General features: G+C 46.1%; 1 protein-coding gene, 1 long non-coding RNA gene and 1 pseudogene across 3 annotated transcripts in view; 1 reads left to right on the forward strand and 2 right to left on the reverse strand.

Moving 5' to 3' along the window:
* LOC144106642 (uncharacterized) overlaps positions 1 to 1,822 on the forward strand; it is a 5,249-nt gene extending 3,427 nt beyond the window's left edge. Inside the window, exon 3 of the long non-coding RNA XR_013309078.1 lies at positions 1,789 to 1,822. This is a non-coding gene — a long non-coding RNA (uncharacterized LOC144106642). The remainder of the gene's footprint in view (positions 1 to 1,788) is intronic.
* A 65,497-nt stretch (positions 1,823 to 67,319) lies between these two features.
* Positions 67,320 to 121,079, reverse strand: LOC144108766 (calcium-activated chloride channel regulator 1-like). Of its 2 annotated transcripts, none has more exons than XM_077641934.1 (14): positions 120,924 to 121,079; positions 118,954 to 119,171; positions 116,500 to 116,797; positions 112,529 to 112,635; positions 109,948 to 110,121; positions 92,954 to 93,081; positions 92,547 to 92,661; positions 89,519 to 89,746; positions 85,941 to 86,243; positions 79,409 to 79,627; positions 79,053 to 79,326; positions 76,995 to 77,171; positions 72,294 to 72,581; positions 67,320 to 69,028 (listed from the first exon to the last, which is right to left on the reverse strand). In XM_077641934.1, exons 2-14 carry the CDS (start codon positions 119,107 to 119,109, stop codon positions 68,367 to 68,369), a joined length of 3,129 nt encoding a protein of 1,042 aa, XP_077498060.1. In that variant the 5' UTR covers positions 119,110 to 119,171; positions 120,924 to 121,079; the 3' UTR covers positions 67,320 to 68,366. The 2 variants fall into 2 exon arrangements, with proteins under 2 accessions (XP_077498060.1, XP_077498061.1); XM_077641935.1 differs by having other exon boundaries at positions 118,954 to 119,155; positions 120,924 to 121,040.
* On the reverse strand, positions 116,142 to 116,262 carry LOC144108946 (U2 spliceosomal RNA; annotated as a pseudogene).
* Positions 121,080 to 126,682: the final 5,603 nt, after the last annotated feature.

Consider the following 126,682-nt stretch of genomic DNA (forward strand, 5'->3'; position numbering starts at 1 on the left):
CGAGCCATTTCAGCAGTGTGGGTGGAACTTTGAGAGTAGACAGTTTCAGTAATAATAAATTATGTGCGACCGAATCAAGCGCTTTTTAAAAATCCAAAAATATGCAGTCAAGCTAATTACTAATCTTAATTGAAAAAGCGACATCGTAAGCAAGCTCTATCAGCTGCGTATCGCAAGAAAATCCCTTTCTGAAGCCACGTCGCAATGAAAAAAAATTTTGTTATCCTGGAGGTGCCTAAAGAAATTAGTGTAAAAGATGTGCTCTAGCGATTTGCATATGACACTTGTAAGGGAGCTAGGCCTACAGTTTACAGTTTTTGTTTTGTCACCGCTTCTACATAGAGCAACTACGTTGGCGCTTTCCCAGTCATCAGGCAAGGCGCCGACATCCACTGATTTTTGAAATAGTGTGGCTAAAAAGGAAGCGACAGAAACTGCACAGTTCTTCAAGATGAATTTCGGAATACTGTCAGGACCGGGTGCCGTGTTTACCTTGAGCTTGTGCAAAAGTAACACTATTCCATGTAATGAGAAATCTGTGACACTCATCTCCGTAAAATCATTCACAATATGTAAACCGTCGGTAGGGCATTGCGATAGAGAAAAAAAACTGACTGAAAAGAACAATTAAACTGTACAGCCTTGCCTTCCAGATACGAACTATAGTTGAAGTCATCTGTAACATCGGCAATGTTGTCTCTTATGCGCTGCTTACATTTTTCATACTTCCATACTTGCTTCGGATTATTCTTCATTTTTCCGCCTAGAACACTTAGATACGCACGTTCGGCCCTGCGCATCTCACGAGTTATAATCTTGTTCAGCTCTTTCAGTTTAAATGCAAGGAATGCTCTGGTGATTGACAGTACGTACGTTATAAGCAGTGCCTTTTGTTTATCAAGGTTCGAATGGAAGTGTTCATCCAAAGCTTATCTGTTCGACACCTCGACGAGATGGTGCGTGATGGAACATACGTCTGCACTAAGGCTGGGTGTTTCGTCTTCAGTAGGTTCCACGTGAAATGTATATGAGGTCTGGAACTGCGATGTCTAAATTCTGGGAGAAAGGCATCGAGTTCACGCGATAGCCAGACATAGTCTCCTCTGCCGTAATGAAATACCGTTCGTGGTGGTAGTTTTCTGCGGTGCTCGACAAAACAGGATAATCTTGCGATTACCACTTCATGATCGCTTAAACCGGGAATTGTGGTGGCTGAAGAAAAGAGGGGGCGATCATTGGAGAAAATGAAATCAAGTACATTTGCGCTACTACAGCCTATTCTAGTTGGACATTTCACAAACTGAAATAGAGAATGAGTGTTAATCATTTCACGAAAAGCAGTGTGAAGGGGCGGTGTAGTCTTTATATTAGATTTAAGGGAGACCAATTATACATTAAATAAATTAAAATCACCACCTAAAATAACGTAAGATGCATCCAGGGTTAGTAGAATATTACTAAATTCAAATAGGGGCCCTGAGTCTATCGCGCATGCAATTGTAAGAGCTATTTTCCCCGAAAACTTTTGTGCGTTGGGATTGGGTAAGTCTGATACTTAACAACTTCCAACCTTAAGCCACCACCTTCTCGAACCCACGCACCCACCACCACCCAACTGCACTCACCAGAAGCCAGCAGCACAGCAAACCCACGCAGCAGCATTATGAAAAGGGGCGGCATAGTCAAAGTCGAAGACGCAATGGGAAGGACACCAATATAAAATCGAAATATACTGTCAACCATTTATTTTGTCTCACACATTCTATAATCCTCTCGTTGTCTTTGCAGATCGCCCTACTCGGCTGGACACATAATAAGTGGTATGTAAATTATACGGCATCATAGAGCATACCTCTTCTTTTTTCTGTTGTATAAGTGCTTCTTCTTTTCAATATGAAAGAACTACAGTACAATGAGAACTGCTTTTCAACTGACCCAGGTTCGAAGACATCTGACACAGCAATGTTCGCCTGCGGATTATGTCCCTACACAAGCAAGACGAGTTTGGATATGAAGAGACATGAAAAAATTCATAGACAGCTGCGGCATCCATTGCGATGTGGTACAATGGAGTTCTTCACAAAATACGACTACCTGAAACACAGGAGAATTCAACATGGATTCAGGTATGTTTCTGGCGTCAAGCTAGGGAATGTAGTGCCAATAATACAGCATCTGATTGGACGCGCAGCTGCCGCTGCAAGCTATGCTGATGCGCTTGATGGTAGTGATGGCTAGTGCGGAATCCGTCGGAAGTACAGAAACCCGCAGTCATCAATCAGTTAAACAGGTGTTGAAGTGAAATAGGTGCTGTAACAAACATGGGCAGGAACGAAGACACCTTGCCGAAGCGAAAATGGTTTGAAACATTGTTGTGTTTTGGAAGGCACTTAGCATATGTAGTACGTATTTTCATACCTTGTGTGTGAGATTAGCCACCAGAAAAAAAGTCTTCATGAAAAAGGAGCCACATGCTGGCCAAGCAACGTGGATGAAAATGCCTAGATCAAAATTCGTTTCCACTACTGGAGAGATGCTTGAAGGAAGCGACAATGGCCGCATCCTAGTAGTGGTGTCAGTCTTTTTTACAGTGACAGCTGCCAAGCGCTCGTTCCTAGATTTCGCGTCGGTGTAGGAGTAGCAGCGGTGCCACGGCCATTGAGCCTCTACTACAATGGCGTATTTTAGCAGCATTCATCGCGGGCTGACCTTGCTATATTCTATCGCTCTGGAAAGCCTCTCTCACCCTTCCATGGCGCCCACTATTCGGATGGTTGACACCACGGCCGCCTTCGGGGTACGCATTCATCGCTCTTGCAGTAACATCCTCCTCCTCCTACTGTAGTGACCACTTTAATGCGCAGTCCTACGCTTTCGTCACACCCTCCTCTCTTTATGGTAGCCGCTAACCTCCGCTTTCCACGGCAACCATTCTCGGCGGGCGCATTTCTCCGTTTTCGCTATCCTTTCTCCGCTTTCCTCCTTTTTATGGTTGCCTTCCTCCTCTCCTGCTACGGTAACCACCCTCCGTATGTGATTTCCTAGGCTTTCGCCATACCCTCGTTATTTTACGTTAGCTCTCTTCCTTCTCTTTCCGCGGCAATGACACTCTCTTTACGAATTCCTGTGTTTTCGCCATACCCTCCTCCTCTTATAGTGCCCACCCAACCCTCCTTCCGCAGTAACCACCCGCCGTATGAACAATCGAAACAATCAAAAGCGACATTTATTTAAAAAAAAACAAAAATTCTCCACTATGCGCGTCTACTTGTTCAATACAGACCCTATCCCGGCTCCTTCTAGGCACTCAGGGCAGTCATGTTCTCCGCGGCTGAAAGCCTTGCTGCAAATAATCAACTTTACGGACGGGACATAACTAATCGCGGTCGAAGCGAACACGGTAACTGATGGCAAGTCGGCCACATTCATCACATTTCTAGTGGTATAGGAGTGCTCGTACTAGCCGTCCAACAGCTGTGTCAGAGCACCCGGCTCTTCGACATAGTGGTCTGCTGGAACGTAGTCATTCGAGGGAACATCTAGTCAGCTGTGTATCAACAACACGTTGCCACAAATCTACATGCGTGAGATAACACGCGCTTTCAAGACCAGTCTATTGCTCCTGGGCTCGTGCAGTGAAGAAAATAGCGCAGCGCTCGTGCCACAGAATGCATCAGCTGCACTGTCCGCAGTCTGACGCTTACCTGCACGTGGTATAGCGCGAAATATAGAGCCGACCGGAGCAGGCGACGGGTACCACGTGACCAGCATGGAGAGCAAGGCATTCAAATTTCTCAGATCACAGCTCATAATTGATACACGTCCATGGGCAGTAGCTTCGATTCCGACAATGCCCCTGTCGTGCCCTCCGCTGTTCTTGCACATCGGATACTTTGCCCAGCCGACAAGCACGCAGACCATAACTGCCCTCGTAGTCCACCGAGAAGCTCTTGGTCAGCGGTTTCTTGCTGTTTCAATACCACCTTTTTATTGCATTTTTGGACCTGTCATATTCTTTTCGGGGCAGTGTCGCGAGAGCTGAGAGACGCTCTTCAATCTCCGTGCTTGCTGAAAGCGAGACCTCTTGCACTTCGGGTGGAGCTTACAGCGCCTCCTAGCTCGCTATAACCGAGATATGCAGCCAAAGTTTCCCGCTGTCGCTGTGTCTGAGACGAATACTCATTACCTTAAGGCATATTTTTTTTATATCTGCGGCCGCTGGAAGTTGGCTCGACTACACTTCCTAATGATTGACACACACACACACACACACACACACACACACACACACACACACACACACACACACACACACACACACACACACACACACACACACACACACACACACACACACACACACACACACACACACACACACACACACACACACACACACACACACACACACACACACACACACACACACACACACACACACACACACACACACACACACACACACACACACACACACACACACACACACACACACACACACACACACACACACACACACACGCACACACTCACGCGCACGCGCACGCGCACACACGCACACGCACACGCTCACGCACACACGCACACACGCGCACACACACACACACACACACACACACACACACACACACACACACACACACACACACACACACACACACACACACACACACACACACACACACACGTTGCGTGTACGTGTGCGCGCGCGCACGCACACACACACACTCTCTCTCTCTCTATCTCTTCTCTATTCTTTCTTTGGTTTCATTGACTGTTGGCTCCCTTCATTCTTCACCACATGAACCATGAGTACGCCTTACACTGAGAGTGTACTTTCGCTGCGGAAGCCCATTAACCGTTAGCGGTAAGAGGGAAAGAAAAGGAATCCAAGATCTTGCTCCAGAACAGATATGAATCTTTAACTGAGTACGATGAACTTAATGTTCAAGCGATGAGCGATAATCTCGCAACTGTCACTAGGCAGTGTGCAGTAGAAGTGAGTGCTAGGATGGTTTGACAGGATACCAGCCACCTTCTTGAGGAGATGTAAAATCTAAGAAACCCGAAAGCATGGGAGTATTTAACCCTACGGACAAAATAGAACTGACATAGCTATCAGAATTAATCAATAAGCGTAAGGTAACCAAAGTAGGGAGTTTAATATGGAGAGAATAGAGAATGCTCTGAACAGCGAAGGCAGCCTAAAAGCGGTGAATAGGAAACTAGGCACCGAAAAAAAGGAGATGCATGCGTTAAGAGACAAGGAAGGCATCAGCAACATGCATAAGATAGTTGAAGAAACCGAACAGTTCTACACAAATTTGTAAAGTGGCTAGAGTAACGAGGATGTTAAGGAGAGCGGAGGTAGAGCACAGCAACAGGACATCTAATCAGTAAAGGGAAATGAAGTACAGAAAGCTTCCGCGGAAATGAAAATGGGGAATGCAGCTGGTGAGTATCAGGTAACAGTAGATCTGTTGAAGAATGGTGTGGAGACTGCGCTAGGAAGACTAGTCGCTCTTTATGCCATGTGGCCTCGAGCGTAGCAGAAGCTCGGAAGAACGGTAACATCATCACAATCGATAAAAAAGATTTCAGGGACTTGAAAAATTACAGGCTGTAGTAACGTCCGCGCAAACTGCGCAGCAGCATGGACAATGGTTGGGAGTGACCAACGAACATTTATTGTTGAGAACAGTGCTTATATATTATCGCGTACTGAGATTGTACCGGAAGGGGAGATGGAGAATGAGCGATTAGGAGGTCAGGCCAATAAGGGGTTGTGTGTGCAGCAGCTTTGGCGGCGAGCAGATACTAAATGAATACAACGTTTCTTCACTCCCGAAATTGAAATCGTTGTACCGGTTTCCTTGTTCTGGTTGATCGTCTGAGAATGGGCTGACGTGGATAAGTCATTTCGGCTGTAAAATCTGGATGCTCCGTTGTAGCTGTGGCTGGAACCACTCTAGGGTCGTCGGCTGCCGGCTGCTAGGGCTATAAATACCATTCCCAAACACGGCGATAAGCTCCTACTTGCACCAGACTTGAAAGAAGTGTTCGATAATATTGGCCACCACACCATATTACAAGAATTAAACACTATCAACTGCGGGGAGAAAATCTTCATCTACATGAAGGAATTCCTCTCGGATCGCACAGCCACCATAGGAATTGAAAGGATCCGGTCACCCACGGTACCCATGCCCAACAAAGGCACGTCGCAGGGCTCTGTAGTCTCTTCAGTGCTGTTCAACATAGGAATTCTCAACTTACCCAAAACGCTCTTAACCCGCGAAGATATTAGCTTCACCTTCTATGTGGACGCCATCACCATATGGGCTACACAGGTTTCCTAGGCGCAGAAGGAAGAAGCTCTGCAAGCAGCTATAAGCATGGTCGAAAAATTTGCCGAAGAGAGTGGTCTTCATTGCTCCCCGGAGAAGTCCGAACTTATCAGGTTACACAGCAAAAATTCCCCGGGAGAAATTAAACTCTATCTAAGAGAGGAAAAAGTCCCCGGGAGAGATTAAACTCTACCTTGAAAACCCAAAAAATTCAGGAAAGAGAGAAGATCAGAGTTTTTGGGGTGTGGTTACGAAGCAGTGGGAGAGCAGACTATACAATCAAAACTCTCAAAGCCACGGTATACCAAATATCAAGAATGATTAGAAGGGTAACCTGGAATCGGAAAAGGATGTGAGAGAAAGACACCCTTTGCCTAGCCCAAGACCTAGTCGTAAGCAAGCTTACCTGCGGGCTCCCATATAAAGAGATTAGAATCATTGAAGGAAGGGCCATTGATACCATCATAAAGACAGCCTATAACACTGCCCTAAACATCCCACCAACGACACCAACGGAACGACATTTGGCACTCTGAGTACACAACACTTTTGAGGAACTCAGGGAGGCGGTTTCGGAGGGTAAAAAAACCCCCGCCTAACCACAATGTAAGCGGATAGGTATATTCTGATGAGACTGGGGTCATGGCAGGTACTCTAAGTAATGAGGGCAAGTCCCAGATGCCGACAGCTGCAAGAGAGATGTATGTAAACCCGATACCCAGACGCATGCACCACAAGCGGCAGAATGGTAGGAGGAGAGCCAGAGTCAAAGGACTGGCAAAAAAAACCTGTCAAAATATCAAAATACCGATAAGCGGTATACGTGGACATCGGGGCTTATGTCAAGCCAGGCAGATTCGCGACTTCTGCGGTCGACAAAGAGAAGTGGCCAATTATTAGGCCTTCAATCTATGACAAGGACCCTGCGGAAGCGGAATCACTGGTCGTTGTCATAACCATCAGGACTCAAGACCGACAAGACAAGTGATGCACGTCTTGACGGACTCACAACAAGCCTGCAGGGACTACCTTGCTGAAGAACCTCACCGAAGGGCGAGCACACTATTAAGTACACTCGCAAGCTGACACAGAAAAATACGAACTCCTGGTCACGAAGGCCTAGCCAGAAACGAGGTAGCGAATGATCTAGCCCGAGTTCTCACAAACCGGGCGGATCCTGATTCCTACTTAGCCCCTCTCCTAGGACCATATGGTGACAGGCCAGAACACCTTAGGCTCGAACGTCGACATTTCTCACCGCCAAACGACTGTCCTCCTCAGATGCCATTGACTGGAGGAGAATACAAGCGCATATCCAAGTCTTCACATTTTACACAAGGTCAAACCTATACATTACACAAGTTACTATTCTTGGTGCGGAGCAAGCCCCACGCTCTACTATACATCTTGGGATTGCCACGACCAACCAGAGAAAAAAATAATAGTGCCCCACCCGACACACGGGCAGTGGGAGGAGGCCCTGACTACTGACAACTTGGACCAGCAAGCCTCGATGATCCAGCTAGTTGGCAAGTCAGCTGCTGCCAGCGGAGCCCTGGACTAGGGGCCCCGACCACCCGGCTCCTGTGAATTAATCACTTAAATAAAAGTTATATCTCTCTCCTCTTGATATTCGACAGGATGTTGATCGCCACCATAGTCCTACATAGAACGACCAATAAAATTCCAATCAGAATGGGTGTCAGGCATAGAGACGCATTCTAGCCAGTGCTATTCACCGCCTTTTTACAGAAGGTACTCAGAAGCTTCGATTGAGAATAGTTGGGGATTAGTTGTAATAAAGAATACCTTAGTAGTCTGCGTACCGCGAAAAGGACGATGCGAGCCTATGCCTTCTCAAAACAAGATATCAGTATCTGAATGTAGAATGGACGGCGTAATACAAATTTTTTCGGCATTCTTGGCGATTAGGAAGGCCTCAATTATGTTCCTTTCGGTTTTGCTTCTAGCTGTTACGAGGAATGCTCTGTTATTTAAGAGCGGCCAACAGTCACTATTCTTGCCACTCTTGTAGTGAATAGCCAGATTGCTTCCTGACTTATTGCCCATAATGCGTTTGTGTTCACTAGCCCCTTCATTGAAGCATTGTCCATTTTGACCGATGTACTATTGGGGCCAAACTTTCCTGTACGCGTGACGAGTGATTTTGACTGATAGCTGCCATGTTTCTTCGCAATCACCTGCTTTCACAAGCACACATTACAGCATGCATGTCTGACTCTCACTTCGACAAATATGATCTCGAGGCAGCGGCTAATTATAAATCTCCCAGCTTCTGTTTCCGATGACGCGTCCAGAAGTCTTTTGTCCCCGATTGTGCAGTTTTCTACAAGATACCGGAACCTTATAAATACGTTCTGCGGCGAGTTTTGTGTACTAAATGCTGTGTAAATGCTGTATGTAGCCGCATGCTTGCTGTCTTACACCCTTCCGCAAAACTGGGAACACTCTGGCAAGCTTAAATGGCACCGAAAAGATGAGCCGGACGCCGTCTTTGCACCTGTGGTATGTAATATTTTTCTTCATTCAACCTGCGCTTGGAACAATGCTTTTCTAACAAATACGTTGTGCGTGTTTTTCGTTATATAGATTGCTGTCTCGTGGTCTTAAAACCGCCTTTTAATTCTTGTTTGCCATCATCTGTAAGCAGCAATATTGTTTTCCTTTCGGAAAGAAAGTGGCATCACTTCATGCATGAATTGCCTAAAGACAACCAAATTCAATTTTTTTGATGCCAGTTTGCATTTATCTGGATCGCACGTCTGCTGCACCTACAACCCTAGATTGAGAAAGCAGTTCCTACCGTATGACAGCGCTCATTCAAAGCAAGTAAAGAGTGCGATAGTACACTTTGCATGCCGTCTTCACTAGAAAAATCACCCAACACAAGCTGAAATACAGTTGTAGCCTCCACACCCAGAGACTGCATGCAGCAGCGAATCTCTGGAAACTATAATCAGTGGTCTTGGCGAAGGCCGCAATTTGAAAAAAGTAAAAGTGAATGTAAATTCGCTATCTATACGCTAGTCTACTTCTGATGTTCATAAGGCGAAAATCTGGTAGATTTTACATCAAGAAAACCCTCAAGTTTCAGCAGTTTCGGAGACCCCGTAGCAAGAGTAATAGGTCTGCCCTGAAGCTCGTATCAGTCGGAAATTCCTTCTACGTATAGTACCTACGCAGGCACCGTCACAAACTGCTTCATGGGCCCCCTACGTTACCGTACACTATTCAGAGCCCAAACTATCCTGTATCGGCAACTACGTCGCCTCAAACACGACTTACCAGTCACCCCTCCCTACCCCCTTCCACCGGGCACACCTCCAACATGTATTTTTCGTGCATTCTCCTCCCAACAAACGCCCACACAGAGCCACGTAAAACTATTGGCTCTCGCTAACAACCAAACGCTTACCAAACGTTTTATTTAAATAACCTGTTTTACATCACCTTTGTAACTGGCGTAGTACGTGGAGTTTCAAATAATGTTCTTGAATTTAAAAAAAAATTACATTTAGAGTAGGAATAGCACTTTTTCGGCATAGCATTGTTAGCTATGCAGCGTATCAAAATACAGCTAAGACGTGTTATCTAGTAGCCTGGTTACCTAGTACGGAAAAGTTAACTTTTTTAATATTTGCTCATGATGAACAGGCGGGTCACTTGGCCACACATACCAAATGATTCCCGACGCACAAGAAGGAGAAGAAGACTTACAGAAAACACATCACCAAGCGCCGTACTTCCGTTAGCTTATTTTCGCGCAATGCGCCTACATTTATACAATACGCCGCATAAGCACGCGCAGGAAAAACCACGAACATAAAAGTGATATGTTGAGCCCCTCCTTGATAGCGGCTATGAGCAAAGTGCTACACGCGGCAACTTCGCAAACTCAACCAAAACTCATTACTGCACACAAAGAACTAACAAACACGTGTTCACGTGAGTAGGTAGCCTTAGAACAACTAGTCATTATGTCCAAGAAGTGAGAATCCTTTTCACTTAACAGTGCTGAAAGCGTGCTGACGTAATTTTCTTTAAGCTTTGCGATTTCCCCAGCCTCAACAATTTTCCTTGCGGTCTCTTCAACACTTGTGCAGAACTCTGGTTCTGAAAGGAAGACCCTTGCTCCTTGGACTTATTGCAGTCACTGTAATACATGCCTACGCGTCGAGAGGCAACTGTGGCGTTGTAGTTGTGCTTCCTGAGAATCTCATTCAGACACCTCCCAGTCAGGCCAACGCAGGCTGGTCCACAGGGCAAGGGAATTGAGTACAATACGTTTTCTGTGCATGCAACAAACCGCCGATGGCGCCTATTGGTGCAGTTCGTATCCTGACTGTCAGTAGAGCATACCTTCTTGCACGGTTTTGATAGCTTATGCGGTGCCGAAAAGACCACTCGTGCACCTGCTCATTTGCCTTTTTTTCCGGGGTTGTGAGAGATGGCCTGCAGGTAGGTTATCAGCGCCAGTTTCTTGTTGCGAACTGGGTCCTCGGCGGTCTTGGAAGCCAGCTTTTTTAGACGTCTAATCATGTCTTCAGTCAATGAAATTAAAAGCGTGCAGCGGTGGCCTGAACTCAAGAGTCGGGGTACCTGCTGATGGAAGGCTGTTTCAAGGCAGTGCTCGCATGAGTTTGCGACGGCGTTTCTTAAACAAGACCCAATAATGCCTCGTTTGACTACCCACGAGTGAGCTTATTCGAAGGAAGAACGGGTTTGCTTCCCCTTCATTCGTTGGCCCAAAAAACATGAAAAGCTGAAAAGTAGAGGCCTTGAGCTAGAAATTAAATGAAGTTGTCAACAGTGGTCTCGTTGGTCAGGGTTAAGGGTTTAAACACTGGGAAAAAAGAAACCTTGTTACGGATATGTATGAGCCAGGGACGGACTAGTTGCAGTGGACACAACGAGGTAATCGTCAACATACCTAAATGCTCCAACTATCGGCCACCGCTTACATCGGCGGCTGTCGCGGTCGCGCTCCGCAAAGAAAATATCGCTCAGCACGGGCGCCACGCAGAAATCGATTCAGATTCCAGTCCTCTGGTATACAATAGTACCTGCTCAAGTCTTGACGGTAGACTTTAGGTATGTTGACCGGACTTCTAAAAAGCTTTCTGAAGTCCAGCTACAATCGGTTTGGAGTGATATGACACCTTGCCTATCTATTTAGTTCTGTACACTCCTCATCAGGTCGTCATGCGGGATGTACTAATATGATCTTTTACGTCAATAGAAAAAGCCGACAACTGGGTACTAGGTCTGTCTTTAAATAACGTAATCACCTCGTCCGAATTTTTTTTTGTCTTAAAGGGATTTAATAGTAGGACAGGTCAGCTTTCGCTTTAAAAGCTTTTCTAACCACTTCTGCCACGTACAATTTTCGGACAATATCAAGCGCTGTGGAAATCTATTTTGTTAGTTTTTGCCGAGAAGAAAAGGTCTAATCTGAGCTTGCTGCTCCTTTTAAAAGCCTTCACAAGGTTTCCAGACTCAACCTTCCACATAATCTTTTTGCTGAGGTTTTCACCCGTGCCAAAGACACACCGGTCCGCCAGTCAAAAACCGAAAGCAAAGGCACCCGTGGCTCTTGTTTTGTATGCACTTTTTGAAAGCACTACGCGACCACCCTCCTTGTCGCCGGGCAGCAGCGCCAAGGAATTGTCCTTCAAAAAGGATGCAGCCTTTTGGATGGTTAACTGCTGCCACGTGTCTTACAGTGCGACAAAGCACCCACACTTTCGGAAATGCATCTACCGATTTGACACTTAGAAGCTAGCCTGGACACTTGCCTCACAGTCGTCAGTTGTTCTGCTGCAGTCTCCTTAGGCTCTAAAGTGAACCTGGTTCCGTAACTGAGAACCTGTTGCACATGCGGCGGTAGCTACACATAGCCGACTGTGTGGACGGCTGTTCTGTAGGAAGGGACCTTCGGCGTAAGATGATGAAGTCTGGGGAGCACTTGCTGCCAAAGAAAATATGTTGCCATGTCGATTTCAATCGAAAACTTTCGCCAACAAAGAGTAGAGGTCCTGATGCTGATTGTGGAACGGGAGTAGAGCCGCAAGTACTCACTATAAACGCGTGCCTGCCTTTGCCATTCTCAGCGCATGATTTCGCATATCCTAGTTTTATGGTTTTTTTGACGATGGGAAGCCGGCGGGCAGCGCCAACACCTTGGGAGCAAGTACTCAAAGCCGAATGCAGAAACAGAGATCTTGCCGTGCACAAGGCCACCGTCACGAGGGAGACAACACGGCATGTATCTTTGAGAGGGAAAGTGCCCGCAGAACTGGTAACGAATGTGCTCAGGTCGAACTGCTGGGCTAGTTCGTTACCCGTACGAAATGATTCTCGGCGCACAAGAAATTGATGAAGACTGACAGAAAGCACACCACAATGCGATGTAAAACTGGTTTGTTTTCGTGCAATGCGCCCATATTTATACAATACAGGTCATAACAGCGCGCAGGAAAATCCAAAAACATATAGGCGATATGTGGGGCCCATCCTTGAATATTTTTTTAAATTTGATTTTAGTTTCCTTGCCTGATGAAATAATCAGACTTCTAAACAAGCTAACTGCCAACACTGCGGAGGATCCAGCTCGCAACAAGAAACTGGCGCTGATACCCTTCGTGCATGCCATCTCTCACAACCTCTGAAAAATAGGCAAATGAGCAGGTGCACAAGTAGCCTTTTCGGCACTGGATAAGCTACAAAACTATGCAAGAAGGTCAACTCTACCGACAGTCCGGATAGGAACTGCACCATTGTGCACAAGTGGTGGTTTGTTGCATGCACAGAAAGCGTGGTGCACTCAATTCTCTTGCCCTGTGGACAAGCGTACGTTAGCCAGACTGGCCGATGTCTGAATGAGAGGCTCAGGGAGCACACCTACAACGCCAATGTTGCCCCTCGAGACCTATGCATACATTGTCGTGACTGCAATCAGTGCAAGGAGCAGGCTCCTTCCTTTGAGCAAACGACAGTTCTGCGCAAGTGTGCTGAAAAACAGACCACAAGGGGAATTGTTCAGGCTGGAGAAATTGAAAAGCTTAAATAAAATTGCGCCACCGCGCCTTCGGTACTGCTAAGGGAAAAGGAGTGTCATTTCCCGGGCATACTGACTCAGTAATGGTTGTTCCAAGGCTGCCCATTCATGTATTCACCTGTCTACTAGATCGGTGCGCAATAATGGGCTTGTTCCCTTTGTGAACTTGGCTCATGTAACATGTTGGCAATCGCCGCTGTCAAGGAAGGTCCCGACGTTTCGTCGATATGTTTGTGGTTTTCCCTGTGGGGTCTCATGCGCTGTACTGTATAAAATGCATGCGCGTTGCGTGGAAATAACTAGTTCAAGTACGGCGCTTTGTGGCGTGTCTTCTGTGTGTCTTGTCTTTCTAGTGCACCGGGAATCTTGTTTTTTTAGCGACATTTATTGCCCCAGGGCATCGATGATGGGTGAAGGGGTGATGAATGATGTAGTAGAGATTAAATGAATGGAAAAAGGTTAGCTGATTTGATGAAGTACAGTAAAGAACGATGGTATGGTCCCTGCGTCCAGGCAATGTATGAAGCAAGGTTGCTTTGTGAAAGACCTGCTACCATCAGGTGCCGGATCCTTGCAGGCTTGAGAGCTGAGCAGTCCCACAGTAACTGATGAATGTCGGCCTCAATGTCCTCGTGTTTACATATCGGGCACCCTGGCCGAGGAAACAATTCTCTGTACTGAGGCCACTTCCGACTGTTGGCTAGTGTGAGGGCAACCCCGACCTGGATCCTACTAAGCGCAACCTCCTCCGCACGGGTAAGACCGCGGGGAAGGATCACCGCACACGGAGGGATAAGAGCACGTGTGCGGCGCCGGAGGATTTCCTTTCTTGATGAAAGGAGGGTAAAATTGTCCAAATGTAGGGGCCGAGGCGGTGATGAGTTTGGATTCTCAAGGCGGGCCGCTAAATCTGCCTGCCTTTGATAGGTCAGCAGATCCCGTGGCACCCACTCAATACGTACTGGCAGCGGGATGCGTGTCGCGAGCCGGAGAATGTCCTGACATATCGTTGGACAGCGGCTAACACGTCGTAGCAACCGGAAAACTTTAAAGGCGTCAGTGCGGATGACAACGCGGGCCGCAGGGAGCATAGTTATGTCGGCCACGAAGCAGAGTGCTCCTTGAACTGCAATGAGCTCAGCACAAAAGGACGAAGGGGGTTCCGTAAGCTGAAACGAAGAGGTTCCATTCAGGGCACGTCTGCACGGACAGTAGATAGCTGTTGTTGCTTTGCAGTCTTGTATGCTTGCGCCTACGTAGACAACAATGGATCCTTCAGGCATGTAAGCATCTTGTTTCTCCAATTTCTGGCGAAGCAACGATGCCGAATGAGCAGGTGTTGGCCGGCGATTATCTGTTGGCTTGTCGCTGAGCTGTACAAACTTCCATGGGAGAAGAACTGGCGTTGGCGGCTGAAGAATGGAGTGTGACGTTGCAAAGGTCCTCAGTGCATGCGTAGAGTGCGATAGACTGGCCTTAAGGCTGCGCGCTTCACGGCGCTGGTGCCCCAGCTCATCAATGGTATTGAGCTGCGCATTCTCTTGTAAAGCTGACCGGTATGATGCGTGGAAGGCACGTAATGGTCCGCATAGCCTCTCGGTTCACGGCTGCAAGGCGATCCCTTTGGGCTCTTGTAAGATGTGAAACTGGGCTTGATAAACAATACGTGGCTGCAGAATTGCCCTCACCAACTGCCATGCAACGAACGAGCCTGCGCCATCAGTTTTAGGGGCAATTCTTCTAATCAAACCCAAAGTATGAACAGCTTGCCTTTTTGCCTGAGAAAGCCATACAGTTGCTGATCCTGATTGGTGAACCTTAAGCAAAGGATTTCTACACTTGGACTTTCCTGTAGTGGGGTTCTTGATAGACAAAGATAGATTGGACTTGCAGCAAGTTTACGGCGTCCCCAGTGGTTGCGACTGACGTATATAATTATAATTGGTTTTGGGGGGGAAAGGAAATGGCGCAGTATCTGTCTCATATATCGTTGGACACCTGAACCGCGCCGTAAGGGAAGGGATAAAGGAGGGAGTGAAAGAAGAAAGGAAGAAGGAGGTGCCGTAGTGGAGGGCTCCGGAATAATTTCGACCACCTGGGGATCTTTAACGTGCACTGACATCGCACAGCACACGGGCGCCTTAGCGTTTTTCCTCCATAAAAACGCAGCCGCCGCGGTCAGGTTCGAACCCGGGAACTCCGGATCAGTAGTCGAGCGCCCTAACCACTGAGCCACCACTGACGTTTATGTTGTTTTATGCACGGATAGTTGAAGCCTGATGGATGATGCGTAATTACAGTTAACATCCAAGGCAGATTGAAGGGCAGGCTCCTGACTACGGAGATCTTGTTGAGTACTCCACACCGTGATGTCGTCAGCGTACCGAAGAAATTTTGTGTCACGGATGTAATGTAAGCGCCAAGCCAGCGGAATGAAAGCTATATTAAATAACGTCGGCGACAATACTGATCCCTGGGGCACGCCGCAGAGAGGAACAAATGATCCGACCGCTTCGCCGCTGAGGCGTATTGCAAATTTTCTGCCTTCCAAGATCGAGCTCCTGTTTTTTTGAAATACTTTGTGCTTCTGTAGCCTTCAAGCCAACCTCGCCGTCCCAGGCGATGGCGGATGACCCGCCGCCTCTGCTGTCTTCTGTGGCTAGCCGTGTGAACTGCACAGATCAGCCTGGATGCAGTATGGATCTCCCCTCAGAGCTCCCGGGATCGTCCAGTTTCTCTGACTCGGATGACATGGAGTTCGACGGAGGCTACACCGAGATTGTGAGTCGGCGCCTGAAGAGGAAGCTTTCCAAAACCCCGACTGAGTGTGGGCCCAGTGTGTGTACGAAGCGGGCTAACAAGTCCATTGTGCCAGCGAAGATGCCTCACCAATCCAGTGTGAGCAAGAAAACAACCAACGAGGCCAATGTAAGTGAGCAATCTCTCACTTACACAATTTCATACATGCCTGTTGAGGAAGAGAATCTCAACTCCATCAAAAGGCAGACTTTGACTCTTCTTCTTGAACGACTGGTTCCGGGCCAAGTCAAAGAAGTGCGTATTAACGCAAGAAGGAATATCCTCTCTGTTGATGTCTCTAGCCGGGCAACCCTGGATAAGTTGAAGACCGTGTCTGTCCTTGGCAACATACGAGTCCGCTCGTTCTTCGCTCATGGACTTAACACTACTGCTGGTGTGATTTCTGACGTGGACATAGAGATCATGGATATGGACTTGGTGCAACTGCTATCAAGTTCTGTTCGCATAACTGACATCCATCGTTTCGGCAAATCACGGTGTGTCAAACTAGTGTTTGAGGGTACTACTTTACCATCGCATGTGAAAGTGGGTTTTGTGAGGCACCCAGTGCGTCCTTATGTGCCCCGACCGGTGCAGTGCCGAAAATGCCAGAAGATTGGACATGTAAGTGCTGCGTGTACGAGCACGAAAACATGTCCGCGTTGTGGTGGCGTGCACGATGGACCTACATGTACGATTGAGTCTCCAGTTTGTGCCAACTGCAAAGGTCCTCATGAGGCAACATCTAGGGAATGTCCGAAGGTGAAAACAGAGATGAAGATTTTGAAGAAAATGGTGAGAGACCATTCTACTCACCGAGAAGCAGCAATCGCAGTACGTCGCTCCAGGAGGAGCATTGTTCTAGAAAAATCCTGTGGGAACCTCGCTGATCCAACAGATGTGGAACAGCGTATTATTTCGGCCATGCACGATGCAACACGCAATATCTCAGCGCCAAATTCCACAGCACCAGTGGATGTGATCTACGCGCAGCTTCGGGCGATTCGTCGGCGCGCAGAAAGAAAATACCGGAGGACAAAGGATGTCTCGGATCTCCGGGCCTCTCGACGTGCCCAGAAGCAAATACAGCGCTATTTGGAGAACCTAGGCAAACAACGGTGGCGGTCATTTTGCAGCAGATTGGATCCCCGCAAACCACTCTCCACAATCTGGCACGTTGTTCGAGCACTGCCGACATTTCCCCAGCAGAAACACCCTTTCCGTGCATTGGCACTTCATGATAGACGGCAAGAACTAGAGGTGGCGGAGGATTTCTGCTCGAGAATTGCCGGAAGCGCTTCTTTACCTCGGCAGCATCGATGTGCTCCCCCCACGATGGACGATCGACTGGACATCCCCTTCACAATTCAAGAACTGAAAGCAGCTCTTTCTGCTTGCACGCATCCTTCATCCCCAGGGCCTGATGGAATAACATACAATGCGCTTCGTCATCTAGGCCCACAGGTAATGGAAGCCCTCTTAACATTGTTCAACCACTCTTGGGCCTCTGCCACTGTACCACAGCAGTGGAAAAGAAGCCGCATTGTGGCCTTGCTCAAACCAGGGAAATCGCCACTCACATTAACATCCTACAGACCAGTAGCTCTGGCAAGTTGTATTGGCAAGACGATGGAGCGTATGGTGCTAACCCGTCTAGAATGGTTCCTTGAAAAACATGGGCTATACCCTTCCACAATGACGGGTTTCCGCAAAGGCCGGTCTGCCATCGACAGTGTAATTGATCTCGTGTCAACGGTAGAACATGAAAAACGCCGTCACAGGTTGACTGCTGCTCTTTTCCTCGATATAAAGGGCGCATTCGATAATGTTCAGCATGATGCAGTACTAAATGCACTCGAAGAATGTGGTATAGGCGGACGTCTACACAATTGGATTGCAAGCTATTTGACAAACCGGACAGTCTACATGGAGACTCTTGAAGGTGACACAGCAGATCATCATGTTGCTTGTGGTGTTCCTCAGGGAGGAGTGCTCAGTCCAACGTTGTTGAATCTCGTGCTCATTGGCCTTTTCAAACAACTACCGAAGACTGTTTCAATATCCGCCTACGCAGACGATATTTGCATCTGGACATCAAGTGTCACGCGTCCCCAAGTGCAAGCAAGATTGCAGCGTTCGGTGTCCATTACGTCTGCGTACTTGCGCCGTCAGGGGCTTGAACTTTCGCCAACTAAAAGCGTAACATTGGCTTTCACACGCAAGATAATGGCGTGGTATCCGGTCACAATCGACGGGCAAATTGTTCCATACGTAACACATCACAAATTCTTAGGTGTTACGATAGACCGTGACCTATCCTGGACGAAGCACATTTCTGTGCTCAAGAAAAAGCTCGACAGCTTTGCAAGCATTGTGCGGTGTATGGCAGGAAAATGTTGGGGTCCCTCTGAGCGATCTTTATTACACGTGTACCAGGCGCTGGTAGTCGGCCTTCTCAGATACAGTGCACCCGTTCTCTCGGGGGTCAGACTATCAGGCCTGCGTGTGCTTGAAAGCGCGCAGGCTCGTGCTTTAAGAGTATGCTTGGGTTTGCCATGTAAAACTTCTACATGGGGCACATTTTATGAGGCCCGCGCCTGCCCAGCACGAATTTATTTTCAACAGGAGCCACTTCGTGTGCATTTGCGGCATCTGACCAGGCATCGTCATCACCCCCTGACTAACATTAGTGCGGTGCGTCCAGATGCAGCCTTTTCCAGAGCCCTTTGGATGCAGCGCAACGCGCTGCCTTCGAACTACGCGCCACACCAGATTGCGGAGGTGCCACTTTGGGCAGTACCAAAACCATCTATACGGACAACAATCCCAGGGATCACAAAGAAAACGCACATTCCAACAGTCGGACTGCAACAGCTGGCGCTGTCATACATTACATCTATGTATACTAACACCCAGCATGTTTTCGTGGACGGATCCGTTACGACCACTTCTTCAGCTGCAGCGGTGATAGTGCCAGGAAATGCCTCATGTCACCGTTTCAGGCTCATGCACAAAACGTCCTCTACGGCAACTGAATTGGCAGCCATACGAGAAGCCTTCCTTTATATTGGTCACCAGCCAGCGCAGCAATGGACTATATTCTGCGACTCCAGATCGGCATTACAGGTCGTACAAACTTATCTAAAACCAAGAGCATGCGAGCAGCTGGTTCAACAGATTGTGCTTTTGTTAGCCGAGGCTTTCCACCGCGGCCATATCATAAAGTTTCAATGGATACCGAGCCATTGCGGCATAGCGGGAAACGAGCGTGCTGACGCCGAGGCTCGGATGGCACATAGTGATGGTGCTTTCATTGAGATAGCCTTTTCAAGATCAGACATTGGAGCCTTGTTGGCGCATTTAATGCAGGCGGCAATGCAGTCGCACTGGCATGATCCGAGTCATCAACAGGACCGCGTGTGTAAGCTTGACGCTGGCTCACGATTACATTTCCCATCTGTGGTGGTGCGACGTCATGGGACTTTACTCCACCGGCTACGGCTTGGCGTTGCCTACACCAAACACTATCTTCACAAGATCGGCATCGAAAGTAACCCAAATTGCGCACAGTGCAACACACCAGAGACTATTGGACACCTTCTTTGCGCGTGCCCGAAGTATACTTCTGAAAGAACAACATTGGAGGCGACCGTGAAAAACCTGGACTCTCGTCCTCTCTCTGAGGAAACTCTTCTGGGCGCAAGGACGAGACGTTCTGATTGGTGGCGTGTGACAAAAGCCCTGCTCAACTTTTTGTGTGAAACAGGCCTGGATACTCGTTTGTGACCGCCTGTGCACAACCTACATGGTTAATGACATGTGTCGGTGTTGTGTTGCAGACACCAGTTTTGAGTTTTATGTGTGTCCAGTAACCGCGATGCGAGCGCCAGCCAGTGTTGTGTGTTTGTGTGTGTGCGTGTGCATAGACATCACCCGTGAAACTCATTGTATTATGCCATCATCAGCCTTCATTCACACTTTCCTTTTCCTCCTCTTCCCTTTCCCCTGTGTGGAGTAGCAGGCCAGGGCCCTGTTACCACCGGCCGACCTCTCCGCCTTTCTTTCATTAAAATTCCCTTTCTTCTTTCTTCTGCCTTCCAAAAATGATTGGACAAAACTACGCACTCTCATAGGGAGATGAAGCATACCAATGGTGCTCGGAATGGCTGCATGACTGATGTTGTCATATGCCTTTTCAACGTCCATTGCTAAAACAGTATGTATATTGCGGCTGCGGGTAGATGGCAAAACTGCAGATGCTAAGACAGCCAACCCGTCCTCTGTAACAATATATGGACGAAAGCCGATTTGTGTTGTGTGATAAAAACCGTGCTGCTCTAGCCACCATGACAATCGTGTGGCTAGCATTTTTTCCGCCAGCTTGCACAGCGTAGGAGTTAAGGAGATAGGCCGCAAGTTGGCAAGGTCCGTCGAAAGCTTTCCTGGTTTGGGGATAGGAATCACGACAGCGGATTTCCAGCTCTCGGGCACTACGCCATCCAGCCATAGTTTGTTTATGGTGTCAAGTAGTTAGAGGGTGCAGCGCTACTCAGGTTCTTGGACACGTAGTACTGAATATTGTTCGGGCAAGGCGCTGTTTTCTGTTTAGCATCATCTATTGCAGCCAGCAACTCAGGCATAGAGAATGGACACGCAATTCCATCTACGTCGACATCAGACGGCATTTAATATATATGCGCTGGGATGCCAGCCATATTTAAACTAGCGGATGAAGAAGGCACAGCATCGTATTTTGGGAAAAACTTTCGCGCTGCTTCTTTGGCGAAATCACCTGGCGACAAGTTAGCCGCGAAGCATGTGGTTGCCGCTGCGTCAGTCGAACGGCGACCGCGTTCCATCGTACGCAATGTTCGCCAGAGAGAGGCATTCGAGGATTTTGCAGAAAATTGTTCGCACCCCGCATGCCACTGCCGCCGAGAGAGGTCGCGTTCATATTTGCGTGCCTTAGCTGTAAGATAAAGCAATCGCGTACGTGCCTGCGACGAAGTAGAGTCTCGCGTAGCAGCCAGCTCGGCTTGATGGCATGCCGCCCACTAGTTAAGAAGGCCGAGGTCTGGTGCCGGTCGACCAACATCAGTCCAGGTGGTAGTTGTAGCACTGTTGAGCGCTGTTTGTATGCGCTCAACAAGGATTGGCGAAGAATCAGAGGAGAGATTGTCCATACAGGAGCGAAAACTGTCCCAGTTGATCACAGAACATTTGTAGCGTAAAGGTCGGAAATGTGAGGTGTGTAGACCGATGATGATAGGGTGATGATAACTTCCCCACCAGTCTGGCTCCATGTGCCAGGAGGGAGCACCCGGACCCGACCACCACGTAAAGTCTGGAGAATAGGAAGCACTGCGAGTTTGACGCACTGGCAGTGTTGCTGTCCCAGGATGGTTGAGCAGCACAAATTGGGCATCCGTGAAGACGTCCGGCATACGCCTGCCACGAGGGCTCGATGTGGGGTATCCCCCATTCCTGGTGAGAGGCGTTAAAGTGGCCTCCGAGTAAAATCGGACACCCGGGATACTGCCGACGGACACTTGTTAGCCAGGCAAGATTAATACGGGGGAAGCATCACCGGCTGGTCTAACGTAAAATTAAACGTCCACAACGGTTAAGTTGTTAAGTTTCGCAGCCACTGCCACTACCCCTTGATACGACGTGCACCAGTTTTCGAGAGCAAGGCGTATACGCGGAAAAGTGAGTCCACATACACCGCCGCCTTCCCCGGGGGAGCAGCAGTTTGTACATGACGGTCTATCATTGAAGGAGACATGTAGGCACTGAAGCCTGGAATCGATTGCAAGGCGTTTGTTTCCTGTAGCAGCATGGCCTATACCTGGAGCCTGTGAATTTGTAGTCGGGTCTTGAACTCTCCCACCTTCGTGGAAATGCCTCTGCAGTTCCACTGCAGCACACCAGCACGACAGGATCTTGCCATTTCTAGTTACTATCCCAAGCGCTGTAGAATCATGGACGTCAGGCTGGACAACTGGTTGACCATAAACCGGAGCAACGAAGTCGCAGAGTTGTCCAGTGGCATGGCGGTAATCTGAGAAGAGGCGGCAGGAAAGACACTGGTGGGCGGCAGGAAGGCGATGTTGCTGCGCCATTGATAGATGTGGCGGATGATTCCGCTGCCCGTTTACGTCGAGCGAGCAGTTCACGGTGTAGCCGGAGCTTGGTGACCTCCGCTAAAATACGTTCGATTTGTTCGTAGACTGCAGCCATATCGTCCTGAGGTAGTTCAGGCACGCTGCGCTGCTTTGTTGGCTGTTTTCGGAGGCGTTCTTTTCGCACAGTACCGTTAGAAGGCTGCTGAGCTGAAGGATCATGCGAGGTGGGCTCAGGGAGTTCCGGCCACTCGTCGCCATCCCACTGGAGAGCTGCGAACCGATTGGATGTCTGCAATGTAGTTATACTGTCTTGTATTGGACAATGCAGTCATTTGACTTTGAGCCTTTTTTGTTGCCTTTTGTTTTGTCGGACAGCTTAGAGATGTTATCTCGTGGTCGTCGGATTTACAAAGGCTGCATCGATAAGCTACTTTCTCTTCTGATGTACTTTCACCGGCCGCAGTGAAACGGCAGGCGCATATGTCCAGTACTGAAGCAGTTATAGCAGTATACCGCACTCGGTTTATATGGCCGAGGCCGTAAAATACAGCCATAATAGTACAGACGGGCTGGTAGTGTCAGAGGGCCTTGCAACGTGACTGTGCAAGAGCGCCCCTTTCACATGCGTCGGGCCTGGATGACACGGTTCGTGGGACAGTACAGCTCACGCTGGAGTGCAGTTTGATCCTCAGTGATATCGACGTTGCAGACGACACAGCGCTGCACGTTGGAGCCTTCAACAAAATACACTTGTACTGGAACTGAGATTTGGCTCGTCAGTGAAATACTGGTGATCGTTTGCAGCCGTTCTACGGCAGCCAGAGTCGCAAGCCACACTGCAATGGTGTTGGACTTTGTCCTGGCTATGAAGCACCGAAAACCTTTGGTTTCGAGGCATGAGTCCAAGTTAGCTTGTAAAATCTTGTTTGGTATATCCGTGAGGCTTTTGTTGGCCAATGGTTTAATGGTCACTTTGTAAGAAGACGATCCGGGTGTATGCTCCACTGAGTTCTCGATCTTAAGACAAGTGCGGTTACCTTGGTAGCCATCACTTGCCGAAGATGGAATCGGTTGAATGTCATTTGAGGGACGCTTGTGAGTGGCACGAGGGCACTTTTGCATGGGTAGAGGTGCCGTTAGGTCCATTGGAATGCCCGGTTCATTATGCCGTGCGGTTTGAGGCCCATCCGGTGGTGTAGAGTTGATGGTCATGTGCCCTGGTGGCAGATCACTCACGAGCAGTCCGGCATTTCGGGAATGCAGGAGGGGTGCATCAGCCGATGAACCGGGAGCACAAAGCTGGACCTGACGCCGCAGATGAGGTGTCGACTGCGTGGTAGGTGCTGCCCCGAGAGACGCCGGCAGAATTACCTCCGCCAACGCGGCAGCGGAGGCACTAAGCCTAGCGTCAGTGCCCAGCTCAGCTGCACTGATGCATGGTTCCCAGGAGGCCTCAGACGATGGGAGGACGTCCGGAGCTCTTTCAGAAGGCGGGCGTGCAGTTCTCTTCAAATAGGGCGCGTATTTACGTGGATGGCGAGGTTTTTCTGAAGAGCGATGTGCAGCCACTTTAGCAGGGACACACTTCTTCGTCTTCCTTATAATCTCTATATTCAATCTTGGTTTTTGTTGATCGCGATTCTTACTTATTGAGCAAAGTGTAGCCGGGCCTTCGACTAGTTCAGGTGCGGCGCTTTGTGGTGTGTTTTCTGTCGATCTTGTCTTTTTTGTGCACTGGTAATATTGGGTTTTGATGATTGTTGTTCTTACGTATTGAGCATAGTGTAGCCAGGCCATCGTAAGTAATACCTATATCAGTTTTTAAAATTTGGAAAGCTGGGTTACCTTCCCCGCAGTAAGCCAACAAAAAATATGCCTCCATTGCGCCAACATACATCAACTTTCGAAAAACTTATTGGTAGAGCAACTGCTCTGAATGAGGTAACTCGTCGAAGTATCCAAAATTTGTTGGATCACAGTGCCGGGGGTAACTTCGATTTCACATTTCTAAAAACTGACATGGATATTACTTTTGGTGGGCTACACGCTTCTGAGTAATTACGAGGTCTAACAGGAAAAAGATAAGAAGTTGACTTCTCAATATTATTTAACTGGCCTACTAATTTAGCAGGCCTTAGCTGTATTTTCATGCGCTACACCACTGACAACGCTATGACGAAAAAGCGCTCTTCTCACTCGAAAAGCCTATATTTAAAAATTTCAGAACATCTTATGTGAAACACTCGGCATATCTAGAGCCCACAGGTAGCCCACCTGGGAAAGCAACTAGAAACTATTGAACAATTAAATGCTTAATTGTTAATTAAAGACCCTAACGAATACGACGGTAGCCGTTATCTGCGCTCGCTTTCTAGGGAGCCAACGCTCATTTTTCTGCCATAGATAACGAACTATGATATAGTCCCTGCTGCCTACGATGCAGTCATCGGGCTTGGCCCGCAGAAGAGTCACACACCGTGGGAACCGATTATGCAACTGTATGTTAAGTGAAATCCATTCTTATCGCATACATTAGCATGTACGGTAACAGTGAAGGCCACTGCGTGACAGTGGTTTGCCTTCAAACGTTGATGTATATACTGAAGAAGTTTGTTGCAGTTACTGCAGTTATAAGGCACATTGTGCATTGCGTACACTCACTGTGCACAAAATGATTGTTCTGAATTACGTGAACAGTATGAACTAAATTATTCCACATCTATCGCGTGAATAGTGTACGAAATGAAACACTGAAAATGTCAGCTGAACCGTATGGCATAAACTTGACACTTCTGCTGCTTCGGCACACATTATACGTATACGCAAGTTTATCATCGCTTACTTACCTCCGCGAAATAAGTGACCACAAAGTTTTACACGCTACTTTCACTGTTATCGCGGAATCGCTCCAAGCATTACATAAATCAATTCGCCTTTATGACGCAAGGAATTACAAACAAATTAATAATCATTTGATGGCGTTCTTTCCCAACTTTGATACGTGTTTCGATGATCGATCACTTGAGGAAAACTTGCTTACTTTCAAAACTAAAATTGCTGAACTCACCAAGAAGTTCATTCCCACCACCACATTTCGTGCCAGTCACAACAAACCATGGTTTTCAAAGCTCTTGAAAACACTCGAAAACAAAAAGCGACTTTTCCGTGAAGCAAAACGCAACCCGAGCGCATGCGCCTGGAACAAATATTACGTAGCCGAATCCATATACCTGCAATCTATCTGTAATGCCAAACGCGAATTTTTCCAAACTGACCTGCCCAAGATCCTAACAAATAACCCGATGGAGTTCTGGAAAGTACTAAATCCCTAACAGGCTCCGGTCATCACATTAGCTAACCCACTTGGCTAGATGAGCAGTGGCATGGAATGTGCAAGTATTTTTAACACCGCTTTCTCACCCGTCTTCACACACGAAAGTGATATGCCACTTTCTACCGCAACTGCCAACCGTAGTTTGCATATGCCTTCAATCATGTTTTCTGTGTACGGCATTATATGTATTATTCAAAATATCAAGATGTCATCTTCTGCGGGCGCTGATGAAATCACCTCCAAGTTCCTCAAAAATTCTCGCCATGCTTCAGCAGCGTATCTATCTAAACTTTTTGCACAATCACTTTCCACAGGTAGCATACCCAGCGATTGGAAGGTGGGGAATGTTGTTCCGGTCTTTAAATAAGGTAACAAAGAATCACCTTTTAACTACCGCTCCATCTCTTTAACAAGTGTGTCATGTAAAATCATGGAACATGTCATTTATTCCCACGTAATCAATTTTCTTTACTATATTAATTTTTTTCATCCTGCTCAACATGACTTCCGTAAGAACCTATCCTGCGATACACAATTGGCTATTTTCATTTATGACTTGCATGCGAACCTTGACTGCAACCTTCAAACTGACACGATATTCCTCGACTTCTCGAAAGCTTTTGACAAAGTACCTCACTAACGCTTGCTACTAAAACTTTCATGATTAAACCTTCATCCTAACTTATTACAGTGGATAAGCGAATTCCTGGCTAACCGCGCCCAGTATGTTTACGTTAATAATCAAGCCTCTGGTTCTCTTCCCGTAACATCAGTTGTCCCGCAAGGATCAGTCCTTGGGCCGCTATTTTTTTTAATATACATTAACGACCTACCAACGCATGTCTCTTGTAACGTCCGCATTTTTGCCGATGACTGTGTCATCTATCGCACAATCAATAACGCCTCTGATCAGTTCGCCCTCCAGAATGACTTAATCAGCATACAGGACTGGTTTAAACAATGGCTCATAGAACTAAACCCCAATAAATTTAAACTCGTGTCATTTAACCGAAAACGTAATCCTCTCCTCTTCTCGTATAAAATCTCCCACGTCACGGTAGAATTAACTCAGACTTATAGATACCTCAGCGTAACATTATCCAATGATCTAACCTGGAACGCGCTGGTGAGAAAAGTCATATCATCCGCTAACAGAAGCCTTGAATTCTTAAATCGGTATCTACGCCATGCGCCACAAAACCTAAAATTACTTGCCTACAAATAACTTGTCCGTTCTAAATTAGAACACGCCTCTGCTATTTAGAGCCCTAACAAAATTATGTAACAAATTCCCTAAAATCTGTACAAAATCGAACCACAAGATTCAAATATTCGTGCTATTCATATATTGTTCGTTCGTATATCATCATTAAAAGCAGAGGCAGGCTTAACATCTCTATCTTGTAGACGTCGTATCACTAGTATGTGCTTGTTTCATAAATTTTATTCAGCTCACTTCGTAATCCGCCGTACATCAATCCGCCGGCACGCATTTCCCCCCGCATTGGTCATCCCCTTCAAGTTGCCCGGCCTCGTACGCGCACCACTACATTTGCATCCTCATTCTTTCCACGTTCAGCCACGAGCTGGAACGGCCTTCCACACGACATCGCCGCAATCACCTCTCCATGAACATTTGTGTATTGTTTAGAGACTATATTTAAGAGCGAATAATTCACGTACCTCACTTGTTTTCTTTGCTTATTGAATCTGATTTATACATGTAACCCCCCCCCCCCCCTTATGTAACACCCCCAATCCCGGGGCGTTTAAGGTAATAATGTGAAGTCAATTCAAGTAAAATGGTGGGCAAAGCTATCTCGTGGTGTCAAGAAACCTAAGCTCTGCACTGCACCCTGAGAGGCGCACGTACAGTCTTATATTCTTAGAAAAGAAGGTAGTAAAAAGGCAGCAACGGCTGCTGTTACTACCTTCTTTCAGCAGTTACCTTTGTACTACCTTCTTACGACATCAATACTGCCTCCTTAAAAAGGCAAGTAGTGAAAAGGAACTAAGCACTGTTACTACCTTTTTTGACCGTTACAACCTTTGTACTACCTCACTGCCACCCCACCGGAAGCGGAAGTAGTAAATGCGGCTGCTGCTCACATGGCTCTGCCTGGAATGGAAGTAAGGGAAGGGCATACAATTGGAAGCACCTATCTCGACAGTTCGAATCCCTTTCATGAGGTAGCCTCAAACCTAAGAGATGCATTCTATGTCCAACAAGAAAGGCTTCGCCAGAATTTTAATACGAAAGCCAGGAAAACTGCCGCCACATGGACGTCAGCCAGTGGTGCGCTCTCACTCCTGGCACTCCTGCTCACATGTGTGCTGTCCGCCTACGCGTAAGTAACGGGCGTGACGCTGCCCCTCGACCAAGCGACCTTCAAGACCAGGACCTTTCCAGGTGGACCACGGACCCAGCCCGCGGCCCTCGCCATGGTGCCCGGACTCTTCATTCCAGCGTGGAGCTGCCTGCACTCTCATGGCGCCTTTATAAGGCGCAGTGATTTAACTTGAGTGTGCCGTAACCTACTCGGCTGACATCCTCACCAACACCCACAGAGTTTCTTACTGCTCACTAGAGGGAAAGCGGCTCTGACGAGTGTCCGTTTGCAACACTTGGACACTTTGTTCGAATACCTTTCGCGAACCAACCTCGAACCTAGGAAACATATGCTAAATTGAACTAGACACCGCATGACACCACCAGCAGCGGTGTACGACGAACGGTTGCGCCAAAATTTTGAAAAAAAACTTGAAAATTAGTTTTTGAGGAAAGGAAATGACACAGTTCACATTCTAACTTCAAAGCTGAGGTTCATTCTGAAGATGGTGCAGAATGGAGTGGAACAAAGCAGGCACAAGCAAACCCGCTAAAAAAAAAACGCCTGAGCTTGTCCCGTTTTTTTTCATTGCGTTCCCTGTCCCTGACCCTTTTGCGCCGTCTTTAGAATCAACCTTATATATATTTCTTCTTCCCTCTTTCGCCCGTTCTACCTTTCCCTGCGGCGGTCGCATTTCAATGGAGGGGAATTCTAGAGGCCAGTGTACTGCGCGATGTCAGTGCACGTTGAAGAACTCTAGGTTGTAGAGATTTCTGAAGCCTTTCATTACGGCGTCCCTCATAGTCTGGGTTGCTTTGGCATATTAAACACACTAAAGCTAAGCCAAATTTTTCATGCGGGCAGTGTTGTCACCCACAACCTTCATTAGGTCACCACTTCAGTTTTTCCTTTCTCCTTGTGCATGCGAATTAAATGTTGACAAATAGTTCTGGAAGTATTCCGATGCGTGGCGATGGGTAATGGCTCCACTGAACAGTAATTTCCTATGAAACCTGAACGCGCCATGGCTATATTACAAATAAATCGCACTTCTACTGTTTTTTTTTTGTTTCTTAAATGCGACTAAGAAAAAAAAACTGGCTTCTGGATCTTTCCAGCTTTGCTGATGTTTGTTCGGCAGCCAATGACACATGTATTGCCGTGAAAATTAGATATCATTTTCGCATCACTCGATTGAAACTTGCTGCGTTAAGACATTAAAAGACTGTGAGAGCACCTTTCGGAAGTGAATGATGGTACAGCGTAGCGTCTGGGCTCCGGGAAAAATATTGTCGGGACGATCCGCGGCTTGGTCGCGAAAAGAACCGGTGGCGGCGACATCAGTGGTTTATTTTTATACTTTAACTAGCTAAAAAACTTCAATTTGTTTTTGTAAAAGTACAGTATTTGCCGATAGATGGCGGTACTTTATCAATTCAGGTTTTTTCCAACTGTTCTTAGCATCACATTAGGCGAAATTGTTTCATTCGTGGACACGAAAGAACAAGACACGACAAAACAGAATGCGCCGAAATTACACCTAGAAAGCAGTACAGCATCGCTAGCAAATTGCGGTGTCAATAATTTTTTTTTCAGTGCGGTTCTCTCAGGCCAGGCTATACCAGAATTCACTTCTTAAAGGAAATTGCTGAAAACGTTTCACCCTTGACGCCCCGAGTTTGAATACAATGGTTGAAAATAAATTCTCCCATCTTTAAATACATGTTTTAAGAGTAAATCTGCAGTTTGCTGCCGAACATAAGTCAACATAGCTACAAAGAGTCAAGAATAAGTTTCTATTAACAACAGAAATTACTGAAGTTTTAATCAGTTTAACAATAGTTTCGGCTACTTAGATGACAAACAAAAATTGCTTTTTCAGACGTACGAGCAGGTGCCAAGCTGGTAGCGTAGACGTCGAACAAGACACGGAGAATGTCACTCCCAGCGCCGAGATCCAAGCGTCCAACGAGACGGGTGTGTTGCGTCCACGTGATCTTACCGAACAAAGGACTCCGGAGGAGTTGGAAGTCGCCGAAGCGCTCCTCGAACTATCAAACGCCCGTCGCTGAGCCGCTTTGAAATCGTATTGGCCGAAAATGCAGCAGGAGCTGTAAACATGGTGCATGAGCTATGTGGTGGCTAGAATAGTGGTGAAGGGAAATTGTTTCGGCGTTTCGTATATGTTTATCATCTTGGTTATTCTTAATTTTTTATTTTGTGTTTGACATTGGAAAAAACCATGTTCGAACCTGATTTCAAAAAGCCGAAGCTTTCAGTCGCTGTTACGGTTACGAGGTATTCAACGCACAGCAGTGCTCCCTACACATTGCTTGCGTACTCAATCCGTGTTTCTCGCAAAGCGCTGCGCCCTTAGAAGCACGCTTTCTTCTCTTAATCAGGCGCGGAACTTAATGGCTCTACACAAAGCAAACAACAAAGAACAAGGCAAGTGAGTCTGTATTGTGACACAGCTTTTATATTTCAGTGATTGCGGCTGAGAGGCTTATACGCCGTTCAAATACTTATATTGATACATTCCCAGTGGCTAGCTCATTGTGATTGTTCTAGTCCTGGGAATTTTGTGAGCACTTCCGCATTTCCAGGGGAAGCCATTGCAAAAGGTGCAGCCCCTGATTCCTCACTCCCTCATCCACGCGTACCAAAGGCTCAGTCATACTGAATATCAGCCTCATTGGAGAAAGGGGAGGGGGATGGAGCGGCGTCCTCGGTGCGCATGTGATACACCAATGCTGATCTCACATCTGGTCCTCTTAAAGGAAGTTTCTCATTTCGCAATTATTGCAGAGAAGATAATGCGGCATCCAGTACTTCAAGAGGTTGTTATTATTTAAAACTTAACGCGCCTACAGTACAGTCGTCTATAGACCTGTCTAGAGCACTCTAACGGTGCACAATTGGGTAAGATATTTAAATATACGAGTGGGGGAGGGGGGGGTGCATAGTACTAGCAATGTGACCCTATCGCGCATGCACATTGCCACGGACCGTATTTATCTCCTCATGCCCAGAAAAACTGTATTGGGCTGACAAGAAAGGGAAGATTCTCATTAATTCACAACAGAGCTCGCAGTTCATGCGTTCTAGGCTGGTGTGTGGACGACTGAACGTTTACAGCTGAACTGCTGAAATGTGCATTAACAGCGCAAAGAGCAAGTCGAGCAATTTGTTCCAAGTATCGAGGTTGGCAGACAGCCGCCCTTTAGATCAAAGCAAATGGAAGCGTGTGTTTTTTTGTTTATAATTAGATATACCATCAGGGCGTTGTTGAAGAGCAAGAACAAAATGACTCCTATGTCTTTGCACTCATGTTATGACAGCCTGGCTTCATAACGCGAATGGCACTAATGAAAATTGCATCAATGTTTTATGAACAATCTTTTCCTTGTTTTACTTTTTTTGCGTTAGAAGAGCTGTGTATGCAGGTGAACTCAATATGTCCCTGTTCCTTGTGGGTTGTTTTATGAGTGTTTTCAACTGCATTTTGACTGATTACTGCACCAATTTTGTTGTGGAAAAAGTGTTGAATAAAGAATTCCGCTAGCTTGGAGCCCATACCTCCAAAATCTCCGTTGGTTGTTTTTTATAACTAAATTTACTTGCAAAAGAAATTGTATACTGGAATGCATCCATCGACTTTTTTTCCGCTAAAATTTCGGTTAACCTGATCCAATGGATGGGTCTGACCTGGATAATTGTATCAATGTTTATAACTCGTAATGTTACATTTACAATCAATCTCATATCTGATGTGAACAAGTGGCAGGAACTTGACTGTTTAATTTTTTTTGTAACGTTGAAGCACCTTTCCCTGCTAGCACCATTTCTCCAAATTTGCTTGTGAAAAAGATGTCCACATGTATGTCATTTCGACGTACAACTACTTTTACATGGACCACTCAGCAAGACCGGGAGGACACGCTTCTATGATAGTTTAGAATGATTTGGAATCTGAAATGCTTCCAGAATTTATTGCATGACGCCATATTATGAAGTTATTACAGGTAAGTCGCGGATAATTTCTGTATGCTAGCGTCTACCTGGGAGTAATTCTGTGGAGTAATTTTTCTCCATTTCCTGTTCCAAACTTAGAAGTCGCCATGACAAGCTAGGATTGGATAATTTTAGGTGATGATTTTCATGTTGCAATACCTGCCAACATTAAAAAAAACCAATATATTTCAATCCTTTCCCAAATACTCTTTCTCTCAGAGCTTTATCATTTCACCCATACAGTTTACTTCAGATTTAGAAACACTCTTGAGATATCTTCATTGCAAGCTTTAGGCCACAAAGCTAAAATCAGACAGTGCTTGTTCTATGAGTGATCTTTTTAACAGCAATCATATCTGTTAGTCTAATTCCGAGTTCACGACGGCAACTTGAATAGAAGCCAATTTGTCGAGAGATAAATTTTCCTGCTTTGTCTCAGTTCAAGAGGCACATATTTAATATTAGCTGGGAAGATTTTTCGAGGAAAGCGACCCTGTTTTCGAATTTTTCGAAGAATTTTGGTACATTTATTACACTTCTATTCCCCTAAAACGGTGTACCTGAATACAAAAATCTTGTAAAGAAGATAACGCACATTCGTGAAAAGACGAAGTGGTATCTGCCATTCAGCCTGAGGAGATCGTCAGCATCATCATTAAGACGAAGAAGTACATGAGCATCGTCAGCTTTGCTATCGTCCTGTGTGTCTGTGCTTGACCTGGCTGAACCCGGACTGTTTTAGCCACTGCTCTCGTCTTCCCAGCTCCTTTAAGTAAACCCCCGTCTTACATTTGGTGGAGGTGGCAGTACAGCCCTGGAACTGTACCGCAGCTGTACTCTCCCGACACCTGCCATGCATGACACACTTAACTTCAAGCAGTGCAAATGGGCCCCGCTGTTATCTGCGGCACCCGGACATCTACAGTGGCGCCGATAAGCAGGATGTCGAAGATTGGCTGAAGACCTACGAGCGGGTGAGCCTTTACAACAAATGAACGATGCGACAAAACTAAATAACGTCATTTTTTTTTATCTCACTGGCGTGTCAAACATGTGGTAATGCAAGCACGAGATGGACATCAGAACTTGATCTGCCTTCAAGACGAACTTCTGGGAAGTATCTGGTCGCCCGGCTGTCCGGAAAATCCGCGCCGAACAACGCTTGCGAAAACATTGCTATGTAAGCCAGGTCAAGCACAGACACACGAGGTGATAGTAAAGCTGCTTAATCGCATGTTCATATTCTTTCATCAAACGTACTTCTCAAATTCTCAAAAAGTTTCAGGGCTCTTAAGCTTCGCCTTGAAGAGTAGAACGCGATATCAGGCTCGTAGGGTGAGGGGGAGGGGGTGTAATTTCTCTGCAGACGAATGGGATCCCATCGCCCCTTGGCGAACTCCGTGAGGGATGGCAACTTTCGGCCAGACAGACGAAACCTAACGTCAAAATAGTGTCGCACCACCATGTGGCGCACACTCGGGGGCCCCGCGGCAGTTTATACCTCTCCCTCTTTCCCCGATTAGTGATCACCAATTCACACCTGACGCATCACATCGGTTTGGCACACATACACACACATGAAATCATTCAAATAAAATAAGCCATCTCAGAAACCGAATCTGATTGAACTATCTAATCAGTAATTAGCATAAGCAAAGGTGTCGCCGGCTCGAATACCACCTTATTCACTCCAATATACTTTGTGTCGCGACTACCTTTCATATATAAACGTCCGTAAAGTGTTTGCGACCAATCCGAACAAGCAAGCGTAAATTATGTCTTTCACCGTGCTGGTTCCTCGCGTTAACGGAGCAGCATGTACATGGGAAGCAAGACAGTGATCTCCAGTGGTGGGCAAATGCACTTATTTTTACTTTTCCTCACTCACCTTTGAATTCCTGAACTTCCCTCACTCTCGCTCTCATTTTGAAAATTATCCGGCGCTCCCTTACCCTCTTACTCACTTAGGAAATCTTTCTGTTCCTCCCTCGTCCTCACCCTCACATTGTCTAACCTCACTCAGCCTCAGTAACAGTCCTTTAATACCTTAGTTTTTCGGCAACTTCTGCGATATTACTGAGTACTAAGTTCACAAGGCAAGCCCCCAAGGCTCTATTGGACGAGAAGCTAGATGATTATACTGTGTGTGCATGCGTGTGTGTGTTGTTTGAGCTAATACATGCGACATGAGCTAATACATGCGACAAAACCATGACACTTGCGAGTTGAGCTCTAAAATATCACTCTGCCTTTACTTCTGGCACGCACTGCATGTGTACTTGTGCCCTGCACTCATAACATTTCATTGTTATCTATATTCACTGCTGAATGAGTGAACGCATTATTGTGTATGCGTAAGAAACTAACGTACGCCAATAATATTTAGAAAACAATTAAGTAGAGGTTACGACGACAATTAGAAGTGCTTCGCACAGAATAGATCCCGAACAAGAGAAGTTTGTAGGTAGCTTAATTACCATTGCCCAATGTAATTGCGATAGCTTTGGGCTTTCTGAATTTCACTGCTTCTAGTCTCCCGCCATTTCGTGCGGTTTGGTGCATGCTCGTCTGGTCACGTTTCCACGCGCACGGATGGAAGATGATGATCACGCTTTCAAACTACAGCGCGAGAAACTGCGAGTTTAACAAGCGTGAACGCGGGTAGGTGAGGAAGACTACGACACGGCAAGCACAGCTCGAGATCCTGGCACTTTGAACAGGCACGGTGTAAAGATTTCTGCAAAACGATTGTTCATCTGAGGGAAGTGTATTAACCGACCGAATTTAAAACGAATGATATGGTTCGATCCAATAATGACTCAGAGGCTGACAGACCTCCGAGTGGGTGCAGATTCTTGCCTCTTTGAAAGCGGCTGGCACATATCTCACTTCGTGGTGGGTTCTGGCCTGATTTCGCAGTGTCCAACTAGTAGGTTGTGTGCTATACTCTTGAATTGTCGGAGACTTACAGGGATTCAACTTGGCGGGACTCCGGCTTGCTTGAGAGTTGAGTTTGTAGGTTTTACTGGGGGTACTTGCCGGCCACTTTGTATTATATCTCTTGCAAAGTGGTAAATCACATGATTAATCCGGAAAGACAAAATATTTTGGAAACGAGGTGCAGCTCAGCAGTCCAGCATTCGCAAGCGCCAGCTTGAGCTTCGTCAGCTTCGTCTTCGTGATGCTTTTTCTCTTTTGTCGACGCTGGCCGTTGGGGCATCAAACCCCAACTGTTTTTCTCTACCCTCGGGGTAAAACACCCAGGTTAAATACGATATTCCCGGGGCCATGAATTCATAAGGGATTAACCGGTCTAAGGCAGAGAATGGTGAGTGAGCGGCAGTCTAGGCGCGAGTTGCGGCCTATGAAAAATGGTGCTAGGTGGCGCATAAGCAGGCTGTTGTCTTCGCCGGACAACAGCTTCAGCATATGTCAGCAGAGTAGTGACCAGAGTTGACAGATTCGTGTGTGGAAGAACTTCAGCAAGCTGCTTCTGGATGACACGCTGAAGAGAAGGTGACAGGATGGCGTTGCGCCGGGTTTGCAGGTAACCAACGATAAATGGCGGGCGACCTCCTCCCACACAAACTGCTAGATGTGCTGAAGAAGAGCCGGCTGATCGTAAGCAGGATCGCCTACATTCAAGCTCAAAAAGGCTTCGTCCAGGCAGATTGTACGGCGGGCGACACGACGCTGTTTTCGGTGCTCGTCATACCTTTGACATAAAGAGACGACAGCGGAACGCCTTTGGGATATATAGACACCAACATTTAAAAAGCATCTTCCGGAATCTCTTTAAGAATGTGCTTGATTTTTAGTACTCTCGCTCAAAGCAGGATTCAGGCGCTTGTATAAATCACCGATGTCTTCGATATAACGCATGAAATTCTCGCCGTTCTGGTGGGCCTGATTTCGCAACCGTTGTTCGGAGCGAAGTTTCCTGTCAGCGGGGCGGCTGAAGACGTCGGTTAATATGGCTTTTATTGCAATTGCCTTTGTTGTTGCGGAACTACAGGAAGGCGACATCGGTAAAGTAAAATATGACGTTCCTGAACTTAACTGCATCACCCCATTTGTTATAGGCGCTTACACATTCGTAGGATGCCAGGCAGCCTTATAGGTCGGTGTCGTCCGTGCCGCTGAAGGCGGCAGGATCGCGCTGACGCACGGTACCGGAACAGATGACAGCGGCGAGAACAGGCTGGATTGCCTGGTCCAGGGCGTCGCTCATCCAGGTAGATCTAGGTACGGTGCGATTGCGCAGCTCCAGGGTGAGAAGAGGGGGCACCTCCTCTAAATGTAAAGAGGCAAATCGCACGAATAATGAGAACATAGTGCTGTTCAGCAGTTAAGCGTTGTTGTTGTTAGCCTTTCAATAGGTGGCACATAACCACACTGGGGGATATGCCAAGAATCGGAAGGCAGAGGTTGCTATTCGCATGTACTCAGTAAAGACAAAAGAAAAGCATGCGGGAAAGCAAAGCTAGTGGATTCTACCTTAAGAAGGACATGGACTGAAAAGGAACAAGTGTTTCGATGAAGAGAGGGAAAAAAGGAATAATTGAATCAGTCAAAATGTAATAATGCATAGAAAAGAAAATATTGTAACACTTAGCAAGGCAGTCGATGAGATTCCAGCAAGAAATTTTGAACAGCGCTACAAACAGATCTCCGGCTGAACCCAAGTGTGGTGACGCCAAATGATAGCAAGAGCGGGCTGCTCAAACTAAGCCCAAGATGCTGCAAGGGCTCCTCTGGTAACCTTCTTCTCAAAGAGGCGAAACAGCGACAATTGAGCCAATAATAATCGATGGATTCAGGCACATGGCATAACGCAGAGGGGAGATAATGTCATACAAAAACCAGATCTGCGTAGATAGGAATTTAGAGGAGCGATACGGCAGCGCAACCTCGTAAGAGATACTTCAAGCGGCCGAGATCAAGAAACTTTCCTGCTCCAATAATATCTCAGATGTTGATAATACACCAAGGTTAAAAGTGATGTGTCTTGCGCGCTTAATAACGCACGTCGGCGAAACCTAGATGCTGTGATATAGGCTGTAGCCGGGATGATAGCCAATACAGAGTCGCTTTGAAAAACCTTTGCGAGGTTATCACCAATTTCATTTACGGTGACACTGATGTGGCCAGGTGCCCATATTAAATGAACAGGGCTCAAATGCGAAGGAAGCAGGGATAAGAATGTACCTAAGCTGGTGCAGTCAACATGCGATGCGAAGGACGAAAACAAATACAAAGAATCGGTAATTACAGCCACTGCGGTAATAAGTAATAGGGGCATAGCTTGCGGAGAACAAGTACTACTTCCAGAAATTTTGAAAAAAAAGAACGGTTGAGATCCGGAAGGCGCAGAGAAAAGGAACCACTCTAAACGCACACAGAATATTCTCACATTTTCCTTTTCGTTGCATTGCGAGGCATCGGTTGCTATTGCAATATTTGTAGGTTGCGTCCTTAAATGATCATCCAATGGTCCATTTAAAATAGCGGGTGGAACAAGTTTTGCAGTTTGGGAGAAAATGTCATCGAAAACATTGTGCACAGAGAAACCACTGTCACATATAATAGGAAGTCTAAAATAATATGAACGAAAGAGGCTTGAAGAAGACGACGAGGTTGGCGATAAGGATGACGTGGATTAACCGGAGACTAAAGAAGAGGAAGGAGAAGCATTCGGGGAGGTGGAAAGAGATGATTGGTGGAGAAGAGAAGAAGAGGCCGACGACAAGGCTTACGTGGACTAAAGCCAAGGCTATAAAAGGGCGAGGGAGAGAGAGGCACGGGGGGGGGGGGTGAAGAACAGAGAAGCGGAGACTACGGCAGGTCAGGGACGCTTCGGCTGGAAGACAGCGATGCCGGCTACTGTTCCGGTGAGTTCGCGTTCTACGGCTTCGCTTCGTGGACTTCCTGCCGTTCCTGAGCCCGTTCCGGGGAGTTAACTGAGGACGCTACCGCATGCTACGGCGAGGGGTGTCTCCAGCGCTGTTGCCATCCATCCGGGTGGTGCCCCCAACGCCAACACCGGCATGACCTCCACGGCCGCTTGGACAGGGAGCTTGTACGACGCAGCCAACGCCGTCGCCAGCGACGCCAGCCCAAGCACGTCGAACGCCACCTCGACGCCGGCGGCTGGACCCATACAACGCCGCAGCCGCATCGACGAACGCCGACCACTAACAGTAGAACGCTAGCAGTAGACGCTGGTAGCTGTGTTCCCGGGTCGTGGGTATTTAGAGTCTGTGTTTTGTGTTAATTTTGTCAGTTTTGTGTGCTAGTGTGTGCGTCACGCAGGGTGTATTAAATGTGCGTCTGTATGGGTACACCTGTCGCCTAGTCCATTCTTTCGGTCCGTGTGTTCTGCAGGAAGATCTTTGAAAAAATAAGTGGTGAGCCTGCCAGGATTCATTTCCTTGTTTCTTTTGTGCTTTGTCTTGGATCTTTCCAATCTCTCGATGCAGAAAGTATGGATTCGGCAAAAGCGTTAGAACTGGCGCTCAGGCTAGGGTTAAGCAAGGAAGAGGCGATGCGCCTCTATGACGAGGAGGGAAAGAGGCAGAGAGAGGAAAGGGCGCAAGCACGCGCAGACGCTCGCGAAGCAGAAGAGCGCGAGGCGAAAAGAGCTCCCAAGGCAGAAGAGCTAGAAGAGAAAATAGTTCGCGAGGCCGATAGAAGAGCTCGCGAGGCAGAAGAAAAGGAGAAAAGAAGGATAGAACGGGAGAAGGAGTTTATTTTGTGAAAACAGGCGCATGTCGTGGGAGGATATGAGGAGATGACGGACAGTGATCAGCTTTCCTTAGCAGGTAGAGAATCTCTTAGACCAGCCTGAGTTTCCCCAAGAAAGCTGATGGCTCCTTTCGAGACAAAAGAGATGACCTGGACGCAAAACTGCAACGATTCGAGCGGATAGCTTTGGGGCAACACTCGGAGCGCAGTGAATGGGCCACGGCATTGGGCATATGTTCCGTCGGAGAGGCGCTGAATGTGTTTGGAGGGAGGCCTGCTGCTGATTCCGTGGACTACGAAAAAGTGAAAAAGGCACTCCTCCAAAGATTCAGGCTTATGGCAGAGGGTTTTCGTGAGAGATTTCGCACCGCGAAACATGAGGATTCTGAAACCGCTATGCAGTTTTCCTGCAGGCTGACCAACTATTTTGATAGGTGGCTTGATATGTCAAACACAGCAAAAAATTTGAAGAGGTGCGTGTCAAACTGGTCACATAGCAATTTTTCGCGTGTTGCAGCTCAAAGCTGGAGCTACTCCTGAAAGAAAGTTAGTTGTGTTCCCTACAAGAGTTTGCCGAGACTGCAGACCAATTTCTCGAGGCTCAAGGGCTCGGAAATATGAGTAAGGAAAGGGAGGAAACACAAAACGTCCCAGAGACAGATGCGACAAAACCAAGAGCATACGGTAGTGCATCTAAGGCGCCAGTAAGGTGTTTTCTCTGCGTAAAGGTGCGACACCGTACAGTCGACTGTCGGAATAGTAGCGTTGACAAAAGACACAGGTTTTCTGTCAAGGTTGTAAGAGGAAGGGTCATACTCTGGATGAGTACTGATACAGAACGCAGGACCAAGCTGCATGCGTTGTCGACTCTCGGGCAGAACGTTTCACACCTCCTGAAGTTCTATAGCTAAAAGGAGAGGAAACGCCGCTGGGAAATGAGGCGGTGAGTGGAACACCCAAGCCGAAAGCAGCTATACCGGTGGTGGTTGGGCAAAAAGGGGACCGTCCTATACTGGTTCTTGGAGACCGCAGAGCCAACGCAGTTTTGGTTCGGAGAAGCCTGGTGAAGGACTAGGATCTTACACGGGAAGCGTCGGCCGTCATTCTTGTAGATAGCACAGTGAGGTACCTTCCTGAAGCAAGGATCCTAGTGTCCACGCCATATTATACTGGGCAGGTAGTGGCAAAATGCGTAGAGCAACCCATCTACGATATTATCTTGGGAAATAATACGGGTGCAAGGAGTGTCGAGGTCTCTGATCCTGAGTGGAGGATGATCAACGTTGAAGAACACCCAAGAGAGGAAAGGCCCTCGACAGCTCAGGCGGGTGATGGAGCAGTCAGTTTCTCATCGGCCGTGGAGCGACAGCTCGAGCAGCGCAGCGTCCGCTCTCTACTCCTGTTACGATGTGCCTGAGCGTAACACCGGGCGAAATTGTAATTAGGCAAAGAGAAGACCCGAGCTTGAAGGCCTGCTTCGAAAGAGTCGGGGAAAAAGTGAAAAGAAAGAGGAGTCGTACGTCTCGAATATCAATTGGTAAACGGTCTTCTGCGCAGGGAATGCATATTTAGCTCAGGAAGGCGGGTACACCAGCTGGTGTTACCGAGTGATATGCGAGAGACAGTGCTGCGCTTAGGACATGACGCGTGTTCAAAAACGGGTGTTCAAAAACGGTGTCTAGGATCACCGAGGAGTTCTTCTGGTCAGGTGCGCAGAGTGACATAAACGCTTAGCTTGCTCATGTAACGTGTGCCAGCGCACAGTTCTGAAGGGAAGAGTTGGTCCCCTACCTTTGGGCAAGATGCCAGCCATCGACTTACCGTTTCAAACAGTGGCTATTGACATAGTGGGGCCTATCTCTCCAGTATCCGCGAAAGGCAATAGATATGTGCTTACTCTGGTTGACGTGGCCACTTGTTATCTTGACGCTATTCCATTGAAGGCTATTGACAGTATCCAAGTGGCGGAGGGTCTTGTGGAGATGTTCTCGCGTTTTGGGTACCCGAGGGAAGTTTTGAGTGACCTCGGCTCGAACTTCACATCGGAAATTATGAAGGAGGTTAACCGCCTTTTGTCAGTAAGTCAGTTGCTGACAATGCCTTACCATCCCATGTGTAATGGGCTTGTAGAGCGGTTCAACAAAGGCACCTTCAAAAATATGATCAAGAAAATGTGCCAGGAGAGACGTTATGATTGGGATAGATATCTTTGCTCGCTTACCGCGAAGTCCCGCAAACGAGTCTTGGTTTCTCGCCTTTCGAGATGTTATATGGAAGAACCGTTAGAATTCCACTTGCAATACTCAAGGAGCTGTGGGCTAATAAAGAGGTTGCCTCAGATCTCAAGACGACATACCCGTACGTTCTTGAGTTGCGGGACAAGTTGGAGGAAACATGCAGACTAGCTGGCACATGAAGGCCTGGAAAGGGCGCACGAACTCTATAAGGGCTACTATGACAAGAAAGTCACTCACAGGAATCTGAATCCGGGCGACAGGGTTCTTATCCTGCTACCCACGGATCTTAATAAGTTACTGATGCAGTGGAAGGGCCCTTACCATGTGACACGAAAGAAAAATGACACGGATTATGAGATAATGATACATGACACAAAGAAGGTTTTTGATGTAAATATGTTGAATTATGAAGAAAGAGGTCCCGTGCGGCGGTACGCCCCCAAGTTAACATGCTCGGTAGGGGCCGAGGAGACAGATGATGTTGCAGAGGTGCCCACGTGTAGTGGGAAGAAAACGGTAGGATGGGGTAAGGCGCTAATAAACCCCAATTTGAATGAAGACAGACGATCGCTCTACTCCAAATCAAGGGGGAGTTGTTTTAAGATGTGCGGGGCAAAACGGAGGTCATTTTTGGCAAATAAGACCTCTCTACAGATAGAGCCAACTAAACGGCTCTAGCTATCTCTAGAATGTATCTTTTTGGTGTAGTTGATTTGTTGTGGTTGTTGTTGCTATTGTTATGTGATTATACAAGGGAGTGTGTTGTGGGCATTAAGTGGTTATTAAGAACTCTGTACGGACAACGGCAGTAGTGTGTTAATGTTCCGAAAATGCAGTTTGGTGTGCTGTGTTAGTGGTGTACGTGCTTTTGCTTCGTACTGGACATCTGCGGTGTGTTGTGTTCTGAGTCCAGAATCCCCACAGAAGATAGTCGGTTGGCTGGATGGCTTGACCATTATGATGACGGGAGCAGTTTTTTATGAAAAAACTCTTGAGAGAGGGAGCCCTTGTCGCATATAATAGGGAGTCTAACATAAAATTATGAACGAAAGAGGCTTGATGAAGACAAGGTTGGCGATAAGGATGACGTGGATTAACCGAAGACTAAAGAAGATGAAGAAGAAGCATTCGTTGGGGTCGAAAGAGATGATTAGTGGACAGGAGAAAAAGATGAGGACGACGACAAGGAATACGTGGACTAACGCCAAGGCTATAAAGGGCGAGGGAGAGCGAGGCACGGGGGAAAGAACAGAGAAGGGGAGGCTCTGGTGGGTCAGGGACGCTTCGGCTGGAAGAGAGCGATGCCGGCCACTGTTCCGGTGAGCTCGCGGTCTACGACATCGCTTCGTGGACTCCCTGCCGTTCCTGAGCCCGTTTCGGGGAGTTAACGGAGAACGCTACCACCTGCTACTGCCAGGGGTGTCTCCAGCGCTGTTGCCACCCATCCGGGTGGTGCCCCCAACGCCAACAGCACCGGCATCACCTCCATGGGCGCTTGGACCGGGAGCTTGCACGACGCAGCCAACGACGCCGCCAGCGACGCCAGCCCGAGCACGTCGAACGCCATCTCGACGTCGGCTACTGGGCCCATACAACGACGCAGCCACACCGAACCAACCCTGAGCACGAACGCCAGCCACTAACAGTAGAACGCTAGTAGTAGACGCTGGTAGCAGTGTTCCCACGTGGTGTGTATTTATAGTCTTTGTGTTTTGTGTTAGTTTTGTTATTTTTGTGTGCTAGTGTTTGTGGCACGTAGGGTGTATTAAATGTGCGTCTGTGTGAGTGCCCCTGTCACCTAGTCCATTCTTTCGGTCCGAGTGTTCTCCGGGGTGATCCGTGACACCCACTGATTAGCGAAGGACGGATGTTGTAAATTTTCACGTTTAGAGGCTCAAGTACTCCTTGCGCAAACACAACCTCTATGGTATCAAAACGAGGCCAGTTGTAACCAAAAAAGGAGGTCGGCTGAATGCTTTGAGAACGGTGCAGAAGTGATTCATAGGTTCTGAGAGAACTCTACACAGTTAGAGAGTGAAGTCAAGATAAAAAGGGGGGAATGTGGGCTTCAAGCTACAGAACACTAGTAGCCACAAATTTGGGAGGCCAAGGTACATTCGAATTGCTTCCTTCTCCAAAAAGACTATAGGACGAAGTTTGTAGGCAGCCGAGCCTGATCACAACAAAGATTCGAATTCTAAAATGGGCCTGCGCATACCGTGCCGGTGGTTGCACAACCTACGTAACATGCCCACTGCACGAGCCTCTTTCGCCGCGACGTGGTCCATGTGGGGCCGCCAGGCGAGTTTGCCGTCATAAATGACAATTAGATATTTTAGGAATTGACCCTGAGGTATTGGTTGTAACTGACATGCACGAGAGACCACAACAGGTTCTTGTAGAGGGAAAACAAGAACGGCGCACTTGTTAAAATTTAACGTCAGGTGCAAGCTGCTCAACCAGTGCTCAAGAATACTCAGATTTGATTACAACTGATCATAGAGGGAATTTATATCAGGTGCAGCCGCAAAAACGCAATGTAGTCCTCATAGACGTAAGTGAGAACATGGCGATGGAGAAGAATGGAGCTCAGAAGAATATTAAACAGCACAGGTGAGAGGACAGCTCCTTGCGGTACATCTCTCGTTTGTTTTCATCTCTCTGGATGTACTTCATTATGAAAGGAAAATAATTCGGTGTTATAGAGAAATGCAGATATCCAAGCAACTTAATAATTTGGAAACTGAAGAAACGGTAAATTATGCATTAAGATGAGGGTTCAACACTGTAGTAAGATTTGGAGACATCTAACGTAACCAAAGCATCGTACACGTGATGACGACGGGAAGTCCAGCGTTTTTTGGTGCCAGCCTAAGCTTTGTCAGCTTTGTCTTCGTTATGCTTTTTCTCCTTCGTCGGCGCTCGCCGCTCGGGCATAAACCCCAGCTGTCTTAATTACAGTCTAAATAAATTGGTACAGTAGAATAAAGTTTTGTCCTCTGAGCCCGTCGCAACGTGTCACCGGGCCAGTAAACAAGTTTGAACGTCTTCAATGCAGAACAGCGATATCGTTATATCAGCCTACCTCACGACTTCTTGCAGCGGATATCTTCGAACAAGAGGTGTTTCCAATAAGACTCATATAAGTCTTATACAAGCCTAGGCTTGTAGTCGCTGCACACACAGCTCCCGTTCAAGAGACTGAATGGTGAGAAGTATGCATAGTCGGTCGAGCAGTCCGCTAGCTGGGTTATTTCTGAGCCTTCCATAAGCGCACAGAAAAATAGTGGTCGCACCTGAGCAATCTGCTTTGCTTGAACGTCTCGAAGAGCCGCTGGCTCACTCATTCAATTTCTTGGAAACTTGATAACGCATGGCTGGAAACCTAGCTTGAATGCGGAATGCGCGCTCAGCAGAGATGTGCGCTCCTCTGCTTTCGAAAGTAAACGCTGCCTTCTTCATAGCACATCGTGTCAAAATACGCGAAGCTTCGAAACAAAAGGGCGCAACCAAATAAGAGAACGCTTGCTTACACAAAGCAAGTGTGATAACATAAACAACGTATAATTGCATCGCTTTATCTTCTCATATGCCTACTGCTCGTAATCATTACGCGCGACTTGGTGACAAGCACATCGGTCTTGCCTTACTCGCTTGAAATTTGTTTCCTGCAATAATAAAAAGGTATGTTTTTCTTAATACTTAGCGCACTCGCGGAGGTGTTTCAAAAATCCGCGATAGGTGTAAGCACAGCAAATACAGTCACCAAACATTATATTCGACTGCCGTTCAAACGTCGTAACTTCGCAGTTATGTAAGCAATATGCCCTAAGCAGCGAATGGTAAGATTATGACTAGTTGTAAGAGAAAACTTCAACCGGGGCCTAAATTCCGCAACGTAAGGAGAGAAGACATCTTCATCCGGCTCTGTATAGCTTCGGTGGTCTTATAGAATAACTGATGACAGGAATCGTGCGAAGATTTCACTTAATTTCATTTAATTTATTTCATCCTTAAAGGCCCAAAGGCATTTCATAAGGAGGGGCTTACAAATAGTTTTGTGTATATGCACTCATGATGAAAACATAGGCACAATGAACTTAACACTGGAACTGTAAACACTAAAAAACACTAAAATAAAGGAGGATCAAGAGGTTACAGAAAGGGTAAGCAAAAAAAATATGAATATTAAAGTGAAAGTGAACACCAGAAGACTCGTTGTTTTAAAAATAAGCAAGGGAAGCTATTAAACTCTCAAGCCTACAGACACACAAGGAGCCGTCAGACAGAATGCACAACACAACGATCCTTCTTTGATGTTCTTAGCTTTCTCTGCTCTCTGAACATGTGCAAAAGGCCTGGCCGTTTCTCGTGGGCTAGACATTCTCAAAACCAAACTTGCCTGATGGTGCCGCCGACGAAGCCCGATCTCAAGTTACCGCGAGAGCGCAGAGCGGCAAGTCACTTCACGCTATTCCGCTCACTCTAGAAAACACACACGCAATCGCACTGGTGGGAAGGCACAGAGGAAACGAGGGGAGGAAGACATGAGTAAAAATCTCGCGAGTAAGAGGCGTTCGATGAGGACGCACTTTTGTAACACGCATGGTAATGCGTATGATGAGCGGTAGTTATGGCGACACAGTCAGGTATTAGGTCCATTATTCATCGCCGATGCCATTCATGCAGGCTGCTTCGATTTCCCTTCAAATTTTCACATCCAAGTAGCCACCTATTTCCGTGAAATCCAGCGGGAAGGGCACAATCCTGCTTTTGACCTTCCCCCACAAAGCCCTCGTACAGGTACCTGGCAACGGGTACTGCAACACTGCAACACGTTGCAAGGTACAGCAAAACAAATTCCAAGCGACAACTCATAGCATATAATGCTTTAGTAGCAAAAAACAACATATATACAATGTAAATATACAGTTGAAACAGAAACATGTAAAATATAAAACGAAGAGATTGAATGCATTTGCGCATATTCATATAAATGAGTTGTAACCACATCATCATGCTATGAACAGCTCTTTTCTACCACTGTAAAATACAGTTTTGACATTCTATTTCCAACAGTTCAAGATTTAGGTGACATGTTGAGGCAATGGTGCAATAATGTCTGGAAAATATAGATAGTGCATGCTCCGGGAAATTAGCACTGTAGGGGCCAAAAATATATAATATGAATTTCTACGTATATCACAGCAGATTTGATCGCTATACTGAACGAAGTGCTAAATTTATACAGGGTGATTTTTTAAAAACCTTTTAGAGAATGTTATTTTAGAAAACTCTGAAAGGTAGGTCGGCGCGATCTATTGAGCTGGTCTGGGGAGCCAGGCGGATATTCTGTATTTCATGCGGATCAATAATTAGACGATCAGCTATCTAAAATTAAGATATAAACTTTTATTTTTGATGCACGGGGGCCAGGTTATATAGCGAAATTAATAGCCATCAACATCGGAGGAGAGCCCTGCTTTTAATTTTTTTTAATCGCCAATGTGGTTGAGATATCGACGCCAAAAATACGCATTTGGAATCTTGTTGAAAAGTAAAGTGCAGTTTTACGGACTACCTGCAAACCGAGCGGACTTCCTATGCCTCTTCTTCACCATCACAACCGTTGTCGGTGTCGCCATCACAGCCGGACGCCTCTTTGTCGCGGGTTCTCTCCCAAAGGAAGTAATCTTCACTTACTTCGAGTGCATTTGAGATCGACCATTTCTTATATGCTTGGTAGACCGTTTCAAGCCCGTACCACGCAGCTCAAACTTACTGAGCAACAGTAGATGCGCTGGGGCATTTAAGTCTTCGTGCGGCTATTGAGGTAGACCAATATTAAATCCAGTCCTAATACAACTGCCTTAAGCGATCCTTGAACGGTTTGTTGGATAGCGTCGAGGTGCTGAAGAATGGACGTCGTGCCACCAGGTATAACAACCAGATGTGTTCGGGCATGCTGCACCTTTTATTTTACGCCAGGTGTCAGGTGACCCCGAAAACAATCCTGCGCAAATTTAGTTCCCAGAGGCTGCAGTGCGTCTCAAGTTCAGTTCAAAACGCTGCAGAAAGAATCTATGAGGAAATCTGAGTCTATCTTTTACTTTTCGTGACAACCCACAACATTATTTGAGATGTTTTTTTTTTTTTCGGCATAGTCTTCCGGCGAAAAATTACGCTCGGAGATAGCTTGTGGCTATCAGCGAAACATGCCAGCATAACTGTTATTCGATACTTTTAGTTTGCAGTGCTTCTAATGCGAACTTCGTGTTCACTAGACATCTTACGTGTCCTAACTATCGGCATATGAGGGTATACGCGGGTATGGTCGGAGTTGCCGATGCGTCCAATATGCATGCTGGTAGAGCGGCTGAGATTAATAACATACCGCTGAAACTCACGAAGTTTCAAATCCTAGTCCTCGGGTAGCTTCTGAAAATCGGTGTAGAGCGTCGAACCGAAATATCGGCTCTTCACATAACCTACTGTATCCAACCGCTCGATGCCTTAACTAGTTTGGCGCCAAACCCATGTCTCACGCAAGTTCACGTGCTTTGCGCTGAAACATTTTATTGCTCTCGCCAAAAAGTCGGAGGTGTTCTCCGACGAAGGCCGATACGACGCTCTAACTCCGGGAAGTGGCCTTTAAACAGCATTAAAGTTCCCGTCAGACGAAACACAGGGCCTCCGATGCCATGAAGTTCGGTAATTGGTGGAGAGAAGTAAGGCTTCCAAAGAGCACGTGGCCCCAAAGGAGATCATGACAGGCCGCGACCCAGAGGAGGAACTTTCACACATGAATCGAGATAGATAACGAAAATCTAAAATAAAACAAAATGGGATATTTGCAAATGTCGGCACCGTCAAAGCATAGCGGATGCCTGTTGCTGCAGCTAGCAGTCCGAATGAGGTGGTTGATTGACCAAAAATAGCCCAGAAGCTGACGCACACACGCACAGGAATTGCAACAGATGCTGCGAGAACTGTGATAACTAATGCTGTTGCACTCCTCACTTCAGGTAACTTAAGCGTCAGAACAATTTTTCTACCTTGGGCCTTAGAAAAGAACTGTAGGCAAGAATCTTCTCAGAACGACAGTAAAATTATAGGTTTCGCCGGAGAAGAGAGTGTGCTCGATTTCGCTCGTTAGAAGTATTGCTGTGTTAAGAGGACTACGAAAGACTGCACGCTAAAATGTTTTTTTTTTGCATTTATAATGTGACATACACCACATGTGGCTGTTCCGTATATGTGGCGGTGGTTAAAATAAATAATGATGTGATAATTTTTGAAGCCATTAACAATGTTCTAAAGCATTGTTTGGTGTATATAAGTCGTGTTGTAGACCGGGGAGGTTAAAACTATAATGAATGAGCAGATAAATTTCACAGTCATGAGATAATAGACGTATGCTAGAAGAAATGTCTCAAGGAAGGGTGTTAATATAGAAAATGAAAAGAAGGGGGCAGTAACAAAACATTGAGCTACACCAGAAATGACCTGAGAAATACAAGACGAGTGGTTATTTGTGAGAACGAAGAGATTACCGCCTTTCAGAATGCTACATCGCCAATAAGCAACTATTGAATTAAGATTTAAAAGTTAAAGTTTCAAGAAGAGTCTACCGCGGTAAACGTTGACGAAGGCATTTTAAAAGCCGAAGGGGCTCGGCCAGCATGCTAAGGTCTAGTTGGGAGTTGGTATCGGTAAATAAATCTGCGAGTTTTGTACCAAAAAATGTATTTTTCAGAAATGCTGCTTAAGATGAAAGAGGTTGTTGGAAATGAGAACATTCATGACGTGGGATAAGAAGGCGTTCTTCATAAACTTACTAGAAAATCTATTAATGGACTGGGGTGCGTATTCAAGGCATGATATGACAGCACCGTTTTTAGGAACTGGAATGACATTACCTATTTTCCAATCCAGCCCCATCACTCCTGATGTGACTGCTAGATTATGTTCGACAAAATGAGAGTGGTGATTTTGTTAGTGTTTTTAGGCACTTCCGAGTTAATTTATTGTAGCTGATGGTATTAATTTCAAACACTCAATTATCAATAAGTGCCGTAAGGTTAGAAAGTTATTTTGGCATCACGGGATATCGACGGTCAGGAAAGCAAGAAAGATATCTTCGAACTTATTCGGCATACTCATAGCAAAAACTGAAGCAGATTATAGAGCAGAAAAGTACATATCAGAAACAGAAGAGGGCATAACATAGACAATTGGGCATTCCTAATGAAATAGCGACAACTAGTGAAATACCTCATCAAAAAAATAGTGATCCGTGTAGTACCACTAAGATTGATTTGGAAAAGCGTTATGCACCGCCTCTTCTTCCACATTGCCAAAGCTTTTTGAGTAGCGCATTAGAATTTTAAAACTGAATTGATTTGCTTAGATAAAAAAATATCCTTCTCTTTTTACCTCATTGCAGTGCTCTCGAACATGTTCTGTTTTACTTCCAGAGCAAGTGATGCCGTTGTCCGCGTTCAGCGAAATCTCTATGGTTGCTCTGTGATGGTTTTATCCATATAATAAGAATCTTCTGGGAAGCGTGTGCTGGAGTATAACGCGTGCGCCTATCTTCTCTGCGAGGAAAGAGAATGAGTCACGTTTCAAACAGCGGGTTGGGCTCAAACAAGATATATTTGCACCAAATTTTGCATAGCACAGCAAAGAAGCGTGCCAATTATGCATCGTAGACAGGTGATTAGCAACTAACGAAGCAGAAAGAGCTCTGGTGAGTGATTAGAACGAGCGCAGTATAGAACGTAGTTTGATGCTTAGGCGCGGATGTGAGCTTCTATGGTTGATCTCCAAATGTTAATGTGCTGTGCACTATAATGATCTCATCAGCGCTGAATTTGAAATAACCTACAGTTTAAAGTGCCTAATGTCCTCATACCAACCGAAATTATATATGTGAGTGCATGCACAAATTTTGTCTGAGTACTAACGGCTCTTGCATATGTGCAGTTGTCACCATACATTGCGCCCAATCACTCCAGCCTATATAGAGGCAATATAACGGCGGCGCAAATATTGCACGGGCACATATTATCAAGGTTCAGCCATTGAGTGGTTCAAGAAAATGATCTGCGTACTGTACTTTCTTCTATTTCTGCTGCCATTTGCTGCTTTTGTGGAGTGAGTGTTCTGATCAGTCTTCTTCGTCGCTGTGCCTTAATGGAAAACTGCACGTTTTTTTTGAGAATTTCACGATATTCAAGAATTGAAATCTATACAGGCCGTAGGTAAAGCATGCCAAGTGTTTTTCCACTAGCACTTAAAATAGTGGCGTTATTGACGATTGAATTTTGCCGCTCTCCTCAAAGCAGCGGAGAAGTGCGGGGAAGCTCAGTGTGACGTCATGAAAGCTATGATTTCAAATTACCGCTGCCGTCAGCCACACCCTGCCGTGCCTCGTTGGATGCTGCCAAACAACGCTCGCGAGCTTTGCTTTCAGTGGCGTTGGTTTTCTTCCTTGAAAGCAGGCATTTGTGCATAGGAAACGTACCGATACCCTTCGATGACGTCATCGTGCGCCCCCCCCCCCCTACCACCACTCCTGGTGTTGTGCGTTGGCGTTGGTGCCTGGCGTAATCGGCGATTACGTCATCATTTCAAATGCTAGCCCAAAAGGACTTCGCATGCTTTGCCTGCAAGTTTAACACATTCTACCCTATGAAGTTCGACCCCTATGAAACCTATGCAGTTGCCCTTTAATAAGAAATATTTCTTCAAAGATCTCTTGCACCGCATGTCTTTTCATTATCTTGGAATAACTACCTTAATACCTTCGTTAAAAACACAATGCTTTATTTTGGTGGTATTCTTGACGTGTTTCAAAGTGATTAAAACTTATTTGAGCAGGTAAATTTCTTTGCTGCAGTCTGCTGCTTTAACGAAGGCCGCTCCTACAAGACAATCTCAACATATAGGTCTCATCTTTGTGCGCCAACGTTTGCACTCAGCGGACTGAAATGTGTAGGTCCCCCAGAGACAGCTTTCAGGAGGTACATCAGCTCAGCCTGCCTAAAATGCCTTCTATAAGGTGCTGCTATAGTATTGTTCTTGTTTGGCTTTTCTGAAGTCGGTTGTAAACGAAAGGAAAGAATGACTTTGGGGCCATTAGAGTGGCGTCTATTTGTTTGTTCATGAACAAATTCGGGGGACTGCCACATCCAAGTGTATAGGCAAGGACTTCTCCCCGGTGTGTGTTTCCTAGCAAAAAAGGTCTGTACACGAGAAAGCCAACAGAAACTGGTACAGTAATTTATCTTGCAAATCTGAGATGCGAGCACGAGAAAATCCGCGACTGCAAAAGCATAACGGACAGATAAGCATTTCCGTAGAAGCTGCCCTTCTATATAGCATTTGCCAGAAGGGGGCCTCCTTCCATGAAATGTAAATCATTTTATCCCCAAACGCACAATCCATTGTTACTGTACCCATCAACGAAGGACATCTTTGGATCAAACGGCTCTAATGGTCAGCCTGCTAATCACCTGACTGGTTTGGCTATAGGATCACTGCTCTCAGCTCTTCTCAGCTCTAATCTGTTCGGCTCAATTGGTAACGGTTTTAACAGCGTGTGTTTTGCTTCTTTTTCTTATTATTATTAATTGGTTCACCGCGTGGTTAGTGCTAAGATTTCAGGAGTATTAAAAAACAGGATTTTCAGTTCTTAGCTGGCTTTCGGGAAGGTAGTAATGTCACTGTTATCGGTCGTCCGAAGACAGGCCGTACCCCATTGCTAGTACGTTCAGTGAAACAATTTTAACAATTACCCTTTAGGTACGACAACCACGTACGTGGATGCAATTAGAGATTTTGATTCTGCACGTAGCAAAATTCCTGTTAGCTTTCAAAATTTCTAAAACTCAATTTCACTCGGCGCTCTGGCGCAATAAGCTCCAGCGATCCAAACGCGTCTATCCAATATCACACAGCTGAGGAACGGATGGAGCGTCAGGCACGTACGCACTTCACTCTCAAGCCCTTCGCGGGCTGTGTTTTTATCAGTCTCACCTTTGCTCAGGAGCTTCAGGAACGAGCAGATAGATGTGTTCTCTTGAAGAGTCAACGCACGCATTCCTTCCCATGCTGAATTTGTGTATGCGTCTCCTGAGTGTTTTTGCTCCATCTCAGCTCAAAGCTGCAAATATTTCTGGCTTCAAGATCGATTTCGAGCGATAATACATTTCTGGCGCCTCGTGTCTCCATTTCAGAGCAGTGCCTATGCTTCGCCGTCAAGCAGCCTTCGGCCACGGCAGGTGCATCAGTGAGGTCTGGTTAAAATAATTCCTAGCATTTTCGTGCGGTTAAAACGAGTTGCATACTTTCGCATTTTAAGTGTAGAATTTAAAAAGAAAGTGGTGCGAATACAATTTATGTGATATTAGTTTAAATAGTTTTTCGCTAGAGAACGCCTTATGAAATAATACAGTAAGATTAGTCCGCCCAGTTGGTTCATTTTGATTAAAAAGGGTAAACCGCGTGAAAGGGTAAGACTAGAGAAAGGAACACGCACGACACATATTATCACCGTTAGTATACGAAATATGAAGCTTTTACTACTCAACAATAGCCCCCCTAAAACCTCATCTCTTCAAATTTCACCACTATCGCACTATTTATTATTCTGGTTATTACCGGACAGAGATTTTTGATTACACCTATTGCAAATCTGCCAGTAAATATTCATACTATACTTTGAAATGTGAAAGCACAAATATCAACTGAAAGCAGTGACACGACTTAGAGTTTTTTCGCCGACCTTTTTTTTGTTGCTCTTCGATCCTAAGGGCGAACGTTTGGGTTAAATGTTCATAGATTGGACTGTGTAGTATTATATAAACATATGAGTGGTCTTCGCATGATTGCCGTTTGGGCTCTCTGATATCCTCTAAGTAAACGAGAAGAGGTCAATTAAATTGAAAAGAAGGTTTTGCATACTACATATCCGGAGTTCCCGGGTTCGAACCCGACCGCGGAGGCTGCGTTTTTATGGAGGAAAAACGCTAAGGCGCCCGTGTGCTGTGCGATGTCAGTGCACGTTAAAGATCCCCGGGTGGTCGTAATTATTCCGGAGCCCTCCACTACGGGCACCTCTTTCTTTCTTCTTTCACTCCCTCCTTTATCCCTTCCCATACGGCGCGGTTCAGGTGTCCAACGATATATGAGACAGATACTACGCCATTTCCTTTCCCCAAAAAACCAATTATGATTATTATTATTTGCATACTTAACCTGCAAACACGCTGTCATGTGATGCAGCTATCTGCGAGGCATTCGCATCGAGCTTACAGAAGCTTGAAATCACAGTTAAGGTTCCAGTCAGGATTCTCCGAAGCTGTCTTCAGATTACTTGCGGCCACAGAAGAGAAACGCCGTAAACGTGCTCATTTCCAATAATGGCGTCGGACTGATCGGGAGTGTACATACGCGGTTCCTGTGGAATCTTGCGTGCGCAACCTTTCGAACACAAAATTCATTCGCAGCGAGAATTGAGATCATGATGTTTGTAGGTGTAAACAGTCCTTATACTTATTTATCCACGCTCAAACTTGTGGTCCCACTTTTTAAAGAGTTGACTCTTGGGGCAATCATATAGCACATACTGACGAAGCTGTTAGAGTGCGAAACGACAAAAAGTTAGTTGGAGGTCAAACACAACCCAAACTCTCCAGTTAATTATATTCTCAGTCCGGAATCGTATATACAGAAGGCGCCCACTGGAAACAAAAACTGACTCATGCTCGCCGTAATACCCTTCTAGAAAGAAATTTGTTTATCGAAGAGATTGCCCATACCTCACTGATGCCTTCTGCTCTTTCCTTAGGAGTCACATTCGAATATAAAATCTCTGGGATGTTATCATGCTATTGCCTTCGGCGTTTTATTTGCCCACGAATGACTTGAACGGCTTGCAGGCATAGCCATTCCAATGCGAGGAGAGGTGCATCGTATCTGTATGTGCATTGTGGTGCATCAGTATCGTGCCACATTACCCTCATGTTTATCAAAGCTATCTTTTAAGCATCTTCTGTTTGCCAAATATCTCTTTTCTTAAATTTGAGATTTCACAACATCTGTTGTTATAGAGTAGTAAATTAACGTCAAGAGGGAAAGTAACACCGAAAAAAAATGTGTGTGAGAGAGACAGAAACGTTTAATGCATAGAATGCTTGAGTGCACCCTCATTCCAGGAGCCCTTTGGCTTCTGGCACCGCTCTTGCCTGGTTCCCCAGAGAAATCTGCTCCTCCGAATGTAAGCTGGACAGCACCGCCTCCCAGTCCTGAGTTCTTGGGTTATTGAATTCTTGCATTGCTGGGTTTTTCTGGCATGCCCATACCATATGGTATAAGTCAGCCACTTTACCACAGAAGGCGCAGTGCGGGTCATATGAATATGGGAACATACAGCTGAATTTCACAGGATTTATATAAGCATTCAATTGCAATTTCTTAAAATGATTCCTTGGCCCCTGTTGATATTTCTGTGCGAATCGGCGTATACTTTTCTCCCTAATCTCAAATGTTGGAGTAAATCCCTGTAGCCTAATAGTGGTTCAGAATATATATGTTTCTGCGGATGTTGGGCGACCCGCGGTAAAAGCGCGCCGGCAGTGGCGTGACTGCCTTCGATTCTAACATCCTCTGAGTGTTCAGTTGTCCCTGTGACTGTGGATTTAAACCCTTTTTCTTCAAGTATTCTGTTTCTGGGTTTACCAATCATTCTCTTGTATAGTTACGACATGCAGTCTGGGAGTCCGTAATTTGCAAGAAATATACCGGGAAACCATGACCAAAGCTATCGCCGCTTCCCCAGCATGGGCGGTTCTCTGCAATCGAATTGATGCCTCATTAACTAATTTCTCTTGCGTATCCGTCCATGTAAATTGCCTCTTTCATCGCGCCTCATGTTCTCCTGGTGACTTTCGCCCTAGCCTTCCTTCTATTCTCATTATATTCGGGGTGCATATTTCTCGGAATGGGCTGCACGTCGATCTTGCTTCCAAGCTGGTCTCCCAAGTGCTCTCTGTCCTCCGTAGACCAAATGCATGGGAGCCCTATTCTGTCGACTACGTCCCTTGCTGTCCTGTTTCCTGACAGCCGTATCTTCTGCGATATCAAATGACCTTCAGTAATTTCATCCACAGTATTGTGAACACCCATGTGTAGTAATATTTATGTTCCTGCGCTGACCGGTATACGAAATGCTCTTTTATATACTTTGCGTATTATGACGTCCAGATTCCTCTTCTTACTTGCCTTCCATTTCAAAATAAAGTGGTGCGTAAGCTATCCTGGTCACAATGAAAGCTTGAATTAACTTTATGCTGTATTTTTGTTTAAGTCCATGCTTAGAATTTGATACCCTACTAATCATTCTCGCTACTTGCTCACTTGTTTCCTGCAATCGCCTAATCAATTCCGCTTTGTTGCCTTTGGCGTCTATTAACAGGCGTAAGATTTTCGCAAGTGGCAGCTATTGAATGTCCGCTCCCTCCGCAAATACTACAGGAGGGTAAGAGTACCCTTTCTTCCTAAATATTAATACCCGTTCTTCCGATTTGTTGAGCGCGCATTGGAGTCCACAGCTATATTAGCGTATTCTTGCACGGTTGCCGCCGCACATTGTAGACTTTCCTGTATGCTCCCAATTGACCCTCCGGAGGTCCAAATCGTTGTGTCGTCAGCATACAGCATGTTCCTGACACCCTGTATGCTGTCCAACCTACTCTGTAGTCCTAATGCGGCAATGTTTAAGAGCAAAAGGTAGAGCACTGCCCCCTGCGGTGCGCCCGTACCTCCCAGCCGCGTGAACTCCGACTTTAATTCTCCAACATTGTGTCTAACTCTTCGGTTCGAGGGAAATATATTGGTGTAATTATACGTCCTTACATCAAAACTGCAGTTCTGTAAATTTTGGAGAATTATAACAGGTTAGACATTCGAGCCTACATAGAAAGCCGAAACGTCTAAATATTTTGTGCTACATTTCGTCGGTATTTCTTTTCCTTCTACATAACCTTCTAAGAATTCGTTGTCTGCAGCTATAAAACAGTCGTAAGAATTACGCTTTTAATGTTGGGTTGGACCAGAAAAAGAATCCCACTAGAGGGCCATCGGTCTAAGAGAGCATACCCGATTATGACCAAAGGACACACATTCCTTAATCTGTAGACACTGTTGCGACTTATATAGGCTGTCTAGACATTTGGGAGCGTGTTTGTGCAGGCGTCGTTTATGGCAGTCATGCCCGGTAAAATATGACAGTTCGGGGTTGCTGCCGACTTCGGACAGCTGAGTTCCTTCTTGAACATCAATGACCCCCTCACCGTTCCTAAGGCGCGTCTTGTAATCGCCTATCTTCTAGGCCTGCAGCGAACTAGCAAACAAACCTTGGACAGAGAAAAGCAAGAAATCCGATAGAATAAAGAATCGTTGAGGCGATTGATCACTGCAGAAAACAGTGAACTGGCGTCTGCTTTCATTCGCATGTAACTCATCTTCTCAAAGATATATTTCTTCTTCTCATAAAATTTCTCCTTTATTGGGAGAAAACTTTCTGTGGTTAAGCCGCTGAACATTCTCCTTTCTGCTACAAATGAACGCACCCTGGTGTTTTCTTTCATAAAGTCGAATGAATGATCGACAGAGTATCAAGACACAGATATTAAAAAAAAATGTGTAGGGTTTTGAAGTACGCCAACAACACCTCGTCTGCTTATTGAGGTGCAAGCTCAGCCGTTAACATTTTGTTTCGTGATGTGGTGGATATTTGGGAAGAAACCAGTAGTGAGCAGCAGCACGGGCAATTTTTCATTCCTGGCACTATAGTTTTGTGCCCCTAATCGACAATTGTGAACACCAAGCAGATTTGACGCTCAAATGTCCTCTATTAGAACTCCATCGTACGCTTTTGCATTCACTCAGGCAGTGGATGACTCTTAGGAGTTAATACTAGTACTGACCCCACTTTTGTGTTCTGTTTCCAACCCAGTGCAATCCAATGGCATACGTAACTGGATGCCCAGAAGGATGTGGATGCTATGGACGGCAAAATACTCCTTGGTTTGCGTGGTGCTACGATCCTAGAGGCCCGTTTCCTAGAGGCTTCCAGCCAAGGTTCCTTGTGTTCAGTCTGGTAGCGCCGGCTCTGATGGGAGCGAGATAAGACTCAATGCAAATGATTGCAGTCGAATAAAGAATTGCAGTTTGTCATTGTTTCCAGTTATTCTAGTTCAGTTGCAGGCGATAGATAATGGAAGATCATACATTTCTACGTCCTGATTCTACACTCTAGCTGCAAAGCACAGAGCAGTTACATGAACGCGCATAATTGGGACAACTTCACAAACCGTTCATAAACCTGCACTGGAAGTCCCGAACATGAGATCATCTTGACTCCAACTGCATCACGAACTCTGCCCTCGTCGAATTTGAGAATTCTGCGCTCATCGAGAATAGGGTTGAATGTGTGTGGCGGTGCCGTGGACCCACATAAATGTCTGCCTTTTTGAAAAGGGCGGACTGATTATGTTAAGTAACTTGCGGTTCACACACTAGGAACAATTACTGCGTTTTACTGCGCTAAAAATTGATTATTTATAATTTAAGAAAAGTGGAATCAAATTCCGTCGATTTCCTCGCGTAACTAGTGCTCCGCGGAACGCTGACAATTCCTCGTAATGTTATGCATCGTGTGTGCAAACCACAGTGCTCTAAGTGATTCAGTCTTGTCGTATCTCGAAAGGCAGTGACCGTCAAGTGGATCATTTGGGGGATAATGGGCGTGAGAAGTCACGCCTCACATGAGCATCTTTATAGAAACTCATTGCAACCAAATGCCTTCCCACTTGATTCCTTATACGTGCGCTCCACGGTATTCCGCCTAAACCTGGAAAGGTTGCGATTTTTACTGCCTTGTTAAAAAAGGTAATATCTTCGTGACCGAAATCAGTCATCGCAGCTTTATGCAGGGCTTATGAAGAGCCGAGATTTTTGCCGTCTCCCAACGTACTCAGGCTGACAGAAAATGAAGCCCCTTAACCTTCGATTGCAAATCACGAATATTGCCAAATCCTAAGGCTTTTATCCTCCCTACGTGCGACTCATTTTGGAAGGACGCCGAGCCGCACACGATGAAAGTGGTACGTTTCATTCTCGTTTTGTGACAGCGTTCGCCGAGCCACGTTTGTTTTTCACATAAAAAAAAGCTAGGAAGCCTAGGAAGCCTAGGCCGTCGAAAAGCCACAGCTGAGCACGAGCTCTCGATCCCTCTTGCAGGACGCTAGGCGGTGCGCAGCTCTTTCACCGTGGCTTAATGTATGACTTTCAGATCGGCTTTTGACAGCAGACGAATGCGGCGTGATCGTGACCGTGACAGGAGTCGACAAGCGCACAATAAAGCAGTACGTGAGGCGGAGCTGAGCACGCGGTCAAACAGTGAAATCGTCGCCTCATAGACGCAGCTTATGTTCGAAAGAAAATCATCATGGCTAGCTAGCGGCCGCGGCTAAACAGTCAGCGGGTAAGCTGACTGTTAAACGTGCACTAAGGAATGAACAAACGTGCTGGCTAAGTCAAAGATCAGCGGGAACGGCACGATAGAGACAATTCGCTGAACAGCTGGTGTTCATCAGCGCCTCAGTTGATGTAGTATTTTTTATGCTTCTTTCTCCTTAAGGGGGGCGGCGATAAAGCAACCAACGCAGGGCAAAACCATACCAGGTATGGCGCTTTTAACAGGATTTGCCTGCACTATCAGTAAAATTTACTGCAGAACTGCGATTGTGCCTCCCACCCCCCTTTCTTTTGCAAAGCACGCCTGCGGTGTTGTATTGGCGCGTAGCGTCATCGGTTCCTAAATGACTGGAAGTTGTGTCATTAATCGCTGCACGAATCGTGTGGGTAGTGCCGAGATTTGTAGGAAATTAGATTTCAGTTTACGCCGTAAGCTCGACAGATGGCACCACCATGGTCATGCGTGCATGTGCGCAGTATTGGACACTCCGGAAAACGTTACATGTCTGGTAACACAGCGCCACACAAACAACGACGCATGGTGCCATGTTTCATGCTTCTGGGTTTCATTGTGCAATATTGATGCTTTGTGGAAGGCGAGCAGATTACAGAGGTGAGCCACCTTATCGTAATCGTTCTTAAGAACCGCACCGATGACCACACTGAAATTGTTACACTGTGCGTAGAAACGTCCGGACTGCAGTGTTAGTCGCACCAGATGTGTCAAAATAAAATGTCTCTTTAAAAAGCGTTGAATAAAGGCCAGTGTACATGCACTAGAAGCCTTTCTGAAAGGTGCAAACACCTTTGTTGAGCACGCATAGAGCGCTACAAGAAAGCCGTCTTTCAATTTTCCCCAAACACTTCGCGCTGATAAAAGTTCACTTCGAAATCTTCTCAAGCGCTAGTCTGGTAACAATAACGATTTCTACACTTGCACAAAAGTTGAATACTCAACGTAATGAAGGGTTTAAAAATATGTATAAGTAGAAAAGATAAGGCCCAAAGAGAAAAATGCTAGGCAAATTCTCACTCTAGTTTTCAGCTTTAACGCAAGCTGCGTGGATTTAGAAAACTACTAGCAAATTTTTAGCCGCTGGTTTTATTGCTACCGTATAGCCCATAATTAAAAAAAAACATTTTCGAAGTCTCATTTTATCTCAAGAGTAGCGACTGTTTATCGAGAAAACGTATGCTGGGGCTGTCTTTTCCACTGGCACTGATTTGCATGCACCAATCTGCCTTCAGCCGCCGCGGTGACTGAGTGGTAATGGCGCACGGCTGCTGGCCCCAAGACTGTGGTTCAATCCCGACCGCGGCGGTATAATTTCAACAAGGGTTTTCTGGCGGGCTAGTTAGTGCTTCTCGTTCATGATTAAACTGCGCGAAAGAAACAGGGACAAAAGGCAAGAAAACACGTACACACACAGAGCGCAAAACTTCCAACTTTTATTCGAAAAACGCTTTCGAGCATTCCTTTCTTCTTTCACTCCCTCCTTTATCCCTTTCCTTACGGCGCGGTTCAGGTGTCTAAAGATATATGAGACAGATACTGCGCCATTTCCTTTCCCCCCAAAAACGAATTATTAGTATTATTCATTCCTTTCAAATGAAGCCACCCACCACGTGACCCGACCCCAATCCAACACAGCAGATAAGTTTAACAGTTTTTTAGAGCCAATCTGGAGAACCAGTCTAAAAAAAACCCAAATGTATGGGTGCCTAAACACCCTGGAAACCTAGATAAAAGGAGAGAGGAAGATAAAACCTGACGGTGAAACCAAAACTTCAAAGAGAACGAAAACAAAGACGGCCTAACCATGTATTACGAGCGAAAAACTTACTAAGCAAAAGAATGAGACGTGAAATCAACAGTAGCAACGGTAAAAAATGAAGGTGCAAGCACTAAAAAGTAGGCAGAAATGCATAAAAAACTAAACCATATGAATGATACAAAAGAATAACAACGAGGCTAGAACCATGAAACCGAGAGTGAATTATGAAAACAACAATAAACAAAGGTAAAGGTGACGCAAAAATGGCAAAGGCTGAAACCAGGCTAAAAGCTATGAGGGATGGAAACAACAAGTAACAAGAGTAAAGGTGCAGGGTTAAAAAAGGACAGTTTCAAGAGTTAGTTTCTAAAAACGAGATTTCTTTATTCGAAAGTAGAATGGACGGTGTGCTCACACAATTGTTAGCATTCTTTGCGTTAATCTAAGCTAGGTTTGGAAACGATAGAGGCTGTAGGCAATATTAAGATATTAGGGGTACATTTCAACAGCCAGCTAAGCTGGAACAATCATGCTAACGCTGTCATCAGTAAGCTTCCTCGTGTCACAGGTATCATTAACCGGCATCGTCACTTACTTCCATGCAAAGTTAAACTTCTCTTGTATAATTCGCTCTTTATGTCCCAAGAAAACTTTGCGCACTTAGTTTGGGGAACAACTACAGGACCAATAAAAATAAGATTTATGTTTTACAGAAGAATCATCTACGTGCAAAACTAAACGTAAGTTCTGAAATAAACACGTGCGATTTATTCCGCCAATGCAATGCCGTAAAAGTATCTGAAACGTATAATGTTCGGCTGGCTGAAAGCTATAAGAAGGACATAAAATAAAATGTGAATTACTTGAGTGACACGGCACACCTTTCAAAAATGTACAAATTTACCCTAGCAGACGCAGCGAACTGTGGCATATTCCAATAGGCCCCACAATATATGATATATATAGCATAGCATACACGTGTCCCTGTTTTTTAAATAAGTTTCATGCTGGAAAAGCTGATGCATCACGAGCATGCCGCGAAGATATACAGGATGTATTGCCTACTTTGTAGATTTCACCATGCTTTCACTGCTTCTTTGTCTCTTTCGTTTCATAAAGTGCTGACATGAATAACCAAAGACCTGTTTTCCTATGAAGTATATTTTTCTTTTGCTTTTTGCTATCATTTTTTCTGCGCACTTCATTCCTTATTGTTTTTTTCGAATGATGCGCCACCGTTTTTGACAACCATCGTTTGCATTTTGCGACGTTACTTGCGTACGTAATTTGCATGTTGCCAGCTGCCTTGTGGTGTAGTGGCCGAGGGGCATGTCAAGCCACAATTTCTGGCTTTTTTACCTCGAGCCTCACCATGTGTACATGGGAAAATAAGTCTAGTTAAAATTTAAAGTCTAGGGGTGTTGTGGTAATGCCAAAGGCGCAGGGGAGGGGGGAGGTTTGGGTGTGAAGGTGTTAGGGCTTTGAGTCAGGTTGCCGGGCTCCTGTTTTTGTGGAGGCGGTCAATGGCGACTTTTCTTCTTTGAGGTGCGAAGCGGCGTCCCTGTGCATATACTGCGGGAAGGTTTCATTTCGTGTGGTTGATATTGTTCGGGGTAATTTCAAAGTTCCAGGATTCGAATAAGAGCTTTTTTTGGTGATTTGTTTCTGTTACGAGGATGCTGGTTTCGTCAAAGTTGATCTGTGATCTGGTCTTTGGAACGTTCGGCTGCAGGATTGCACTCACTTGCGAAGTTGTGACGTCATTTTTGTGTTGCCGAATTCTTTCTTTTAGTTTTTTTGATTTCTCAGATGTAGCTTGCGTCGCAGTCGGCGCAAGGAATTTGTAAATAATTCCTTGGGCTTTTTCTGTCTGTGTCCGGTCTTTGGGAACAGGTATGCAAAGCGCAACATTGTTCGTAGACTTGTGGGCAACCTTGAGACCCTCTTTTTTTAGGATTCGGGCGATGGTTTCGCTGGCACCTCGGACAAAAGGCAGAGTGACGTATTTTTGGGTGGTGTTGGTAGTTGTACGTTGATTGATTTCTCCGCGCATGTTGTGTTTTTGGAGGCGAATGGTTTTTCGAATAGAGTTTTTTTGGGTAGCCGCTCATGGTGAGTTCTTTGGATATGGTGCGTTGTTCTTTTCTTATGTCGAGTTCTGTGCTGCAGTGTGCTTCAAATCTTCCGAACAATGTCTTCATCACTGATGCTTTATGGACTGCCGGGAGGTTCGAAGCGAAATGGAGATATCGGCATGAGTGAGTTGGTTTGCGGTGTACGGAGAAATGAAGGGCGCCGTATTTTCGGTATACGAGGAAGTCCAAAAAACGGAAGAATTTTTTTCTTTTTCTATCTCTACTTAATCAAATGCGATTGCTACTGCCTCCCCCCCCCTCCCCAGAAGGAGCCGAGCCGGCTCCGAAACGTTAGGTTTTAAATTAATTTTTTTTGGTTGGAGATGTGTCAGAGTTTATAATAAGTCAGCAAACGGAACCAGTCAGGCAAATCTCTCAAAATTTTTAGTATAACCTTGTATATTTCTGTGAATATATATCTTCTTTCCATGATCTGCATCATCGATCACCTTCTTTTTCATCACCGCCGAATCACCACGTTTGGAGAGGTCTTAACACCTCCGAAGAAAGGGAAAGAACCATCTTTAGATTTAGTGATTCGTAGATTGTTCTTAATATATGCCAGAACGGATTTCTGCCAAATTGAAGTTTCAGGCACGGTAGCGCGGAACGGTCAATCCAATTTTTCGTTTAGTTTTAACTGTGAAAAACATTTCCCTCCCTGGTAATGCGCTCATATTGACAGATTGTGCTAGGCGATCAAGCTCAAGCTCGGTGCAGAGCTCCTTTGCCCCCTGCTTGAATAACACAAAAAGAAACGCTGAACAAACTGGAGTCCAAAGGCAAGGAATAGCTCCGGCACGTTTGGTGAGGTAACGCGCGCGAGAGAGAGAACAACTTTTGTTTGTCCAACAAAAGGAATATCCCGCGCTTTGGGGGTTAGACCCCGAAGGTAGGGACAGTCGCCTTAGTTGCAGGCCGGTAGTTCTTGGACACCTACGGCATCTTCGGGCAGTCGAAGGATTTCTTGTTGGGCCCTAAGGTCTGACCTTCGCAGAAGGGTCTCCCAGGCGTCTTTTGTTCTTATGCTTTTAGCCCTGCCCGGTGACTTCTTACATTCTCATATTATGTGAAAAACACATAGCGCATGAAGACAGGACAAAGCAGAGACAACAGAGGACGAGCTCGTCCTGTGTTGTCTTTGCTGTGTCCTGTCTTCATGCGCTGTCTTTTTCAAAAGTGATGCACCAACATGCTCAAAGTTCTACCATATTATGTGATCTAGCGATCCCATTTCATTGCACGATGAGCATCTGTCTGATCTTACTTCCGACCATATATTGTTGACCGGAAATGGGTTTGGGTATGTGTTTGTTTGGAGTTTTCTTCTTCTTCTTCACCTCAGTAAATATGGCACATACCCACGCGGGGGGATTGGCCAATGTACAGTGGAGGATGCCAATGAAATATTTGCGCGAAGTAAACGACTGAGAAGAGTGAATCAAGATAAAAATTAGAAAATTGAAATGAAAAAAGAAATATGAACTACTGGGAATGGAATCAAGCACTTTCAAACATGCGGCAGTATTTTGTACACAGCTAACTAGGTAATCGATTAGTTGCGCTTATGTAATCATGCAGATAGCCGCAAACACTGCTTAACGGGAATCCCTTGGCGCTAGCTCGCACCGAACGAGAGAAGAATTGGAACAGACAGAGGAGCTATCTGTCTTCATGCTATTGCTTCTTCTTTTCCTAGCTGGGGGTGTGGTGGTGGTAGGACCCTCCTGCTTAGACTAGAATGCTGGGCTATTTCGCTATAATCTGTCAAATCCTTTTGTTTGCCTTGCTCCAGTGGCACTCCTCCAGCCCGGTGTGTGAGTTCTCGTGCTAGTTTGCGTGCCGCCTCGTTTCTTGGCATGCCTGCATGAGCTGGCGCCCAAACAAGGGTGACTTCCCTTTCTATGGGGCTTATGATCAAGGATTCTACCAGCGGTCGTGGCTATGACTCCTACGGTGTAGCTCCCGATTGCGCTCCTACTGCCGCTGACTATGTATGCTGGCTCGGTCTGAGCAACGGCAGGTGCTGTTGCAGCCTCTTCCGCTGCCTGTATCGATCTTGTTTTTATGGGCATTGCTGTCATCATTTATCGTTTGCCATCGACTACCACTGCATTCATTTTGCCTTTGCTGCAGTATGCAGCGTCTGCATATGCAGTTCTCTCAGGATTTTTCGCCTCGATTCTCCGTTCAGTATGAAAATCCAGGAGCTAACAAACAACGGCACAGAGAGGACACAGCGCTGTGTCCCCTCTGTGTCTTTGTTTGTTAGCGCCCGGATTTTCATACTGAATGTATACCAACTAGTTCAGTTTTCTGCCCGGTTGCAACGAATCTTCGTGTCAGTATTTCTGCCCTTTTCTCTCGTCTTTCCTTATTATATTATGGGTGCATGTTCTTTGGTATTGGGGTATATGGATCCGTTTCCGGCCTTCGCCTCTCATTTTCTCTCTCTTGTCCCAGGATTTATTCGTTTGTATCTTATTTTTCTGGGTATGTTCCTTCCAGCTCTAGTTTTCTCTAGCCTTTCTTGCTGTGTAGCTAGCGTTGCCTCCATTATTTCCTCTAGCCTGTTGTGTATTACGAGCGTCATTACTCTACCCGATGAGGTACCTGCCGGAAAGTATAGTACTCTTTTAATGCATTTTCTGATCATGGCCACCGATCTTATTCTTTCCTGCCTTTTTCAGCTCTAAGTACTTTTCTGCCTTTTTCAGCTTTAAGTATGGCGTCGCATAGCCGACCCTAAGCCCCGACCCTCTTTTGAGCAGCAAATCACCAGGATGCCGGAGATTCGGCGCCATCCTCCCAAGCACACTGCTAGTTGAAGTGGTCTGCACCATGCAGCTTCATGTGTAGCCCCTGTCAACCATGTGTGTAACAGTACCCTTATCAGGTGCTCGTGTGGGGTCCGGTGTAAGCGAAAGCAGAGCGGGCGTCGAAAAGCCTGTGTTGAATAGAACGGTGATCCAAAGAAGGCGGTTTTACTCCTGTCGTTAGACCACAGTTCGTGTTCAGTTGTTTTGATTTGACCTTCCCTGCGTCCAAAGCGTGTGCTGCAATCATAGGAACGAACTTTGTGCTACACCTTCACCCTCAACAAAGCATCTTTATTCTCTCCAAACTTTATTTCACGAATTGGTTACAATCATTGTGAGTCAAAAAGTTGTTCTTTAAGACCAGTATCAATAAGAAATTTGATTTCGGGAACTTGTCAACGGGAACTGGTTAGTTGGCACTGCACAGAGAACTGCTTTATTGCAAACAGGCTGTGGCCGAGGATAAAAGAATCATTCAGAATTATACAAAAGGACGAGGCTTTGTCTACTGCACAGCAGCGCACAGGTTGACCCGGATTGCAAAGAGGGTTACCCCATACAAAAATTTATTTAGACAGTCTATAGACTGTCCATAAACTTTTGCCTATAAGGTATATAGACTCTCTATAGACGAACCCTAAAGAACAGTTCATAGGAAATACAAATCCTATAGATAGTCTGAAGATAGTCTATATAGATTTATGGCCATACACTTTTAGTAGACATTTATCTATAGACAGTCTATAGAATATGACTAAACAAAAATATATATCTACAGGAAGGCAATAGAGTCAATCAGAAGTCTATAGACTGTCTATAGACCATTTTTATAAGGGACGACTGACAGAGGAAAGGCTGAATAGATGGAACCATGGCGCTCCTCGGCCGACGTTGGCACACAGTCCGGAAGACTGCGGATGTGGTGCGATGCTGCCTTCTGCTCGACGTTCGCCCAGCACAGCACCACTGGGCAGGCTGCAGATTAGTTCTGGGATCTCAAAATGGCTGGCGTCTAAAAATTCTGGGCTCACGTTCCTTTCCCAGCTTTCTCCTTGAGGCTAGTGCCTTCTTCATGGCCTTAAAACTTGAGCCCGGTGAACATGAGCGCTAACTTACAGAAAGGGAAAATAATTTAAAAAAACAGTTGTGTGAGTGTTTTGCTTCCTGTCACTACCAACGGTGTCCGATGCTCATATCTTATCATGCCATGCCATGCATGCAATGCGACTACTCAAAGTGCCCCTGTCTCAAGCAGAGAATAATATATTGGTTCTCGCTAGTTGTACTTTCAATTCGGAGTGGTAGTTTTAGGTTCTACAAGCGCTTAACAGCCGATACTTCCTTAACTGCTGCTGGCATTATGACGAGTGTGAAGCGCACCTCTTTTTAAAAGGTGAATTTTTGTGGGATTCAAATGTTGTGTATTTTGCAATTGTTCACCCAGAGCCCCAATTTTCAAAAGGCATAACCTCGATATCAGAAAAAAATATGCAACAGGAATGTTACTTTTTCGCGATGTTCAATAATGAATCGCCTACTGCCTGCCAAGATTGAATAACACGCCGCGTGCTCGAGAATTTCTGTACGTTGAGTATTTTTGTGCAAATAGGCTGAACGCATTTCATGTTAACACTGGTCAAATGTACCAAATCTAACAAGGTACAAATCCAGTACACTGTAAATTAACCTCCCATTCATGACAACTGGTATTCTCTGAGGAAAACATTATGATTAGTTGCTTGGACGGAAGTTTTCTTGCACGCAGTTTTTCGCTTATAAATTTTAGCATGAAAATATTACTGACAAAAGAAAGCCTTTTTTGAATGACTGAAAATATGGCTTCTTCTTAAGCACTGGATGTATTAGCTGGTTGTAACACAAATTCTGACTGAAACATCGTCGCACTTACTGAGAACTGTTTTGGGCTTGCGCGAGTAATGTAGATTAACGCCCAGGCCCTCAGGGCTAAATGTAGTGAAATTTCCCAACATTTTGGCTCTTTGTGTGGTTCGTACCACACAATTCACACAATTCTTTTCATTTTTTACTTTTGCATGTCCGTAATATATCTCGCTCGCTTTCCCGTTGTGGTAGCGCTAGAGGAGGAGCTTCGGCTTATATTTTGTATGCTGAAATTAACGGTACTGAAATAAAAAATGGGAAAGGGTCAACACAGAGTGCGTTCACATTAAACATAACTCTTAAGATTCAGCGCTAGCTATGTCTAGTATTCGATCTTCTCAATTTCTGCGCCGTAAACATTCTGCTACTCTAGCAATATTTTAAGTGCACGCCATAATTAGTGTGAGAAAAAATGGGCTCATATGCTAGAGATGTTGCTACTGTTATTGCCGATGTGTTCTTGCGTCTAAAATATATAATATCTGGCCACGCTCCCATTTGTTTGATTTGATTTATAAGGGTTTAACGTCCCGAAGCGACTCAGGCTATGAGAGACGACGTAGTGAAAGGCTCCAGAAATTTCGACCACCTGGGGTTCTTTAACGTGCACTGGCATCGCACAGTACAGGGGCCACTAGAAGTTTGTCTCCATCTAAATGCGACTACCGTGGCAGGGGTCGAACACGTCTTTCAGGCAGTAGCCGAGTACCATAGCCACTGAGCCACCGCGGCGGCTACGGTACCATTTGTGTGCGTATTTGAGTTTTAGGATTGCATTCTCAATAAAATTGATAGAACAGGAATGTTTAGTGAGGATGAATGTTGTAGAAGGCTTTGAATTGTTTTCCGCTCATTCGCCTTCTTTGCCTTGAACTGACAATGTACAACACACAGAATTGTATTGCATCAATCACCATCGAAAGTGAGGTGCAGAGAGAAATAGCGCTACGTGGTTGACGAAGTACGCTGGTCCCTGACCAGCGAAAAAAAAAAGACCCTACGTGATTTTTCTCCTTTTTTACGAATAATTACCTTTATTTTATCAACATACTGAGCATTTCTTCTTATCCAGATTACACATAAATCAATTATTTCTTCACAGAATTAAAGCCGCAGCGTATTCTATTGCCACCCCACGAATAGCTACACTTATCTTTCTTGCATTCTATCGCTTGCACAACTAGGCAGCCACTTGTTGCCTTCGATGTAAGCCGCAGACAAGGAGATCATGTATCCTGCGATTTCTCGTACTCATTTTCATTAGCACTCCAACAAAAATCGCAATAAAAATTACTACTGCGAAGGCACCAATCTGAATCCACACCCACAGTGGTAACAGGGTAGTTTTAGACTCTTGGTCCTGCTCGCTCCCGGCAGGTGTGGAGGCTGGAATGGTGGCGGGAACGCTGGTAGTGGTGGTACTCTGTGTTGTTTTAGCTACTGCAGTGGTAGCCGTGGTGGTCGTCACAGGTGGTTTCGTCCTGATTGTTGTGGTTGCAACAGTCGTGGTAGCCTGTGTTGTCGTAGGTATCGTAGTAGTACCTATGGTGGTTGTAACAGGTGGTGCCTTGTACGAAACTGGCACGATATTGGACGACTTGGATTTCACTCCGTCGCTGTTTACAGCGCGAGCCGCTAGGTAGAAGTTCCAGTCAGAAGCACCATCGTCTCGAGGACTGGAGACGGTGCGGGGCAGCGACACTGTGACCTCATGCCTGACACCTGGTGGGAGTGGGTCGAGATTACCTTCGATGACATTCGCCTTAGTGATTTCCGCTTGCTTATCAAAATCGGAGTTCAATTTCGCGTGATTTTTGCTAGCCCGAATTTCGATAGAAGAAGCTGCAAGAAAAAAGAAAATGATCTGAAATCAGGAGTGTGAACTTTCGCTCGCAATCATAAATCATGAGACAGGCCTCTACTACATTTTTTTCTGAAGGCCAAAGTTTTCGATCACTTTTCACTGATTGCCTTTAATTTTACTAAGCAACTTTTTTTTTACTTTCCTTTTGCTTTTTGCACAGCACTGTTACATTACGTTTTTCATATGTACATTTTGACACACTACAATATTCTGGATAATGTTGCGTGTTCTTGTATAATTTGCTGTGGAGAGCGACTGCTGACGCGCCACTGTTGCTGCACCGTCGGTGCCCTCCGAGGCCAGGGCCAAGTCAGGAGGATGTGTTCCCTCCTTTTGCCCTGCCCCAAGGGCAAGAACTATGTATTACCTCAATAAACTTCAACTTCAACTTTTATTTTGCATCAAGAAAACATTCTCTGCGCAGTAGGAGCAATTTGATTTACTACGTATATTGCTTTTATACATTTTTTCGTTGATTGCAGCGTTCCCATTCAAGTGAACGGGTACTTAGTGGAACCATGCGTTAAGCAATGCCAGGAGGTCAGAATAAATATGGAGCCCTGAACTCAGGCGTTCCTCATAACTTATGCGCATCTTTATGATGTTTAACCCCATAAACTAAACCAAACTTCTACGCGGCACCACTGATTGATTTAAGAAGAATGCTACTATCATTTAAACCTTACTTTTCTTCTACCCACCAGGTCACTGCAATATCTTTAAAGGAACCTTGTGTAAAAGGCACTTAAAAGCATAAAAACTATTTTACATTTTATGCATATGTTTTAGAGGCTGGGACCGAGCTAGAATATTTTTGCTGCAGCCTCCTGAAGTAGTGCACAGAAATAGCAGTCGAGGTGGCTCGTAACGCATCCTACTGCATGATACAAAAGGGAGCGATGTTTTTGAGCTCGTCAGACTTAATTTGTGAACCAGCGATTCCCTTTACGAATGAACTATACGCAGTCTAATTTTTTCTTTTGCATTTATTTTGTCACAAACTTATTCAACAAGTTGCTAAATATTTTTATTAATGGCATTTTTCTAGTCGGGTTGAGGTGTTTTACAATCGGCGGTAAATCTTAAATCTCATGGCGCTTATTTCTTCCCGTTATATTGCAATATTGGTTTTGTTTCACCCTATCAAATTGTGTGCTAATGGGGCTCTTGTCAGTAGTGTACTGTGTTTCTCCTTCAAACTGCAGTGTTACCCGAATCTGTTTTAACGGTGAATACTAGCTGAGGTTAATAAATAATTCTCTTCATCGAAGTGGAATAAATTATCGAGTTGTTTCTTGCGCAAGAAGAAACACTCGAATAACCTGCGGCGCCAGAGCAAAATAAGCCGGCTGTGAAGGGCAATTACCTTTTGCTCCTCTTTTTGTGTCCTGTACAGTATGCGAAGTTGATTCAGCGCTCACTTTAAAACCAGAATATATCTAGTTACTCTAAGACAACTGCTTACCTCTTGCGAAACCACATTTGGACACAAAAAAAAATTACTTATAGTCACTGAATATTTTCTCAAATTGAGGAACATTTAAAATGCCCATGAATCTCACATCGAAAAGTTAGTTCCGGAAAACGAAAATCTAGGCGATTCGTTCATAGAGAGTTGTAGTTTGCGTGATTCGGAGTGGTGCGCAACGCTCCGCGGAAAGACTTAACTTGTTTATTGTCACGTTTATCTCCCGCTGATTGGTGTACCTCTCCTCTAAGGCAATCGCTTGAAGTACTCAAAGTGAAGGAGAGTCGAAGTTAATATTGTTATTTCACTTCAGCGACCCAAGGACAGCTTGGTGCAAGAGCATCATAGCTGTTAGGTCATTAGTCTGCATGAGGGGAGGTCAAATAGCTTATTTTGTTTTGCAATGATTCCACCCCATGTTCAGTCGGTTTTAAAAGAAAACGAAAGACAAAAGTAAAAGCGTAGAGAGCTGGCACTTCAAAAAGTTATCAAAAGCATAAGCCAAGCTATCCAAGCGGAAACTTTGGAAGAATTCAATCTGAAAAAAAAAAAAACATCTTAGGGGCACAGTAGCGCAACTTCCTAAGCGAGGTCAAAGACTGCTTTCTGTGCGCGGAATTTACCGTAAGTAATATTGATAAAACAGAAAAGGTGATCGAGTGCTCAGTTCGCTTCATTCTCTACAGATAATGTAGAGCACCAGGCAAGGGCAAGAACTTCTACTCAGTGAAGAACAGATGGGTTTTGCTTCGTCACTCAGAACGAAACCACGCACCTCCCGTGTACAAGGCGGATGCTTATATGTGCTAAGCCACCGCTGCTGTCTGAATGCTAATGTTGATGAGCACTCACTACAGTGGGCGTTTTAGTCAGTCAGTTGGTTTTTGCACGCATGGTACGCTCCAACTCTCACTCAGTCACTGTGAGAACAATTTTAGTTAAAGCTGCACTGCCCTCGAGCTGAGTCTCTTGCCCCGCATTTTTGGTGAGCTTAGTTGGCCATGCCTTTCTTGACGCATTCCGCCACTACTCTTGGGATCAAGACGATTAGAAAAATTGCAGTATCCTAAGGTGTCCTCCTCCAGTATGTTAAATGCAACGTGTTAGAGTAAACAACCGTTCACAGTGGAAGAAAGACCATTCGCCGACAAGTATTGCGCGAGAAGAGTACTGATGCTTCGCGCGTCATTTCTCATTCAAATTGCCCATCAACTCGCGAGACATCAATGATAACATACTTTTTAGATGGCATTCAGAGATGGCTACAACCTCAAGTACCTAAGACCACATTTCTCTCGTCTTCTTGCGCAAGTGATCCATCATGTAGTACCATCTTTGTCATAAGTAACCGCAGCCGCATCGGTGGCTGCAGCCAGCTTGCAGCCCTCCCCCGACTGCGAGCGCAAACTGGCTGACGTCAGCCTTCGCCCTCGCTAACTTCCTTGCATAAAAAGTAAGTGGGTAGCAATGGAGACACACTATTTCGCGCTTTCAAAGCGCTCTCATACTCAGCTAGGGCGCAGGCTCGCGCAAGCCAGTTTACAGTCGCAGTCAGCGAGCAACGTTCAGCGCTGCACGGAGACCGCAACGCCGCCGCTAGGCTGCCAGCTTGCTCCGGATGCTCGGTTACTTTCTGCGAAGACGGTGCCAGTACTTTGTTTACCCTTTTTACTCGCGGTCCTTCCGGCAGACCACAGCTTTTAGTTAGAAAATTTGTTTATTCTCCTCACCAGTCGTAAAAGCAACGTTTCTTCAAGCATTCACTTGGTGCTTACCATTGCCAGACATCAAACGAGCGCCAGGCCACGTCCACGTGATCCTCACTGAAAGCGACGCATTCTCCCCGGGGCGTATTTCGCGAACAGCGAGGTCTCGAACGTCTCCTGGGGGCACTTGCTCCTCCGTGATCTCTCCCGTAACTTGGAAAGATCCTCCATGTACTATCCTCTGGAATGGGTCAACCACCTTTCCGCCTGCAGAGGTGGCGTTGCTGTCTTCGGCAGTTGCGTTGGCGACGATGAAGTCGTTCATCGTGTATTCGTACTCCGCATCAAGGATGGGTACTGCATGGACGAATACATCATTTTTCCCCCGGGCCCTCGGAAAAAAAAAATACGCGTGGGCTCTCTGCTTGCCCGAGACTAAACCCCATCACCTGGTGGTTGGCGAATGAAAGCCGTGAACACATTCTAAGTAATTTTTATTACTATTTTTGGGCATGCCGCTAGCAATATATTGATAAATTCAATTCATATTGTTATTCAAAGGACATATCGACGGAAGAACAAGCCCGAAGCATTCGGACCGTGCTTTCTCCTCGTCTTCTGCCGCAGGGTTGATGCGCCCAACCGCGGTGGCCTCGGCCTGGTCCAGCGGAAGCTCGCCTGGTTTCATTTGCTTGTGCTTTGCCGGTTAAATTTTCCAACGCACTCGGGTTTCCCAGATCCATATCGAGAGCCCACAAAGAAGTAATGGCGGACGTAGCCTGACAAACAACGCGTGCATTTTCGGACCGCCGATGGCACAGCGGCAAGCCACCACGTGACTGGTTGCAAGACATCCACGCGTTGGTTGACTCCTCCTATAATCTCGGAGGTCAGTGGAAATAATAAAGGTGGAAGTAGGGACCTTTAACCCGATTTAAAGGGGAAATCGGCCGCACGTGACAATATTTCGAAGTTTCTAGGATTGCTCGGAGCGCGTAGATCGAATTCCCGCAGTAAAAAGAAGAGCCCACAATCGTCTTTAGTGCGCCTTTAAAGCTAATTTTGCCTCGCTGCTACCACATTCCGGGAGGACATGCTATAATGCAAACCCTATTTAGAACTCCAAATTATTGGTAGAAGCCGTTTTTTGACGAGGATAAAAAGCTATGCCTAATGCGGGAATTTTAAAGGAGTCCCAGCACGTTTGATCGGTGCGTGTGGAAAACCACTTTCCAAGAAAGACTGGAGGGGACACTTAGGCTCAGCCATAATGGTATGACGCGATAGCGTAATGGGTTAATGCCCATACATGCAGAAGGTCAGTCTCTTTTTTACATCTATAGATTCCTGGGAGTCATCATGACGCTTTTCGGGCAGTGATGCAGCTGTTAAGCGATACGCCACTGTCCAGCAATGGCAGGTGCTCCTAGCGATGGGCATTTTATTAATTTATATGCCACCTGTCACGGTGGGCAGTTTGCTCGCTATCCGGTGGGCAGGTTGTGATGACGGCGCGAGGTAAGGTAACCTAGGTGGTCAACCTGCCTCCTAGGTTGCTGTGTGGGACAACCTGCACATGAGTTTTAGACTGGTAACACCAGCTCTTACTGACCTGCATTTCGCATCATTCACGTTTCTTTCGATATGTAGTTTGAATGTGTATACTTTGTTATTTATTGGGTCATGCGACTAAGTGAGTGACCAACCGCGATTTGTTAGGACCCGATTCCAGTCGCTCTATCGACGACGGTCCGCCGCTGAGCATAGGAGCCCCATGTTCCATAAGATTATTACGCGCGCATTGAAGACATGGCTGCGAATACTTCGATCTCTGCTTCAGAATGTTTTTACCGGCAACTAAATGAGATGCCATACTGGACCATGAAGCCCTAAGAAAGCGTGTGGTGTTTCTTCCTGCTGACTTGCACATACCAGCTTTTCCGTAAATAACCAGGCAGAACGCTTTTTTCTGAGTCGTACAATGGAGCACTTATGGTACCCCTCAAGCTCTAACCTTTGAAAGGCAAGTATAATCACCGCTTTCACTTTTCATACCTTCTTTAGGAACGCCTTAATGGCCCAACTACAACGCTGAGGAAGAAACCGCACTGGCTGGCTATTTATGGCACAGACAGAACACAGACAAAACCTTAGTGTTTATGTTTTCGAGGCGACAACGTTTGGTTCATTTCATATTTATCAATGAACTACCGTCCAGAAAGAGAAAACGATGATAGGGTTAATTGTGGTTGGCAGCGCTTCGACATACGGACTGGGGACAGAAACAGAAAAGACGACGGCAGAGGCGCTGAACTTCACCTTTATTCTGGAACCGCCGAAAAACTGCATATATACCAAAACACAGGCGCTAACAGGCGGCGATTTTATGCACTCGTAGCAACGAGAAGTGATAGAAGTAGAGGCAAAACAACAAAAACTAGAAAAAACCAAAAGATGGAACAGGGAAGGATAAAACGAGAACAAGGTGAGCGAAAACACATACGCAGGTCATTTTTAAAGAAACCGTCAAAACGTGAGAGAGTGGAACGGTTTAGGCAAAGAATTTTCAAGAACTGGTCCTATAACATGGAAGTAAAATCATACACACAAACATAGACCAAGCGCAGTGAAAAAAAAGAACGGCGCAATGGCAAGAAAAAAACGCGCAGTGAAAACAAAATGATTATAGGGTAAGGAAACGAAAATTGATCAACAAAGGTTAGGCCAGCAATTAACACGGCTAAACGCGGACTATGAAGTGTGCTAAATAACTGAAACGATAAAAAGGGGGGGGGGGGGGGGGGGAACGCGCATGAGCAACACCAGTGAACCTAAGGTAGAAGATGAGGGACAGTAAAAGCAAAAAAAGAAGAATAAAATATCAGCAAATGGAAATTCAACAGAATATATGAATGCTAAAAAGGAAAAAAAACCAAAAAAGATCGAAGTAGGCGGTAAAACCAAAGCACTTAACACGTTTGTAAAACCGGGGCTAGGACAAACAGGTACTGAAAAAGCGATATCTTATTTCTGAAAATGAAACCGAGGGTGTGCTTACACATTCACCCTGGAGCTTCAAAATCTTGGCGGCTTCCACTATTTCACTATTCCAGCGGCTGTGCCGTTGTCTTTTCTGTTTCTATCCCTTTTCCGTGTGTCTAAGCTCTGTCATCCACAGTGGATCAGCACCACAAGCCCAAAAGGTTGTCCTATATAAAGTCAAAGTTTTATGTTTTATAAACTTTTACATGTCATTATTTCAAGTATTTACGCTTCCTTAGGTACATAGCTCTTGACGCAGCATTATCCAAGAACGGCAGAAGACCTGGCACCACTGGTTGACCCGTAAATAACGTGCCTGATACATGAACCCTCTCGATATGGTCTCAGAAAGCCAAGAACTGGTTATACATGGCAAGAAACTGCGTCAAAGCGTTTCGTTTAGTGCCGGAAAGGTACGCCTGCAATTACAAATAACAGCACAAATGGCAGGAAAGTGGGATTCTTGACAGTAGAAAAGAAAGTGCATAATGGTTGGGGGGTGCCCCATTCCGTTAGATAAGGCTTCGACAAGAGGATTTGTCTTGGCCTATGCAATGCGATATGGCAATGAACGTATTGTCGAGAAGAAGACTAGTCCCTTTGCCGAAAAGTTGACTATCAGACTTAGGTTCCCCCTCAACCGTTGTTCACTTTCTTTTGTGCTGACCACTGATGTTGAGTATGGGAGACCACATTTGCTGAGCTGAGTCAGAAAACCTCAGTGGTGTACAAAATTTAAATTAGCCTAAGTTTTCAAACATCTAGATACATTACGCTGCGTACTCGTGATAACGCGTATATACGAAATCAACAGCATTAAAATGACATTTCCCTAGATGCTAATCTGACAAAATTGCGGATGAAGTATTCGATGATTTTGTTTGCGGGGTTCGTATTCGTAGTTTCTGACGCTCCGGAAAACCTTCTGCATGTCTCGTGGTTGTTCGAGTATGATGTATGCGGTTCGAGTGGCTGTTCTCGAACGCTCAGAGAGTGTAACTATTTAGGTCAACAAAAATGAACACTGTTGATGTTTGCACCATCTGCATCGTACTTGTTAAGCCGGGCATAACAGGGTAATTCAGAGCGGCGCGATGATTTCAACATCTTCACAGTGAATGTCACCAGTCCTTACTTGCTGTTTCATGTTAAGGTTGTACTTTCCGCTGCATCAATGAGTCTAGTCAGGTGCAAAGAAGCACCTTTTGTTCGGGGTGCTTTAGTTTTTGTATGAGGAAACTGAGAATAATCTTCAAACTTCAACGCAGAGCACAAAGCGGTGCAACGTTTCAAAATATGAACGGTACAAAACCTACCTCGCCATCTTAAGTTTAGCGCAAGGCATGTTACGCTGAAATTCCCAGTCTGTCATTCCCAAATTATGATTTCTATTATTTTATTTTTATGAGGTTCAACGTTCCAAAGCGACTGAGGCTATTGGGCTCCGGAAATTTATACAATCTGGGGTTCTTAAACGTGCAGTGACATCACACAGTTCACAGGCCTCAAGCATTTAGCCTCCATCCAAATGCGACCGTCGCGGCCAATATCAAACCCGCGTCTTGCGGGTCAGCAGCCGAGCGCCATAACCACTGAGCCACCGAGGCGGCTTATTCCCAATTAATGAAAATAAGGATTTGCGTTCTATGAATTTTATAGGGCTTAACGTCCCAAAGCCACTCAGGGTACGAGGGACGCCTAATAAAAACAAAGAACTAAGACACTCACCTGTAGAAGAATTTAGCATGTGGGCTCTGCTGCAAAAACTGCCTGAGCCAGGCCTGGGTTCTACCAGTCGAGTCCTTTGGTGGCCTGAAACGTGAGCCGTCACAGCATATCTTCCTCTCCCGGCAAACTGGGTGAAGTACCCCGAGTACGTGCCGTCGTCCGCCTGGACGTCAGGATCTATGTGGGAACACACGATCCAGTGTAAAACTAAAGAATGAAATGCCCTGAGCGAAGAGCCTTCGGCATCAGCTGAACTCCGTCACAAAGAATTTATTGTATTTTTTCATAAATTTAATCTTCAGATCTTTGTAATCAGTAGCGACGTGAGGCTACGAAAACCACGGGCACGATATGCGTGCCTCTAATAGCGTTCCTGATACTTTGTCAGTGTGCAACCTTTTTGGTTCAATAAAGTTTTCAATGAATGAAATATCAGTGTGCAAAAGCAGCCGTTCAAAGATCGTACAACAGGAATGTAAGCTACGTCCTAGCATGTTCTGTTTTCTGTTGAGAATTTCATTTTGACACTGCCCCGGCATTTTATTTTGCATGTGATGGGGAGAAACGCGTTAGAAAAGAATGTGACTACGATTTGCGATCCTATCCGCCGCTTTATTCTTAATGCTTGCAGCGTTAGCTTTGATTTCTTACTTCTGCCGAGCACTGAGTATTTTTTTCAGCCGTCGCATATTTAGTAACTTGAAGCAAAATGCATCTGAGGATTCTTGCACACCCGCTTAACATATGCGTGAAAATGCGTACAAACAAACTAAACAGACATACTGCGTATATCCGAAGGAAATACTCCACAGGGATTAGGAACACACCGTCGCTTAGCTGCACTTTACTGCGGCCACATTTTCCTTCAGCGGCTTCGTATTTTGCTCATCATACTTGAGTGCCCATTTTGCATGACTGCCCGAGTTTTATACGAAGAAGAAAAACATTATATTAATCCAAAATTTGCAATAGTCAAGTCTGAAATTTTGTGTGCCACTAATGAATCTGATGCAACAGTAATGATCAGAAATACTGTGGCACTATAATTGACCCCTAAAGCAGAAGAAGCAATCAGCTGTCGTCAATTGTTGGAGGGTAAGTTGAGCTGGCAGTTATTCGCAGGCTTTTCCGGTACTTCTCTGGAGAAACTCCAAAAACGTGGGTTGTGCAGTGGTTCACTTTGTTTCGATAAAAAAAGAGTAATGCTTGGTGAAATCTACACCAATTAAGCCACATGGCTGTTTGCCCTGTATGTTCCATCTGCGGCTGTGATGAGACTATAGCCCACATTATTTGTGAATGCCCTCCCTACAGCGCCGAAAGGCAGTCTCTGTGCCGTGCACTGCAGCGCCTAGATGCGCGCCCACTGAAGGAAATGAAAATCCTCGGCCACTTGCCGCGGCGATCGTCGGCGGTGAAAGCCTCCAAGGCACTGCTCAGCTTCTTGAAGATTTCTGGTCTGCATGATAGGCTGGGAGTGTACCGAACGCTGCGACTTCGCATAGTGACTTAATTTTCTACCTACTCTCTTCTCTCCTTCATCTTTTTATCCCCTCACTCTTTCCCCCCGTGCAGGGTAGCACACCGGTTATTCTTCCGGTTAACCTCCCTGCCTTTCTTCTTCCTCCTCCTCTCCTTGTTTCCATACAGATTTTCGGGCGCTGTAGTCTGGATGTAGGTAGGACTATAAGTTGACAGTTTAGCAGGTTGCTTCATAGTTGGAGGTCCTACAGCTCAAATTCGTCTCACATACCTCCTGGCACTACGACTAATCGTTTAGTAACATCGGCTAAACGGCAAATGCGGCATTCTGAGCGGTCTCTAACATTAAATTAAGTAGCGTGGCTTTTTGGGCTTGTTGGTACATAGTTCCAATACACTGTAGCGCAGCAAAAGACGAGGACACAAGAGACGAGAGACGAACACCACGAGCGCTCGTGGTGTTCGTCTCTCGTCTCTTGTGTCCTCGTCTTTTGCTGCGCTACAGTGTATTGGTTCTAACATTAAAGCAGGCGAACAGAAGGAAGTAAAACCCAACTAGGAATTGAAGATTCGTACCTTGACCGTCGTCGTTAAGTCGAACCTGAACCTTGTGCGGCGGTTTGGGCCTGGTGACCTCGGCAGTGACTTCAGCATTGAGGATAATCATACTGCCTTTAGTCACTGTGGCCAGAATGATCGCTTCCATCGGTTTATTCACCTCTAGGCTGGCCATTCGGCAGGACGCTCGAATCGGCTCGTCACTTTGCTCCTTGGCTTGGGACTTGATTTGGATGTTAACCTCAACCTCGTACGGGCTAGAGCTCTCCAGGTGAAGCGTCCACGTTCCTGCCTTTGAAATAAATCACGAAACGATCTATTATCAAGCAGTGCTCGGTTCCTTTTCCTCTCTCTGCGCACAGTTTCTGCCTTACCTTCGCTGGACTGGGTATGAAGATGGTCTTCATGTCGTCGCTGCCAGTTTCTTGGCAAGCCTGGCACCTTTGCCCGCTAGGATCAACGAGCCACGCTGTGATGTGTCCGCTGCTTTGTGGGACGCGTTGAATGACGACTATTGTGTTGTTGCCCAAACTGCGCTCCAGTATGAACTTCTGGACTAATTTTCGAGTAAAGAGCGTGGGGCTGTCCATAATCTGTAAATAACCATAATAAAATGCAGCAGCATAAGTATACTCGTAGGTTTTGCTTAGGCCATTAGGAACGAGTATATTTTGAGCAGTGTAGAGAGGAAGCGACGAAGTGCATCCTTGTGGAATGCGTTCAGTCAGTCTCCAGCTTTTTTCTGTGATTTTGCGTGCGTACTGCGGGGATGCTGTCCCCTGTCAAACGGCGATAGATCTGAACCCTCCTGGGCACACGAATAGCCTGACGGCCTCCTCCTCGAGCTCGTTGAAGAAGCGGTGCAGCCGTCGGGGCGACCCCAACAGCGATGACACCATTGAGTACTTCAGCGAGGAGGCCAGCAGTGAGGACGGCTTTGAGACTTACCTCAGTCGGAAGGCCAAGAGAAGACTTCTAAGAGCCCGATCGTCATCCTGTGAGTCCACTATAAACACAAGTGGCCACAAACCGGCACACACCGTCCTCATCCTTCCAGTGCAGGCAACCAACAACATGAGGCGGCTTAACAGGCAAGTCGTCTCTGTAGAATTCGAGGCCCTCGTGCCCAACGAAATCAAAGACGTTCGAGTGAATGCGCAGAAGAACATTGTAGCCGTTGACGTCCTCCATGCGGCTGCGCTGTAACCACTGCGGGCGAGAACTAAGCTCGACGGTTTATCAGTACGTACTCTTATCCCGCTCGACGGGGATGAGTCCTCTTCCGGCGTAATCTATGATGTCGACAAGCTATCACGCGAGATGATTCGCCCATACTCGTGAGGCCGGCAAACGAAAGCACCGTAATTCTACGGGTATCACGTCTGGGCAATTTCCGTTGTGTGAAGATTCTATTCCAAGGCAACAGCCTTCCATCATACGTGAAGGTGGGCCTTTTCCGTCATGCTGTGCGAAGATTGATTCCAAAACCGCTGCAATGCCCCAAATACTTGAAACTTGGACAAGTGAGCACCGTCTACGACAAAACGACAGTGCGCTGTCGTTGTGCCGGAGCTCACAGCGCTGTGTCCTCTAATGCACAAGGGCTTTAGTGCTCCAACTGCAACGGGCCTCATGACGCCTCATCTAAGAATTGTCCGCCCATAAAGAAACGAGCGTGCCGTTCTAAAGCAAATGGCTCGGGACAACTCTACGCACCGTGGAGCCGCCGCGATTCTTCGGAAAAGGCGTTCTCGCCGCAAGAAGAACTCAAGACAAGAAAGTCTATTGCAAAAAGCAACCACACCGACGCCCCCACGGCACCTCCTCCTCAACCTACTCCCGTACCACCACGTCCAAGTGTGTCCAGTCGGCGAAATATCGCCAAGGATAATCAGACCTCTTCGTGTGCGGATGCTTGGCCAGCGTTTCCGCCGTTACGTCCTGCTGAGCCTCCTCAGCGCAAGCTTCTTTCACCGAGCTCACCTGTCGTTACAGAAGGGCTCCCAGAGCAAGATCGCCAAGCCCTCGTGATTCTTAGGACGGTGGTCCACGCCATTCGCCCTCTGATACAAGCCTTGCAATAGTGAACCGCTCGAACCGTCCTACTGGTGCTGGACTCCTTGTTTCCGGCACTACAAGATCTTTAAAACTGAATGGCTGGTCAGCTTCCCACGTTTCGTGAGTAAGTCACGGACGCTGCGGTCTTCCAGTGGAACGCAAAAGGCCTAAAGTCACGAATCGCAAGTTTTTGGCAATATGTTTTTAACATCCGCTTCCCGATATTAGTCATCTGCGAACCTAACTTATCACAAGCAATCAGGCTCTCCAGGTACGAGCCCCTCTTTGCTCCGGCTTGCGGGGAGCGCAGCAAACTTTTGGTCTACATCCGCACCGTCATAACTTAACGTTTGCTGCCCAGTTCAACCCCACAATGACAATCAGTACGTGTGTTTCATAGTCAAAAAAGGATCCATAGAGTTCCCACTGATGGCGGCGTCTCTCTCCCCCTCCTCTCAATTGTACTGCGAGAAGCTGAAGACAATTATGGAGGCAACCCGGGCTCCTTGGATTGTTAGCGGAGATTTCAACGTCCACCACCAACTGTGGAGAGGTCCTGTATTCAACGCCAGAGGGAGGAATCTGGCCTTAATTGCTTCAGAAAAAGAACTTTATGTAATGAATGACGGCAGCCCTACATAGAAAGCTGCACTTAGATTTAGTATTACCGACTATCGTAATCGTCGGTCAAAATTTTTAAAGCTCTAACATCAACATTGCGTCTTGCGTGAGCAAATTGATCATGAAATGCAATCAGAAAACGAAATTCGGGATTTTCCCAAATTAAGAAACGTTGTTCTCATTTCTCAGCAAATTATGTACACACGGAAGGAGCTCAGGGAATTTCTCACCGACTAAGCTTTCCGAAGGTGCTTGTTCAGCCTGTCTACTTCTCCGGTCAAATATAGACGATATTTTTCGTTGTTTTTTTGCATAGAGCTATAGGAAAGTCAAAAGCAAACGCTGCAGACTCTTCAATTGATGTGCCTATGAATTTATTTCTGCTGTGAGGTCGCATATGTCGCTGCGTTTTTCTACTACTCTGTGCCTCCTTGTGTTCGCAATGCCTTCGAACAACGGACCACCGGAGCTATAAAATGTGTCGCTTTGACCCATCTTCTTGGCTGAAGCAGCTCAAATTGTTCCTGGCGACATTGATATAGACATCAGTGAGAAGATAAAGAAATCCACGCAGTGTAACCAACCTGTATGTGTAGCCTTCATAAGTTACGAGAGATCACTGGACTCATTCAAAATTCTAGCAATTATTCTGCGACTGCGTAACCGAGGTGTAGGATGGGCGTATGTAAAAGATCTGGAAAATATCAATAGCGGCTGCACACCGACCATAATCCTTCACGGGGAAAGGGATAAAATACCGATCAGGGAGGGTGTCAGGGGAGAAGACACGATTTGTCCAGTAATATTCATTGCGTGTTTGCAGAACGTATTTCAGAGAATTCTGTTTGGAAGATTTGGGGGTGAAAGTTAACAAAGAATACCCGAGGAATAAGCGATTGGCTGATGACTTCCAAGCTAAATAACTGATAGAAAAAACTTCAAAACATAAAGGCTTAGACAGGCAAAGGCAGAACAGTAGGTGTGAAAAGTAATCTTCAACAGTCTCGAAAGAAGATAGCAGTCTACAATAGGTAGCCATACACTCGAAGTGGTCAGGAAATACGTCTTGTTAGTGGCAAGTAGCCACCGCAGACCCAGATCACAAGTGAAATCACTGCAAGAACAAGATAGGAGTGGAGCGCATTTGGCAGGTACTCTCAGATAACTAATTACAGTTTACCAGTCCTTCAAGAGAAAAGTATACAACAGCTGTATCTTACCAGTACTCACATATGGGGCGGAAACATGGAGGCTAACGAAAAGGGTTCAGCTTAAAGGACAACGCAGCGAGCTCTGGAAATTAAATTGACAGACGTAACGTTAAGAGACCGGAAGCGGGTAGAGTGGGTGAGGGAACAAACGCGGGTTACTGACATCCTGGTCGAAATCAAGAGGAAGAAATGGGCTTGGGTAGGGCATATAAAGCGAAGGCAAGATAACCCTAGTCGGTATGGCTAACAGACTGGATTGCAAGAGAAGAGAAGCGTAGTACGGTGGCCGCAACTGGCACATGAGAGGGTAAACCGGAGGGATCACGGACAGGCTTTTGTCCTGCAGTGGACGTAGTTAGGATTATGATGATGATACTGATGATAGTTAATGCTCAAAAATGCAGCTCCAAATCATATGCCACAAAAACCACACGAAGTTCCACCTCCCCAACTAAGAAATAAACCCGAAAATAAAAGAAGCATAGAATGCTATGGTGGCCTTCAGCGGTTCGGAGAGAAGTTTTTTTGAGAACTAAAAGGCCAACAGCCTAGTATCCAGGACAGCGCTTTTAAAACGATTGGTAAGATATATTTTGATGAGCGTGAGTCACCTGAAGCACACCATAATAATGGCGGTTCAGATGCAAAATTGTCGAGTAGCTTTACGTGTGCAGCGAGGTCCATTTTTTTGGAAACAACTACGAATAACCATAGAGTACACTCAATGCCTGGAATTTCAAGTTCTGACGAAATCAAAATGCTTGTATGTTCCTACAAAGACTAAGCACTGCTGTGGTCAGCGGATCGAGCATTCATATGAGAGAAAACGACTGCTTTGATTTTGCTTTCAGAAAAAAGACTTAGTTGCCTTCGCCTCAGCCTTGGTTCACAGCACCAAACCGTACGTTCACTCTCAGCCTTAATTTTGCTAAACGCCAACAGCAAATATAGCCACTTGAAAAACAAATTCAAGCAGTAAGGACGCTGCCTGCCTTGCGCAAGATGAGCCATGTGAATATGTAAAATTTGCGAAGTAATACGAATCCAACACGGATGCTTGCTGACGGTTCACGCTCTCAAGTATTAGCGTGTAGCAGACTCCAGTTGTACTATGCGAAGGGCTCTGCATAGAATGAAACGTACGATAATTCTCTATTTGAATGAATCAGTTGCTGGCTGTTATGAAATAAAATTACATTTTTGTTCTCAAGAAACGTTTCCTAAAGAAATAACTAACGTCTCCTCACCAGACTCTTATCGAGACTGAGTATAGTCAGATTAGCAAGCATTTTTAAATGAATAGTATTTAAGAACATTTTCATGCTAAATACTGAGTATAATTTAAAAGAAAATGGCCAAAATGAGCTTTACCGCACAAGGCGGGTATTGGTCCCTCGTGGATAGATTTTCCTTCGAGGCAGCGTGAAAAGTTACAGTCGCCTAAAGAGGCCAAATATAAAGTAAAATCCTGGCTAATAATGCCTACAGCGCAACAAGTACTGCATTGAAACTACTGCTGAAACGAATTCTAAAAGTTTTGTTGACATACTTTCTGAAGCACGATTGTCTTATGTTGTGGCCTCTCAACCTATGTATTAGGGGACTTTATTTCGCAGAATGCGCAAGTGTGATTGCTGTTTCTGTTGAGGTGTGTTTGTTTGTGTTTTATTATAACGAGCTTTGCGTTTCATATAAATTTCATGACTCCATATGTTACAAACTATGTTATTTTTGCCGCCGCGAGGGCGCACTTCGTATGATTGCTTTGGCACGAAAAAAAGCTCTCCTCATTGCGCTTCTGAAAGCGCACGTATTTTCATGTGTAATTGTGAGATGTATGTATGTATGTATGTATGTATGTATGTATGTATGTATGTATGTATGTATGTATGTATGTATGTATGTATGTATGTATGTATGTATGTATGTATGTATGTATGTATGTATGTATGTATGTATGTATGTATGTATGTATGTATGTATGTATGTATGTATGTATGTATGTGTGTGTGTGTGTGTGTGTGTGTGTGTGTGTGTGTATGTATGTATGTATGTATGTATGTATGTATGTATGTACGTATAACTTCTGCTGCTTATCTTCTGCTTATCTTCTGCTTATAATTAATACCTAGATTTAATGGGATAGAAATGTAGTAATTGAAATAAGCCCGACCAAATAAAGATGCTCTATAGATTCTGCAAGAATTGATTCCTTTTCCCACCGATTTGTCTTCTTATTCATATGTACAATCAGGAATAATATCAGAGAACAGACATTTGGTACAAAATTGGAAAAATTCTGGTTACTTCTTTCAGTTCTTGATTTCAGAGGGGCATTTGAACGTTATACGCCAAGAACAACACCAGCTATAAAACAGAAAATGTTGTACTTGTCACGCATAATTACGCAGTAATCATTAACTTATTGTGAATACTTCGTTCGCTCTCTTATTGCTCATTGTTGGACCTGGTTGCTGCTTATTGTGGTTACTCTTAATATGAGAAGTGCGTTTCATTGCCAATCGGTGTTGTTTTTGTTTGATGCTTTCACCCATTTCTAATGCTCACGAGGACACTTAGGGCACCTGAAATAAAGAAATGCATTAAATGATATACCGTTTCATCGCTTTAGAAAAAATGATGCCGGAAATAATTGCGTACATTGTTCAACAAGAAATGCGGAAAGCCTGAGAAATGACAAGAAATAAAAGCCTGAGGTTCTTTTCATTAAAATGCATTGATCCCGAACGGCCATACACATCGCAACTTGTCACAACATCTGGAGCTCTCTTTCTGCTTGACATTGCTATTGTTCGCTTGTGTTAGTGCTCTAGAAGCCGCAGAGGAGATGGCGATTAATCTGCCTGTAGTAAAAAGCATCCCAACATACACAAGGATTGCTAGTGAGCTATCAATAGCTCATATAGCAGTCATTTTTTTCCGAGGTTCAACTCGTAGTCAGCAATGCCAAAGAAGCAAATGGAAGCTGCATCACACAAGGCGTGGTGGCACGCACGTGAGTATATCTTTGCGATGACTCGTCGGCCTGACTCGTGGTAGCTGCCACAAAAGCTGACTCCATCTGTAGAGCCGTGTTTCCCTGGAGGTCCTCGAAGAAGAACGCTCTCCCTTTTGTCGCGGTGGCTAGTTTCTCCAGCTTGTTGTCAGCCGCAGCGCCCAGTGCCAGCGTGCTGACTTCGACCTTTGCTGCCACGACCTTCGGCATGACGTCATCCAGTAAAGGAGCCTCGTTCTCCTCGCCGTCACTCATGAGCACAAGGATGGCACCTTCCGGAGTCTCGTCGGTGGTGTTCAGAACCTGCGGGAGCGTACGGTACAGATTATTCATGCCTCTATCGGCAAACCAAGCGCCTGTTACGTCACCTTAACGCCGGTAAGAAAGATATCCGCAATCTGCTTTTGAGACAAGCTTAAAGCATTTGACCTGGCTCGCGCTATGCTAAGCCTACGCACAGTGGGGCGCACTGACAGCGAGATCCTGCATATTTTCTGAATTATTTCGTTTTTTTATCTTTTTTTATTGCGCACGTGAATGCTCAACTAACCCCTTGAGTACCGACCGCAAACAGTGAATGTGCTTCTTGAAATCCTTGACTGGCTTTGGGGCGGAGCGAACAGCAACCATAACGGCTAATGATTTGGTTGGTTCTTTGGTTTATCGGGTTCGCCGTCTCAAAGTGACCCAGGCAATGAGGGACGCCGCAGTAGAGGGCTCCGGATAATTCCTACCACCTGGCGTTCTTTAACGTGCATTGACACCGCACAGTACACGGGTCTCTTTCGTCTCCACCGGAACGCTATCGCCGCGGTCGCGATCGAACCCGCATATTTCGAATCAGCAGCCGAGCACCATAACCACTGATCTACCGCTGCGGCTCATAACGGCTAAGCGAGCAACTAACAAATTCCCTTGGACATGCCTCTACCTGCCTCTCTACGGGATCCCTTCAAGTCTACAATAGCACGACAGCTCAAATGCCCGAGCTGGTGTTAGCGTTTTCCGTTGCCGACAAACTCCAACGAAATTTTTTCTCATCTCTGAAACGTGACCAGCCAGAAAATGAACCCACCCTTGTGTTTAAGATGAAAATGTCTTAAATAAAAGACATCACCATCCTCAGCACTTTTCCCCCTTGTGCCGTGTTCGTGTCTACGTAGAACGCGGCAGCACCAATCTGCAACTTTCCAACTCTGGCTTGTTGTCAACACTTTCACCAAGTCATTAACGTTGCCCGCCAAATAGCGCTTGACGCTTTCACGAGCTCGGTTTACATGGTCTTTACGACGAATAAAGTTTTATTGGACCTCATAGTTAGGCAGTCAATTGGCCGCGTATACATCGTTCTAACACTCAAAGCGGCACATTGGTCTGAGGCTCACCAAAAGCTTCACTGACTTATTTCCGACGGCAGCAGTTCGAATAAGGCGTCGTTACCACAACTCGACGATTGCCGTTTGCATGCATTCGATAGAAGCTAATTAAATGTCGCGGAACGCCCTTGCAGACATGGCGAAGCTGGTAGCAAACGGGCTCCTGCCTCCGCCCTCTTCTGCCGGACCTTCCTCTCATCGCAGCTTTTGAAAAAGGAACCCTTTAATGAAAAAAAAAACAGAATTTAGCCAGCGTTTAAAGATCGCTGGCGTACTACTTTGTATGAGGAAGTGAATTTGGGAGATAAAGACGGAAGGAAAGCAGTGCGGAAAAGGTAAAATGAAATAAATGAAAAGGGGAGAAGAGAAAATGCGGCCATTAAATGCGTGCTAAGGTGCATCAGCGAGTAATAGTGAATTTGAAATGATGATCATAGTCCGAAAATGGGCTAACAAAGCTCGCTGCGTTAACATTGTATAAGGATAGCATAGAAGGTGAAATTAGAACTTGTCGAGATGTCCAATGTCATTTCAATATGCATACAAAAAGTTCATTGCATGCCTCTGTTGTCTATAAAGCAGGCTAACGGACCTAAAACACTGCCTATTGTTAGAGGCACTGGGGAGAGGTTATCCATGCAGTGTTCATTGTACGCATGCTGGGCAGCATAGACAGGGCAGTTCTCACAGTTGTCACAAAGCGGACTGTTTATTCGACCGAAACGGTATCGGAAGCCGTTTGTAAATGCAGCGTTCAGGCGAATTCGGTGATAAAGCCTTTCCAGATGCCGAGGAATTCTGAGTGGGAGTCTTGATGTGAGATGTGGGTCGACCGAGTAAAGAAATTGGTAGTAATTGGTAGCTCCAGAGCCAACCCCAGAGCCGAAAGAAAGTTGTAACTCCAGAGTCGATACGTTTTTTTCGGAAGCAAATCTTTTGGCCATTTGCGACGGATCAGATTTTGTGAAGAAAGCCTTCGAAGCTGCTGCGCTCTTTCAAATCAGCAACGTGAGGATTTGAAGCTGGAACCTTTCATCGTCTGCCTGGAAGTGCATGCCACGGAGGTTCCCCTGCCCTTCGCAAGAACGCAGTCCTCCTTTTCTATGCGCAAACACGTACTGTACAAAGCCAAATTTTTTTCCAACAAGAAGAGACTACCTCCCAGTGCTTCTCCGTGAAGAAATCTTGCAGGGGTTTCATGACGACTGGTCGGAATTGCGGCCACAGTGATTGCCAGCGATGAAAAAGATCCCCTGTCATGCCAGCTGGACTTTAAATCACGTACAAGTGCTCAAATCCCGTTTGAGCAAGTTGGCATCGGGCCTTCTCGGCCCTTTTCCAACTTCATCGTCGGGCAACAAGTGGCTCATTATCGCCATTGATTATCTTACGCGCAACCCTGCCTTCAGTCATGCCGACCAAAAAAACGCAACAGAAAATTGTCCATTGCCACTACATATTTTAGCGCATTTTCAGTGTCCAGTTTTACGCAACATGCGAAATTCTAGTATTAACAACCAAACCCCTATTTCACTCAATAGTTGCCAGTCCTCTCGCAGAACTGCGTTTGTCCCCACGAATGCGGCCGAGCAATGCTGAGGTCACACAGGGCGCTATATCTTTTTTTACGTATTTCAGCACCAACGCTATCATCGTTTCTTGAAAGAGTTCCCAACCACTCTAATAAATGGTCTATCACCATAGTCTAATTCTGTGTGGGTTAATTTTAAGGAGAGTACTGGTAATTTACAGCCATGCCAAAAACTACTTCTGGAGTTCGCTATCCTTGCAAAGCCTTCCCATTTATTTTGCTGTAACAAAGCGGCACCCTGGTAGCGCCTATGAGAAATAGTACACTTCTCAGATTTCTATCACTTTTTCGCAAACCTAAAATTCGCTATCGTGCTTTGGCATGACATTGGAAATGTGGGCTTTGAGAGCCTTAAGCTTACCTATTTCTTTCTCACCCGCATTGCAGCATTATTACTGAACTATGAAAGCACCACATAATTCTGCAAACGTTCAACATTTCTGACCATTTCATTCTCTAGAAAGAGACCAGACACAGCCTTCAACAGCGCAGCCAGATGCCTTGCGTTCTTATCTCTGAGTCCAAGGTGTAAAAATTTTGTATAGGCTGAGCAACGCTTTGTTATCTGTCATAGCTGCGATCAGAGAGCATCTCTATCTATTTTTGCTTACCTCTAATGCCATTTCGAGTCCACAGCCGATGCAGGTGGATGTGTATTCCTGCAGCCTGTCGACTGTGTCCAGGAATCCCTGCCGTGTGTTGACATTCACAGGCATCAGGGTGTGGTACACGAGAGCAATTCTGCTGAAAACCACGATTGCCAGTCGCTTTGAACCGTCCGGAATGTCGCTGATGTAACGACGCGCAGCTTCTTTCAGGAATTCCAGACGGCTATTGTTCTGTAACGAGGAGATGAGGAACAGTCATGGAAAAAAAATTGGCAGTGGTTTAACACTTCTAAACACAGTCAGACAAAGCGAAAGCTCCATTACACTTGGCTACGCTTGGTTAGACGCTTGAAACGCCTCCATCATCCATAACGAAACTGCATGCGAGAGTGGCGTGGCCTCATTAAGCGAACGCCGAGTAACGTGCATAATCACATGACCACATCTTGCGAAGCGGCGCTCGGCGCACCGTGGGCGGAGATGTGCCGCGGCGGCTACAGCTGCGGCGAGTCACATGGGCTGACGTCACAGCTAAACCTCTGCCGAAGTCGCAAAGTCGCAATGTGTCTTTACCAGTATTCTGTCGCAGAGACCCCGGCCCCCGTCCCCTGAGCGTGCGTGACGGGGCTGGGAGTAGGGGGCCTCCTATATTGGTGGAAATAAATTTTTCAATCAATCAAATCGATCAATTCGTGGCTACTCCTGCTGAAGGTTAAACTGCTACACCCGATGACCTTGGAGGAACATGGCGCAGTGCTCCAAAAGTTTGGGTGAGGCGGATTCACAGAGAAATATTATTGCTTCTCGGTCAGGCATAGCAGATCCATGAAATCTATATACCTAAGCATCAGAAGATATTCGTGCTTCATCAACTGTAAATGATATGAAACGACCATCTAGAGCAGCAACCCAGAAATAAATTTTATCCCAGTGCTTAAATTTGACGGTGTATGCCATATTCACGTAATCGCAGAAGTACCTTAGCCTACACCAGGCCATAGAGAAAATAAACTTCAGCTCTAGAACTGAGCTTCACGATAAACGGACCGACAGTCAATGTTGATTGAGTGCTTTTAGTGCTGTTATATCACTTTTTCTTTCATTTGTCAAGAGAAGCTACCCCACCTTTCATATCACACACCTGTAAGCCCAATAAGGTCGGGCTCCCAAGATATGTGCTAAGGATTAGATCATTTACCAAAGCTTCCCGAGAGGCACTTATTGGCCCTTCGTGCTCTTAAAGAGGTACTAGCACGTGGCCTTAATCGACAGCAAACCTCAAGTAAGTAGCGGAAGTTACGTTGTACGTGTGCAGAAAGGTGTCACATTTAAAAGAAAAGAACTCGCGCATGCTGCGCTAAAGATTCATTTTGCATGTGAAGTGTGGAAGCTCTCAACAAGGAGCTGTACAAGCCGCCGTCGCTTTATTTCACTGTGTTATGCCCTTGCTTATCAAGTTAAGTATTTTTGAGGTGTAAGCCTCTCCTAGTGGTAGGCTTCAAAACACAGTCTGCAATCCTGACGTTACGGCTTCTTGCACTCAGCCAAGGCTATCCTTTCCCGGCGCAACTCCTCGCCGCATCGCTGCTGCTACCCTGCCAATACCTGCGAAAGCAGTATATCTCCCTAAGTCTCAAATCTGACCAAATCTCAGCTCAAGCGCCCCTGACAGAGTATACTGTTTCGTTGGCATGGAAAAATTTTCTCTTGTTCGGCATGTAATCAATACCCCTGCATTTTGTGCGCATTATTTTTTTCGCTGGAATTCATCATATACTTATAAGAGTTCTTATTGCAAGAGTTCGCGCTCGTCCGTTGATGCATCCCTTTAACTGTCAGTATTTTACGCCACCTCTCATACTAGCCACAAGTGGGGTTTTACCACTTGAGGCGTATTTAGGGTTCCTTGACTGCGGAATAACTCACTGGCTCGTCAAAGCAACGTTCTGGTCCAATACTTTTTTTCCAAGTATCTCACCCCAGAAGAGCCGAGCACCAGCCAGGGGGAAATCATGCACCCATTAGAAAATAGGTGGGTACCCGGCGGTACTGGGATCGAACCCAGAACTCAGCATGTTCTGCTAAACAACTGCCAAAATAATGTAGCTGGTTTTCAATTTAAAGTCCCAAATTCCTAGCATTCCGTGCCCATTCAGCATCAGTAACTGGTGATCTACAGATGTCGCGCGCTACTTCAAAGCTTCCAATACATTTCCGGACTAGCTACCCTTTGATTTATTCAGTATAGTACGTCAAATTCCGGCTTTGAGACATTGAGTTTGCTATCTACTCGGCGGTGTACTTTGATGCGGTTCCGCAGAGGCTCTGTACAAGTATCAAGAATCCACCAAGATTGCTGAGAAGACCTGTATAGCCTGCTCTCCCACCGGCGCTTTCTTTTATGCAACAATGTTTCTTATGCTAATTATTGTTTTGCTAGAAGAGGTAGCCAGCTTTATATCAATGTCACAAAACTGAATTTAAGTGCCAATGACCAAGATCCGAAAATGACAGCCGAAAATACCAATTGATGTTCACCGGGAAGCCTCCTTTCTATGCGCAGTGTGCCAGCTGATTTCATGTGCCTACTAAAGTGCTATAAAATGCCTATTAAATCGTTTCCTTCATTTTCAGAGTACCTAAACTCTGTCTCTATTCAACAAAGACTTCTGCATCCTATAATCGCGCTGTGCAGTAAAACGAAACAGCTTATCTGGGAAGTGGATGTTTTAGGGTTCATTTTGAGAATTACATTGCGCTCCAAGAAACGGCGCACTTAACTCAATTCCCTTTGGTGTATGGCCGCGAAGCACTAACCAATATGTACGCAATACTGCTCGCGGATAGTGCTCACACCTCTTTCGCGGCCGCTGACCAATTCGTTCATGTCGCTGATTATTATTATCTGCCTACCTATCTGGCATTTGTTGCTGCACTAGTGTTCGTTCATTCGCCAAGAACAAGAAATCTTCCGCCAGTGCGCGGTCTCCTAAGTTAATGGCACTGCGATGCCAACGCTGGCCGGGCTTACAGCCATGCTTTCCGAGAGGTCCAGGACGAGCACAACTCGCTGCGGCAGGATTTCCTTCTGCTGCGTCTCTTCGAAGGACACCTGGATGCGCTTAGACATGTCGGACCGCGGCGCCCTGCACAGGTAAGGAAGAGAGGATGTAGCGGCGAAGATTGGGTGATACCGTGGTTTGAATTGCCCTTCCTTAACCTAAACTAACTCGAAGACCCGCAGATTTAAACAAGACAAATTGCCCTTCAGCCTTTGCCTATAGTCGTTTTCTGAAGGCTCGATGAGTATTCGTACATAGATGACAGCGAGTGCAGTAGTTCTGGCTGCGTTTGTAGTTGAAAGCAAAAAAAAAAGCCCTTTGAGAGTGATATGCACACTAGTGTTTTCTAGATACATGTAGTCAGAAAGCAACGCACTTTTTGAAGTCTTCATTCTCGCTGATGACCTCCCAGGTAGGCCTGCCGTTGCAGATCTTATTTTGCTTATTCGGAGCAAATGCGTTGTGCTGGCGCGGTCCCTTGCTGGAGTCACAGAACTGGCTGACCTGTGATGCAGATTGCAGCCCCTTAGCAATGCCGTTGCTACAGAGGACACTCATAAACATCGAAGGTAAACGAACAAATTTTTTCAATGGCTACATTTTTTTAGACATAAGGCACCGTTTTCGCCAAAAATAACCGAGCAGCCGCGACGGCAGCGGGAGCGGGCTCTCAGCCGAGCGGCGGCGCTGACACTTGACAGTTGACAGCCGTGCAGTGCGGACGCTTGTTTCGGTGCTCTTCGGATTACGCGTGGTCACTGGGACCGAACGGACGGACGGCTGCGAGGGCGCCCTGACTACGACAAATAGATGAGTTCTTTCCAATAAGAATTTGAGAGTTTAGGTTTAGGCTAGTGTTAGATCTAGGCTAGTTAGGTGAAGTGCTCGCGAAAGAGCAGGTCAGTGCCCTAACAGCCTGGTCTGTTCCGACCAGTAGCTATAGATTTCCAGGGCTCATTTGTGAGTTAACTAGTTTGGACAGTTGGTTAGTATTTCTTTTCTAGGTGATCGGCTTTTGCGATAGGCAGAATTTTATTTGCACGTGGTTGCAAGTGTTTTTTTTTCTTTTCTAGCATTTTGTGCTAGTAATAATAGAGTGATGCTAAGATGGTCAAGCAACTGAAGGTTAAATGCAAGGAGTGTGAGGCGTCCGTGAATTTGAAAAAAAAAAACGTGGTTCGAATCTGCAGAGGAGGCCGAAGGCGCGCATTTTATATGCAAATGCTGCGTATTAATTGCACGCCTGGACAGGGCTGACGAAGCGAACACCAGCCTACCGTTACGTATGGATGCTTTAGAAAAAGAGCTACAGGTAGAGAGGGCAGAGAAGCGCAAACTCCAAGAGCAGCTTAGTGAATTGTTGGAAGCAAAAATGGCTGACTTCGCCGTGCGAAGCTACATTGGCGGACATTCCAGCGCCAGCCACATGGATGGGGCGTGCACTGGCATGGGCAGCAATATGAAAGTAGGTCAAGCAGGTTCAGACAGGAACAGCTACGCACACGTGGCAGCTAGGAAGTCAGGAGGCGATGAAGAGGAGGGGAAGAAGCTAACCCCAAGGAATGAGGTCACAGTCACTGATAAAAGGCAGCATAATCTGGAAGCTAGGAGGGAGGCAGAGAATACCCTAGTGCTTATCGGTGGTGACTCAAATATGAGTAGGTGCAAAAGAACTACAATGGAGGGTGGAAAGGGTGATAAGCGGGTAGCAGTCTGGGCACTCCCAGGCAGGACAATGGACGCAGTACTTAGAGAGACAAAAACGAACCATGAAAGAATGTTGCAGAGCGCTATTTGGTATTGGTAGCGGCGGCGCTAAATGATGTACTGAATGGTGAAGCCGCAAAAGTAGTCGAAAGATTAGCGGAGGGAGTTGACGATTTAAGGGCAATAGCACAGCAAGTCCAGATCGTAGTGTGCACAGTGCCAGACGTGCCAGGACGGAGCGGAGAAATTGCCAAGGACGTTGTGGCTGTTAATCGAGAGATAAGGAAGTTAAGCCAGGAGAAAGGCTTTGAAGTGGCAGACATAAACAGGGAAGTGCATGGAGCAGGCTTTGGCGGAGGCTTTACACGAGATGGCATCCACTTTAATGGAAGGCTAGAAGCCGAAATCGGCTGGCGCATGGCAGGCCGGGCAGTAGCTTATTTATTTATTTATTTATTTATTTATTTATTTATTTATTTATTTATTTACAGGATACTGCCGGCCTCAGTTTGAGGCCTTAGGCAGGAGTGGGCATATCAATAATACATCAAGAAAACGAACATAGAGAAAAACATCGCAAGAATTTAAGTGAGAAGAAGAGACGAAATCCAGCAATAATAATAGTAACGAAAAGTAAAGCGCGACAAAAACAACAAGGCGCGTACACAGCAGCATGACACAACCACGCATGCTCAGTCACTTGAGCCAGAAACGAAATGTACAAACAATGAAAACAATCATGCATATGAAGCACTCAAGGCATTGCGCACAACGACACGATGGTAATTCTATTTTGCTTCAATACTGTTAAGCATGCCGCAGAATGACTGGACCGTCGGGCATTCCACTGTACTCGAGGTGAGCGCATTCCACTCACGTACTGTCCGTGGAAAAAACGAGTTTTTAAACACGTTAGTCCTGCAAGAAAATTCTTTAATTTTTTTCGAATGATTAGATCGTGTTGGGCGCTTAGAAACTAAATTAATGTACACATCCTTATCTATTCCCAGCATATCATGATATAGTAGGTACATATATTTCAGTCTGTCCCTATACCGTCTCAATTTTATTGGCTCTAAGTTTGCGTTGTTTAGAAGAACCGTCGGAGATACTTGCCAGCTATAACAGTTGAATATAAATCTAACCGATTTTCTTTGAATGCTTTATAACTGTGTTATGTTTTTCTGGGTATACGGGTCCCATACTACTGAGGCGTACTCAAGAATTGGTCTAATGTACGTTTTGTACGCTAAAAGACGGATTTCTTGTGTTGATTGTCGAAGCGACCTCCTCAAGTAACCAAGCTTGCGCATCGCTTTTTTTGAAATATATGACATATGCTCGTTCCATCTGAGGTCAGATGTAATTACGAGACCCAAGTATTTGTAGCTGCTGACCGTAGAGAGAATATTACCGCCAGTGCTGTAAGAAAATTTTAAAGGGTTTCGTTTTCGCGTTTTCTGCAGCTTAGGGCGTAGGAGTCGGTACAACGGAGGCTGACGCCAATAAAAAGGCCACTACGACGTCCAGGAAGAAAACTACAAAAAGAAATATAACGCGAGGATCAGGTACGTAAACATGCAAGGCGATAGTAAGAGAGCCAAGTGGTTAGAAATAGAACACCAGTTAAAGGACGAAGAAGTAGGTGTATACGCGCTATGCGAGACACATCTCAGGTATCTAGAAGACCCACCGGTTATTGATGGCTACGTCTGGGAAGGGAGCAATAGAACAACAACGGAGAGGAAGGGAGGAGGAGTAGGTATGCTGATACATCAAGGAACAAATTGGCAAAGAACAAATTCTACTTGCAAAAACATCTCTGGGTATCAGGTCCAATTGCCGGTAAACGGGCATGGCTAGGAGTAGTTTATTTAGGGACAGGGGACAAATTCAGGCAAGAGAACAATGATCTAGTTAAGTGTCTCAATGACGATATAAAGCAGTTTGGAGAAGGTGCCGATATTAATTTGCTGGGTGACATGAATAGCCACATCGAGGATTTCGATGGATATACAGATTGCAACGGGAGGTTGATGCTAGGCTTCTGTGAGCGACACAACCTAGTTATTGTAAATAGAGAAACTAAGTGTGAGGGACAAATCACGTGGGGATCCCCAGCAGGCAAACGAGCATTGACTACTGCTTATTGTCGCAGGGGATGTATAGCAAGCTCGCAATGTTGGAAATAGACGAAGAGGAGAAGTACACCTTCGGAAGTGATCATAAGCGTAGTAGTCTAGAGTTGGAAGCCATGCTCAAACGAGAAATGCAGGGAAGTCAAACAGAGTACGAAAAATTAAGTGACGAACAAATAGCGCAAATAGCGGCCGGCATAAAGGAAGCAATAGAGAAACATCCCATGGAAATGTGGCATTATTATCAGTTAGAACTACTGATTAGTACAAAAATTAAAGAAGTAAACGGAGTAAATCGCTGGAGAGGAAAGAGGAAGCCATGAAGTTGGTGGAATAAGGAAATTAGAGAGGCCATCGAACAACGACGGTTGGCCTCACTGGAACACAGAGAAGCAAAGAGGGCGCAGTTATCTGAAAAGGAAATAGAAAAAATGGGAGTCTTATCATCAAAACAAACAAAAAGTGCAGGTCTTCGTCCAGGCTAAAATAAAGCAGCCCTCTTGTCGCTAACTGGCTGAAGTTCGCGATGCAACTAAAGGAGGGTCAAGGAAATTCTGGAACCATATAAGCTGGCTGGGTAAAGCGAATCACAGAAAGCAGGAACAGATTCACGATGCCGAGGGAAAATGTTTACAGGGAGATGACGCTGTGAACTACATTGCGTCAGTTATAGCTGAGTCATTTGGGAAAGACGATAGGCTAATCGCCTCAAATGAGGGAGCAACACAGGATAGCACAATAGAAAACTTAGAACTGTCCAATCTTGACCGGAAAAAGCCGCAAGAAAATATTTCAAAATGCACGTCCGCAGGGATAGACGAAATTCCAATCAAGTTAATTAATGAACTCGGCCCAAGAGTTAAGTAAACGCTGATAAAAGCTTTGGAGGAAGTCATAACAAATAAGCAAATTCCGCACACCTGGAAACAGAAAATGATTTTGATTTATAAATGGAAAGGCGATAAGACGAACATACAGTCCTTGCGACCGATTACGATAACATCAGTTATATACAGGCTGGCGATGCTGCCGGTAAAATTAAAAAATTCAGTAATAGAATACTCGGAGAACTTCACAACGAATTCAGGAGTGGTAGGCGCTCAAATGATAGCCTATTTGTGCTTACCCAGTGCATAGAAATAGCTAAGGCGGAAAACAGACATCTGTATTTAGCCTTCCAGGACATCAGCGCTGCATACGACAACGTGAAGAGAGAACTCCTGTGGAACATATTAAAAGATGAAGGTATCAGTCATGAGATAATTGATTTTCTACAGGAAATATATCCAAAACATAAAGTTGAAATAACATGGGACGGAATTAGGAGTACAACTGTCAAGGTACACAAAGGATTAAGGCAAGGTTGTCCTCTATCGCCGCTGCTGTTCATGATTTTTATGATAAGTACAGAAAGAAGGCTACACGGTAGCAATCTCGGTTATAATCTGTCGTACAGATTAGGCGGAAAGGTTGTTGAGCAAAGATTACCGGGTTTAATGTTTGCGGATGATATTGTACTGTTAGCAGATAGCCAGGAAGATTTGCAAATTCTAGTTAATTCCCGAGAAGATGAAGGAGACTGTCTAGGTTTCAGTTTTAGCGCAGCTAAGTCCAGTGTGATGATTTTCAATGAGACAACTGATCAGGAGCTTACAATACAAGGCCATGAAATATCCCGAGGGGCCGAATACAAATATCTCGGGGTATGGGTAAACGAAGGGCAAACGAACACGGAAAAGCCCGAGCAGTGTGTCGTAGCAAAAGGTCGAAGAGATGCCGGGATGATAAAACATAGGGCACTGTGGGGGTACAACAGATATGAAGTACTGAGATGTATTTGAAAAAGGAATAATGGTGCCGGGGCTTACATTCGGGAATGCGGTTCTATGCTTAAGGGCTGAAGTTCAGTCGAGTTTAGAAGTAAATCAAAGAGCTGTTTGAAGATTAGCACTAGTTGCCCACGGGAAAACCACGAACAAGGCAGTACAGGGGGAGATGGGCTGGGCATAGTTCGAAGCACGGGAAGCTCAGGGTAAAATATTATACGAAGAACGCCTGAGGAAATTGGACGATAACATGTGGGCAGCTAAGGTATTTAAATACCTATAAAGAAAGAGAGTTGACTCACAATGGCGGAAAAGAACTAGGAAGCTAACCAGTAAGTATGCCAGATACGAGGCCGGTGAAAGCCAGAGCATTAAATGACAGGTTAAAAACGCGGTAGGTAAAAATTTTAAAAAAATCAATTCAAAAGAAGCATAGTGTAGAACTATATCGATACTGGAAACAGGAGATCAGGAAGCAAGCGTTCTATGATACCTCAAGAGGCAGTGCCCCACTCTTTGAAGCGGGGTCAGGATGTCTTAGAACGCGCAGCTATAAAAAGAAATTTAGCGAGGAAGATGACACATGTGCTGTGAGTGGTAAATCTGTATAAATAATGAAACACCTCATACTAAAATGTGATGGTATTCATCCCGATGTCGATGCAGGCACAGTCATTCTTCCTGAGGAGCTACGTTTTAGAGATAACAATAGTCATGTAAATAAATCTGCGATGGAAATTAGCAAAAAGCGAGTGGAAGTTTGATGGCTCAAAAGCAGAGAGGTGACATAAGATTAAATGTGTAGGAAGACGTATTTAAAGAAAATGGCGAATTTTATTAACTTCCAATAGAGTTAAACAAAAATAAAGGAAAAAAAGCTGAGCATGGTGGCAACTGCCATCACCCCGTTTCAAAGACGCTCCATCCATCCATCCATCCATCCATCCATCCATCCATCCATCCATCCATCCATCCATCCATCCATCCATCCATCCATCCATCCATCCATCCATCCATCCATCCATTGTTACGTCTCGCCTACGACGCGCGGTATAGCCGGCGCGGATGCAACGGACGCCGCGGCTTTGTTCAAAGCGGCGGTCATTTGGACCCGTTCATCGCTGCCGCAACGCCTCCCGCCAAGCGCGTCCAGGCAGGTTTCAGTGCCACGTGTCGTCGTGCGTGCGTGTGTGTGTGTGTGCGCGCATGTTGGTGCCCACGCTTGTCAAAGCGCGGCAGCCGGGGAGAGGAGCTCCCCAACTGGGAGGCGAGGAGGTCTGACCGGCGCCGGCCTGGCGGACGCGCCCGTCACGTCTGGACATGTTCAAGCGTCGCCGTATCGGACGCCTCTTCCCAAGCCGTTCCTTCTTGCCCTCGACTCCGAGGGTATAAAACGCCGCTGCCCCGGACGCCGAGGGAGACTTCGATTTCGTCCTTCGAGTAACGTGGTCGCCCTGACCGGCTGCTCTTTTGCGATGCCAGAATAAACAAGTTGTTCTGTTGCCAGTCGACTCATCCTTTGCCGGGACCTTCGGATGTTTCCAGCTTTGCCCCAGGCCGCCAGGCCAACGCTACCCTTGGGGCTTGCAACCCATTTGCAACAACTGGTTGCCAGCGGTGAGATCCCGACAACGGAGGCCAGCAGCGAAGATATGCGGTCAACTGTATGCTGAGCAGCACAACGACCATCCGGGAGCAGTGCAACGAGCCCTGTGTGATGACTGGTTGCCTGCAGCGGAACGACTGCGCTGAATTCTTGGCTGCGAGGTTTGGTGAGTGCGGGACTTTCTTCTTCTGAGTTTTGCCAGGCTTTTGTTAGTGTCAGAAACAGAGCTGGTAATTGTGGTTGTCGTTGCTGCCGGGTTAGTTTGCGGCAAGACAATAGTAGGCAGTAGAGAAAGCAGCATTCGGAGCAGCCATGGATTTGAAGTCGTTGCGCAAACCGAAATTGCTGGAGCTTGCAAGAGAGTTGGGTCTGGATGTCTCAGACAAACTCAGAAAACCAGAACTGCTAAGGGCTATTCTTGAGTTGGAGGCTGAGGATGACGAGCTGTCAGAATGCCTTGAGACCATTGAGGAGAGGGAGCAAAAAGAGAAAGACGAGCGCGAACGTAAAGAACAAAAAGAGAAAGACGAGCGCGAACGTAAAGAACAAAAAGAAAAAGAGAAAGACGAGCGCGACCGTCAACACGCTTTGGAAATGAAGCGTCTCGAGGTAGAGATGGAACGCGCTCGTAATGGAAGTCAGGCACACGGTGCAGGAGAACGGGTATCGTTCAAAATGACTGACCTGATGCGGCCGTTTAAGCTTGGAGAGGACATTGGTTTGTTCCTGGTTAACTTTGAGCGAACGTGCGAGAAGCAGGGGTTCTCTCGGGAAACGTGGCCACAGCGCTTGCTCACTTTGTTACCCGGCGAGGCGGCCGACGTAGTCGCTCGCTTGAAGAGAGAGGAGGCAGAGGATTTCGACCAAGTGAAATCGAGTCTGCTAAAAAAGTACAGGCTGTCAGCGGAGGCGTTCCGTCGGAAGTTTCGGGAAAATGAAAAAGGCAGAAGTGAGTCATATACAGAGTTTGCCTACAGGCTTATGTCAAACATGCAGGTGTGGCTCAAAGAAGAGAAAGCGTTTGGTGACCACGAGAAAATTCTGCAGTGTTTCGGGCTAGAACAGTTTTATAGTCGGTTACCTAAGAACGTGCTGTACTGGGTCTTGGATAGGCCAGACGTTAGTACAGTGGCTAAAGCCGCCGAGCTAGCCGAGGAGTTTGTGACGCGTCGGGCTCGCGGAGCTAAGGACGGTCAAAAGGGTGAATTTGACTCCAAGTCTGAGAGGCCGAAGTTCACACCCATGAGAGCAAGGGGGGACACACGTAGTGCGGATGCGAGTGAAAGCAGTCCGACCGAACGTAAGGAGACGGCGGCAGCCGAAGCCGAACGCAGAAAGCGGTTCGAGAGGAGGCAAGCGCGCGTGTGTTATACGTGCCAGAAGCCGGGTCACTTTTCGGCGCAGTGTCCAGAAACAAAAACAAAAGTCGTGTTTTTGTCATTATGCAGCACTGACGAGAACATGAAGCTTCTCGAGCCTTACATGCGAGACTTCCTCGTGAACGGGAAAGAGTGCCGAGTGCTTCGTGATTCCGCAGCTACAATGGGTGTAGTTCACCCCTCTTACGTAGAACCCGATATGTTCACGGGCGAGTGCGCATGGATCAAGCAAGCCGTGGAAGCTCACAGCGTGTGTCTGCCCGTAGCAAAAGTGGTTATTGAAGGACCTTTCGGAGCAATTGAGACGGAGGCCGCAGTGTCATCTATGCTGCCCCCCCAGTACCCGTACCTATTTTCGAACCGGTCCGATCACCTCCTGCGCGAGAAGGGTTTTGTTTGGTGAGGCTAGCGTTCAGGCCTTAACCAGATCGAGAGTTCGGGAGCTCGCTGCAAAGGCGGTAGTTGCGGGGCCGACGTTGTCGAACAATGAGAAAGGGTCGGAGGCGCAGCAAGCTGATATTCAGAGCACGTCCGAACTGAATAAAATTGAGCCTGTAGCGCTTAAGGCACCAGGTACTGGAGAGGAAACGCCCGACACGGGAAAGTTAGAAGAGCTATCTGCAGATTTGCTCATCGCGCCTACGTCCGATGGACTTAATAGGTTGCTAAAAGTCAGCCGGTCGGCTTTGATAGCCGAGCAAAAAAAGGATGGCAGCCTAGAAAACATGCGCTGCAATGTCAAGGAAGGTATCGCCAAGAAAAATGTTCGTTTTGTGGAAAGAGGTGGGGTCTTGTACCGGAAGTATCTAGACCGCAGGGGAGTCGAGTTCGATCAGCTGATCGTGCCTCAGTGCTACCGTCAGGATCTGTTGCGCTTGTCGCATGGCGGTTCGTGGTCCGGACACCTAGGAGTTAAGAAGACTAAGGACCGTCTCTTGCAAGAGTACTATTGGCCAGGGTGTTTTCGTGACGTAGAAACCTTTGTGAGGACATGTGATACCTGTCAGCGGGTTGGCAAACCAGGGGACAAATCGAGGGCGCCGTTGAAGTTGGTGCCTATCATTACGGAGCCTTTTAGACGGCTCGTTATTGATACAGTGGGACCTCTGCCGGTAACAGCCACGGGGTACAGACACATTTTGACTGTGATCTGCCTAGCGACAAAGTTCCCTGAAGCAGTGCCGCTTAAAGAACTCAGCTCAGTTGAGATAGTCAATGCACTACTGTCCATATTTGCGCGAGTTGGTTTTCCTGCGGAAATCCGGTCAGATCAGGGCACAGTGTTTACTAGCGCTTTGACGACAGCCTTTCTCGAAAGGTGTGGGGTAAAGCTGTTACACAGCTCAGTGTACCACCCACAGTCGAATTCCGTTGAGAAGCTCCACTCCGTCATGAAGCGCGTGTTGAGAGCATTGTGTTTTGAGCAACAAAGTGATTGGGAGCTGTGTCTGCCTGGGGTGATGTTTGCATTAAGGACCGCGCCGCATGCGGCTACGGGGTTTTCGCCAGCTGAGCTGGTGTACGGTCGCTCGCTGCGGTCTCCGCTTCGCATGCTTCGAGACTCGTGGGAAGGCAGGGGCGACGACCCAGTCGTGGTCGAGTACGTGCTTAGTCTCCTCGAACGCTTAAGAAGGGCACAGGAGTTGTCAGGTGAAGCAATGGCAAATTCCCAGCAGAGGGCCAAGGTTTATTATGATCGGACAGCCAGGGCCCGTCGTTTTGAGGTGGGCGATGAGGTAATGGTATTGCGCACATCGCTAAAAAACAAACTCGACGTGCAGTGGGAGGGCCCAGCACGGATTGTTCAAAAACTGTCGGATGTTAACTACGTGGTGAGTCTGCCAGGAAAGCGGAAAGCACAGGAAGTTTACCACTGTAATCTGCTCAAACCCTATAGACAACGGGAAGCAGTGGTGTGTATGATGGTAAACGTTCCCGAAGAGCTTCCGGTCGAGCTTCCGGGACTAGGCTCAGTGACGAACAGGGAAGACACTGATCAGGTCATTAGTGACTTACTCAGTAAAGCACCGCTGTCGCCTGAGCAGAAAACCGAACTACACCAACTCTTACAAGAGTTTCAAGGTCAGTTCTCTGAGAGGCCTGGTAGGACTTCTGTCCTTACTCACGGTATAGAACTTACCTCCCCAGAGCCAGTACGATCCAAGGCGTACCGGGTGTCACCCCGCCAGCGCGATATTATGGAGGCTGAGGTAAAGAAAATGCTACAGCTCGGTGTTATTGAGGCGGGTGAGAGTGATTATACCTCCCCTTTGATTTTAGTTGAGGTACCGGGCAAGGAACCTCGTCCTTGCGTCGACTACCGCAGGCTTAATTCCATTACTAAGGATCAAATTTTTCCGATCCCTAACATCGAGGAGCGCCTTGAGAAAGTTAGTAGCGCTCAGTTTATTTCCACCCTAGATCTTGTCAGGGGTTATTGGCAGGTTCCACTTACAGAAGAGGCTAGTAGGTATGCGCCGTTCATTTCACCAATGGGAACATTCCGTCCCAAAGTTTTGAGTTTTGGTTTGAAGAACGCGCCATACTGCTTTTCAAGCCTCATGGACAAAGTGTTGCGGGGACAGGAAGAATTCGATTTACCGTATTTAGACGACGTAGCGATATTCTCCGCCTCCTGGTCTGAGCATATGGCACACTTGCGGGCAGTGCTAACCCGCCTGCGCGAAGCGGGCTTGACAGTCAAGGCTCCCAAGTGCCAATTAGCACAGGCCGAGGTTGTCTACCTCGGTCACGTGATTGGACAGGGTCGTCGCCGCCCCTCTGAAATAAAGGTGGCCGCTGTGCGAGACTTCCCGCAACCGCGCACGAAGACCGATATTCGGTCGTTCTTAGGTGTCGCCGGCTACTATCAGAGGTACATCCCCAGGTACTCCGATATCGCGGCTCCCCTGACGGATGCTCTAAGAAAAACAGAGCCCCAAACAGTCGTCTGGAGCGAGACAAAGGAAAGAGCTTTTAGCGCCTTAAAGACCGCCCTAACAAGCCAGCCTGTGCTACGATCGCCAGACTACACAAAAGGGTTCGTTGTTCAGTGCGATGCTAGTGAGCGAGGCATGGGCGTTGTACTGTGCCAAAGGGACAATGGAGAAGTGGAACACCCCGTCCTGTATGCTAGTCGTAAGCTGACCTGTCGTGAGCAGGCGTACAGCGCCACTGAGAAAGAGTGTGCGTGTCTCGTGTGGGCCGTTCAGAAATTGTCATGCTACCTAGCCGGCTCGAGGTTTATCATTGAGACGGATCACTGCCCTCTCCAATGGCTGCAGACCATATCTCCCAAAAATGGCCGCCTCCTGCGCTGGAGCCTCGCTTTGCAACAATATTCCTTTGAGGTGCGTTACAAAAAGGGGAGTCTCAACGGTAACGCCGATGGCTTAAGTCGAAGCCCCTAACGTGGGAATCCGCCTCAAAGTTGTTGGTTACTGATGTTTTCTTCCTGAGGCAGGATTTTTAACATATTGCTTTTGTTTAGTGTTTCAAAGTGATTATGTGCTTTCTAGTGCAATTTTCCAATTTGTGGACGCGTTCTGAGTGCTGCTTGACTACTGTAAGGAACTAGGCAGTAGTATAAAAGGGGAAAGAGCCTGGCAGAGCTTAGTGAGGGTTGTCTCGTGCTTGCTGACTGAGCGGTTGCGTTTCGGCGTAGTTCTAACGCTTGCTGGGAACGAGAACAAAAATGGCAACTCTCCCGAAGTGACTTTGCAGTGTCCTATGTGCTGCCGCAACGCCTCCCGCCAAGCGCGTCCAGGCAGGTTTCAGTGCCACGTGTCGTCGTGCGTGCGTGTGTGTGTGTGTGTGCGCATGTTGGTGCCCACGCTTGTCAAAGCGCGGCAGCCGGGGAGAGGAGCTCCCCAACTGGGAGGCGAGGAGGTCTGACCGGCGCCGGCCTGGCGGACGCGCCCGTCACGTCTGGACATGTTCAAGCGTCGCCGTATCGGACGCCTCTTCCCAAGCCGTTCCTTCTTGCCCTCGACTCCGAGGGTATAAAACGCCGCTGCCCCGGACGCCGAGGGAGACTTCGATTTCGTCCTTCGAGTAACGTGGTCGCCCTGACCGGCTGCTCTTTTGCGATGCCAGAATAAACAAGTTGTTCTGTTGCCAGTCGACTCATCCTTTGCCGGGACCTTCGGATGTTTCCAGCTTTGCCCCAGGCCGCCAGGCCAACGCTACCCTTGGGGCTTGCAACCCATTTGCAACGCCATCCATCCATCCATCCATCCATCCATCCATCCATCCATCCGTCCGTCCGTCCGTCCGTCCGTCCATCCGTCCGTCCGTCCGTCCGTCCGTCCGTCCGTCCGTCCGTCCGTCCGTCCGTCCGTCCATCCGTCCATCCATCCATCCATCTCACCGTTGCTCCCCTGCTGCGAGTGTAAATGGTCTAAACTGATTGACGTAAGCCAGCGCTCTCGCCCTCCTTCTCTGGATGATAGTGACACGGTGCATTCCGCTAGCACGCGCCACCTCAAAAGAAGAAGAAAAAGAAGAAAAAGCGATCTGGAGCTGAGGAAAAGAAGAAGATCTGGAGCTGTGGTCAAGACGTTCGTCGAAGCTCGCCGCTGTTTCTTGTTATCAGTGATCTCCCGCATTCACGCGTGACATCTTGGTGGAGGTGCGGGGTTGCACCCAGCACTCCTCCCAGGGTGCTGAGTGCCCAGGGTGCTGGATGCCCAGCACCCCTCCAGGAAGCCGGGACTCCAGCCCACCTGAATCCTTGAAAGTCGAAGTTACGCCCACCCACCAAGGAAGCCGGCGGCTGCAAAGACTGCAACCAGAGTTCGGGCCTCTGCAGTCTCGCCCGACCGTGTCACTCAAAGAGAAGTAATACTGGCCCCACCTTCAGTCGGACGTCGCGCACTACATCAGAACGTGCCGAGGCTGTCAGCGTCGCAAAGTGCCCTTAACAAAACCAGCTGGATTCTTAAAGCCTATAGCACCACCATCGCGGCCTTTCAAGCAGATCGGGATGGACATGCTGTGCCCATTCCCTCTTTCTCATTCGGGAAACAAGTGGCTCATCGTTGCAACAATACGTGGAAATATCAGCTCTGCCAAGCGCCACAGCCCTTGGCGTGGCAAAATTTACATCCATCAGATCGTTTTGCGTCACGGTGCACCGGAGATCCTAATCACCGACAGAGGTAGAGCATTCATGGCTGAGCTTCTGCTGAAGATTTTACACCACAGTCATACAGACCACCGAAGGACGACATCCTACCACCCTCAGACGAATGGTTTAACGGAACGATGAAACAAAACGCTAGGTGACATGCTCTCAGTGTATGTAGACGTTCAAGGAACGACAAACATGCCACCGTTCCGTCCCGTTTACGGCCGCGACGGGATCACAATGCTGGACGCCATGTTACCGCATGTGGACGACATCGGCCCGAATGCGGATCTTCACACCTTCCTGCACCTCGCTGAAGAGGCTCGTCAGCTGGCCAGGGTGAGGATTCTCGACCAACAATGCCGAGATGCCCAACACTATAACCTCCGACAACGTGACGCTCGGTACACATCAGGAGACCGTGGGTCTGGTTTCCCATTCGCCGAAGCGGACTTAGCGAAAAGCTCCTCTGCCGGTATTTTGGACCCTACAAAGTGATCAGGCCAATTGGAGACCTCCACTTTGAGGTCGTTCCTGACGGCTTTCAGAAGTCTCGGCGATCCCTGCGCCCTGAGGTGGTACACGTTGTCAGTCTCAAGCCTTATTAGGAGCGATAGCGGTAGAGCTGGACATCCGCGCGCATATCATGCTTTCCCTAGTTAACTTTTTTTTTAAAACACACAGGCTACGCATCGGGATGATGCTCTTTTTTCCGTGGGGCCAGTGACAGTGCATTCCGCTAACGCGCCGCCTCAAAAGAAGAAGAAGCACAAGCGATCTGGAGCTGAGGTAAAGAAGAAGACCTGGAGCTGTGGTCAAGACGTTCGTCGAAGCCCGCCGCTGTCTCTTGTGATCAGTGATCCCCCGCATTTACGCGTGACAATAGGAAGTAAGTAGGTAGTACGTCCTGCGAGCAATTTCGTGCGTTTGGAGTGCTGTCATACTTAGTGGGGGGCGCAGGCTTACGTCAGCCTGTTTACACTCGCAGCTGGGGAGCAGCGTTCGGCACCAAAGAAAGCAGCACCGTTGCCCCGGCTGCAAGCCCGCTCCGGCCGCCGGCCCGGCTGCTTGCTTACTTTTGGCAAAGACGGGGCATTTCGTTAACATTACCTGAACCGTTTGTTCTCTGTACAGAATGAGGAGTTTTAGATACTGCTGAAAAAAAGTTAGCGGCCACCTAATCAATTGATGAGGCGTAAATGCGATTGCATTTTTATGACAGCTTCTTTGATATTCCTCGGGTAGGAACAAGCTGTGGAAAACAGATGTTACGTTACATACTACCTACATAACTTAATGGCACATAATAGCAATGTGTGATTGGATTAAAAAAGAAATAACAAATTATGCCTGGCTCGCTGTTCGCTTCTTAGTAAGTTTATGAATATGCTTTTGAGTGGTTGTCGTGTTTTATATGTAACTTTTTGCGAATAACCGAAAGTGCTGTCTGCATTGTGTCTCCAGTGTATTGTTGTATACATCGTGTATGCTGACAGTTGTTATAATTAAAAAGTTGATGCAATAGTATTAGATGCCAACTTTTGTCAGTCTGTTGGCAAAGCAATTTCATCATGTATTTCCTTTTTGTATTACATGTTCGGCGCTTGAAAAAGTGAGAGTTCTTGTCAAAACCACTTAGGAGGCTTTTTGGCTGTGCCCCAGTCATGTGTACGTGATGTCGAATCAGTTTCATTCATTCATTCATTCATTCATTCATTCATTCATTCATTCATTCATTCATTCATTCATGAATTTGTTGATTTATTGGTTGATTGGTTCATTCATCCATTCACTGGCTGTCTGGCTGCTCTCACAGGTCCTACAGAAGGGCTATAATATGTCCCCCTGTATGCCTTACTCAGTAGCGCAGCCGCATCTTGCGCACGTGCGGGATGTCTGAATGAACTTGCAATAAATTTTTACAACAAATTCGTAAACCCCTGTTGCTGAGAGCAGACACAGGACACGGATGAAAACTAGCCAACGCATTTGAAACTTCAAGAGGCGTAAGTAACGCCCCCAATTCACTTTTGATTGAAACAGCAACAAACAGCTCCGGTGAATAAAAAATGGCGTCACATTTTAAAATGACATTTCCTCAATGACGGCGGTGTTCGCAGAGATCGAGATAGCCTTTAGTAACTGGAATGATTTTGCAATTCACTTCAGAAATATGTTGTCGCCTCATGTTTCGCGCTAGGAAAGGGAGGGAGGGAACAAAATTCAGAGAGGGTTACAGCGAATAGGTGGTCATGCGATAATATCTTGAGTTGTGCAAGTACATCCAGCCGTATACTGAAAAAAAAACACTATCAATATGGGGCTGATATTACCGCTTACAAGCGAATGTCGATCCGATATTCCGTCTCATGACGCACTGCAGTTGATAGAAGCTTATCTTATGGTCCGCTTATGTATCATAATTGGTTACTCCCCTACGAGGCAGAAACGTTTAGACTAACGAGAAGGGTTCAGCTTAAGTTAAGGACAACACAGCGAGCCATGGAAATTAAAATTATATTTGCAACGTTAAGAGGCCAGAAGCGGCCAGAGTGGGTAAGGAAACAAATGCGTGTTAATGACATCCTAGTCGAAATCAAGAGGAAGAAATGGGCTTGGACAGGTCATGTACTGTGAAGGCAAGATAACCGGTGGTCCTTAAGGGTAACAGAGTGGATTCCAAGAGAAAGTAAGCGTAGCAGGGGGCGGCAGAAGGTTAAGTGGGCGGATGAGATTAGGAAGTTTGCAGGCATAGGGTGGGCGCAGCTGGCAAAGGATAGGGCTAATTGGAGAGACACAGGAGAAGCCTTTGCCCTGCAGTGGGTGTAGTCAGGGTGATGATGATGATGTATCATAAACAACAAGGAATGACACAGGCACGCATTGGAAGGTGTACTGCGCAGGGCGCCGACCTTCATACCAGGTTTTTCAGGAAATTGGGCTGGTAATTTGACAACAAGGCAGACTTTTGCTGATCTTTCAGCCTGAGACCGTCATCGGCTTTAAGAACTAAGTTTAAGGCGTGATATGACGATGGTATAAGAAAGTGCTGTCAAACAGTATAAACATTTAATTGTCGTTAGCAAAAATAAATCTTCGTGTAAGTTCTTTTCTTAAAATACACATCCTGCGAAGGCGAAATTTCGAGTGGTAAGACTTATATGTGTGTAATTTTTGGTAAGAGGCAAGTAATTCTGCTTGCCTCCCATTCAACTTCGGTTTTCCGACTTCACGTACCTGTATGGTACATAGTTCGAAAGGGGCTTGCCAACGTATCGACAATAGGACTTGCCGAAATGTTGGCAAGCGCCCCTGAGGCGTCCCCGTCCCCTTTTTCCCTTTGTATTTGCAGGAAACCCATGTACCTGCCATCTGCCTACCAGGGACACAGCTCAAAGGACGCATAAGCTTACAGTACGAGCTTAAAATTACGTGTTGCACAAACGTCATAGGTAGCACAACAAGCCCACCGCACAGTTAAAGCATTATTCGGAAAGAAGCTTCGAGCGATACAATTGCACAGAAATTAACTTTCGGTGCCCTAAACAGAGACGGTGTGAAAGAAAAAACGGTGTCACACACTTACATTGCTTTGATAAGGCATGAACATGATGGACGCTTCGGCGGGATCCACATCTGGCTGATATATCTGCACCATGCAGTTCTTCAGAAACTGGCACTTTTGCGTGATCATGCACTTCTCGCCATTGGCTGCTGTGGCTCTGTAGCGGATCCTCCCCGAACAAGAGTTCAGCTTTACCTTTGAGGAGAATAATAGAGAGAGATGCATGGCTGAAACATAACAGCGACGTCAAACCTGGGTGTCTAAAAAAACGCTTTTAATTCATTTTGCACTTCGTATTGGCCAGATATCGTTTGGAACTATATACACTTATCTATGCTGCTCTGCGCGGAAAGTATGGACAGGTCGCGATAACAAAGATCCAGAATTTCCTCCCGCTCAAGACGAGATTAACATCTTTACCAGGCGATGTGCACTTCAATTATCGCGGCAAGAAGCATAGCCGCATTCCCAAGGACCTGAAATTGCCACTTCGAGTCTGCACACCTTTTGGAAAGCAACTAAGTGATTGCGGAAAAAGGTGAGAAGTGTCAGCTTCAAGCCGGACCTTGGATGCTAATGACGAGAACAAGTGCCAGGAAAATCACGTTTCATTTGAGGAACGACTGTCTCAACATTCACTTCCCTACATTCCTGCTTCATGTCAACCGCGTTGCTGCCATATCCCATCAAGAAAGAAGCCGAGTTCAGGCTCTGTTTTATCTCTCCTAGATAACAGCGTCGTTTCTCATTTTACATTTCGGGTACACAATGTGTCTTCTTACCGCCTGAAAACTTCAGAACGGAGCCTTCTAAATCGCGGTCTTAATTTTGGATATCGGTGCCCAGTCAAGCGGAGGACAAACAGCCAGGTCTGTGTAGCAGGCAATAGGCGAGGTTGACCCTTCTATGTGAGAAGCAGCCCACGCAAACATTTAGAATCACTCCACATTCAAACGGCGACATATGTTTTAAACCGGACGCGCGGAAGTCTTCCCGAGATTTACGCTCCCCCACTAGGCCACATATGAGGTACTTAGGTCACCAGCTTCGTCCATTCACTGCCGTTATGAACAGGGGACCCATGCGGGCCCGGAAACGACAATGTTTTTTTTTATTTTTCTAATTTGGGGAGTGCCCATTTATTTATATTATGTTTCCCCACGTCAGGCGGGATTCCGTCAAACACTCGACTGTATATTACTGCGTGGGTTTGTAAGAAATTTTTTATGATGCTTAAACTATCGAGGCTCGACAGGATATAGGAGTTTGGCAAATATGAGACTCACAGGTAGTTTCATAGCGGGGTTAAGTGAAGTGTTTTATTTGTGAGCTTCTGACCAATTTCGACGAGCGAAATAATGCAGCATCTGATACTGCGTTATTCACCAAAAATTTTACTCCTGTATTTTAGCTGATGAGCTGCAGGCGGAATGCATCAACTTTCTGACGAACCTGGTGGTCGCCACCGACGCCTTGTGGTAAAAGTTCCATTCATAGGGGAGATGCAGCATCCACGTAAAGATCGAAACTTTTGTCTTACATCGATTGGTAAATGAAACCTCTAATTCACACCAGTAGGCGTCGTCATTAAATTATTAATTACAACTAAAGTAGCCTCTATCTGCGTCTGTTCACTGAGCATGTATGAATTTACAGCTTGCGATTTGCGTTTTTTATTTCCTTCATGTACTTTGAATGACACTTCCACAGCTACCATTTTAATCCCTCCGTTTGCCTTACGTATCAGGGGTTTGGGTGTATTAATGCGAAAACGTCACAATCCTACGACACAAAAACTCGGCGTCCCCCAATAAGCGGCAGCGTTACAAAACTCATGGTTGATCGAAGGGGTGTGATGCCATTAGAAACAGGAAAGGCTAACCAGTAATAGTCAGTACTAGTATTTGCAAGTGTACACACAACAAATGAATAGAATAGAATTAGAACAGAATTTGAATACAGGACATTGCCATGTCCTGTCGGCAAAAGGTGTCACCAAAACGTCACCCGATATGGATGAATGTGAAAAAGTTTAGTGATATTTGGGAATACATTAATGATTTTTTATACGTAGTGGTGAGATTGACCTCTTGTAATTTGTTAATTAGTTATATTGATTTATTGATTTAAAGGTTTCCCTTCGAAGCGCGGTTTTCTGTGAATGTGTTGGTTAAAAACTACGTAGTGTGTAAAAAACATGCTGCGGTTAAGCTGACAACAAGAACTGTAGCTATTTATTTATTTAATTAATAATGAACTACGTTATGTAATAATGCAATTGTCAAGGTCATGGACATACAAGTTGCAACGTGTGAGAGATAAAAATAAAGATATATGATTAATTATTTACTTAAATATACACCTAGTTATTAATGCAATTGAATTAATGCAGTTGTCAAGTGAGGTGGTAACTTGCGACAAGGGTTCGGACCGATGATATATGCACCTTCAGCTGCATGCTTTAAGGCGCGGTATAGGTGTCCACCGAGATGCCAAGATCTGAGAGCTACTGCGTCCTTTCCTTTCCTCAAAACACATGCTTTCGCATTACTCCACGTAAACAAAGCATGTAAGAACGTAAGCTCATTTTTTTTATGCTCACCTTGCCGTCATGGCAATAGGTGAGGGGATACTTGTCGTCGTCTTGGCTGCCGTACTCGTCGAACACGCCGTACCGGTAGTGAGCCCACTCGTGGACGAACACGTACGCTGTCAACGTGAAAGCGTGTAGAAGCAAGCACTTTAAGCTGAAGCATGCAGTTGCGCACGCTTGGAAAGAGTGCGCAGGTTGATCACTTGCAGCGCTTCTTTACTCCGCATTATAGAGTCAATTTCACGCACCGCCAAATGTGCGCGCACAAGGAAAGCAGGTATAGTGGTGTCACATGCAGCTGTGCAGCTCTCATACAGAAAGCAGACAGAAAACATTTCGTGACATATCGCGCCCCTGAGCGCAGAACTGATAGCGAAGTCAGCGTCCACTTGTATACGCAGGATACCGCACAAAAGACGCACATGAGACTATTCTTCTTCCATGTTTATTACCGCGCGAAAGCTAACCGATGGTCTAGAGCAAACCCCTTGTGCGGCATAAAGGTTTAGGAATGTAAGTGCGACATGGAAAAAAAACAAACACAACAGCTTGTGTGTTTGTTTTCTTCGATTCATTCACGTCTTACCCTGCCGCGCCATCCCTCCCAGAAACCCCTTGTGTTACCTAACAGGAGACAAGGATCGAAGCAGTAACTCAGTGTAGCCACAAGTAGTCATCAAAACGTGTTTTTATGCGCTCCTTTGGTAGAAGGTGTTGCTTGCTTTGGGACCCACACAGTTTAATTGATTACTGAGGGAGAAAACAGCGACGCCGCCGCTAATTATTCCAAACAGATTTATTTGCTCGCCTTAAAAACAGTCGCAAATGTGAGAAAAAACATTTTTCATTATTTTCTGACTTCAACCGCACATCTCTTTCGAGAAATTGCGCTAGAAGCTCCCGATCCCGTTGAAGGACCGGATCGGAGGCTGTGTTCATGTCCTCAGGTGTCAAAACAGGCTCTAAGAACTCAGTTTTGAACGCGAGAAATACGGAGTAGTTTTTTCAGCAAGCGAGATGTTCAGTGCGAATGAAATGCATGGATGTGAATCCCTCTCCTCAAATTCTATCAGTACAGTCATTCCTCGTTTCGCATTTAGCAATGAATGTTTTCAAGTGTTAGCTGTAACTAAAATGTTTCTGCTATCGAAGAGACATGAAGGGGAGCGGGGAGCAAGTTGCGGAGGAGGAGAAGCACACGGAAAGAGAGAGAGAAGGAGAAAGCATTAGCTATTATCTCCTCCCCTCTTCCCCTCGACAATGGCTTGAGGGGTGCGGATCGCAATAAGGCTGTTTTGTGGGTACGACCCTTATCAAAATTTTGTATAAACTATCCATAGACTTCTTGTAGACTATATTGCCTTGCTATAGATATTTCCTTTCGTCTATTCATAGTCTACAGACTGTATAAAGACAAAATTCCATTGTAAGTGCACGACCATAAATCTATTCATTGTCAATAGACTGTCAATAGGAATTGTATTACCTATCGACTATAGTCTACACCATTTGTCTATAGGAAGTCCGTAGATTTTTTAAGGAAAAGATTTATAGACAGTCTATAGGCTGTGTAAACAAAATTTCCGCAAGGGGAGAACGCGAAGCACAGATACACAACATGGTCTACAGCCAGTAAAGGACGACCAGAGCCAGAGGGGCACTGCACAGCACTGGCGCAGAACGGAGGGCGAACACTCGCACAGTTACAGTGAACAAGCATGGATAGGGCAGTGGACGGGGTTCTCCGCATGACCCCAGCGGCGTGGACAGAGCATCCCGCCGCTCGCTTTCAAGAGTTTCCGATCGAAGTTTCCGGCCAATACCGCCGCGGCGCTCAAGTGCCTTGTACGCGAGCGGACAAGTTAAATCGTCTCAGTCCACTTGCTGACTAAACAAAACAAATTATTTCATATTTTTATGCACGAAGCATGCGGGACAAGAAGGCTGCCAATTATAATTGCAAATGAAGCAGTGCAAGTCGGCAATGCGTTCGAGAGCAGGCGACTACAGCGCCACCGCTTTGTTCGCCAGTGGCGGGGACAGATGCCCCAATGCTAATGTTGAATTCCAATGGCAGATCGAGAGCGCTCCGCCGGATCACAAACGGAGCGCGTAGTTCAGGCGGAGATCACTCCCTCCCATTTTGCCAATGGAATGCATGCGCTCCCGCTGGGGCACTTCAGGGCTAGAATAGCTCCAAGTTCAGGCCACATGGCGGCGGCCATCGAAGCGCGGCCTCTCGCTTCACCAGCGATTCGTCCTTGCCGCCACTCTCTCTCTCTCTCACGTTCACGGCAAACAAAAGGCGCGCGAAGCTTTCGCTTTGTGTGATGAGGCCCGCACCGCAAAATTCTAGTGATGAAACGCGCCAAATTTTCAGATTGCTTCCTTATTTACAGAGCTGCTAGGCATAGAGAGTTCGCGTCGTCTGACGTCCGAAAGCGCGGGAGGTTCATACAAGTCAACGATTTTGGTCTAAAAAGCGGTCACAAAGAATTGACCGCGATGGAATTGACATCCTGTTAAGAAAATTTTTTGTTTTAACTTGTGGGGACGCGAACAAAACGAAAAATAACTACATTTGGGAGATTTCAATTTAAAAGAAGTCAAAAATACTGCTTGTATGTTGCCCGGATCACTGCGTAGCGACGACAGGGAGGATGCAGCCGGTCATGACCGGAAGCAGACGCGGGAAAGTAAAACGTCGCGCGGGGTTCCGGTCAAATCTGCCGATTTCGGCGGAGCAAATATCGCTGCTCCACGGAGCGATCCGGGATCGACGTCTGATCCCGATCTGCCATTGCAACAGACAACTGGCACTCCCATTTTGCCACTGGAATACGATTGCTCCCAACAGAGCAGAAAAACCTGATCCGGATCTGCCATTGGAATTCAACATAAGTATGAGCCGCGCGCTGCACTGCCTATTCTAGTGCACCGTAGCACAGTGGTAGGGAGGATGACACGCCGCGGCGGAACGCAAGAGCACACAGCGCAACAGCTGTCGCTTGGTTGGCGCGTTACGTAGCAGAGCGAAAAAATTTTCACTTTTCCTTATTATGGCTACTTATAGCTTATACAATTAAGGAATACAACAATCACTTCTATTTTTTAAATTCACTGAAAAAAATGCCTGTGATTTTTGCTGTCTCAATTTGATTTTTGAAGCTGCAGTTGTTTCCTTTTTTTTGCGTGTCCTCTTTGCTCTCTGCATACTAGTCAGTAGTCAACAGCAACGGTTTGGTTCCCATCGTGAAACCCTGTCTGTCCGTCTGTCTGTCTGTCTGTCTGTCTGTCTGTCTGTCTGTCTGTCTGTCCGTCCGTCCGTCCATCCGTCCGTCCGTCCGTCCGTCCGTCCGTCCGTCCGTCTGTCTGTCTGTCTGTCTGTCTGTCTGTCTGTCTGTCTGTCTGTCTGTCTGTCTGTCTGTCTGTCTGTCTGTCTGTCTGTCTGTCTGTCTGTCTGTCTGTCTGTCTGTCTGTCTGTCTGTCTGTTGCCAGGAAGAAAGAAAAGGAAAGTGCACAGGCCTGCTCACTGGCTCAAGCCGAGCCACAATCGTTACCACGTGCAGATAGTAGGAGAGTTGAAAGATGGGATAGAAAGACAGGATAGTAAAGACGCGCTAAAGACAAGGCCGATCCCGGAGGCAGTGCAATACCGGGCCAACCGGTGGCGGAAGTGAAGCAACCTTCGAAATCTCCGCCACATTTCCAAAAATAAGTCCAATTTGACTCGTAACAGATATTCACGGGGTCTTGAAGGCCTCCTCTACGACAAACCTGCATGCGGTTTTCCGAAATAAGAGCAAACAAGAAAAACCACACATCATCATTTTTTAAGTTCCACTGCCCAAAGTGCAAACTTACTGCCAGTAGCACAGATATATAACTTTAAGTGAGCTTTAAACAACAAAGCACTTTTAACATGAAGGACTATCTCCATGCAAAGCAGGAATTCGGCCAGGCATTCAATCTACACAAACCTGGATTGACGCAGTGCGTTGTAGTCGACCCGTTAAGTTCCGAAAGGAATTGCGGTTGAATTTTTATGTAGTCTCCCGGCTGACCACAGGGCCTCGACTGCCTTGTGAAGGGCCACATTTCGTGAGCTGATCCGGGCTGTTGGACGCGCACGTCACTCTTGTCAAAGGCGCTCCAAGACACCCTCCTGGCACTGCTCCTCTCGGGCCATGTGTTGGGGAAGTCTATGATGACATGCTTGAAGTACACGCGCCCATTGGTGGCTGAGTGTAGGAACTCGGATGATGCCTGCAGCAGCGCCTGCGTTTGGAGACACGTGGAGCGGATTTTACTGTCACCTGTCTTTCTGTTGTTCCGAGCATTTGAAACGAGTCTGTGTAGTAAGAAGCCTACTACACCAGCGCTTGCTTTTATTGCCTGTGCTATCCACGTGAGTTGCCAAACAAACTGCGAAATGTAGAAATACGCAACCAAAACTTGGAGGAACATGACGGATGAAATGACCTCATTAGATATCCCCCTTTAATAACATGATTGTTGTCGGAGAGGTACCAATTGCGAAGGTAATATGATTTTTTACGTGTCTAAGTAATGTCCAAATGCATACCTCGAGCTACAGCGTTGGTCCTGAAATCGTATTGCAAAGGGCAACCACCAGTTGATATGCTGCAGCGAAAGTATATATTACTCATTTCGAACACATTTCACAATACCTTATGCTGCTGATTGAGACGTGGATTGAGTTTTAAACTGCGCAGTATGAAAAATCATCAAAGGCCGTTTGTTACATTTTCCTTCCTCTGCAGTGCTGTTACACAGCAGCACCAGCATTTATTTTAGTGGGACAAGGAGAAAAGGATAGTTGTTTCGCATGCAAAGTTTTGAAATTGATTCAAAAATACTTGGCGAACTTTTCTTAATAGAGCGAGAAAATAGTGTGATATCGCGGCATTTACTTAACCGGTGCTCACCTATGGGACAGAAACGTGTAAGCTAACGAAGAGGGTTCAGCTTAAGTTAAGGACAATGCAGTGAGCTATGGAAAGAAAGATGATATGTGTAACGCTGAGATACAGGAAACGGTCTGAGTGGGTGAGGGAACATACGCGTGTTAATGACATCCTAGTGGAAATCAAGAGGAAAAAATCGGCTTGAGCAGGTCATGTAAAAGGAAGGCTGGTGATTGAGGGTAATGGAGTGGACTAATATAGAAGGCAAGCGTAGCAGGGGGCGGCAGAGGGTTAGGTGGGCGGGTGATATTAAGTCGTTTGCGAGGATACAATGTCCGCAGCTGGCAAAGGGCAGGGTTAATTGGAGAGACATGGGAGTGTCCTTTGCCCTGCAGTGGGTATAGTCAGGCTGATGATGATTATAATAATGCGGATGATACCTTTCGACTCATGCCTCCCAGGCTGCAGTTCTCTGCTCAATGCAGTCCATTGTAGCAAAGCTAAGCATAAGTCATTTAAATTCTTTTGCTCAGTACAGACTTATATCCACTCAACCACAGCACTTAAATTCCGTGGCATGCTCCTACTCTTCCAGAACAGCTTTCAATTTAATATGAGCTGACTCAGCGCCAAATTTGCTATTGACATAACTCAATGAAATCTTAGTATGGAGATGTCATCTTTATCGTGCATTCACTACATCATAAATGAAATATCAGCCGACTGCGTTCATCAAGTTTGCCAAATCATAGTTACGTCCTCTAATATGTATACACCAGAGATAAATTCCTGCATATGGTCGAGCACTTGAACTGAAGGACGACACTGATGGTCCGAAAATTTCTATAAGAAAACTGAAGCTGCGTTCAGCCGTGTGGGAAGGTAGGGAAAGTTGATGCAGTTAGGTCTCCTAAGTGTCGCGGGAGAGTATGAACCTAAGCCTGGCTACAAATACAACTCACCCGAAAAAAAAAATCTACCGTATAATGTAACTACATATTTCCCCTGCTTCGCCAAGCACTGTAGATGTATTGGGCTCAGCTTACGGTAATCCGTAATGCCATGCATATCTAATCACTGCGTCCTTGGCGCAGTACACACGGAACTAATCAAAACGCTTCAAAATCAAATTGAGGACGGAAAAATGAGCAATGAAGCGATAAATAGTGTGACTAACTTCAACAGACATAAGGAAGCGAAGATTAGGCAGCAATCTGGTAAGAGTTATTTCTGTTTTATTAACAGAATAGATTGCTATAGATGAACCACTCTGCCAGGGGTGACAGGGAGTCATATTGGGAAAGAAGATTAGATAGGGAGGGGATCAGCAGTGAGAAACCTACCGGGGCGGGCGCAGGAAAGAAGGAGATATGACTCTTTAGGATAGAACGTAAGTTCTCTGATGTTAATGATGACGATCTTCTCACGCCCTTCTGCACATTGCAAATGCTCAGCATAATATATGCAGCAAAAAAATGCAACTTGAATTCAGTCCGCTTTACGTGCCTTGATGTTCTTGACGATTGACTCGTTATAAGGGACGTCCTTGTGGATTGAGATCAAGAGGTCCTTGTATCCGCCGTCTGTTGTGTCGATCTCCAGCGATGACACCTTGATCATCAGGCACAACAGTGCGGTGGCTCCGTACAACTGGCCACCCATATGGGCTGTATTGGCAGCGACGCAGCCCAAAGATGGAGAAAATTCTCTGCGAACAAAGATCACTAAACGACAGCGTGTATTTACAATACGCCTTCCACATGTAAAACAGAGGGCCGTAGATATCAAAGCTTGATTTCATTTTCGTTTCGTTTGAACATGAAGTCATAGTGAAGAAAAGATGTGTTGGAGAAAATGACCAATCATAGGCCCATTAATGACTCTCCCGCAGCTGCAACTGACCCCATTGGTCTCCGGTTTCCTGACGTCAGTCGTTTAAAACGCGTCGTCCCTTCTGAAGCGCTCCATATGAGCCGCTCGTATGGAATTGGGGGAATATGAACTCCACAAAGTATGGAAAATTATATGAACATCTTTATCTTGTCTGTACGGAGTTCATATGCTTTCCGCATAAATTCCATACAATTTCTGTACAGTGTACAAGACGTCATATAGGGGCCACAGGTTTCCATTCGAGCTTCCATAAAGTTCATATTGACTCTATATACTCCATAATGACTTCATAAAATTTTCTCATGGAAATGCATGAAACTGGAACTCATGTGGAAACTTTCAGCAGTGGTCATGCTCCGTTATTCGCTGGCATCACCGCGAGCAGCTACCAATGCAAGGGGATCAAATGAAATGAAAACTATATGAACCGTCGCAAAGTACTACCCTTGCAGATTTTTAGGAAGCGCGCTTGATGGAAGGCGGATTCCTTGCGATGTACTTGGCATGTTTCGAGCGTTTCACATTCAGATTTATTTGGTGACACGGAGGTTTGAAGCAGTCGTACTCACCTTTCTATATTTATGGTTCAGTTCATAAATATGATAAATTTTGCCCGCGTCTCCTATCGCAAACAGCACGCCAGCCAAAATGTTACTGACCCCATGACCACATAAATAGAGAAGTGACGTGCAAATCCGGCGCGCATATACGGTGACAATTAAATTGGCGTTGTAAACAGTAGATATTAAAAGAAAGCTTTAACTTCAGTTTGATTTCTCAACTTATGAGCAGGCACGTCAGTTTAAGGACATTTTTCTTGTTCTTCAAGAGAACGAATAGAAAACGGTTTTCCCACTTTTTCGCTCAGGCGACAACAAAGCACACTTCATTGCTAAGTTGACTAGCGTTGCCATAAACCAAGACTTCGTAAGTAGAGCCCGAATCCAAAGAGAAAAATTACATTTTCTTTGTTGCATAGGAAAAAAAAAAGAAGCGCGAAGCGCGCATCATAGCCCTTAGCAATGCTTCCGTGCTACGATGCTGCAGCTTGACATGCAGGGTGTCAAAGAGAGTGTTCGTTACTTGCACCTTGTAACACTTAAAAGGCATCCTTCCGCGCATTATACTGGGGCTGTGACACGTATATCCTACATCAGCGTTTCTGAATGATCCGTTAAAACAGTTACAATGTTGGCCTTTTGTAAAGTCTTCGACCCGACCTTAACATTCATCATAAGCTCTTTGCCCATTTTCGCGTGGATAAAGTGATACTTTCTCTCTTTTCTTTTACGCTGACAACAGATGTGCCCAGTGGAAGACACCAAGTCTTCGTAAAGGCCCCACTTTTACTTTAATTTCGGTAGTGGTCGTCGTGTTGTGTTGATGCAACTTGTCACCACCGGTTCAACGCATCTCAGTTTTCGATTCTTCTAAATTATTCGTTCAAACATTTCAAGTTGCATGCGTTATTTAAAGAAAAGTGTTTACTTGTACCGATACGCTAGGCCCATGTGGTCTGCAGCTTCCTAAAGTTACGCAGCCTTTTATCTCAAACAAACGGGAACGGCATGCCACCAGCTTACCTGTAAACAGTCGCAGAAACCGAGTTAGTTTAAGCCCGGTGTCCACTGTAGTGCATCTGAATCGGGAGTGAGCGGCGCCCCCGTTGCTGTCTGCTTATTATAATGCCACAGTAAGATTCCCCAATATCCTTGATATCACAGTCTGGCAATAAACTGGCGCTAATTACAACAATCAGCCTTATTTTTCATGAATCAGAGTCTTGCGCAGGACTCTATTTCCTGCTCATAAATACACGCTGAACTTTATCGAGAACAGTCATTCGACAGACGCACATATACACTAACTGATAACAAACAGGAACATCATTGCAGCGTGAGCTTGCTGATAACATTAATGAAGACTGCACCAAATGCCCTCATAAGGCACCCTTGGAATGTTGAGCATCTGCATGTGGAGCATCCACTGTTTGGGTAATCAAATTATTTTCATAGCGAATGACCCAATTCGGGGCACTGATCAGCTGTTACTGATGTCAGGCATCGCGTGCAAGCTATTTCCAGCCACAGGAGCTATTTTGTCAGCGTTTAAGTGCAAATGCATGAAAAGAAGGAACGCAATTACGCAGGTGTTACCCTCCAGTCCCACAATTCATGCGGTGCCTGGCGACGCCGGCAAGAAATGAGAAGTGGAGGTAGAATAGCAGACTCCCCTCGCCAGCCTAATGGAAACAGGTTTGCATAGTGCTCGCCGAGCTCCAAAAAATGAAAAAAGCGAGCGGGAAATCAAATCCGTACCGTTTCGCAGTCCGTGTCACAGCACACATTGTTTCAAAAATCTCCTTCATGATGTAACTAACGGCGCCAGAGAACTGGGCGTATTGCCATTCTGCTGCGGGTCTGGGATAAGCCATACCGACAGTACTATTTTCGCCTGTTCTGGTGGTATACGACTTCGTCTATACTAGTATATAATATTTATTCCTAATGCTACCAAGGTTTGGAAATCATGCGCAACGGTAAATGTGTTCGTACTCGCCTTTGCAACCGCAACGTCAGCAAAACTACAACAGCTGCGATCAGTGCTTACTTCAAACTCGTGCTATTAAGTTCAAGCTATCACTAAATACGTATAGGGGAGCAATACATGATTCTCAGCATCTTTCGCCGCGTCTTTTTTTAACGGGCCAGCGCCATGGGGCTCAACCGAATCCCTAACCGGTTCGGAACTGCTTTCGAATCTAAATCGTTCAGGCTAGGGTTCAGTTTCGATGGTGAAAAGAATATGGTTCGGTTCAGTTCCGGTTGTGGGCAAAAATACGGGCTTGGTTCTTGTTTTGAGTTCAGGTTCGGTTCCTGTTCAACACCCTGAGCAACGCGTACCTTCCAGCGCGCGTCTCTGCTTACCCGACGCTCTGTGAGTGGACTTGGTTCCTAGGCGTGCGCCCTTCGCAGACCTTGTTCGGAATAAAGGCACAGGCGTTACTGCTGCCGTGTCGGCCAGTCACCGTTTCCTCGCAGTCCGTGTGATAAAAATATCGGATTCATGCTTCAAGTTCATAAATTTACAGTCCGGCCAGCAGCGCCGAACAGGAGAACGATCGCGCAACTTACCCTTCCCGCAGTGACGCGTGCGGTTCAATATTGAGCCCGATTGAATATTCACCCGCCGCGGTGGCTCAGTGTTTAGGATGCTCGGTTACTTATCCGGAGTACCCGGGTTCGAACCTGACCGCGGCGGCAGCGTTTCGATGGAGGCGAAACACAAAGGCTCCCGTGTGTGCTGTGCGATGTCAGCGCACATGAAAGATCCCCAGGTGGTTGAAATTATTCCGGAACCGCTTCACTACGGCACCTCTTTCTTCCCTTCTTCTTTCACTCCCTCCTTTATCCCTTCGCTTACGGCGCGGTTCGCGTGTCCGCCGATATGTGAAACATACTGTGCGCGTGCTGGAAGGTATGCGTTGCTCAGGGTGTCGAACAGGAAACGAACCTAAACAGGAAACAGAAACCAAACCCGTATTTTTGCCCAGAACCGGAACTGAACAGAACCGTATTCTTTTTGCCATCAAAACTGGACCATAGCCGGACCGGTTCAGTTTTCAGAAAAGTTCTCAACCTTTTCAGGACTCCATTAAGCCCCGCTTTTTTGCACCCCTGCATACTTTTTTTTCAGGAAAAATGAAATTTGCTAGCGCGTAGACTTACCCGACGAGAACTGCCTGCGCTAGGCATTTGCGAAAATGGCACTCAGTCTGTGCGACAACAAAATTGAAGGAAGTCTGTTGTATAGGAAGTAAATTAGGTGGCGCTTCTAAAATGTGCTTCCTGTAATTCTTAAGCATTGTGGGTCAGATTGATGCGACATTTTTAGTTTATTAGTCTCCCCCTTTCACATGCTCGCTTACAGTCTTAGCATACTTGAGCAGCGCAAAGAGACGAGGACTAAGCACGAATCACGCACACAAACGCAGCGCTGTTTTCTGCAAACAGAATTTTTATTAAGAAAGACTCGTAATTATAACGCCTTCAAACCCAGTGGCGCAGGCTCGCACAGCATAAACAACACACTAAAAGCAAAAAGAAGTAAAGAGACACGCATGCAATAACGTCATGAAGTTGCAATAGTCCCGCAAGATGATCTAGCTCGAGCGGGTGTAACGCCACCGAAGCTTTGGCGATATACGGGGTGTACAGAAGACGTAGGGACGGTCGGACCCACGTTCAACGTTCAGGGGTGCGTATAGTGTCGAGGTTCGTCCCAATCCTCAATGACATATTCCTTGGGTTTGTGGACAGGGCGCTCGATGTCGACATCGGGCTTATAGCAACCAAAGTGTTCCGGTACGTAGACGACTACACCTTGAGTTCATTAGAGAGGGGAGTGACACGAGAACATCAGTACACTTTTTGAAACCTTTCAAAACAAAAATAGAAAGGTCTTGAGATTCACTTTTGAGTTGCCCGAGACTCGGCATATTCAGTTGATGGAAGTGCCCTAAATGATGTCCAGCAATTTTGGGAAAAGAATTTTGAAAACTAGAAAATTGTAAGATACTTTTACGGTAATATTGAAGGTAATGGTCCATTGTTCTGATATGTAAAAAAATCTTTCTTTCAAAGTGCTTCATTCGGTCGCATCGAACAGTTGTATCAACCCTAGAAAATCAATGAGGAACGCTTTAGACGATAGCAAAAACGTTAATAGAAAAAAATTGAGACTGCATTCCGGTGATCTGCACACTTGTTGTTATAGTGAAACCTTACATTATATGAAAAAAATGCGTTCATAAATGGTTTCCCGTTCAAAAAAGCTTTTGCCCAGATCTGCTGGGTATGGAAGATCAACTGTGCAGGAAGTTGGCAACAAGATTGCGAAAACTCTTTTCTGGTCAACAACTCTGGTCATTCGAGGCTTGTTCAGGATGGCACAGCCATGCACGCATTTGAAAAGACTGAGCTTGCTTGAAATCATTCCTTTCATCAATGAACGACGATCTTCGCGCCATAGCAACTGGGTAGAGTTAACTTGGTTGCCGTATCCGACTTGACAAGGGCCAACGTTTAACATCGCTGCTCACCATCAGCAAAACAGCACGCAGCCACGCGAAGGTACAGGTTCCGTGTAGTACATGACTGCAGGACAGGTTACTTCTGCGTGAAACAATATTAAACAGAGAAGTATGGAGGCGCGAGCGACTTCATGCATCACCGGATCGCTCATCAAGGCATGTCCATGGCGCCACTCCGATAACATTTGAAGTGTTCCGCACACTAAGATAGCAGAGATAGTGGAGCCGAATCTCCTCGTGCAGAGGAGCTTTAGATAACAGGCGTTGATTCATAAACAGTTACACTACATGTCCCCTAGCAGCACATTCAGCCATCGGGCATTCGACGAAGATCATGGCGTCTATTGTGTTTACTGGCCGGAAAGACCAGACTTCTTGCTTCTATAAGGAAACGTTTACTCTGAAAAGCTGCACTGTTATGCTGAGCAGTTTTGTAAAAAAGTTTTCTGTACGGAATTACACCGCGGGGGGGGGGGGGGGGGGGGGGGGGGGGGGCCTTCTGGTTCTCTAAAACTTAGCACACGGTTCTTTTCTGTTCTGCTTTCAGCCGCCAGAGAAGCTGTTATCAAATCCTAGTATGGCTCAATATTTATTCAGTTACTCCGTCAAGCGATTTACAAAGCGTGCTGTGATCGTCGTGGCTCTTTATTTATTTGTGCACAGTGCAGTCATTTGCAACGAGCTTGATATTATAGTTTATTTGTGCGGTGATATCAATAACAAAAATTAATATTCATAGCGGGCCAAGAATATCCTGGAAAAAATTTACAGCTGGGATTTTTTATTCTATTTACCACAATCAAAGTGGTATCTTTAAGTCTTCGTATCTTCATTCGCCGATCATCTGTCTTCTCGAAAAGATCACAGCTGCAAAATGTGCTGCTGGCAGACAAAGCACAGCACATTCTTGACGTAGGTTTTTTTCGCCTAACAGGTGTAAATTTCAACTTCACACGTCCAGTACTAATCTTTTCAATAATTATTTTTGCGTTCGGACTATTTACTACTGCAATCGTTTACCTAGGGGTGCGGAGTGCAGCAGCTCTGTGGAAGAATTTTACAAATCTCTTTGCCCCCCCCCCCCCCCCAATAATGAGTCTGGCGCTGCGAGTTCTTTTTAAATAAAGAGTAGAGAATAAATAAGCGACGATTACCGAAGTCCTGAACTAACAAAGCTTATTCTACACGCCATATTTTTAGGTTTTATAAGTTGAGAAGAGGGGAAAGTTTTTAACCCAGCCAAAAGGTTCTCTATCTCCGATCATGTTCTGCAGCTTCGCAATTAGTTTGTTACGATAACCGCAATCAAACACTTTAGAAAAATCTAGCAGTATCGCAGTTTGACTGCAGTGATCAGTGTTGAGCCCCAAGTCATGAACGACTTTTGTCAACTGAGTGATCGCCGTCAAACCGCTGCAGAATCCAAGCTAGTCACGTGACAAATTTTCGTCCTCTATCTAATGCAATATGCTTTGAGATGTAATGTCCTCAGCTTCAGGAAAGGCAATTATTTTTGCCATCTTCCAGATGTTTCTCGCTTCTGATGATAAAAGAATCTTGTGCAAAAATTAATCCGAGGTATTTGGCGCAGCATTCTGCGTATCCCTTTAAAAACATGTTGGGCGTGTCATGAGGTCCGCTGGCTTTTGTAGCATTGAGGTTCAAGAGAACGTTACACATATCGTCATCGGTTATGTTTAGCTCCCCAATAATTGGACTGTCGGTTTATTTCAATCTGGTTACTAATGCCGTGATCTCTGGAAAATACGCACTGGAAAAAGTCGCTGAAGTAGTTAGTCTTTACTTTCCTTTGTTGTCAGTCTGATCCCTACTCTTTGATTTATAGGGTTTAACGTCCCAAAGCGATGCCGTAGTGGAGGGCTGCGGATAATTTAGACCACCTGTTTTCCTTTAATGTGCACTGTCATCGCACAGTACATGGTCCTCTACCATATCGCCTCCATTGAAATGCGACCGCCGCAGGCCTCTCGTCTTTCGGGCCAGTAGCCGAGCGCCATAACCTCTGAGCCACCGCAGCGGCTCCCCGATCAGTATTGTGTTGTTAGCACAAAAATGTATCCAGAACCTGTGTGCGTTCTTGGTAATAAAGTCGAGAAGTCTTACACGAAAGTAGTGCTCCTTTGAATTCTTCAATTTATCGTTAAAATTTCTGACGGAGCACGCTATCTTTCTGTTCTGCAAGGATTTGAACGTTTCGACTTGTTGTTGTTGTTGCCTTCGTGACATGGC

Source organism: Amblyomma americanum, chromosome 10 (assembly GCF_052857255.1).
Source record: "Amblyomma americanum isolate KBUSLIRL-KWMA chromosome 10, ASM5285725v1, whole genome shotgun sequence".
Lineage (NCBI taxonomy): Eukaryota > Metazoa > Arthropoda > Arachnida > Ixodida > Ixodidae > Amblyomma > Amblyomma americanum.

Coding starts and splice junctions, on each gene's coding strand:
- LOC144108766 (XM_077641934.1), bottom strand. CDS start 119,109: ATGGGTGGCCAGTTGTACGGAGCCACCGCACTGTTGTGCCTGATGATC. Junction 116,798..118,953: donor CAATCGTCAAGAACATCAAG/GCACGTAAAGCG, acceptor CTCCAAACGCAG/GCGCTGCTGCAGGCATCATC. Junction 79,628..85,940: donor CATCGCAAAGATATACTCAC/GTGCGTGCCACC, acceptor GGTTATTTACAG/ATTATGGACAGCCCCACGCT.